At 34.8% G+C, this 121,896-nt stretch overlaps 4 protein-coding genes across 4 annotated transcripts; 2 read left to right on the forward strand and 2 right to left on the reverse strand.

The window, feature by feature from the left end:
* Window positions 1-17,136: 17,136 nt before the first annotated feature.
* Window positions 17,137-34,450, reverse strand: LOC137401850 (uncharacterized). The gene is made up of 6 exons (XM_068088322.1): window positions 34,301-34,450; window positions 27,999-28,098; window positions 26,034-26,144; window positions 25,607-25,727; window positions 24,108-24,179; window positions 17,137-17,470 (listed from the first exon to the last, which is right to left on the reverse strand). Exons 1-6 carry the CDS (start codon window positions 34,395-34,397, stop codon window positions 17,336-17,338), a joined length of 636 nt encoding a protein of 211 aa, XP_067944423.1. The 5' UTR covers window positions 34,398-34,450; the 3' UTR covers window positions 17,137-17,335.
* A 3,149-nt stretch (window positions 34,451-37,599) lies between these two features.
* LOC137401561 (pre-mRNA 3'-end-processing factor FIP1-like) lies at window positions 37,600-57,867 on the forward strand. Its single transcript, XM_068087983.1, has 10 exons — window positions 37,600-37,747; window positions 38,853-39,093; window positions 39,457-39,632; window positions 39,919-40,031; window positions 41,939-42,035; window positions 42,916-43,039; window positions 43,749-43,936; window positions 48,180-48,366; window positions 53,261-53,752; window positions 57,372-57,867. Exons 1-10 carry the CDS (start codon window positions 37,657-37,659, stop codon window positions 57,520-57,522), a joined length of 1,860 nt encoding a protein of 619 aa, XP_067944084.1. The 5' UTR covers window positions 37,600-37,656; the 3' UTR covers window positions 57,523-57,867.
* Window positions 57,868-59,772: 1,905 nt separating this feature from the next.
* LOC137401560 (sodium- and chloride-dependent taurine transporter-like) lies at window positions 59,773-93,479 on the forward strand. Its single transcript, XM_068087981.1, has 16 exons — window positions 59,773-59,891; window positions 60,079-60,195; window positions 65,726-65,857; window positions 66,554-66,704; window positions 75,433-75,582; window positions 76,212-76,344; window positions 78,064-78,198; window positions 80,266-80,399; window positions 81,471-81,565; window positions 82,464-82,576; window positions 82,778-82,915; window positions 85,040-85,139; window positions 86,275-86,407; window positions 88,445-88,598; window positions 91,511-91,673; window positions 93,114-93,479. The coding sequence occupies exons 1-16, from the start codon at window positions 59,807-59,809 to the stop codon at window positions 93,164-93,166; spliced, it is 1,986 nt and encodes a 661-aa protein (XP_067944082.1). The 5' UTR covers window positions 59,773-59,806; the 3' UTR covers window positions 93,167-93,479.
* A 4,767-nt stretch (window positions 93,480-98,246) lies between these two features.
* LOC137402789 (sodium- and chloride-dependent taurine transporter-like) lies at window positions 98,247-120,275 on the reverse strand. The gene is made up of 16 exons (XM_068089295.1): window positions 120,167-120,275; window positions 119,626-119,745; window positions 114,726-114,857; window positions 113,544-113,694; window positions 110,411-110,539; window positions 109,281-109,413; window positions 108,163-108,297; window positions 107,402-107,535; window positions 107,220-107,314; window positions 105,990-106,102; window positions 104,965-105,102; window positions 102,377-102,476; window positions 101,395-101,536; window positions 100,270-100,426; window positions 99,531-99,687; window positions 98,247-98,329 (listed from the first exon to the last, which is right to left on the reverse strand). The coding sequence occupies exons 1-16, from the start codon at window positions 120,273-120,275 to the stop codon at window positions 98,247-98,249; spliced, it is 2,028 nt and encodes a 675-aa protein (XP_067945396.1).
* Window positions 120,276-121,896: the final 1,621 nt, after the last annotated feature.

Consider the following 121,896-nt stretch of genomic DNA (forward strand, 5'->3'; position numbering starts at 1 on the left):
TGAAATAGTCAAGTACATCCTAAGAGGACAGGTTTGCAGAGGTCAATGTGTAATGGTCAGAGGTCAATGCGTAATGGTGTTAAAAACCTGTAAGTCCATTATTGGTTTACTTGTTGTGAATGTGTCGCAAACACATTTTACAATCGCCTTGACTTTAAAACTGGCATTGAGTATCAAATACTTGCGTGCAGTTATACGCTTTATCCGAATACGCCTGGACATTAACTATGTTAACTGCAGACAACTAAATTTGTCTAATCTTCAATACATTTTTAGACTATGCAAGTTATCTTCAGGTAAAATCAATTTTTCAGATGTTGTTACTACATTAATAAGAGCATCTATATTGAAAAACCCCACATTATTATTGCGCGAGTGTGTGTGTTTGTGTGTCTGCTAGTCCGTGTAAACGCTATGTTTTCACATTTTTCACCCAAATTCGTGCAAACTTTTGTGCATATGCTTCATTCCTTTTGCCAGGCCGCTAAAAATGTTCAATTGCAAAACACCATCTGCTTCCTGAGAACCAACTTCTTAACCACCCACTGATTAGAGACTCAAGGATGCACCTTCACGTGCATTAAGGATCAGTTCCCTAAATGAACGAGTTTGTGGATTGTTAATGTGAAAACAGCGTAGAAATTTGCGCTGAAAATCCCCGCGCATGCTGTGGGGTTTCTGATTCAAAATGTAAGAATACCAGGCTTATTAATATAAATAATATAATATATTTATGCTACTTTCAGCCCAGTAGTGCAAATGGCTTTAAGGAAAATGACTAATCTTACCTGTTCATGTTTATGCCTTTCCATGATTTAAAGAAATAACTTACCTTCTCCTACCCACACTTAGCATCTTTTCTTAAAATATTGCAATAGACGCCTAAAGGAAGGCATGTTACACACCTGCATAGCTGAGCAGACCAACACCTGTAACAGCTGCCACATCAGAAGCTACTGTACCCCATAGCATCCAAAACCCATATGGTAAATGTGCTCATAAACAAGTGTATATAGCTTAGAACATAGCATAGTAACAGTAATATTGTTTATTATAGCATTAAGGTTAATGTATTACTTATTTTTTATTATAACTGGTTATAAGTGATAGAAAATGTGGCCTTCTGTTAATATATACCTGAACTTAGTTTATAAAGATGTGCGTGCATAAGCCATTTCTATTTACATATTGGCGATATCAGCATTATAATGTTATTGATAAAATTGCAGAGATGTTTTATGGATACACATTATAAGGTGTGCACGCATTCGACATGCTAAGATTTGACCATGAAAAAAAGTGATGACGAGCATCGTTCTTGTTATCCGTGATTACTTGTCATAGTACACCATCAAGTATGTAACTATTTCGTTAGTTGACTAAATTTTATATTTTGGTGAACGTAGCCAAAATCCTTTGGAGTAGTTGCCAAAAATGTTGTAATTATAGTGGGGCCACAGCGCGAGGTTCAATCAAGGCAGAGACACTTTCGACTGGCTACTCAATACCTTGATATGCCAAGTTAGTACTTGCCAGTGTACTTGCTAATAATGTTGACACAGTCATTTGATAGATTAAATAGTTTTGTAACAATACAATGGGTTTTGTTTAATTGTTTGTAAAGCCTCAAAAATAATAGCGAATTTTTTAAATAATGACATATAGCATTAAAATAAACACATGGTATAAAATTATTTACAAAAACAAAATAAGATGATTTAAATTATATAATAGCTAAATCAGCAAAGCAGCAATAAAAAATAAAGTTTTTTATTGTTACTTTACCTTAGTGATGCGTAAACAAAAGCACAGGTTATGCAATGCATCCGCTGAAGCTATAGAAAAATACAGCTTTCTACATCAAGAAAGTTTTAACCATTTAGGCTTCAAGTTTCACGTTATGACTTTTAAGTACACCTTGTAGGTTGTCACACCGTTGTCAAGAAACTTGAAAGTGGGCGCCTAAATATGTGTTGATGTCCTAAGTGGTCATGAAGCACTTTTAGCCTTTAAGCATTTGCATGTCGGAAGGAGTTAGGAGAGTCACTGATGGATCTTTTACGAAAGTACTTACGCCAGCATCTAACTAATGAAGACATAGTGTCAGTCTGATAGATTTCTATGACTATAATACCTTTCACTATAATAATACTATAATATTATAATAATACTATCCTTTCACCAGGTTTACAGTTTAATTAAGCCAGCTGCAAATATCCATGAAATGAGTTTGACAACTGGCATAATGGAGTGTAGCATCATTGGGTATCTAGTCGAGCACAAATAATAGATACGAGAATCAATAGAGTTATCCTAAACTTCCTAAACTCATCATTCTTGAGAACAAAATTTTCGAATCAAATATCATCCATCTTAGATGGCTCAAAATAGCTATTGATGAAATAAAATGCTAGAGGCATATCAAAAAGGGGTAAAATAGTTGCTTTGACAATACTCAGCACTACGTGAATCCTAAAAACCATCCTTTCTTTAATTTCAGGTTATGTTTTTATGAAATATGTTATAAATGCTAACAGCATTAGGCCTAACAAGCTTGACAACATAAACCTGTTGCTAGACAACCTTTATTAATTTATTATTGTGCAATTACATATTAATGTAAAGTTTCGCTTCATTCCCGCACAGACTGTATCATCACATAGCGCTAGAGAACCTTCAGTCAATAAAAACTTTAATATATAGAAGTACTTTTAATTCAAAGTACAACAGTACAAATCAGAACATACCAAAATCTGTATTAATAACAAAATACAAAAGAGTGGCATTTTTGTCATGCATTTTGAGTGTCATTAAATATGGTTTGCTTTTATTTGTGACCTTAGACTAGCCATATTTTTAACAAAATCGCAATTCTGAGATCAATTTTTTTGCAGTGTGTCAAATCGTCAGTCTATACCAAGACACACAGCCCTATAGAACTTACTAGTAGTGATTTTAATTCATTCGACTGAACCAACAAATGCTTATATGATATTATACAGTGTTCTAGGTTGCACTGACTATGGACACAATATTGTTAAAAGGCTTTTATGAAGCAAAAATATTGTTAAAACATTTGCAAACAGCAAAAAATCTAAAAAGAAATGAAAAAGATGGATACTATTAGCCAAAAGTTCTGTTTTATAAGCCCAAGCTGCACCCCCGACTATTATATATTAGAATGTGTACCTTAGTAAGTTTGTTGCGCTGTTTAGATACATTCCTACTAGTCTTGGAGTTGCCAAGAGCCATTCTACCTCAGCTTCACACGCACCCACTTAGTTGATGAAAGACTCACACACGACTCACAACATCAATATCTCAAGAGACTTAAGCGCGCGATAGTAAGCAGGCAACAAACGACGGTAGAAAAAGTATCACCTGCTGAGAGCCTCAACAGCAGACCTCTTGAGAATTTGCTTCACGGCAGCAGAATCTGCACTCAAAACAACTCCTGATATAGATGTCATGTCTTTGAACAAAAATCAGTAACGGTCGCATGCAAGAGTTTGACTTTATTCTTATGACTTTCAAGTCTAATTTGCACACTTTTTTATTTATTCTGAATCTACTTCTATTTTATTGTTTCTTTGTCATTTTTTTCTTACTTTATGATGCCAACAAAAATATACTTCATTTACCATTTTTGATAGGAGGCACCAAAGGGCAAAATATGCTACCAATTCTAGCGTTTGTAGCTGATTTACCAAAATGTATGTTGAAGTTAACAAAATCATTTACTGGCTCATTTGGCAATATTTGCAAAATCAACACAGCATTTCTAGCGCTGATGCAGTTTATTGTAAGTTATGTCATTCCTTAGTTTGTTTGTTTTTATCACTACACCTCCTTCAACACGCTCTTGATGTTCCTTGTTACATACATACTAACCTGTACTGCCAGAGTTATATTCTCTTTAGTCCTAATTTTGTTTGGAACTTTATCACATATTTATAAGTTTTACTTATTTATATACAAAACCTATGGACATGTAGATATGCAGGCTAAAAATTGCCACAATGTGCTCAAATTAAGGTCGATAGAAAATTTGTCAGTTTGCGCTGAAGTGTGGATCCTTAATATTTACTTTTTTTAGGTTTCTGTAATGGATCATTACAAAATCATTTGAACAATCATGCCTGGTGGTCTGCCTAGTGGACGAGTTTACCGTACACAATTAAAAATAGTTCTTTCTGTTGAAATGGTAACGTTTTTGTGTCATCATAACTAATGCACTTTATTCTGCTGCTCAAATTCTACTGAATTTGTGCCTTTATTTTATCATAGAATTAAAGTTGTTTTATACTCTGATGTACATTATTACCAATCACGCAGCTTTATTGCAAGTCTAAGAATTTTCAATGCAATCTTCAAGCAATCTTTTATAAAGCAGACAATAAAAGTTGGGATGAAACCATTGTAACCTTTACTTGTACAGCCAAATCTGTTAATATCCCTAGCATGTAAATTTTCCTACAGATAAAAAAATTGAAAGACAAGATCTTCAAAGTTTCTTGAAACAACAGTTTTATAACCAAAAGAAAAGAATTTGATGACAATTAAAAAAAAATGTTAAAAAACATAATTTTAAATAAAAAATATACAAGCTGTTACATTAAACTTTGCCTAGTCTAAATTTAATAACTCCCTGGCCGTGTGCCTTGATTCACAAGTCATTCAAATAAATTAAGAACAAATACTTCCTTTTATTAATTATTACTTTATTGATAGAATTGCTATATAATTTAAATTTTTACACTAAAGATTTTATGCAATTTTATATAATACTATTGCTTTAATGTCAAATTAGTTGCAGTTTCTATTTAGATAGCAACTAGAACTGGAATTAATTACAGTATATAGAAATATATTTGCTCCAACATGTGAAACAACATGTGAAAAAAACCTTTGAACAAATGATTTTCCTATGTAGAGGTTTAACTGATTATTATTATGTTGTAAGTGGCAGAGGTTTTCTGTTAGCTTTACATAATAGATATATTTTTAAATCAGCAGTACGCATAACACTACTAAAATGTACTTTTCTGTTGAACCAGCAAAACATATACATCAATAGACGAGGCTCCTGAATTCTCCAAGTTCTGCAAAGATCTCAATAGCAATGAATTAAGTTTTAAATGATTATCAAACAAGCTTTTCGAGAACCTAAGACTAATTAATTTTTGTAGAACATTGTTAAGTAAACTGTAAACAAAATAACATGAAAGTGATTGCAATCAATAAATCTTGCTTTCGACAGAAATAAATTGCTATGAATTGCTACAAATATATTTAACTGTGGGCTCTATAAAACTTATCAATATAATTTTCATAGTGTCGCAACAAGTATACGCTTAAACCTTGCCTGCGATTGACTTGCTCATTATTTGAATAACAATATTTTTTTTAGGTTTTCTGACATTGCACACTAACTTTTGCAATCGGCAACTTTGATGAAGCAGTAAGCTTGAAGCATGCGGTATATTAGACCTTTTATATATATTTATATTATACCTTTTATATATATATTATATTTATATATTATAAATAATATATTGTATAAAATAATATATTATTTTATATAATATATTAATTCAATATATTTGATATTAGTATTTTGAAAAATTATCAGATTTAACCTATATGTCACTTTGGCAAATGAAACTATAAACTTCACATTCTCAAAAGATTTACTTGATACATGTATATTAATTGTAATGGCTTATTGAATTTTGACGTCACGATAACGCTTCTATCATTAAATCATTTTTTTCCTTGTGATGACATTCCGAGTCATGATATTACCAATATTCAGATACCCGCTGGCCAATTTATTTTCTAGCTGCTAATTTCTCCGCATTTTGATTTTCACGAAATAATTTAAACATACAATTACCCCTAAACACATTTTAATGTCCTGGTAGCTATATCTCTAACTAACATGGACCATAAAAGTGCATTGAAGAATGAGCTCTTGAGAGTGTAGACTCAGAGTTGAGGCCTGCAGCTAATATTGGCAAGCTATTTGGCAGCGAAGTTAGCTCTATTAGCACTGACAAGTAAAGAGGGAGAATAATAGTTTACACTAAATGATAACTGCTCATAGACTGTGTTCCCTCCACACTTATTTAGCGGCCGAAATGCATGAGATGACGACTTTAAATTCTAGTAATTGCAAGCAAAACTGTAATAATGTAGCTGTGAGAACTCAATCTTTTCGAAAGTCATCAATGTCTAGAAAAGTTGGCTATTCAAGCCAAAAAAGCTATTAGTTAGTCCTTAACTATTCAGTTAATGTATCTAGACAATGCTATTCAGATAATGCGCGCTGTCGGTGTCTGGATTACTCACAAAGTTATTGTATCACCCAAATAATACCAACCTGAGAGAAGACACTGAATATGAGCACGCTGAACTTATCAGGCAGCAACTAATGTTCACAGTTAGAAAAAGACGGTGTCTTGAAATGCCTTTCCATAAATTAACCATTTTAAAAGAAGCCACATCAAAATTATTAGGTTAATTCCAAATGAACAGGTAACTTCATAAATACTATTCTTTTATGTTTTGATGAGTTTGTTTTAATTTTGCGAATAGAAAATAATAAAAAAGTAAAAAATTAAGCACAAAAAATTATCAAAACATTTGGTGATCGTGAAAATTTTTGGATTTATTGATTTTGGACCTAATGGATTTTCTGAAGCTGACATGCCAGCTATTTTTACTGCTAAACTCAAAGATTCTATCAAGTGTGTGTTTAGATTACGTTAAAATACAAACGTACAGTTTTTACATATATACGAATAATGAACATACGAAATCGCCTTGTACAGAATGGTTACAATGCAGGTTATTCTCCCTACAATATCAATATATTATACAATATATCACTATGAATTTTATCGAGAAAAGAGCCTATGGAAGAATGACGAAAACTCACACGAACTAGAGTTTTACCCCGACCATTCCTCTTCCTGTTAGAGCCTCTCTTCACGCCCCTAACTCCAAAGTTTCTTGAGCCACCTATGAATTGTTTCATGGCTGTTGGCTTGTTCAGTTGTCAGCCTAAACAGACTATCGCGGCAAGAACATGTAGTCTACTCACATATGTCATAAGAAAAACCTGGCTGTCACACTGTTATTGGCAATCTATAAGGATCCATATTCCCTTACAGTTAATCTCTCAGAAGTAGCCATCATATCTGAAAAGGAGGTTACAAAGCTCAGCTCAAGTAGCTGCCTGCCAGCAGAATTGCTAATTAAATCCAAAATGTAGAACATTGACATATTTTTGCAACTTCAAATGTCTCAGGACCTTGCCATTACTTTCCTTAGACAAATTTATAATTGTGTTATACTACATGTAACTGTCAGGTTGTTTGACATTAGCTAGAGCAATGGGTCTGACAAAACAAGTTTTTATTTTGAAATTGAGTATGCAAGAAACATGCGTGGGTCTCACACACATTCATAAGCTTGGATTTGTGCTCTACATGTCACTTTCCGCGCGATACATGACTGACATGATAATTAATCTATTGGCAATAATAACATTCGTGCGTCTCACACACATTCATAAGCTTGGAGTTGTCCTCTACATGTAACTTTCCGCAACGCCTGACTGACATGGCAATTAATCTATTAGCAACCCGTAAATGAATCTAGTCTCACATTTTTAGCGTACACTAAATGGGTTTGCTACAAAGCGAGAGTTTAGTTATCATAGCTTTAAATCACTAAAATCTTTACTATAATAAGAACCGAGTGCATCCATCTGAGGCCAAGGAAGAAATTTGAAAAAAAAAACTGCATCAAACATGCTGGTAACATTCAGATTACCAGCATGGCGTTAATCATTTTTCTTGCAGAATTTTAGAATAGTTATGCACATAGTTATGCACATACTGTAGATTTTCTCCAAGTTTTATCGACACACCCGACCATCTCTCCCGGCACACCCGACTATCTATCTCTCATGGCACACCCGACCATCTCTCACAGCACACCCGACCATCTCTCTCCGCAAACCTGACCATCTCTCACGTTACACCCGACCATCTCTCACGGCACACCCGACTATCTCTCACGGCACACCCAACCATCTCTCACGGTACACCCGACCATCTCTCACGGCACACCCGACTATTTATCACGGCACACCCGACCATCTTTCACGGTATACCTGACCATCTCTCACAGCACACCTGAAAATCACTCACGGCACACCCAACCATCTTTCACGGTATACCTGACCATCTCTTACAGTACACTCGACCATCTCTCACGGCACACCCGACTATCTCTCATGGCACACCCGACTATCTCTCATGGCACACCCGGCTATCTCTCACGGTACACCCGACCATCTCTCACGGCACACCCGACCATCTCTCACGGCACACCCGGCTATCTCTCACGGTACACCCGACCATCTCTAACAGCACACCCGACCATCTCTCACAGCACACCCGACTAGCGAGGTTCTAGTATTCATAAAGATCTCAAGCCACAGCTATGGGTGACGCATCTCCATACATGTCCTCATTCTCTGTCGATGAACTCAACCTAAGTCGGTTATTATGTAAAATCATGTACTTCCTTTGAAGTAAAAACCATCACAATTTTCCTACGATAAGCAGCAAGCGATTGAAATTCAAAACATTTTGTAAAAATAGCTAGCGGACAGACAACAGACGAACTTTCTCAAAAAAAGATTTGTAAGTGTTTGGCACGTTGAACCGCATGGAGTAATGCAGGCCAATAACAAATACAATATAGAGTATATCCAATAGTTAGTTAGCTGAATATATCAACAAAATAAAAAATGTAATGCTTTGGGCAGAGTGTAATCTCTTTTTGTTGCCGCCCTGTTGCATCACTTTTTTCAGCAGTTTTGAAGAACTTTATTTCAAATAGCCTAAAATTTGTTATGAAAACAAATATATAATACAATGTTTAAGGGTTGTCCTACCATGCAGTCTGCATAAGTTCGTAATTTCATTGTACATCAATGTAATCAATATTATATTAATGATAAATAGTTCGAAAGTCACCAAAGTTCAATATTAGTTGAATTTTTGTTGTTCTATTAAAATTTCTTAAATATTGCAAAAACAGCTCATGAAAAATCTTCTGATTTTCATTTGTACCAAAAATACTGCGATAACCTTATTTTTAAATTCAAACACATATACAAGGTATTTTTATATTGTTTTATTGTATTGTAGTATTGTGTTGCATAGCGGTGTGTAACCAGCGCTTAAAACTCTGAAGTCATCAACATTGCTACCATCCATCGCACAAAGGGTAGACCAAGGGAGACAAACCTAAAAATTGTTGCAGCATAAATTCAAGCAAGATGAAACTTGCTCAAGATGCAGTTGTTAAAATTTTTATGCCACCTTTACTTTATCAAGGCTTGGTTCAGACCAATGTCGCATGTATGGCGAACGATGGCATGCGACGTGCTGTGCAAACTTATGCAGGTGTGGTTGACGTGAACCAAATAGCTATGTAATCGCAGGGTGGTACGACTAAATCGCGTGCGCACTCCACAAGAGCATTGTCATGCGCGGTTATGGGTCAAAGCTAAAATTGATGTGAGTTGACTGTGCCACGCAATTTCAGGCTCATTATATGGTTTTGTCTATTCACCGAAAAATAGACAAGTCAAGGACGTTGTTCGTTTACTAACAACATAAGGTCTTTGTTTTCACATATTTTTTGTACATGTAGTTATCATATTTTGTACGAATATGGGTGATTCAATACTGTTGGTGTAATATAGTTTCATGTATACAATACAATCTCATAAACGAGGGACAATCAATTATTCCATTATATTACTCACATACTCTGTTCATATCAGTATATCAACACACAGATATTTAATATTTTCAGCGCTACATAATGCTTGCAAATAGAGCCACTTTTAATATTGCTGCTAAATAGACTTGGCAATTGGTTATCCTTATCAACTTATGGAAGAGATACCGAAATATCAAGTTTTATATGACTGTATTTATATGTTTAAGGTCAGTTGCACTGACCTTAAACAGTATAAATACAGAAAAACTAAAAAAATGATGCTGGTAGAATATGGTATGTATGTGACCAGGCATTGTCTCATCTTTTATAAACAAATGGAAATTACATGGGTAATAGAGTTTCCTTTTATTAAATCTTTTGAATAGGAAAGCAGCAATTTGTCTTTTTTGTTTGTGGCATCTTTAATACATGTAGATTTAAATGGTTGAAGACGCTAGTGATGATGTCACGTGATTTCTTGAAACTGGCCAAAATGCAATTCGCGTAAAGTGTATTGCAACTAATCGAGAACACAACTGCTCGCTTGAATTGAAGTGCACGTTTGATTATCCAAAATATTGGTTTGACCCAGGCCTTACACATACCAGTAGCTATATGCACTGACCTTATATTTGCTCTCGGGGCCAGTAACGAAACAGTTAGCTGGAAACATGCAATATGTGCAAGTGTTTGCTGTGACAGAGAGACCCACTCACTGATGAAAATTTTAGTTGACACACAAATGTTATTCATAGCGTCTATATAGAGAGCAAACAAAGATGGTATAAGCTTAGTGTGTTATAAAATGTGGCTTAACTGTTGTGATATTACAAGAATCCCAAGTGTAGACACTTCTGACAGACCTACCATATCATAAAATATCCTAGTAGCAGAGGTTTGTATTATACTGAACGCTCCTTGGGGTGCATACAGACCCAAATGAGACGATTAAGTTCTCAAACAGTCAAAATACGGTCAGAAACACAAGATGAGGTCATTGCACTAGGCTCCTCTGAGACTTAACTACAAAGGAATAAGCTATGTTCTGTCAGATCAACTGGACATACGGGTGCTGGACAAAGATATAAAAAGGAGAGATGGGCAGTAGAAAAAAGCGACTAGAGTCAACAACTCAAACATATAAGCACCATGCACATGCTTACAAAACAAATATACCGGTACATTTATCAATGGATATAATCGACTGAGTATCAGTTCATATTTAGGTTAGTAGTACTTAGTAATTTAAATAAGTTGATTTCAACCTCGTAGGACACTAATAGCCAACAACCAATGTGCTTCAGCGGTACACTCTTTCTGATTATCGTACAAACTAATTTTATGCCATTGTCTTCAACAGCTGATAGCCTATTGCTATATCAGCTATTCAAATCAAAGATTTTTAATATATCTAGCTAAACCCTTGTAGTTTCTACAACAGAGTCTGTCGTAATCATAATTTTTATAATCAACAACTGAGGATAACCTTAGCACCTCGCCTCGCCGGCAATGGCTAACATATGTAAGAGATTATCATTCTTCAAGAGAACTCCTAAGCGCTTAGCCATTCATCTGCTATTTTATTGAGGCTACACACTGCAGGTAAATCAGTACACCTAAACATAATCAAAATAATAAGTTATGAGTTGGGAAAATATTACAAAGTGTGCATTCCCGTTTCATATCAGACTTGAAATTTACAAGGAAAGATAACTTCAACTTGTTTTTCAAAATCTATATCGACCTCAAAACTCTAGGTAGATGTTATTTGACAAAAACTTCGTACAACTCTATTTATGAAGCATCACTAATAACTAACAATTGTCCAAACTCAAATGTTGTTGCATGTTTGTCACCTACATCTTTAAATGTGTATAGACTTTAACTGACATTAATTAGGACAGGCATGGCCAGGTGCCTTCATAAACAAGCCCTTGTCAAAAAAAGCTACTTATAAATATGCGAGACTAAGACAAAGCTGTTCAACAATACAACCAAACCTAGCAATCAACTTTACTGTTTTAAGAGCCAAGTGCTAAGAGAGAGTCAGTTTCCATTTTTTATTTTGAGAACATCCTGATCAAATACAAAAATAAATTTAGCATCGTAATGATCGTCGGTAATTAAATTAGGATGTCTACTGTTGTTAGTAAGGTTATTTATCAACATAAAACACATGGATATTGACCTGTGACTATTCAAGCATTAAGTTCAAATGAACAAAGTTCACAGTTGACATCGAGCATCACAGTGTCACTGTATGACACGTGTACCCCAGAGAATACCAGATGCAAAAGATAATACCAGAACCACCATGAAGTCCAGCTACGGACAACATGCAGCGGCAAGTGACACCTCTTTCCAAACTTCAGCAGGTTAGTGAAAGAGGGCCCAGATAAGCTCATGGTGTGACAACTACCAAATAGCATTCATACAAACAAATATCTATATTAATAAACCACCCTTTTTGTCGTGTGTGTGGTGTGTGCGTGCGTTAATATGTACAAATACTTTGCATTTTCAAATTTTGCTGTCGATTTTATCCAAACATCACACGCATATGCTCGGTGCCTTCCGCCAGGTCACAAAAAAATATTTGATCTTCAAAAGTTTTCTAGTTCCTGAGACCCGACCTCTTAACTAATCACCTGATTATAAACTCATGAATATGCCGTCCCATGTATTAAGAACAGTTGCCTCAATGATCACATTCCAGGATTGTTGTCATGAAGGTACTGCCACAAGTAGCATTAAAAATCTAAACAATTGCTGCAGGCTTCTAATTGGAAATGAAATAAATTTCAAACAACGCCAAGAATACTGCTAGACAATGAACAACAGTAGACCATCTAGCCCAACCCACATGAACGTTTAATCAAACAATTGTGAAGTTGTTTTCTATTATAACTTTGTATAAACATAATTATATTTGTTTTGCATTAGCTTGTTTATTTAGAGCTCCAACACTGTTAACAATATCTTTTAATTTGCGTTCAACCAGTGTCATCGGATACTACCATCAATCTTGATGTCAACCAACCTGTTGAACCGGTGTAATCAGATACTACTACCAACCTTGATGTCAACCAACCCGTTCAACCAGTGTCATCAGATACTACCATCAACCTTGATGTCAACCAACCTGTTCAACCAGTGTAATCGGATACTACCATCAACCTTGATGTCAACCAACCTGTTAAACCAGTATCATCAGATACTACCATCAACCTTGATGTCAACCAACCTGTTAAACCAGTGTCATCAGATACTACCATCAACCCTGATGTCAACCAACCTGTTAAACCAGTATCATCAGATACTACCATCAACCTTGATGTCAACCAACCTGTTAAACCAGTGTCATCAGATACTACCATCAACCTTGATGTTGACCAACCTGTTCAACCAGTGTCATCAGATACTACCATCAACCTTGATGTCAACCAACCTTTTAAACCAGTGTCATCGGATACTACCACCAACCTTGATGAATGTTCTGTATTTAAAAGAATGTACAATGCAAGTTGGAAGTAGCTTAAGCAAGACTTACCTGGGTGTGAGCTCTCACACTCAGGAGAGTACCGCGTAACAATATGCTACCAAGAAATATAGACTCGAAAAGAATTCAGCAATTCAGTGCTATGTGTTCATGAGCTGCATGATTAATTTTTTTTAGCTTGTAAATCATCACAGACTAATTCCCAAGGACCTGTGTACCACACTCGGTGACTCTAGGAGCGCCCACTTTTTTATTCCCTTATAGAGAGCTCATTTGAGGGTGATCCAGCAGATAGCATGCTCGTGGGATACTCACAACCACAACGAAATCCTTTTCACATAGAGTGCTCCAAATAGTAACAGCAATAGCCTACTAACAGCACGAAATAATCCCCCAACCTGCCCCCCCCCCCAGCGCTGATGACATGCAATTATGGACAGAGCTAACACCTTTGTTACAGGAGTGCTAAATGACACTCCCAAAGATTTTCCTCTCAAAGCAGGATTTACTTTTACCTTTTGGCAATACGCGCTGCTGTCAGCAGATACTTGTCTCGACAGGGTTCTCTCCAGACCAGTATCGTCACTGTCTGACAAAGAGAATGGCCTCACCGTGTACCCTATCTCATGCAATAGCCCTGGACCTGCAAGACAACCAAATAAATGACAGTCGACCCCCACTTCTTCAGAATTCTAATTGTCCAGACAAGGTCTGGAATCTAAACATGTGTCTGCCTTAATAACGATAACTTTGACCGATAGGTGGCTCTCACAACAGACGACGCCAGCATGAGTTATCTACCGGAATGTTTACTGTAATTTTCGTCCTTATTATTACTGCTATTAATATTATAATGTAGCCTACTCCAATGATTAAGCTATAAAATAGCTATAGAATAAGCCTGCGCATGAATCTGTTCCTGTAGGCGGGTAATGCAGCTAGTTAATATTATAATTTAGCCTACTCTATTACAAGTATAACTATATTCTATTCTCTCATGTATACTGTATGTGCATATTGTACCATATTATAGCCTAGGAGCATGTGTGCGAGACAGTATAGGCTGTTTAATGTAAAGCACTGTACTCAATTTTCAATGTCCGGATATGGCTCAGTCTGTTTTAGTCCAAAAAAACTAGGGTTGTCTGTATATTGCGTATGGCCCGTAGACGAGCCATGCATACCTCCTTGTTTAGTGCTGCGGTAGTTCATATGCTTTCCAACGAGCTGGAGCCATTAATTAAGGCCATCACCTAGATTTCATGCAATCATGTGAATAACGATTAGCCAATGTTATAGAGTTATTCTAGCTGTAAAATTTTGGGTTTTTAGTCTGCACATTTTAGAGAGATTTTTATCTGAAGCTGTTTGCTTTTTCAACAATTTGCCCAATTTGCGATATACCCGATGCTTGCCCGGGTAAAAGATACAACTTGATTTTGTAATTTGTATTTTGCAATACGAGCAATTTTCAAACAAATAAACCAAAAAAATGATGTAAATAAGATAAGCAAACCAAGCAAAATTTTTAACTCATCATATTCCAATATAATTAAACAAATTCAAAAATTATAAGCCGCTCAACCAAAGCGGTTGGTTCAAACTGGAGTAGTGAAGGATTCCTTCCCATTAGATCTTTTACAGTGCTACATGGATATAACTCGATAAACCTGTTGTCAATGATATTTTAGATCCTACTTCATACCTAGCATGAGCTGATCCAAGTCAGTCCAATTATTTTTTCTCTCCTCTTCCAATCTCCTTGCTCGAGATTTCATTACCGCATGTAGAACATTATCCCTGCTCCGATGACTTGTACGCGTTCGTCTCCTACGAGTTATCATTTGTGGTCGCTACGCAACTAGCCACACTAGAGACAGTGTAACATCTGAAAAAAACAACTGCATAGACATATCTTACACAAAATATTGGGGCCAATGTAAGGTAGAATTAACAATCATCTCCCAGCTAATGACACTTCACCACACCGACTAACCTAACATTACATACAAGCAGATAAGGTTCATCAAATAATTGTTTTATTATACGTAGTACAGAACAACTGAACAGTTAGATTAGTAACCATGTAGTTCTGAAGGTTAAATTTCATAGAAATGAGGCTACGAGCTTGACAAACAAGATTAAACTGAAGGATGTGTGCGCTCCATCATTGTGTGAGTGCCACCAGTCAATCCAGCCACATCGATTTTAAGGAAACACCTCCGACGAGACCAGATCTATTTTACCATTCACCTGCCAGAATGCATGAAGTTCCTGAAGAAAAGAAATTTCAACTAACCAAAATGGTCTATTCATAGATGTTGTAATACCATCGCCCTTAGAATTTCTTGCCTGTTTAGTACAAACTTCTAACCTGTTTTATAAATATTGCAACAGAGTTTATCTATGAAAATAAGTAATAACCTACAATTCCACTGGAACGTTAGCGAACAATAATTTTTACCTAGACATTAAAAGACAATACAAACTTTGGGAGATTACCTCAACTGGATATGGACATACAAAGGCAACTCAATAGAGAAGTCCTCTGCCTGAAAATTTTCTGTCCGTATTTGTATGTGAAAAAACAAATTGTATATTTAATGTTACTCTAACCTTGCTACATGGAAGTGCAGATAGATAACTTGATAAAATGATAAATCCAGGTAAAAAAACGGTAAATGAGCACATGCATTTATGCTTCCAGTCCAACATAACACAAATCTCAAATCTAACTCACAGAAAACTCTACCTTGCTGTTTACAAAAACAATTTGTTGCGTGTGATTGCCTGAAACGAAGAGTGAAAATAGAACTGCGCACTGCGAATGTACTCACCCAAGTGCTAAGTAATGCTCGACTCTACAAAGAAATAGTCCCTGCTGAGTGAGCTCAGGGAATAGAGCATTTGCAGACATGTTTGCATGAGGGATGGAGTAGTGACACTAACACGCGAGGCCGAAGATGTAGTTAACGGAATATTCTAGAAGTAAGAGACAACAGGAACGCCTGGCGGAGGCCGGGCCTGCTAAGTATTCTGCCATTCTTGCCCAAAGTATGAAACATTACTTTATAACACCATTATGTCAATAGATATATGAATCTTATTACCATCTGTATTTGTATGCAATACTGTCATGTGCAGAAATATTAAACCTCCCGATAATTGTCATGCGCTCAAAGTATAAGACTCAACAAGCCAAATATTGCCAACTAAAATAATATAAAGTTACACATCATTAGATAAAAAAGTACACTTTTCTTTGGTGTTATTGTATTGTTTGCAAGTTAAACTTTATTCCTCCTGATTACATAAAACTCTTAAGCGATGAGATCTGCTCAGTATTAGCGAAACATTAGCAAAAGTTAATAAATGGTGTTTTCTTTCTTTCAAGCCATTGCGTTAAATTCCTTGAAGTGTTTTTAAATGTTTGACACTTCCACTTCCCTAACAGTATATATTTAGTCATTATTGACAATATAAGCACTATTTTCTCAAAGGATAATTTGGTAAAAACAAATTTCATTAAACACTGCTTAGCGACGTAACAGCTAGAGTATTGCGTTTAAAGACAGGTAGATAAGAAAGTTTCTGTGTTCTTGTTTTTTTAAAGACAAATTGCAACTGGTTTTATATATTTCATAAATACTAGATTATTGTAGGCGGCCCTATACGTTTGCACATGACTGTATTACAGCTACATACTAGCAGGCTAGAAAACCTAACCTGTTATTTATCAACAGTGTGATACAACTAGCTACTTGATAATACAATTACATAAATAACGTGGCTAAAGATGAAAAAAGAAAAAGATTGTGTGAAAATGAGTAGAGAGGGCCAATAAAAAAGACTAATATATTTTTTGTTACATAGCCAAAAACAACTAAACACCGATAATTTCATAAATTTAAAAACATAGGCTCATCAAAAAATTTCTATATTATAGTTTGTGCTGTTACGTAAAACAGCTGAAGTCTGTGCATCTGATTGACGCTAAAACTATCCTCTCGCATCCTTGACCTGGCTGAGTTAGGAGGATGAACCAGGTTTGCAGGTGATTTCTAAAGAGAGTACATCATTTACAAGGCGATGTTCGGTCAGCAATTCTGCTTTGTCCAATAAAACCTGCATGCGATTTGCGACTGTCTTGGAAGGCGCACCATTCTACAGGATAAATTATAAAAACAGCATATAGTACTAAAACACTTTGGCTTTAAAATACTAATAAAAAAAGGTGCATGTTTCTAGTGATTTTTGGCAACACCTTCTTATCTTTTATGGCGCTAGCACTTTTGGTGCGATCAAAAAATCACTTTGACGTAGAATGAAAAATATATAATATTATATTTATTATAGATATTATATACTATTATTGCAGTGTGAAAATTTTAATAAAACTAGAAAAGTATTCAAGCCTTTATATTGACAATAATGCCAGCTACAATATAATATTTACATTCGTTGTCGGTTTTCGCCAACTCTAGAGAAAAAAATTCTTACATTTTAAAAATAGAATGGTCATTCATTTTGTCACCTCATTGTTTTTAGTGTGGATGCAGGGTCTGCATTTAATCTTGTTTTCATATCTCATAAACTTCATCAAAGGGTCCTTCTTGCTATCCTTGTCAAACACAAATAAATATCATTCTGACAGAATTTCGGTTCATATTTTTGGTTCAAATTTTGTTTCTTTCATATTCGACGATGGGTAAAAATCAATTAACTTAATTTTCAAACTAAAGAATTGTAAAAGTGATTTCAGCAATGAGTAGTAAACATAGTTGCCAATAATAACAATAAGCAGTAGTAATAATAATAAGCGGTGCAAAAACAATGGGCCACCAAATAATTCGGAGCCCAATAGTTGGCACCAAAAAATTGGTAGCGAAGAAATCCGATTTAATGGCGCCATCGCATCGATTGAATCGAGTTGAACCAAAAAAATCGATTTATTCCAGTTGCAGGCATAAACCTTAACCAAATGCAGTTGCAGCAGTTTATTACCCAATCTATAATTCTAAAGCGGATATCACACTATTGTTTGGGGACTGATTCAATATTACTGTAGATTTACGACGACTGCGAAGATTTCTTAAGGTTACCTTGATGTGAGGTTCTCGGTTGTAAAATGGTCCTACTGGTCATTGAAAAATATTGGTTTGTAGATAAATAACCACAAAATTATTATACGTTTTTCTTAAAAATGACATTGACCTTTAACAGGATCAAGGGTTACCTAACTACAAAATATGGAGAGCGATCACTAAAGTTTGATGCTTTTAAATAGTTTGAGCCTAGCACGCCCCATTAATAAAATGTTGCTAAGCATGACATGTGATTCTTACCAAGGTCTCAACTTTATGAGGACGAGTCTTCTCTTTCAAATAACAATTACCAAGCCTTATAAGGAATAGCCTCCTCCGAGTTGTGTGGACAAATAACTGTGGCTGAGTTTTTAAACATAACGGTTTATATGTAGTTGTCAAGACCTTTATTCTGAGTTTTACAAACTAGCTTTTCCCACTTGATACAATCTAAAACTGAAATGGCTAAACTATTTAGTAGTTGGCCTTTTTTAAATTCATATTGTTATTATATTATCATTATCATTTATTTACACGAATTTAATTAGACTGATATGAATGATAGCGATAGTAACTGGAAGACACCGGTTTGAGTAGAAACCGGATGAACAATTGAAATATTCCAATGTTATAACTCCATCACTGCGTTTCCATGACCCGCATAATTCGGAAATTAGAGCCAACCCGCAAGTTATCCGCGTCATGGAAACGGCATAAATCCGCAATCTAAGCGAGTTTTGCGATCCGCAAAACTTTATCGAATCCATCGTGCTTGCGAATCATGGAAACGGTACTTGCGATTAATGTGCATTAGAATATCGTTGGCTATTACATTAAAAACATTTTCACGCTTCAGTCGTTTTTATTTCGATTTCAGCAGTCTCAATGCGCCAATGTTCCGAACGATCGCTGCTAAGCTAAGCGTTACAAGACCTGCTTAGCTATTTATAGAGTCATTAATTAGGCTAATACTTGACCTATGGGGTCAAGTACTGGTGTTAAATCCGCATCGCCAGGTGTTCATTGAAACGCTCGATTGCTAAGTAACTCAACATGCGGATGGATCGTTCGAATTATGTGAATCATGCGAGTCATGGATTATGCGAGTCATGGAAACATAGTGAATGCATAAGAAAGAGGACCTTATACAGCATGTTCCTTAAAAAATGAATGATTCAAAATTATCTGTAAAGCTGATTTTACACTAGCTAATTTATTGATCTATTATTAGATTTCGACTAATATTAGTGACTGACAAGCTTCTTCGAAAATGAGCGCAACGACCGATCTACCCTGTCAGTTGATATTACACGTGCAAAATGGTTTTCTTCTTCACGTTAATCACAGTCACTCCTGGCAGGGCTTTAGAGTGATATGTCTACTGAGGCTTGTGTCTGTGGTTTGATTGTCCTTTCTGTTATAAGGTTTGGGAGGTGATAAAATAGTTTGTAAAGACAAAGTTACAGACACAGTGGCAGGGTTGGCGATGGAGATATTAAGTCATGTGCTCAATAATAACAACACTGTGAAATGGTATGAGACCAATGGTATGAACACATGCCCAAGACAATCAGTGTTTACATCATAGATATAATAAATCCTATTTATATATTTACTAGCTGTACCACCCGGCGTTGCCCATGTAATAGAAGAGTATTTGGACAGAAAATTGATTTGTATTTAATATATAACAACAGTTGCCATTCTAACTTTCAAACTACATATCATGAGAAAAATAAAATCAACTGTAAAGGTTTTAAAACTTTGTCAAACAACTGTACCTTTCAAGCTAGTATTCTGGCATATTGCCAATGAGAAAAACCACTAAGCTAGTTAATAAGGTTAGGCTTCCAATGGCGGTAAGCCATGACTTTGAGTCTGCCTTGCTGTCCAGCTCAGGTGTTCTAATAATAGCTATAGCCGGAAAACCTACAGACGGATCTACAGACGGACTTTGAGAAATATATATATATAGATTATATAGGGTTTATTATATCTATGGTTTACATACACGGTGGTAAAACATGTTCAGTTTAGTATTAGTGTTAATATGGGAAGTAATGGTGAAGAACCAAATAACCACTATAATGCCAAACAACCAATAAGAAGCGACCGATGTGGTCGCCATTCTTATTGGTTATCTGGCGCATGCTAGCTTATTCAGCAAAATACAATGGAACCGTACTCGATCTGCTCTGATAGCTTGTCAGAACTGATCAATCATTAGCAGATTGAATATGTTACAACTGCCGTCAGGCTAATTTTTGAAACAAATTTTTGTTGGTAAAATATAAAAACGTTTTTTTAAATTTAACAGCTAATCAGGATTTCAAAAATAGACAGATATGCTTGAAGAAAACTGAACAGAAATAGCTTGTTGAAAGTGTGAGACGCAACGTGTGTAGATTAAAGCAATAGAGGTGGAACGAGACACGAGACGTCTCGAGTATCGACCTGTCTCGTATCGGTCTCGTCTCGACTTAACTATTGCCAAACTCGAGACAGGAAATCGAACTAAAGCGCCTGCGCACGGTTGTTAAAACATGGCTTCTTACGGTAGCGACAACTCCATATATTGTAATGGATTGCGGGCGACTGCCTTTAAAGTTATACCCGGTCCGTTACTACCTGTTGCTATTGATTATGTTGGCCACTGAGTCTAATCATGTAGTCCGAACAACGACCCTGTTATATTTTAGTTCGGTTCTGTGTCCTTAAAACAGATACCGGGTCGTATCTAATTACTCTTCGGATAATCCAATTTAATAAATAAGACTTTTGCGGGTAAAATGTCTGTATTTTATCGTATCGTGTCTAAACACCAACTGCCCTTCATAAAATTCAGGCCTCTTTTACGTATATACTACCAATCGCGGGTAAAACTTGCCCGGACACGGAGAAACGAACGAAAGGCCGTGTCGACCATAGTCCGTGTTCGGTTAACAATGACGTTTTGTTAGCTCAATATGAGAATATACATGTGCATGTATACAGTAATTAATATAATTTCATGAGTACAATTTAAATATAATTTACATACTATAGTTAATACACAAACAACACTTAACATTAATGAAACGATAAGAATGAAAGTATTATCGTGTGTTCTTTTAGTTGCGGTATTTCTTTGTAGAGCGACGGCTATCGGTTTCATTACATTAAAAAGTAAGAACTATTCAATAGATGGTAAAAATATACATGTACAAAGCAATATGTTTATAATAATTATGATCAATCAAGCTCAAAATTCTTAGAATATATAACTTCGGTATTTTAGAGCTGTTTGTGTCACTCTTGTTTACAAAAACTACATGCATATCACTATTAAAATGTTGTATTTAAATCGTTTACACCAGGCGAAAATTCAATTTAAAAATAGTTTTATTAATTTTATATATACCAAGTAGCTAGTACTTGTGTAGTGAAATCATCACCAAATGCTCATTATTTTACTGTCTCGTGTCTCGAATTTTTACAAGACAGTGTCTCGAGTCTCGTCTCGAACTTAAAAAACCTGTCTCGTTCCACCTCTATAAAGCAATGCCAGAGTCTAGTCTAAGTTCTGCAACACATGATGCAAAGCGGATGTAAAAAATCGACTAAAATGGAAACGAACTGAAAGGAAAAAACGGAACAATAAGTATGACTATGGACTCATGTAAAACTCAGGAAAATGACTTGACAACTGAAAGTAAGCTAATCATTTAAGAACTCACAATAAAGGATTTGTCCTGGCGACTATGAGCAGGTTGTTGTTTAAAGATTCAGCGTTGTTCGTCTTGACAGTTTGAAAAAGTTATTTCTTCATAAACATGATATTTTGCCATTTGAAATAGAAGGTTCATGGGGATAAACTTGAAACCATAATAATAGCTGCATGTCATAATTAGCATCATCTGATTAAAGTGTTAGGTTGCAGCAACCTTTACTTTCTGTAGCTTGCTTTAATTTGGAGAGAGTACCTTAATTTAATTTGCAGCATTCTGTAGGTACATCAAGAGGTGATAGTTACAAAAATGGTGGTATACCCAGGTGACAGATATTGTCTGTTATTAAACTGTTATCATCAATAATCCTTCGTTTATTCATGACGTCATTCTATCGTTGTCGGCCATCTTTGTAGATAAATTTTATCGTCAAAAATAAGAAGCTTTTGCAATGAATTTTTGAAAACAATGCTTTTGTTTGCAATTTTTTATTGTAGTATCAAAACAACACCAAAAAATACTATTAACCCTTTTGCAGGCAGAGTGACATTATTGTCGTTTTGCGAAACTGACGACAATGGGCAGAGCGATTATTTTGTCACCACACCAACGTTTTTTAAAAATCGATTTTTGTATGGCTTATTGCCTTTTTCAGTTAAATTCTTTACTAATAGTAAACTACAATATATTGGTCTTTGTTAGAAACTAAAAAATAAACCGTTTTGAGAAAAAAGATTGTTTTTGCAATATTAAACTAACGAAAAATCCGAAATAAAAACGTCTTTAAATAAAATTGGGAATTTTGTTTGTAGCTTGTTTCTGCTTTCTGAATGTCTTCCCAGAGTGCAACAACTTTCTTTTAGTGCCATGGCACCCTCCAAATGGAATTACCCACGTCTCTCTAATGCTGCAAGAAGTAATAGTGTTAGTGCTAGCAGTAATAGGATGATATCAGCTGATTGTGACAACTTTTTAGAGTTAACAGCCAGAACTAATAGTGACAGTGAATCTGGTTCAGATAGTGACTGGAGTGATTTTGCATTGGAATCTGAGAGTGAAGGTGATGAAGAAGCTAGCAACAGTTCTCATGCTCATGGAGGTGGCAGTGATGCTAGTGCCTGGACTACTATCAGAAATTTATATACTAATCAGGCCTCTGCAAGGGCAAATTCTTCCAAAAGTACCATAGCTAGAGAAACAGTTATGTGAAGGATTGACTTGAAACACGTTTATTTGTATTTACCTGTAGCATAAACACATAATAAACGTTTACAATATCATAAATAGGAGTGAAACAGGGATTTTTTTAAATCGATTTTTGAAAAATTAATTTGCCCAGGGGGTCTCAAATAGGCCAAAAAAACTTGCCTGCGAAAGGGTTAAATAAGAGAATGACGATTGTTTTCTACAAATATGGCGGCTTTTTCGTGAACGAGCGCGTGTGCAAACGGATTGATGACTTAAAAAAACGATGGATAACAGTTGAATAACTGGGACAATATTTGCCACATGGGTATACAGCCATCTCTGCAACTAACACCCCCTGATGTTCCTACAGAATGCTGCAATGAGTGCACCATGTGTGACCACACCACTCTAGTATACCGCGTTTATAGTTCTGTTCTGCCTTTCAAACAAATAAAAAAATAGCCCTTTCATATCTAGAAACATATTTCATAATTTGGAGTACTATCTTTAGTCAAAGATGTTTTGTAACTTGAAAATTTCGTATGTAGAGTCTTTCGTAAGCGGAGATTCTACGGTATTTATATCAGTATATAATGTACACCAACACGCCGTATACCTAGCGGTGATACCAATGGAAGCATTCACTAAAAACATCGGTGCCAGACAAAAGTTGGTAGGCTATAGTCTAACCTTTAGATAATAACACGAAACTATAGTCAGAGGTATGAGTTAAAGTAAGTTTGACTACAAGATGAAAGATAATAACTGAGAAGTCTGTAGGCACCCACAAGACATGAATAAACACGAGATATAGTTTCATACCGGCTTCTCCTTAAATTGGACAATCACTTTCAGACCACTTTCTGCCTTCCGTCGAATATTGTTGACCTTCACCTGACAATATGAAAGCATGAACTTATTAAAACTTTCACCACTCGGCTAGGTACCAGATATCCCTTTCCTTATCTATAGCATGATACTACAATACAGACACCAATTGCTACACAGCCAATAGCATCACCTTAAATTCTCACTTGTAGCCACTAAAACTATCCTCTCGACATGTATTAGCAGTGCATACGCATGGGATGAGAATAAATACTAGTTACACCTCTTTTCAGCAGGATATGAAAATTGCACTGCTCTCTCATATGTCCAACAACCAAATTGCAAAAATATAAACATAAAATATTAATAGAAAAAATATATAATAGACTAGTTTAAGGAGGCTTTCGCATTCCGTATGCATACAACAAAATAATTTGAAAAAACTATCAACGATGCCATTCAGATGCTGTGTCATCGTTTACAGAAATAAACAAGTTCATGTATTCATGAATACTTGAATAGCCTTGAAAAGGTGAAGTGAGCAACTGTTGTGGCGGCTCGCTACTTGAATTGTATCAGCTGACAGAAAATCCCAGATCAATGTAATTCATTATCACTGCCCCAGCTCATTGCATTTGAGTTTCAAACATAAATGCAGTTTAATCAGATTTTCCCACTCGTGCCATTTTCTATTCCACTTCGTTATGTGTTTATATTGTCCATTTCATTGTATGCGGTTTCAGTCTACCTGTAAACGTTCATTAATCCAGCCATATACTTTAATACTATCATGAATAATTGCTTTAAAATATTACTTATCTCGAAACCAAAGAATTGCACTATAGACTTTTCAATAGCCACAAAAATTCTAAGTATCGAACACTTCTGTAATTAGTCGCTTGGAAAGCTCACACAATCCACTAGCGCTAAATATACGTACACAAGGAGTGTTCAGATAGCATGTACACCTTCATAATATAAACGCTGTGCTATGAGTAGAACACAATTTATTTCCTCCGGTAAAAAGACCTGTGGTACGCGCATGAATCAGAAAGCACCCTAAATTATATTTGTGCAATTTGTGCTGGGCTTTTAAATCATAAAATTAATGTTCTATTTTAGACTGTTCAGGCTCCAATTACAGCGTAGAAAGTACCATAATTGCAATAATATAATGATATATATTGCAATAATAATATAATACAATAATTGCAAGGTAATGATAGAACTATACATCAACATTGGCATATGCCAGAACATCACCATGCTTGAAGCTCCAAACAAAATTTTTTATGAAAATGATTCATCGCATAGAAACTTATCTAATTACCTCTTAAAATAATAAAATGCTGCTAAGGATGATTTTAATGTCAACTATTCCTAAATTATGTTGAAAAATGACAACTTGGAACAGGTACTTGACTGAAAATACTATACACTATTAGCATAGCCTTTGGGAAAACTTTCATGTAGAACTCCTAAAGTTCACCAACCTGCAAGTGAGCTTGTTCAATGGACGTGGCTATTGAAAAGGTTGTTTCTGCTTTTTTCTTTAATACAATTCTGGCAATCATCTCCCCATTTTCATTTTCTTTTTTGGTCGGTTGTATTGTTCTAAGAACATACATATGTAAATCTGTTTACGGCATAAGAAAAAGAGGACAAGCAAAGCATGGACACTTGCACAAGATTTTTGCATAGACTGGCTTTTTCGCCTAGACTGGCTTTTTGCAAAAACTTGATTTTTTCATTAAGTCTGGTAGCTTGAAATCAAATTATAGTGGTATGTATCTCAGGGTACTTAAAAGTGAATGGCATAATCCTACAGTTGAACATTCTAAGGTGCAGTAGAATTTATACAAAGTCTGCATGCTATAGAATCAGAAAAGGCTGGTGAGATTGGAGGCTGATAAGACGTACTTGCCATCATAGTTGTCATGTACGTAGTCCATGGCTTCTTTGTAAGGTAAACTCTTTAAATAGTTGTTTTGCTCATCGTGAAGTGCGACCATTTGAGCCGACCTGTCTATCCTAGTACAAAGGTAAAACATTGCCAAAAATCAATTGCTGCTGTTCAATCTTTAACATTATTTTTACATCATTAATGAAAATCGTAAAACGAAATACTGTAGAAGAATTCTATTTTAGCCTCCTTTTTGCAGAGTTTCCAATATTTGGACATTGTAGGCATGTTTAGTAACAACCTATGAACCTAAAAACACAAAGGGTTTTTACTACAAAAAGAATCCCATTATGTTTAATTTGACAACTTGGTGAACCGGTTGGATTTTGGATTCTGGTTGGCAACTAGCTTACTAGATAGAGCCTTTCAAACCAATAGTCTAGAGAAAGAAAACATTCTTTTTAATAACATATTTTTGCCAATTTCAGCTACGAAAAATAATGTATGAAAATTAATTAGTTGATCTAGCTAGATTAATGACCTAATTTATATGTAGGTAGTAGTGGTTATATCACTTTAACATGACAATGAGTAGTTATGGTCATAGAAAGCGCATCTAGCTATTACTATTAGAAACTTGCTATATAACAACTAATTATTGGCTTGAGTAATTAGGATATGCCTGACATTACTGTTTTAACGCCAATAATTGTGCTTAGTACACATGTGCAAGCTGTACATGTCGCTGAGGTTCTACCTGTACTTTTATTAGCATTTTAATCTTAAGCAAGAGAAGTGTTTTTTATTAACTTCCAAAAAATCAACAACCTAAAAAAGAGAGAAACACAAGCATGTTTTGTCATACTAACAACTTAGATTAAACCTGATTGATGACGCTTGAGGTGTCTTTTATAAAACCATTATAACTAGTATTGGAAAGACCAGTTGCTTAAGTGTATAGTTAAAGTTTTTTGACAACAGCTAATTCAGACGTTATATTCAGTTTACAAGAAAAATTAAATCCTATTGCAAGAGGCTTAACATTGAGTGTGATCAACAAACAAGCAACAAACTGGTTGAAACCTCAAAAAGGTCACTGGCGTTGGAAAGAATGTCTGAGCTAAATGTCGCCGTGTTACACAAAATTTTCATATATTAGGTGACAGGAGTCGGTTAATAGAATTGAACTTGAGTTGAAAAGGGAATACAGTGACAAAACTTTTCAAGAGCGGAATAGAGTAAGTTAATAAGTTACTAAATATGTCAACAGTAAATCACTTCCTTAATTAAGAGAATGACTTGCACTGTACTAACATGATAACAAGTCACAAAACAAGCTTTTCCAACAGTTCTAGATGATCAGTGTTCTTGGAACAGCATGGCTATAAAATTACAGATGTTCAAACAGTTTTTAGAAAAATTACAGAAGTGGATGATGAAACATTAAAAATATTGCTGCCGTGTCTAAACAATTAACACTTGGATAAAGTCTACCATATATATTGCCATTTACATTTCGCTACACCTTTTAAGTTTTATTAAAGTTCAAAAACGTTCATTGACCGATGTAACTGCAAGCTAACAAAAGGTGATTTAACATTCTTACTAAAAGCCCGACCACGTGGAAACCGAAGCGACTCTTTTGCTGCTGGAAGCCTTGGTTGAATATAATAGCTGTTGTTGTCAAAGAATAAAAGCTTGCATGTGACTGGCTTCAATCATGCTCAGTTTTGCTCCCGTTTTCCATTGTCATCTATGATTTGTCAAGCTTACAATTTGGGTAAAATATTAAATGTTATAATTGGAATCATGCAATGTTAACACAAGAAATAACTGTAATGATGTTTGATTTACACTTATGTGGCCGCTTGTCACAAACTTCAGTTGCTTCAGCCAAAATTTATGCACTTCATAAATATAGTTTGGGCTGCGGAGTGGCTGCATATTTTTAGTCATGCATAGAAAGAAATCTAATAACAAACCGGAGCCTGGAAGACTGTTGCTTTCTTTGTGATAAATAGAGCAAAGATGTTGTGTTATAGAATCGAGTAGTGACATGCCCACACGCAGTTCTTTCTAACACTAAAATAAAACATATCATTTAATAGAAACACTGCAGCATCCTTGTGACATAGACTTAATGACAAAACAAAATACTATTAATTTTTACTGGTTCTTCAGCATCATTAACACGGAAGCATGAATATGGATAAAACCAAATACCCAAATAATTTTGATGATATAGAGACCTACTCCAATTGAAACTTAAAAACCTTATTGTTTTCAATAATCTAGCCTTGAAATCTTCACCAATAGATCTATGGTTTATCATACAACTAACATACCAACTAAGATCTTTCTAATAGTAAGTTTCTGAGACAGTCTAACAAGTTAATACAGTTAGCAGATGACCGGAGAATGAGATTGATTGCCAAAAAGCGTGAGTCCATACTATCGGTGTTTTAGCTTGTATATTTGCCAAGTCAATATGCTTTGGATTGCCCATGTTTTGTGAGAGGCATTTAAAATTGTAAGCATAAAAATCCAAATTTCATGTGTAAGGGCATCTTACTTTCTTAGCTTTAAATTTATTTTTAGAATATTAATCTATAAAATAGATCCACTTTTTGAAAAAGGAACATCGTCAGATTGTAGCCAAAATGGAAAAGTCTGTGGGGGAGCATACATTTCAACTGAATACTCCCGAATTGATGAGGTGACAAATATCATGAACTTGTTAACACTTATAGATAGAAGAAATGTTACGTCTTTGAGGCTTCAACCAAATATTTTAGCAAAAGAGTAAGCTGTAATTTCAGAGGACTTGTACTTTACCCTAACCACTCATTATTATATAACAATAGCTAACGAGCAACAGTTGATGATTTACATTGTATTACCAAATAACGTTTTATCTAGATGTTCTGTGCATAACATTCCCTAATAGATTTTTATGTTCTGGTTCTTAACATAGTCGTTGTGTTTTTGTTGGGATAATGACACATGCAAACCAGTTATTAACAATTAACCAGTTAATTTCAACACAATTGCGCCATTAATTATGCCTTTAGTTTTTGCTGTGTACAAACATTTGCGCAGATGTTAAAAATTATTACGACAAGATAAAAGTAGTGTTGTTGTGGGCTTTTACAGCTAGTTACCACTAGTATGATGATTATGATGTGCATAATAAGAAAGAACAGATGAAATTTTACCAGCATATAAGTCAATAGTCTGCAGAGCCACTGTTGATATGCATTTGCTTGCTGGCACATGCACTGATTCAAATGAAATCACAGACCACCGTGCAAAAATTATAATAGATTGAGTTGATGTCGGTTCAGCATGCATGTAAACTTGTAGCCTGCGATAATTGTTAGCAAACATCAAAGCAATGTTTTTTCTATAAATAGAGTGCCAAATCTACCAGTATTGACTCACGTAAAAAGTACATATATCTACTAAATTATGGTTGTAAAGGCTTGTGTATAGGTAGTTGAAAAATTTGAAATCAGCAAAGCATTTATGTACCAAAATGCAAACTGCAAACAATAAAATTAAATTCAAGTTCATTTTTAACACATGTCTAAAATTATATAGTTATTACTATATAATAGGAAACCGGTTGGTTTCCGGTTTTGAATGAGCTAGGCGCAAAAAAATTCCTCTCTTCAAATCTTGATGAATTTTCTATATACCTTTCTTCTTTCTTTCTTTTATATTTGTACATTTCTAATTTCTATACACTAACATAACACAACAGCAGGTATTTAAGCAGCTCGGCCGCCTCAGGCGCTGCTGTGGCTAGTTCGTTCGGTTGGAGTGCTTGCATTGTTTTGTTTTGTGTCTTTTTTTTTTTTTTTTTTTTTTTTTTTGGTTAATTGAGTGGGTACTGGCCAGTACATTCTTTTGTAATGTCAACTCCAGGAAGTTTAGGAAGAAATTCCAGTACTAGCAGCCAAAAGGGAGATAGATCTAGATCTGGCTCTAGCAGTAATAAAGTTAATGCTCACACATGTGGGAAATGCGAGAAGTTAGTATTGGATGAAGGAATTGAATGTGAAATTTGTACAACATGGTTTCACTATCCATGCAGCAAGTTTAAAAAAGAGGCAATTAAATTCTTGGCAATCCCCGGAGTGCATTGGTACTGCCACAAATGTGACCACCCCAATGTTAAAACAATTGAATCTAGACTAGAGAAGTTGGTTACTGACTCCCACCAACAAGCACCTCTAACAATGAATATGGGCGGGCTGAAAACTCTTGAGGACAATATTAGTAAATCATTATCAGAATTCAGGTCACAAATAACAGAAACACTCGAAAACAAGCTTACCACCTCACTGACCGAGCTTGGATCACAAATAATGGTGGCAAACGAAAACATAGACAAGTTGAAAAAGTCCAGCCAACACACCAACAGGGACATACCTGAACAAAAGGCCTACGGCCCCCAGGTTGAAACTGATCAATTGAAAACATTCAGCTCTTTATTGAAATCACCTATTCATTCTGAAACAACCTTATCAGGCAACCCACCACCGTCAATCAAACCCCACAATAATCGGGTGGATTTTGATCCCAATAAATGTGTAGTAGCTTTGAAAACAAATCTCTGGCTCTCAATCATATAGCCATCAGACACAGCATCAGCAGCATACTAGATAAGCCAATAATTATGTTTTTGAAAAAATTCGAACATGACAAAAACGACCCAAAGCTCATGATACAATTTGAAAAATCTTCTTCAGTAGACCAATTACTGGAAAAGTGGAACCCCACCACTGAAAACTGCAAAGTTAGAAGGCCCCAAAGGCCATCCCCAAGATCAGATGGAATTTGTTTTGGGGTCCCTAAAAACATTAGCGAAGACGAGTTGTTGGGATATGTTAGGCAAGAGTACCCTTCCTGTGAAAAGGTGATCAGATTTCTGACCAAAGATAAAACAACTACTGGTACTGTGAAACTAATTTTTAAAGTACCAAATGACCTAATTGAAGTCATTGATAAAGGCATATACATCCAGCAACTGTGCTTAAAACTAAATGTGGAAAAAGCAAAACCACCAAAGCCTAGGCCCCTTCAGTGCTATCAGTGCTGGGGGTATAGCCATGTAGCATCAAACTGCACTGCTAGCAAAATCTGCAGACATTGCAGTGAGAATATCACAGCAGGTGCTGACCACAAAGATTGTAGTAATCCCCCCAAGTGCTGTAACTGTGGCTCGAGGGGTCACGATGCAACGAGCCATAGTGACTGCCCCTTTTTTAACCAAATACTCAAAAGATTGACAAGTAGGGAAGCCGTCAGAGATTTACAATCATGACTCTGATTTTATGGAACAGCAACAGTATTAGGAACAAAGTCCAGTATCTGGAAACCATTGTACATGAGTATGATCCTATTTTTATAGTTCTCACCGAAACCCATTTAGACCCTCAGGTTTCGAGCAATGAACTAAAACTACCAAACTACGAAATTTTCCGCAGAGACCGCCCCACTAAAGGCGGAGGCATTTTAGTCGCTATTAAATCATTGAAAGGGGTTCAGATATTTGATTCTTTTGTGGATCCTAATGAGGAGATGCTTGTAATCAACTTGTCTGTTCACGGGTTTCGTGTTTGTGTAGTAACCTACTACCGTCCTCCGAGCTCAGCTAAGATGAGTGCACTTTTTGATTTTTTTGAGGACAGCCTGGTCAGCAATTTTGTCTTACTTGGAGATTTTAACTTTCCTGAAATCCAGTGGACCCTTGACACGCCGGCCGTCTCTCCAGGGGGTCGTGGACTTGCTAAGAGCTTTTTATCTTTTATTTTGAAAAATAACTTTTCGCAGCATGTAAACTTCCCTACACACTCTAAAGGCAACACACTTGATCTTATTTTTACAAATTTTGATCCCTGCCCTATTTTTAAAAACGCTGATGTTGGAATGTCGGATCACACAGCACTGTGCTTTGAATTTTTTAGTTTTTTTCCACAGGTTGATCCCCCAGTTTCTCGCACTACTAAAACTCTTTTTGACTTTGGTAAGGCTCGGATGTCTGACATAAGCGAACAGACAGCCCACCTTTACAGACATCTCCAGTTTATTGAAGCTTCAAATACGACAGATTTTTTATGGGACACATTCAAGTACACTATTTTAAACGTAGCTAACTCATGCATCCCAGTACGTAAACCCAAAGGTAAAAAATTCTGGTTGTCAAGGGAAGCCAAAACAGTTTGCCGAAAAAAGAGAAGGTTTTTTCATACCTATAAAGCTTACCCTACTAGCCACAATTTAGAACAACTAAAGTCCATTGGTAATCTATCTAAACGCCTTATTAAAAGAGATTATAATAAATTTTTAGAGTCCCATATTGCTGAAAGCCTTAAGAATGGCGATTCCAAACCTCTTTTCCAGCTCATATCTAAATCTTCAAAAGGGGGAAACTGTTCAAACATTATGCAATTACATAACTGTGTGAATGACAACGATATGGCCATAAGTTTTGCTAACAATTTTAAGTCCGTATTTACTGTAGACGATGGACACGTCCCACAAGTATCATTCACTCAATCTAGTGCAGAACATGTACCCCAAATGGACATTGCTGTCAGTGAAGAGGGAGTTTTGGCCCTTCTTAATAATCTTAACCATCGTAAGGGTATGGGCCCAGACAACCTTAGTCCTGCCCTGCTCAAGTTTTTGGCTGTTGACATTGCTCCCATTTTAACGCTGATTTTTAAACACTCCCTCAACACAGGGTGTGTGCCACTTGATTGGAAACATGCCAATGTAGTCCCTGTATTCAAGAAAGGTGACAAGAAGGCCCCACTTAACTATAGGCCAATATCACTCACTAGCGTATCATCTAAGGTAATAGAACATATTATTGCTCATAACATAAGAGATTATCTCGATCAGAATAACATCCTAAGTGAAACACAGCATGGTTTTAGAAAAAAGCACAGCTGTGAATCTCAACTTATACACACCATATCAGACTTGGCAAATTTTAATAATCTTAACACTCAAGTGGATGTACTTGTTTTGGATTTTAGTAAAGCATTTGATACAGTTTCGCATGACAAATTGATCCACAAACTTAGAAGTTATGGCCTAAATGCAAATGTAGTGACTTGGATCCAGCATTGGCTCCTGGACCGCACATTCTGTGTCATAGTTAACGGTAAAAAATCTCCACCTACCCAGGTAACATCAGGTGTGCCCCAGGGGTCGGTGCTTGGACCCTTGCTTTTTCTTTTATATATCAATGACCTTCCAGAGTCTCTGAACTGTCCAAAGACATCCATACGTTTATTTGCGGATGATGCCATACTTTTTAGACCAATAGAATGTGCGTCCGACAGCCTTCTGCTACAGGACCAACTGTGCAGAGTGGCTGCATGGGCTGAGTCGTGGCAGCTGAGATTTAATGCTAATAAATGCACATCTACATCTGTGGAACCAGTTAGATTTTCACATATATACAACTATTGCGGTACATCTCTTATATCCTCGCAATCCTTTTTATACTTGGGTATACTTGTTTCTAGCACCCTCAATTTTAATGAACACATAAATCGCATCATACGTAAGGCTAACGGCACTCTTTTTATGCTTATGCGGACCCTTAAGAAAACATCTCCTAATGTCAAAAGGACAGCATACTATAGTGTGTGTCGTCCACTGCTAGAGTACGCTTCGGAAATCTGGAGTCCACATTTTGATTATAGTATACAAGATTTAGAATCCATTAACCGAAAAGCTTTTAGGTGGGCCAACAATTTAAGAAAATTTGATAGTATATCATCAGAAATGGTGAAAATGGGATGGCAAACACTTGCAGAGAGAAGACGCATCAAGGACGAAAGCACACTGCAAAAAATTTTAAGCCAGGACCTAATGGTCGATTTTAATAGATTTGTAATTAAGAACTCATCCTATTTTACTCGAGGCTCCAATATCAGACACACAATCAATGCAAGTGCAATGAAACACTCTTTTTTTAACCGTGCGATGAAATTTTAACATCTGATTCTCTTATATCTAGACCAAGCGATCTTATACTTTTATCCTTCAGACTTAGATAAATAAGTCTATGCTTATTTGTGATCTTATTTTTATGCCTAATGCACCATTTTATTTCTACAGGCCTAGCGGCCACTTGAAATATTTTACAGAGATAGATAGATAGATTAATCTATATGTTACATTAATACAATAAAATTCAGACCAAAAACTGTTGCTTTCAATCGCCATAAAATGATAATAATTACGAAGTTCAAAAACAAACCTGGACACTTTGAAAAAACATGGTCTGGACTAATTTTAGCTTTAGTCAGCAGTCTGTACGCAAAATTAAAAACCCGAGAAGTGCAAGAAACTTGCATAATTTACAACAACCTGATTACATATACACATTTACATGCAAACTTTCCATATCGCTTGTATTAAACCGGAAACACGCGCTTGAGAGTCGCTGCGAAAATATTAAAACGGCGGACTATTGGATAAGGAAAACAGTCCCAACCATAGAGTTATCTCCCCCTAGAGTGATAACTGTGCATTCAACAACACGAGCGTTTCCGGTGCCAACAAGGAGCGTTTAGGCCACGCCCCTTTTTTGTGCTAGTCACTCGTAGTGATTGACAGAACAATAACATCAGCCGTGAGAATGATCATTAATTTGCACAGTTAAGATAGTAATTATTGCTCATATTAAAGAGATGATGATTATAGTTTATTACTCTAATATATGCTTATTATTTAAAGCAATTCAATACTTACATGACTTGCAAAGACACTGAATAGACAGTGTTAAGTAGGTGAGTTAATGCAATCAGTTACTCCAATGATATACAGCCCCCACACATGAGGGGCTGTATATCATTGGTTATTCATAGATAAGATAGATAGTCATACTGGGGTTGTATTACATTGGTGTGATGGGAAGCTAATCGACTGCCATCAACTGAAAGTGTTGACATTGTATGGTGATAGAGTGATTCATTGTCACCTCAGTTCACAAACAGCCCTTGCATGTAATATTAGATTTCAATACATATCAATCAAATACATAGACTAGCTTGAAGCAAAGATGTCCACTAGTTAGTGGACATCTTTGCTTGATGTAAGCAAGCAAAAAGTTTGAAAGTTAGAGTGGCAAATGTTGTTATATGTTAGATAAAAATAAATTATACTTAATTATACTAAATTATAATTATTTAAAAATAAAATAGACTTTTTATTACTTTATTTATTAAATAAAGTAATAAAAAAGTAGTTGTGAATTACTTTATTTATTAAATAAAGTAATAAAAATTAGCTATGATTACAATAATTTTTTATTGTAATCATAGCTAAACAGATTATATTTAGCATTACTTGCTAATTATTTTACATTTAAACACATTTACAGTTTTATTTTTTTCCTAATTTATTTCAACAAAACACTTCTTTCATGATATGAAATTTAAAAGTTGTAGTTGTTTGAAAAAGCTTGAAAACATTTACAGTTGTTTTTATTTTCTCTCTTCTCTTCATTTATTTCAATTAAACAAAACACTTTTCATAATATGTAGTTTGAAAGTTAAAGTGGTAAATGTTGTTATATGTTAAATAAAAATAAATTATACTTAATTCTACTAACTATAATTATATAAAAATAAAATAGACTTTTTATCACCTTATTTATTAAATAATTTTCCATTGTAATCATAGCTAAACAGATTATATTTAGCCATTACTTGCTAATTATTTTACATTTAAACACATTTACAGTTTTATTTTTTTTCTAATTTATTTCAACAAAACACTTCTTTCATGATATGAAATTTAAAAGTTGTAGTTGTTTGAAAAAGCTTGCAAACCTTTAGAGTTGTTTTCTTTTTCATCTTAATTCATTTAAACTGCTTAAAAATATTTTCTCATGATATGAAGTTTAAAAGTTAGAATAGTAAATGTTATATAAAAATAAATTTTCTGTCCAAATACTTTTTTATTACTCGGGCAACACCGGGTAGTACAGCTCATAGTTGATGGCAGTTGATTAGCTTCCCATCACACCAATGTAATACAACCCCAGTATGACTATGTATGTTATCTATGAGTAACTGCTTGCATTACCTTCACTTTCACTCACTATCTATTCAGTGCCTTGGCAAGTCATGTAGGTATCAGGGATTATGTGCATGTCACAATTTCCATTTTCATAATTCATTTCCATATTATTTCCATTTCCATAAAAGTTCCATAATTCATTTCCATATTAATTCCATCTCCATAATTCATTTCCATATTATTTCCATTTCCATATTATTTCCATTTCCATATTATTTCCATTTCCATAATTCATTTCCATATTAATTCCATTTCCCTACTTCATTCCCATAGTATTTCCAAATCCATATTATTTCCATTTCCATATTATTTCCATTTCCATAAAAGTTCATAATTCATTTCCATATTAATTCCATTTCCATAATTAATTTCCATATTATTTCCATTTCCATAGGATTTCCATAATTCATTTCCATATTATTTCCATTTTCATACTATTTCCATACTTGTAAAATAAAATTTCCATATCCATTTCCCTAAAATTATGGAACTATTTATGTTTATGGAAATGAAAAAGTAAACATTTCCATAATATGTTTAACAATCCCTGGTAGGTATTGAATTGCTTTAAATAATAAGCATATATTAAAGTGATAAACTATAATCATCATTTCTTTAATATGAGCATTAATTACTATCTCAGCTGGAATTCATGATCCTTGTTTAGCCCTTCTCATGGCTGATGTTATTGATCTAGTCAATCACTACGACTGACTAGCACAAAAAAGAGGCGTGGCCTAAACGCTCCTTGTTGGCACCGGAAACGCTCGTGTAGTTATCACTCTAGGGGGAGATAACTCTATGGTCCCAACATCGACAAGTCCGAACCTAGACAAGTCCCAATCTCGACAGAGGTTGGTCCGAATCTAGACAAAGGTTGGTCCGAACATCGACAAAGGCTGATGCAGTTTTACAATAATTTAATCTTCAACAAATAATAAACGTCTTTTTGCAGTTCTATCCTCACTTCAAAAAATAAAAATCAAAGCTACTCACTGAAGTTTAGATTTCAAATAAAACATTTTGCTAGCTTAACAGTCAACCATATTTATGATTGTTACTTGTTTTAGCATTCGTTCTATATTTAGGTTGGGCAAAATATTGTTAGGCCTACATAAGCTGGGGAGTGCTGCATCAAATGGATCACAAGATATTTTTGCGCAAATAAATCTTTTACATATAAATCGCTCATTTATTATGAAAATAGTAGATGGTAAAATAGTAAAACTGCTGTCGAGATTGGACCAACCGTTGTCGATATACAAACTCGTCGAGTTTCAAACCAGTCGAGGTTCGGACTATAAACCTTGGATAATTGTTGATATCTGGTCAGAACCTAAAGAAGTTGTCTTGCTTCTACGCTAATATTGCTCCGTATGACCATGGTCGCCACGGATTTACAAAAACAAGTAAATCCGCCAAGCAAACCCACATCGAACCAAGTTTCTTCATGTGTATGCTAAGTGTGAGGAGAAAATTGAATTCATTGAGTATTACCTATTAATGACAACATCGTGATAGTTTTCAGCAATGGCGTCTGCTGTCGAGACGTCTTCGCTCAATATTCAAGATAATTCTGCTGCAAAAGACGATGATGAAAGTTGGCTGTATGGAGATGGAGGTATTTATTGCACATGCACTGACATTGCACTTTACGAAATAGATTGTAGGCGCATTATTGCATTTGTACTGCTCAGTTGGTAGCAAGCAGATTCATAGAGTATGTTTTCTCACTTACTATTTTTACAGAAAGAATTAAAACCACAAATTATTCAAAAGTTATTAAATACGAGTCTTCTACGCAAATAATCCTTTGGTCCACGTTACATCAGTGCTAAGCAAAAGTAAGATCAAAGACGACTTTTGCTACGCTAAGAAGACTTATTTAATAGCGTATCAAAGTTTGAGTGTTAAGCCTGAGAGTACTTGTATAAATATAATGCTCTCAACAATCTTGAGCTTTTGATATGTATTTTAAACGCACCGTCTTGTACCTTACTTCTAGCCACTTATTATCTTGTGTTACCACAAAAAAAGCTTTGTTATTCAGCTGATCATTAAAGTAATTCTCGTTTGCTTCTTTGATTTAATCAGTTGTGAAGATATATAGTCAGAGCTGTATCAGACACCATTGGTTACTCCTTAAACAAGATTTTTAGTTTAAGATCGTTTAAGGTAGTTTAAGATAAAATGTTTATTACCCAAGCATTTGCATATACATGTAACTTTAAACGTTTATGTGTTTATAATCTTTTATTGGCATTAGTAATGATCAAAAAATGAGGTTTTTTCATTACATGACAAAAAAGAAAGGTCAGAAATTGTTAAGTGTTGAACAAAATTGTTTAAAAAGTTGGTAATCTGCTGTTATTGCAGATGAGTCGGTATAGTGAACAGGTGTAAATATTGATTTAGTTGAAGTCATCTAGTGTACATAGTTGGAACTACGTATCTGCACCATAGCTTTACAATAGGATTGAGGTTTGCTTTGGTTAAGTTCTACTTTAGTAATAAGGTATGACCCAGAGGTGTGTTACTGCAACACTAAATTAAACTGAACTAGGACACACCTCATTGCCATTATAGAGTTATGAAGGCATACTCATTTATGCCTTCATCTTGGCTGTCACTTATTCAAATTTGATTTGTAATTCATATGTAAATTTCTATAATTTTCCGTTCAGAAAGTCGTATTGTCTATTAAATGAACTAACAAATAATTATAGATTCTGCAACCAAACCTACAGAAGAGCCAGCGACAGCTTCTGTGTCTGCAAAACTAGAAATAACAGAAGAAATCACACCTGAACCAGTAACTGTGTCAGCAGCTGAAACGGGTGAGATAGAAGACGACACAGAGCCTTTGTCGACTGCCAAGGATACGGAGAGTGGCCAGATAGATGAAGAATCGGATGAAGACGATGACGTGGAGATAACCATAGGAGATATAAAGACTGGACCAGTACAGTATGTGTCGTATTTTTTTACAAATCTATTTCCTGATGACATCTTTGTCCAATTACAAAAAAATGCAAGGATATAAGAACCCATCTATCTTAGTTAAAACTCCTACATAGGCAATTTTAGCTATTTCAGGTTGAATTTTGCGATGTCTTTGGCTAGCATAAGTTTGTTACGATTACAATTGCAATCACTGATTAAGATTGCAACAAACCTATTTTCAAGCCTCATTAGGATTTATCATTATTCTTGATTACTCTGCTAAATATTGCCTAGTTATGTCTGGGTAAGGATAACTCATTCCAATAATTTTTTAGCTACTAGCACTGTTTAGATAATCGTTATCAAACTGCTTTCACTGTTTGCTAGGTTGCAGCTAGGGCAGGGGGCAATAGCAACACCAGCAGCACGACCCCGACCTGGGGTTACCGTTAAAACTGCTAGTGCTAAGGCTTTAGACCTGCAGCAGCAAGGGGAGATAGATGGGGTTCCTACTCTTGAATATGATTTGGATGCACAGGAAGATAAGCCATGGAAAAAGCCAGGTGGGCTAGTGCTAGATCTTGAGACACTAAACATAGCATGGTTTTAATGATTGCATGCAATCTGAAGTTTTGTTGATGTGAATATATAAAAAGTGAAAAGCTAATTTGATGAAAAGTTTTTGATTTTCTGGATATAAATCTAGTTGAGCAGAAATAACCAGTCACTTCATTTTGGCTTATTTACTTACAACAGTTATTTTTGAGAAATAACTTTTTTATTATAGTTTTAATTTGTGTCAGACCTTTTTTCATAATGCTAAAGGTATTGGTCTGAATATTCTCCCAGGTGCCGACATCACCGATTATTTCAACTACGGGTTTAACGAGATGACGTGGAAGACATACTGCAGCAAGCAGCTAGCCATGAGAGGTCAGCCAGGAGGGGCTGTCGGCATGAACGTAAGTTTTCCAATAATACTGGTTCGCTGACCACAATTATAAGAGGTTTTATGTCTACCAAGAGAGAACATAAATCTTCTCATCAACCGTTATTTCTCCTACAAGTTTATTTTCCTGCTGGTCACACATTGTTTAACTATGGGTGACCAGCAGTGGAATTATATGTAAATTATGTTTCGTGATAGTTCTTGTAGTTATCATTGAAAGTACAAGTTTATATACTGTAAAACCTGTATTTGAACACCACCTTTAATTGAACGCCACCTCTATTTGAACTTCACTTCTATTTGAATGCCACTACTATTTGAACGCCACTTTTATTTGAACGCCACTATTTGACATTCTTGATTTTTACGAACCCATAATAGCAAGCGATCAGTAGGAAAGTGTCCATAAAACCGTACTAATAACTACTAGTAATGACTCGATTACATCAATAACAATTAATTCATTCCTTGTTTCTGTTCGTATCGAAGTCTGTTTTCCAACTTCAAATCTTTACGGTTTTTTGTTAAAACTTTGAATGCAACACCATAGAGATAATTAGTAACTGTATCAGGCTAATAGTAGTTCATTTTTTGACGCGGTCTTGATAGTTCGATGAGACCATTTTTATTACAGGCAATTTCTCTCTATTCGCACAAAAAGTGTATACATAGGTGCTTCGCGTAAAAGTGTTGCTTTGCAAAAACTTGTTGGAAGCCAATATCGACTAGCTCAGCTGTGCAGAAGAGGAGTTAGGGTCAGAAGACACTGCGGAAGGTATATAACAGCCGTAAGAATATGGAATGGTCCCAAACGAAAACAATAATCAGAACGTAACTGACTAAGCAAACGATGCTAATATTTTTGTTCTAAAAATGATAATTTTGGTCTTAAATGTTAATTTTTGTTTTTGAATGTAGTATAAATGTCGTTAGTTTATGTCACTTGTTCCTGAACATATGTTTGTAGCATTTTAATAAATTATTATTATATAACTTATAAATTTGTAGATTTGTAACATATTATTTGATAGCATCATTGTGGTAATATGAACTCGGCTTGCAATGGATCGATGCTCATAACTCCTCTTCTATTGTACGTAAAAAGCTAGTTTTGGCTGCAAATTGTAGCAAACATATCAATGAGTGCCATGAGTTTTTATGCAACCTTATTAAATTTAGTTATAAAATGAAAATTTGCCTTCAAATTTAGAATGAAATAAAAACTTGAAAGCTCCCACACAATTGCAACACGGGCTACAAGATCATCATAGGTTAATTGCAAGCAATAGATATCAACTGATAAGATACATGTATCAGCTTCCCCGTGCATATTTATGAAAAAATCTACAAGTTGGAGGTAAGTTGAGCAATTACTTTCACCCAAAGGCTTAATGTCGCTCCGCACGAAGGAGAGTACAAAATGTAGGCGACATTCAATTCGCCCTTGAAAGGGTTAAATTTTTCATCCCAATATTCTGATGAGGCGTTTGAAAAATACAACACCATTTTTTGTCTGAACGCCACCTCTAACAAAGCGTCACTGTAAGAGAAGGGTTATAAAATAGAGCGCCATGGTGTTCACATAAAGGTTTGTCGGTATATTACTCTATATACCTATATTTAAATTGAGTTTCACAAATTATATATACCGCTACATCGTACTTGTGTCTCAGGAGCTCATTGGACTTAATCTTGCCTTTGGTCGTCTGTTAGGACTCGTCCAATCGTTTACAGTGAATGCATTTCATTCTCAAAAAAGTTGAAAATAGTCTAAAACAATTTTAGCTTTTATGTAAGGTATGGTTAAAATCTATCCGACCGGACTTTGACTCTCTTGAGAGGAACTGTGTTTTTCATCAATGTTGAGGCGTGTGTATACCGACTCACACTCCAATATAAACACAAATTTTTCTGTTTCAGCCGGGTTTTTCTGTAGTGAAGACGAGCTACAGACAAGTTGCACCTAATGTCAATATTATAACCCAGCCTACTTCCGATTTGAGACCCAAGACACCGGGTGAGTCTCACCTCCAAGGCTATACTTGTAACTTAAACAAGTTTTTCCTTTACATCTATCATATATTCTCTAGGGTGTGAATACTAGTCAGAATGTTCTAGAACAATTGTAGACGAGCATAGTCAGGGATTTAATTCAGCAAATGTCGATGGAAGTGGGTGACAATACGAAATAACTTACTTGGTTATTAAATATAGCTCTAGAGTGCTGGGTATTATATATGGTTCTAGAGTGCTGGGTATTATATATGGTTTTAGAGTGCTGGATATTATATATGGCTCTATATATAATAATAAGGACTCTTGCCTGCTGGGCAAGAGTACTTCTTGACCAACAATTTTTTTTGGGTTTCGGGTTTGTTGATACGGGTTTCATGTCTGAAATTTCCAAACCTCAGACATCATCTTAAAATTTACAATGCAATTATAATTCTATTCAATTTGTTTATTATTTTGTACTATTTTTTATCGACCGATATTCGTGCTCACAGCGTTAACAGGCGGCTTGTTAAACAGTGCTCATAGCGCATGGCGCAATAGATCAAGTTTTTGTCCACTCTACTCGACGGATTCGTGTACCAAAACCTGAACTCGCAAGTCAAAACCCGAATTCGCAAGATTGAAATACTCAAAATTTCTATTACCCGAGATTCGAGAGAAGAGAAACCCGCGAGTCTCATTACCCACACCCAGCACTAGTATAGAACATTGAATAAACTCATCATTGGCTCAGCTATTCATCTCAGTATATCCTTTGTTCCACAAATTCTTGCTCAGTTTTGGACAACTCCAAATAGATATTTCAATAATCAAAATTATATGAATAGTGTAGGTTGAAAGATGAATACTTTGGCGTAATTATTGTTCCTTTTGTTATACAGTTGTCATACGAACACCTGTGGCTCCCTCCTCAAATGTGACCATCATGAAACCTGCTTCAACTGCGGACATTACTAATCCACCTCCGCCTACGGCCATGATGACTGCTCCCACCATGCATGAATTGTATGTAGGCCTTGCTTATGTCTAGCTGGGGCTTCTTGATATGGCGATTTAACTGTTGGTTGGCAATTTTAAAGATAGACAATTTGAAAATTGCCACTATGTAAAGTGATATCACCAATCAAATAAACGATATAATCGTGTAATGGCGATTTATCTCACACCTGATGATTTTTAGAGTGAGTGATAAGGGAACTAAAACAGAGGGTCTTCTAGTCTTATAATAAGATCTTTGCATGGCCTTCCACCCACATGGGTATTCAGGAAATAAATTTATAATTATCATGAACACAAAACAGTTTTTTAAATTAAAATATATAAATAAATGTTAAAAAAAATTTAAATTTTTTTTACATAATAATAGTATTGATGTATCGCGATTTGTCTATAAATAGATGAATCGCGATATATTGCGATTCGATATTGCAAATTTACAATATCGATATTGTCTAGTGATTTTTGGAAATCAACAAGCTCTAATAGTAACATGATGCAGCTAGTGAATAGTGGTTTGAGAAGTTTTAGAGAATATTTTATTGCGGCTTTTCTGTTTTATGGCTACTGTGTGTTAGTTCATCATTGAAATATTTATGTTGTGAATATAGACACCGCTTGGTATTTCACTAAAGTAATTCATGTTTGAAGAAAGTTGTATCATTTTAGTGAGCTTTAGGTGCATCTCTTACTGTATTTTGTTTGTTTCTTATGACAGCTCTGTCCCACCACCAGCTCCAGTAGCACCCACGAACTTTCTTCCTCAGTTCCGTCCTGCCCAACCAGTTTTTATGCAGCAGCAACCTACAGGTCCTGTCATGGGAATGACGAATGTCCCTCCTCCGGCAGTCAGAGTTGGGCCACCTCAGTCCATGAACCTCCCACCCCCAGGCATGCCTCCTCCAGGTAAGCCGTGCACTAGGGCAAGAAAAGCGTGGCTGATACTAGCTGGAAGGATCACTGTTGATTGGAGGTAGTTGCGAGTTATCTTACTAATGCACTGGAACATCTACTTACGAAAGATTCTACATAAAAAGTTTTTGAGAAAAGTTTACGAAACGAAATTTAAGAGAAAAAGTTACGAAACGTCTTTGAGTAAAAATTTGGCTTAGGCTTTCGAATGATTTTCTCAGATACGAAAGGCCTTTCGATATACAATGCGCCTGCCTCAGTTTCATATGCTAGTAAAAGTCAGCAAGCCAGAAATGTGTCGTTTTGATTCGCTGTATAATTTGAAGTTATCGTATGTCACGTAAAGGGTAGGACAGTTTTATTTTTCTAGCTATTCAAGTTCTACATTTCCTGTATGACAGTTTTTTCATGTAAATAAATTTTTGTTTGTGGCGATGTAAATAAATTTTTTACTTGACTCTTAAAACATTTATTCTGAGCAAAACAAAACCGAGACAACAAAGCCCACTTCTTCTGACCGTCTGACCACCAAAACCCACTTTTTCTGATCGTTTTCCTCCGACTTCTCGCGACCTTTGCGTAGTCTCGTCTTGACTGCCAATGCCAAAGGTAAACGAAAATACCGCTTTTAGTTTTCATCCGTCATTTCTCTGTTCTTCTGTCCATGTAGACTCTTTTTATTCATTTTGTGGTAATATAATTCTAACATGTGTTTCTTATACGTTTAAACCGACGCAATTTGCCACACTGGTATTATTTCAACAACCCATGGACTTGTTCATTGAGATCAATTGTCATTGATGCATGTTTGTCATTGATGCATGTGAAGGTGCATTCTTGAGTTTATAATCCGATTCGTGTTTAAAGATGAACTTGCACAACTTTTTATATTATTTTATTTTTTCCATCATTCTATATATTATTTTTCTATCATTTGCGATGGTTTTGGAGGTTTGAGATTATCTGAATGCCAGGATGTTTCAAAATAAATTGATAAAACTTGATCACGATTAAAACTCTCAGACAGAAATTATCTACAAAATTTCATCACTAGACGTTATTGTAGCGATAGTTGTTATTGGCTATTGTGTTCAAGTTGCAGCGTTACGTGTCTCTATTCTGTCGGTCTCTTTGCAATTATAGATGTCATAATCTCACTTTTGCTTGATCTGAGCGTTTTAACTGCGATCAAGTTTTATTGATTTTAATCTTAAAACATCCTGACAGTCAGATCACCTCAGACATCAATCCAATCGTAACTGATAGAGAAATACTAATACTTTCTGATAAAACCTACTAAAATTTTGTGCCAGATCATCTTTAAGAAGCTGGTTTCCAGGAACAAGAATGAGATTTGAAACCAAATATTTTTTGGTGACGCTGCAGACACCTGCAGGCACCGAGCATATGTGTCTGTTAGGGCACCGAGCATACGTGTTTGTTAAGGCACCGAGCATATGTGTCTGTTAGGGCACCGAGCATATGTGTCTGTTAAGGCACCGAGCATATGTGTCTGTTAAGGCACCGAGCATATGTGTCTGTTAGGGCACCGAGCATACGTGTTTGTTAAGGCACCGAGCATATGTGTCTGTTAGGGCACCGAGCATATGTGTCTGTTAAGGCACCGAGCATACGTGTCTGTTAGGGCACCGAGCATATGTGTCTGTTAAGGCACTGAGCATATGTGTCTGTTAAGGCACCGAGCATATGTGTCTGTTAAGGCACCGAGCATACGTGTCTGTTAGGGCACCGAGCATATGTGTCTGTTAAGGCACCGAGCATATGTGTCTGTTAAGACACTGAGCATATGTGTCTGTTAAGGCACCGAGCATATGTGTCTGTTAAGGCACCGAGCATACGTGTCTGTTAGGGCACCGAGCATATGTGTCTGTTAAGGCACCGAGCATATGTGTCTGTTAAGGCACCGAGCATATGTGTCTGTTAAGGCACCGAGCATATGTGTCTGTTAAGACACTGAGCATATGTGTTTGTTAAAGCACTGAGCATATGTGTCTGTTAAGTTTGGATAAAATCAACCCAAAGTGGAAATACATAAAATTCTTAGGGACTAACAGACAGACAATGGGATTGATTAATATATATTATTTTGTTAATTAAATTTTTTATATATATGTGTTTTGTTTTTATGGAGTTTCATGTAAAGCATTTTTTTTAACCTTTTTTGTAAATACTAGAAACATTTTTTGTTTTTCAGTTTTCTAAAGACTGAAAAACGTATGTCTTATGAGAATATTTGCAATGGTGATAACATATGAAGCAGATACTAAAACAGTTTAACTTTACATGTTGAGGTGTAACTTTGAGCCTCTGTCAAAGGTCTGTAAACATGCTGGTTTAAACATAGCTTTTGCTGGCCGGATTAGATGCATTCAATCCTGAGGCTCAGGCAGGTCACACACCATACGCACACCAGCTGATCAGTTCTTGCTTTCTAGATTTCCACAATAATTGTGACCTAAGTTGTATTGTAAAAGACTGTCAAAGCGTTAATGATGACCTTGCTTAGCTTCTGATTATACGCTAAAGTTGTCCTCTTATTTCAAAATTGAGTTCATCACAAAAATATCTGAAAATGTTTTGGGTGCTTTTAGATTTTTTTTATACTTAGATGGGTGTGTGACAAAATACAGTAGGCGCTCCTGCGGCGTAAATAATCTGTTTCAGAAACGTATGTGTCATAGGGAATTCACGTTATAATAACAGTAAAATACATGTAAATTGCCTAATCCGTTCCAAGATTTTTCCAAACTCATCTCTTTGGCCATGCTGTAATTTTTCACAATAAGTTGATGGAGGCTGCACATTTTTGACATTCATTTACAACGATCTGTTTTTTTCTAAACAGCGAAGTCTATTCTGCAAAGTAAAACTAATAACAAATATTTTATACGTTTACAGTAAAGCAAAACAACAGAATATTTTTACTATAAAAAGTAGTACTACTTTTTTGTCGTTTACCTGTACCCAGGGGTCAAGGTTAGAATAAAAGAGAACTTTCGACGATACTCCAACTCAGCACATTCAGATTGGTAGACTGACGCTGTAACACCTGCTGTAATCGATCGCCTATGTATTTATGAATACTTGGGCAGCAACTGTTCTGTATTTTGTCGACACATCTGACGATCTATCACGGCGAACTAAAATGTCGCAAAAGTTTTATATATAATAGATTACCTTTATACGCACATCATTTTTTTATCGCGGGTGCGGAGAGATTGAGTAACATTCAAATCAAATTTGAGAAATCGCCCAACTAGACACTTTACGTTGTATGGAATTTACGCTATGCGAGGTATACGTTATAGGAGCGTCTACTGTATTTTAAAAAGTCTATCATAGTATCTGATCAGTGTTTGCTTAAGACTGGTTCACACTGTCACCATGTGTAGGCAAATCAATGGCATCATTGACGCAACACTGGTACGTAGGGAAAGATTGCAGCTGCCAAACCTTTCCGATAGTTTGCCGAGCATCAATGACGGCCTGTGGAATGTGTACCGCTTTAGTGATGATGATTGGCCATTCCGCCCTGCTCAATCAATATTTTCTTTCATAACAGTTGCTGCGAGACTAGTATTTTCTCGTTTCTGTGACCATATTGTAATGAGAGCACTATGCCATGCCATTTTTCTGATGTAAATTGGGATGGGTTAGTGATTGTGTGAGCATCATTATCACTGATGGTTCCCAAAGTATTGCCTGAATAAGACCGACATGCGGTGACATAGTGTGAACCAGCCTTTAGGAATGCGCATTTCTATAAACTTGGAGTTGTCCTCTACACGCTTCTTTCAGCGATATACAACCAACATTATGATTATTCTATCAATGACCTACAGAAGAATCCAATAAAGCATTATAGCATATATTGAACAGATTTGTTGTACGGTGTAGGTCCTGTTATGAACATGAAACTATTTATAAAGAGCCCTGGTTACGGCATCTGCTGATGCATTGCCATACTTGCCCTCATTTGCTGTCAATGTTACCATTGGTAACTTGGGAATATCATACCCTCGATCATCTCCCCCCAATTAGTGGTTAAATTACTGTAATTCCGCTATACAATTGTTAGAGTGAGGATTGGAACTCCAATCGCATAGCTCCGATCTGAAGGCACCCATATTGATTGGCTGGGTAGGTTAAACATTCCAAGATGGCAACCGCTATTGTAGCCGGCTGTAAAAATCAAAATGATTTTTCTGATTTTTAGGTGCGCGGTTTACAGGTCCTCCGCCTGGTTTTCCTGGTCCACCTCCAAACTTTGCGTTTAATCCTCCGCCTAGGCCAGGTTTTGGGCCTGGATTTGTGCCACCAGATGCCCGGATGCCAGGAGCTAATTCTCGAGATACCATACCTTCTGATTGGTCCCCACCAAAGATGGGAGACAGAGGAGATACGTGAGTTGTGCTAGTTAAGCTGATGCGCTTGTTGGTCGTCTGTCAGATAGCTGCTATAACTGACCCATTTGATAGTAGCTTTTCTCAGGCCCATGCGATCGTCATCTCTGCACGATACCGGCAGGTTTATTTGCTGGTTCTGTTGCAAGTAACTGTTATAAAAAGTTCATTTTATGGCCATCTCTGTCAGATATCTTCTACAGCAAGTTCTTTCGATAGTCATGTCTGTCGAATACCTGCAATAATAGGCCCATTAGATGGTCATCTCTGTTCGGTATCTGCTATAGCAATTTCATTTGGTGGCCATTCCTATCAAATACCTGCTATAGCAAAGTTGATATCTGTCGCGCACCAGGTTGTAATTTAAAGTTTTGCACCTCTTCAATAATATTTTTGAGGATGCATGGAAGTTTACTGAAATCACCAATCCGAGTAGCCTTTCCCGTCTTGACTTTACAAGCAAATGGTCGCATATGTTTATGCAAAGGATAAGAGACTCCGGCTATCTACTTGAGAGAGATAATTTGGCTGTGACTTTGTTCTACAAAGTATATATAGATTAAGCTCTGACTCAAAGCATTTTGAGCAGTAAAATTAATCACTAATTATTTTTAAAAAGTTGGCATTTAATATTTTTTTAAATGTTTATTCTAACACATAGAGCAAGTCTAATTTGAGATAATTTCCCAAATGAATACATAGATGTATAAATTGTCGTTATCTCTTCTGAGGTGTTAGAACAATAAAGACAATGAATGACCTTTGCTATTTGACCGCCACTATAGGAGAAAAGCTGCAAAATAAAGCACTATGGCGCTTAAATAAAGGTTTTATGGTAACTCTTATGAATGTTAAAGAAATATTTAGTGTGTTTAAAGAGCATAAATATAGTGTAATTAGTGAGAGAACTCTAGAGCACTCTATTTGTGTGATTTACGAATTAACGTTGTGTCTGTATTCAGAAATACCACGTCTTACGATTTTGTACAGTATGTTGCGCAACAACGAAAATAATGAGTGGGTAGTGTTGGCTGTACACTCTGAATACATATCTGTGACAATAGAAAGTACATGCGATTACATTATCACATAATCTAAGTTACAGCTAAGTTTTACCTAAGCAATTCCTTAGGACATAAAGGGTCAAGTCAGTGCAAGTTCTCAAGTTTGAAATGAATAACGTGAGTCCCATAGCTAACCTTAAAATATCATTTCTCACTTGCTGCTCCAAGAGAAAATGAAGAATAGGATTATTTTAAAAATGTATACTAGTACCCTGGTAGTCTATTGTGCTGTGAAAGATTGTCATGTGTGCTGATAAAGTACAGAGAATAAGTAGCTGTATAACATATAGAGGTGTCTCTATTATATATACTAGTACCCTGGTAGTCTATTGTGCTGTGAAAGATTGTCATGTGTGCCAATAAAACAGAGAGAATAAGTAACAGCACCATTTTTCAGAAAGATTTGAAGGCAGTCAATTGGCACTTTGTAGAGTGTCGATCCACCAATTTAAATGTCATAAATTGGAGTCTTTATTTTGAAGGTTTACTTGCAACAAAATTCACATTACAGTTATTTGGTATCAAAAGGTTCACCATGTCTTGCTCTGCTGTGTCGTAGATGCAAGATATGTGGAATTGTGATTACAAGCTTTTAAAAGCCCAAAAACGAACATTTAATCGCAGCCATTACGAAAACGCCGTAGTTTAGAATCTCTTTATTTCGATGGCGTACTCAAACATTGTGGTTATTGTTTTGACACGTGATGTTATCACGTGAAATAGAAGGCTCAGTATAAAAGGCTCAGTATAAAACGTTCCGTAGCACTAGTTTATGACAACCATTTCGAGTTCTACCGGAAAGCCCGTATTAAATATAGATGCTTTACAGTTTCGTTTTAGCCTGGTCTAATCATTTAGTCGTAATCTAATCACGTGACCTATACTTCTTGCCAAATAGCTCGAACAATTCCTGCAGCATTTTTTGACTATCACAGGTGACCACTAGGCTCGTCATGTTTATCAGATGATGATATGCACTCCTTTGAGCTAAGGTTAAAAATTAAACAAATTTTCATTGTAGGTTTGAGATATCAGTGCTCAAAGTGACAGCATTACAATGATGATGAAATAGAAGCGTAAGGACAATAGACATGGTTTATTAAATGCGTGAAGTACATGTGTATTGGTGAAAATATTTTGACGAATGAGGTTGCATGAAAGTGTAAATAAAGCCATCGTGTTCAACTACGTCATTTGAGCTGTTTGAAAAAGAGTTCCAATCTACGACGTTTTCGTGATGGCTGCGATTAACTGTTCGTTTTTTGGCTTTTAAGAGCTTGTAATCACATTTCCACATATTTGCACCTGCAACACAGCAGAGTAAGACATGGTGAATCTTTTGTTACCAAATAAATGTGACGTGAATTTTGGTGCAAGTCAAAATTCAGCTCAAATGAATTTGGCTTACTAAACACATACTTAAAGCTAAGTTTTAATCCATATAAAAAAACTAAGTGCTTGTTTGTCATTTATTAGTCTGTCACCCGTATGTCCAGTTATAGCGATACAGTTTTGAAAACGGAAAACCTGCTTCGCTCTGAAATTGAATTTGGAAACCCTGGTTCTGCATACAGGCGCGCTATCCACTAAGCTACATGACCTACTTGCGATATCATTGAATAATTAGCATGCTTGAATAATTATAACGGGTTTGAATAATTATAGCCTGCTTGAAGATCATGATTGCATGAGAGATCATGATGCGTAATGATCACAAGTACAATTATTCCAAGCATTTTCAAGCTAGCTGCATGGCTTATTGAAGAAAAGGCAGACACGGCTCTTACTACAGTCAGCACTATATGAATGCCCATGCAATGGGTAACAAAATAATTACCCGATGGGTTTGAGTAACTTAGGCTAGTAACTTAAGCTAGTCTAAATCTAAATATCTACTATAATAAGAGCTGTGTCTGAAGCCAGCTTAATAGTCGTTACATTATGTGTACTGATCTCTCACACAATCATGATTTTCAAAGGTGCTGGTAATAGCCAATAGTATTTACCCAAGCGCTGTGCATTTTGTAATCGATGTAATGAGTATGATCACAATTATTCCACTGCATCGCAATGTAGCCACTTGACCTGGTGATTTGGCCCGCCTGTCTGCAGACCTGAAAGTTCCGAGTTCAAATTCAGTGCGAAGCGCATTTTCCGTTCTTAGATTTTAATCGTTACAACTGGACACACGAATGACAGAAAGACAAACATTGAGATTCATCTATAGATTAAGACTAGCTTAAGTTACTCAAATTCATTGGGTAAAGAAACTTAGCTATTGGCAACCAAAGTATCTGCCACTGTTTATAAGCTGTTTGAAATCTTGAGCAAATGTGTAGCATAAGAAGTTACAAATGTTTTTCAACAATCTGTTTTAGCTATGCGTCGAGCTGGCAAGGATTTCAATTATGCATTAGCCAGACACACACAGAAATAAGCACCTTCATTTAAAAATTAGAACACTAAATTTTTTTTATTACCCATACAACGACGGGCGTTCACCTAGTCTGTTACTAAACTTAACTCTAATTTCGTCGTTGTCTTCATTTTTTATTATCTTGTTTGTATAACTTTTAGCTAACTTTTAAAAGTTTATTCAAGCTAATTCGACGAGATTGACCGAGCAATGCTGTTTTTTGAAAGCGACCTCTCGCATATTTGGCTATTTAGTGGCCATCGAGAGCCGGCTCGTATCTCAAAGGTATCTCGTATCTCAAGACAGAAACTTTCTTGAAATTTTGCTCGTATCTTGATTTTCTCGTATGTCGAGTTATGTTCGTTTTATATTTTGCTAGTGATTGATGGAGAATAGCATGAGTTCTTTGGCACAGTTTTAGAAACATTTGTAAAATCTACCATCTCTTGACACATTGATCTTGAAAAGTGCTATATGCATCGATGCCGAGTTCTCCAAAAATTTGTCATTTTAATTTAAAAATTTGTCATATGGATGTAATTGATATTGATGTAAAACTTTTTATGCTCTGTTTCATTTTCTGTTCCATTGTCTCAAGATTCTAAAACAAACATCTCAAGGAGTCTGCTGTAGTTACCACTAATTTACGACTGTTTGGGTACATTTTTCTGGGGCACTATTCTATGCATCAGTGGAATGTAAGTCATTCTCCTGTGCAGCAGTGGTATTTTAGTCATTCTCCTATGCATCAGTGGTATGTTAGTCATTCTCCTGTGTGGCAGTAGTATTTTAGTCATTCTCCTATGCATCAGTGGTATGTTAGTCATTCTACGCATCAGTGGTATGTTAATCATTTTCCTATGCATCAGTGGTATGTTAGTCATTCTCTTACGCATCAGTGGTATGCTAATCATTTTCCTATGCATCAGTGATATGTTAGTCATTCTCCTATGCATCAGTGGTATGTTAGTCATTCTCCTGTGTGGCAGTAGTATTTTAGTCATTCTCCTATGCATCAGTGGTATGTTAGTCATTCTCCAACGCATAAGTGGTATGTTAATCATTTTCCTATGTATCAATGGCATGTTAGTAATTCTCTTACATGCATCAATAGTATGTTAGTCATTTTCCTATGCATTAATGCTATGACAGTCATACAGAATTATTCAATACTGTTGACCTTCATTACTAACTGAGTGTTTCTCACGCTCAACTCGTTTCTACATATGACTTGTGATTTTTTGAAATTGTCACTTTGACTAAAATAAAATTGTAAATAATAGGAAACACTTCATGCAACGTAAATTTTATAGTGCTGGTTCTAGGATACATAAATGTAGCAGTGGCTGTAGCTCTTAGCGCAAGATTGAAGTTTGCTCCTTGAAGATCTGATACGGTTTGACCTCTTTTACAGACCTCCTCCCCGTCGTATGGCTACTCCTGAACACCCTCCAGGGGAAGGACCTCCTGGTGTGACTGATACGCCTGTCACTCGTTCAAGGTCCAGAGAGAGGGATCGTAGGGATCACAGGGAAAGGGGAGACCGAGACAGAGCAGACGGTGAAAGGGATAGAGGAGAGAGGGACAGGAGAGAGAGAGATTACAGCGGGCGAGACAGGGAAAGAGATTATGGTGAAAGGGACAGGCACAGGGAGTATGATAGGGAAAGAGAAAGAGAATACGGGGATAGAGACAGGGAAAGGGAATACGGGGATAGAGACAGGGAAAGAGAATACGGAGATCGAGACAGAGAAAGGGATGATAGGGAACGTGAGTACAATGATAGAGAATACAGAGATATGGAGATAAAGCAAGAAAAGATAGAGACGAGGGGTGAGAGAGACAGAGATCGACGGCATCGGGATGACCGGAGAGATCGTGATCGGGAGGAGCGGCATAAAAAGCGGTAAGTTAGTTTTTAGTGCAACTCTTTCGGTCATCTTATCGGTTGTAAGCTGGCAGCTCGCGGGTCACTGCGTAAGCAGAATGATTGCTGATTGGTCATGGAATGCACTAATAGCTGGTGCTCCCTGGCCTACTGGTGGTAGAATTTGGGGACAGTATCTAATATGTGCCATTTTAGGGGAGTATACCATAAGGAATTGGTACGCTTTGGGGCTTTGAGTTAACCCCATTGCCAATACATCACACTTCTTTACAAAATTATTCAAGGTTTACACAAGTTATTCAGAATTCGACACGGCCTCATCATCAAAAAAATCTCCTGCAGTTATTTACATTGAAAAAACTCATAACTTACCACAAGTTGTTGGTTCATCAAAGGCCTCCGAATTGATGAACATTCATGAAAACCTCTGGATGAACCCAAAAATTTATAGCTTAGCATGAATTATGCTTAGCTTATGAATTAGCTCATATATAAATATATTATAACTGATTACAAGCTTGAGTGTACAAATACAATATTTCAAATACAAATAAAATTTTACAAACAATTAATGGAGTAAATAGAAACAGTTTAGCCCATATGGCAGTTTTCTGACATTAAAATTAAACTAATATTCTTGATAACTAAATACTAGCGTGTAATGGTGCTCTCTGACCAGTTATTTTGGTAATAGCAGCTCTACATCGCTGTCACTGTTTTGGGTAAATGTTAAAGGCGATTCTCTCGCCACTACATGGCTGGTAAGGCAGTTATCATCTGGACTTTCCTCATGGCTCACTAGTGCAAACGGTCTGCCGGTTGGCCAAAAATTTGTGATCGTAAAGGCATTCTTTTTCCTTTTTTAAAACCGATTTATTTTCCTCGTTAGCAGCTGCAGTCACTCCTACCTCAATTTCATGACCTCCCTGAATGATTGGTGATCTTCTAGGAATGACATCCACCACCCTTGCAGTCATTGTGCCTCCGTGTATGATGAAAAAGCTGCTTACTGTACTTATTTCACAGGGTAGATGATCAACTGTTGCGCAGTCTGCGTTTATTAGCTTTACTAAAAATGTGTCGTGCAGATTATTGGGCTCGTCTCTCACACTAAAACGAATAACGAAGCGGTAGGATAGAAAAAATAAATATTGCGTTTTACCAAAGAACTAAAGTAAAATTCAATTACTAATTTAGTTAATTGTTTTGAAAAAACTAATTACTTACCACAAGCTGTTGGTTCATCAAAGGCCTCCAAAGCAATGAATATTCGTGAAAACCTCTGAACGAAGCAAGAAATTTATAGCTTAGCATGATCGACTCGTAGTTGTCAACTAAATAGAAAACTAAACACGCTGTGTACGCATGCAAAGGGTTAACTCTATTGCCAGCTGCAATAGAGTTAACTCTTAATAGAGAGTGATTGCGTTTTTCCGCGAGAATGCATGAAAAAGGCGATTTGCGTGAAACTTAACTCCGCGAATATTTTTATCCTGTAGGGTAATTATGTCAGTAGCGCGGTTATAGATGCTCCATTATATTATATAATTAGCTATTGGCTGGATTTACATTTTACTATAGCTGTTCGATGTCTACCTGCACTATGCATTCAATTTCAGAGTTGTTTTCTCCTGAAAACTGAATGAAACCGAATCTTCAATTGTTACTTCGGTTTACTCATATTGGCATTATGTACCGCATCAAACCGAGATTTGTATATTTATTAATAAATAGTAAACTAATAATTAATATTTGCAAAAAATGTTTAAGTAATGGTGAAAATTTTAATTATATTAATATTAATTAACCAATACAATTTGAAAAAGGTTATCCTCTTTAAAATTTAATGCATCAACATCAAATTGATTACGTAATTTAAAAACAATTGAATAAATATAAATAAAAAAATTACAGTATACTCAGGACAAATACAATCAATGAAGATTAATACCATAATAAGATATTACAAATATAAGTCTCTTAACTACAAAACATCACATGAGTCTATTTGGCAAGAGTCAAGACTATTGCTACAATTTGGATGAAAAAAAAAATCTTAACTCATTTGCTGACCGATCGATGCTCTCACGAAAATTTGTTTATGAAACTTCTGCGTGGGCATGCGCAAACACTGAATCGAATCGTGATGTAAAATTCGGTTCATACGCAGTTGTCTTCTCCTTCTGAATCGATGAACCGAGAGAGAACAACTATCGAAAAACCGAATGCACTCGAATCGTTATCCAGCACTACATTTTACTGCAGAGCTGAGTAAATATCAAATTAAACTCTCAGCGACTTCAGTGTGATTAAACAATCACTTTCAATTGTATGACTGTTTATCTACACGACTGGCCAGCTTGCCGTAGTTTTTGTTTTTATCTCAGTTCATTCAATATAGCCGATGTATTAGGGTGTCATTATGGCTGGGCCAGAAGCAGGCCTGTTCTCTTACTTTGTAAGGCGAATCCTTAAAATGGAGGGAGATAACCTTACAAAATCATATCATGATAGAATGCATGTTATATGGCAACAGTATAACATGAGTTATGAATTATGGTAAAGTTTAATGCCGTGTTCAAAGTGCGTTATTGAAGGCATAAAAAAGTTAACTTTTGAATTTACAAATGGCAGCAACCCACGTGCTCCGGTATGCCTTAATTTTATAAATTGTCGTAGTGCACCAGCATGTGAGAATATCTTATTGTGGCAGCGTGATGTCATGTGTCAGGATGACAAGAGTCATTTAATAAGTAGCTGAAGGAGTTGAATGACTCCCTCACAAAGTGCTGATTGCTGTTATTCTCTTATAGGAACGCTAAGAGTATCTTTATTTATTGTAACTTGTCACCTAATTTTAGCTTTCTCCGTAAAAAGTTGGTTTACAGGTATTTTGTTAAAATTCGGTTTGCCAAAATACACATTTCCGAAAGGCCATTTGTCGAAATTGAAGCTTTTCGTCGCAAAGCGTAGTTTTGCTCGAAAATTTAGGCTATTAGTCGAAAACTCGAGCCATTTAGTCAAAAATAATAATATTGGACAAAAATATTATTAATGCTAAGTTTTTACCAATTAATTAAATTTATATTTAACACAGTTTAGCTTTATAATTTTGTACTTGCTCTGACAGCTAAACATATGCTATGTTATAGTTGTTATTCAATAAAAATACTTCATCCGCAATTTTGATACGCACACAACTTATTTTTAATGAAATTCTGATACATACGGGTTGTAATAATACATACATCTACAGCGTATTGCGTGTTCCCTTGATTCAGGATCTAAGCTGTTATGCAAAATTAAGTTTGTTGAAAGCTACCACAATTTTACCGAGATGCATGTTTAGGTGTTTACAAAGCTATATCTAGTAAAATCTTTTGAGATTGCATAGTTTGAGATTGTTAAAGCTATATAAGTACATTTTAGGAATTATAGCATAAAGATAGTGTTATAAATCACATTTTTCAATAGTCTTCAATTTTGACCAATAATCTATGTATTCAACTTATAGTCGGTCAGCAACAACTTTTTCGACCACAACGTTTTTGAATAAACATCTATTTACTTGAGATGTTACAGCGTTACACTCAATAAGAGGTAACAATGTTGTCTGAATGTTTGCGGTTGTTGTCAGGAGGCACAGAGATGAGGATGAAGAATACCCTAGGAGTAAGTCGGATAGGTCAGACAGGGATAGGGACAGGGATCGAGACAGAGATAGAGACAGGGACAGACATAAGAAGAGCAAGCGATCACGACGAGAATATGAAGGGGACTCTTCTTAGTTTACTGTCGTGTCGCCACATCACTCTTGTTAAATAGGAGTGGTATTATAGCCAAACACACTTCCTCATTAACTGCGCTGCTCACTGATCTTGTGTTAAACCCGTGTTTGGAGGGCAGGTTAGACGCTAGGCCGACCTTGGCCTAGCATTCGAGCAGGTTGTTATGTACATAAAATAAATACTAGGCTTTCAATCTGTACATAAATTAGTATGTGCTGGTTGTCTCTACGATGTTTGTAAATATAAGTGAATGTTATATTTTATTATTTGGTTTTCGATTAATTCTGGCCAACTTTCTTGCATTGATCAAGGCATGCCGCATATGATGTAAGAATAAATGAGAAAATAACACCTTAATTCAATGTTCTTCCGCATAAAAAGCCTGCTCCATTTGTCATATAGGCTGTAGGTGATTATATTGACGTGAAATACTAAAATCACATGTTATGATCAATGGTAACAAGAGTAGATAACTTCAAGATACATGCAAGAGAAAGCAACCTTCAATCGGAAGCAGGTACTAACATAAGACGAACAATTTCATGTGCCATATTTTAACAGATTCACAGAGAAAATTGTTGTGTGACAGAGATAACACGGTCTACGAAATTCTTCAATAGTGTGCATGTCCTGTAAGACACATTCAGAACCAATTTACCATACGTGCAATTAATACTCGTCAATTGAACCCATCTTGAAGCGGTCTTAGGAGCAAATTATGTCAAGGTCATTATTTTAAACACTGACATGTTTTGTTTTACCAACCTCTTGTCTTGCCAAGGTTTTATTGTTTTACAACTATTCCAGCTCGAGTTTTTACAGCTGGGTTGCCTTTCCTGTAATCAACATCTGATGAGGCTTAGAGCATGCATGTGCACATTTATTCTAAAGAATTTCCAATCGTTTGTATATCGGAAATTCCTCCAAAAGCTTCCAGTATTTTAGATAAGGATCTAGATGACCTTGCCATATGGAAGTTAGTCTACTAGTACTGCCAGGAAACCTGAAACATGGCCTCGTGTCTTGGAGTCTGTTTGGTTGTGTGAAAGTTGCAGATTACTGCAAAAATATCGATCAATGAATGTTGACCGAATTTGCACACTTTGATTAGCGTTTGGGTATTTGAAAGCAAGGGGCAGTTTGTTGACTGAAGAATTTCGTCTCATTGGAACATTTCTGTAAGAAAATATTCTGCCAAGAAAACTATATGTGCATTGTATGAGATGTAAATTTTCAGGAATCTGACGTGTGTGCAGATTACAGAAGTTAAGAAATGAGAATAGTGCTTGAGAGTTTTGTGGCTGAAATATTTATTGTTGTAAGAGATCTGTCTGTCCGAAACCATGCTTATATTAGTAGGAAAAAACACATGTCACAGGAATTCAACTCAGCTATTTGGTTTCGCAGCCATGAACACTAGTAACAGCACTACTTTATCACTTTACTACGTGACGGAATAATTGTGCACATAGTTATTACACATGATGATCTCTCATAGTGCATGGGACTACTAGTATACTAGTCTTTACTATAATAAGAGCCGTGTTTGTCCGTCTGTCTGAAGCCACGACTGGATGTGAAAAAAGATTGCATCACACTGGGTTTGAAATCTAGCTGTCTGCTTACTATCCAGCCATGCTACCATCTGCACCACTTGGCTACTACCATACTGAGTTGTACAATAGTTGTACAGATATCACAAATGTAAATGTCTCGCAGAGCTATTATTGTACAACCTACACTACGCTGAGACTGTCAGCGTACTAGTAAAGTATAAAATCAAGATTCTAGGTCCAGCAGTTTGTGATTTCGCCAACCGCTATCATGACTTGTGACTCGGTAACAGTACTTGACAGGTAAATTTAGTGGTTTAATTACGATATATTTATCCACTATCTGAAACCATGGAACAGTAAGTTGGACTGTTAAAAATAAGTGCTAACTTCTTCATCACGAGTACTAACCGAATACCCAGGGTGCCTTATAAATTGACATGGTCATTAGGTGCTCAGGCATGCAGGACAGCATATCTATTTAGACCCTATTTTTGTAGTTAGACAGAGTTTATGCCGTGATGCGATGAGTTGCTACCACTGCTACTGTCTATCATCTACTGCACATCATCTTCAATTTCTCTAGCGGTTAAAGAGCCGCTCGCTTCCAATCAGTATTATGCCTACTATTGATAGCCTGATAGGCCAATCATACTGTATGGTTGGCCGGTCATGGCTTGAGCTGGCATCATTGTGGCCGAAACTGTTGAGCGGAGAGCTAGGGCTGCACTATGGAGAAAAGTGATAGTTTTGCTTTACAATCTTCAGAGGAAAATGGCTCTGCGGTTTCACCTGATCCTGAAAGTGGTAAAACAGGTAAGTGACTGGATATATTTAAGAATTAGTAAATCACGCCGAGCTCTAAAGTTTAATATTTATTGAACAGTTTGGGTTAAAAAATTATTATTTAACCTGTTTAAAAATGAGGTGCTACAACTGACCTCGTGGTTTAGTAACAACAGAAAAATTAATTTTAACTCCAGTTGAAATATTTATTTTAAAGGTAATAAAAGGGAGACATTCAACAACAAGATAGACTTCTTGATGGCCTGTGTTGGGTACTCTGTCGGGTTTGGCAATGTCTGGAGGTTCCCATATCTCTGCTACAAGAATGGTGGAGGTAAACTTGGATTTTTGATGTACAAATATTGCAAGAGGATTTAGGGAGAAGCTCTAAAATGGATCCAGGGTTTTATTCTTAAAGCGAAATCTTTCTCACTGACCCTTGACCCAGTCATATTCATTTGATTAGCTTTGGTATGGCACATTCTTGGGAATATTTCCGGCATAGCCTTGGTATTTCAGAACTCTGTATTCTGATACAGTAATGCAAGCAGCTGACCTTTTGACAAGTTAAAAAGTGCCTATATCTGTAAAAGATATTATTTATATTAAAACTTGGATAAGCTTCTGAAAATGAGATATTTATATGTGAAGTACATGTATCATATTTTTGCTAGCTTTCATCAAAAACATGGAAAACTATATATTTTGAAATCTTCAGAATGTACCCAGTCTGATTCTAGTATTTCTTTTTAAAGTTTCGATCTACATATGATATTGCTCTGTAAGTCTTTGGAGTAGATAGATCCTAATTTTATTTATGTATATTTATGCACGAGTTTCCGATATTTAATAGGATTAGATGCAACAATGGAATCTAGGAAAATTGGAGTACATATTAAGGCAAAGTGGGGAAAGTTTCAAACTTTTTTTGCATTTAAGTTTTGCAAATGCAATAAAAGATTTCAAAACTTGATGCTATAGGACAAGGAAAAATTCTGATTGAGATGCAATCAAAGCCATGAAACATACTTTAGACCTGTTCTAACCGAGTTGTAACCTGACTGAGTAGATTCTTACTTTCATTACTTTTCTACATTTATAGCATTCTTTTGATAACCAGTTTAGGGGGATTATCTTTTAAGATTATCCAACTAGAAGTGTGTAAGATTGTGTCTGCAGTATGATTAGCCATTGTTCCATCCTAAATCTTTTGCTTATCACTCTATATATACTATAAAGTTCTTTGAACTTTAGAAGTTATTTATCATGCGTGTGTGTATATTTGTATTTAGAGTACTTCCCAAAGTACAACGGTGGTTAGATCTTTGTTGACTGTGACTTTATTTCCAACCGACTGTGAAACCTGAAAGGTTTTTAAAAAACAAATTGATTCACAATCTTTAAAGCAAAATTGCTGTCTGAATCAGAAAATGTTACGTAAATTACGTGATATCAAATGTTATAACCAAAAATATTAGATAAAAGACAAGTAAACACAAAACATACCTCTGCCATACTCCAGAATATACATATAAGTTTCTTGTCCGTAATATCGTTAGAATAATGTTTGTTTGTCAATGGCACACACGCAACTGACTTGATCGAGCCAGGTGTCAGACAGTCTTTTGTGTAGTTCTTTCGAAATAATGTCTGATGACAGTTTATAGGTGAAATGAGTAAAAAATGTTTATTGAACGACCACCATGGCAAATGTAAAGGCCTGAAAAACTCATTAAATGTTTGGCGACTCGTGAGAAAAGGCAGCTGTTTTATTGTCTTTGTAAACAGGTCAATCAAGTTGTTCTACAGTCATTTTTTATGGCAAGCGATAATAAGTGCTGTACGTATACATCCTAAGAACTGGTTTATTTTTGTAGATTTTGTGTTTTGCAAACTTTACATATACATTACATATAAATTATTTTTTACCCTGTCTTTAACCAAGGGAGTGGTAATGTCTACCCAAGCTGGGGTCTCTTACCAAAGACTTGAAAGTTTGAGCCCTCCGCAAAGCCTCGAGATCTAAGCCGTTCTCAATACTGTGCCTTTCTGTAAATGACTTGTGTTGATTGTTACCGGTATATACATGTATATGTATCTACACCTATATGTGTATATATACCAATATGTGTATATACATATATATACTTACCATCTCATGCATGATTGTCCCAAAATGATAGTTAACGCCAATAAAACAAAACATATATATATACATGTATATATTTTTCTATTGGCAATAGCTACCACATTGCGACATGCCTGAGATGGTTTCTTCTGTTCAAGTGAATACAAATATTTTATGATGATAGGAGGTTGTGCTTTATAAAGGGAAGTAGCCCTTTCATCATACCAACATAACCAATTTTTTATAGATATATTAACAGATGTCAAGAAATATTATACATTTGCTGATGTTTGACTTTTAAGGACTTGTTAAATCTAATAAAATGTGGCCAATAGTAATTAAAATACTATTACCTCGAACAAATACTATACCTAATGACTAATACCATATGACAAATACTATATCTAATGATTAATACTATACCTAATGACAAATACTCTAGCTAATGACTAATACTATACCTATTGACTACTACTATAACTAATGTCTAACACTATACCTAATGACTACTACAGTAACTATACCTATGACTAACACTATATCTATGGCTAACACCTATGACTAACACTATCCCTAATGACTAATACCTGTTACTTTGGCAATTAAATAGCATCATACTTGACTGTTATTGCTAAAATTGCTAAAATCATAAAGGAATAAATTTTAAATATTTGAAAACAAAGTTGCGTTTTGAAATTAATATGCTAATGCAATAGTTTTTAATGGCTGAAACCACAAAAAAATAAATTAGGTAGTAATAAACTGTCAAATATGCCAAAACTAGCCATTTGATGTTGACCAACCAGAATTACATAAAAAACCATGACCATCTCTACCTCATATACATGAATAGGAAGTTGCAGATGTCTCACCAGTGTATTGCAAGCTGTAATTGGTATGCAGCACATGCGCAAGATTGACTGATAGAATACTGATATTTGAAAATACATGTATAATACCTACTGACCAATCAATAGGTTTGGTCAATTAAAATTGGTTTCAAGCAGGCCTGTATTCCCCGGTTGCTAATGTTAGGCGACTAATTATGAGCATATGGGTGTTTGGAGGGGGCGGTGTCAGCCCCCCAACAAGTTTCTTTCATGTAGGGCTTCAACCGGGCATCTCATGTAAAGTTTTAAAAAATTTTATCGGAAAGTATAAACATTTTTTCTATTATTTGAGATTTATTTGTTTTAGGTGATGTGACTACCATGACGTTTTCAGATTGACATAGGCTAAACTTGACTGCAGTTAATACGCTCAGAAAAAAGAAATCTTTTTCTTTTGAGCGTTTCAACAAAGTTGAATTTTGCCGATTTTATTTTAAGTTCATTCGAAGGTTTCTACCATTGAACTCAAAACCCCTGGAATGGCAGAGGTCATTTGCGAGTACGAAAATCCGGCCTACACCATTTTCAGTTACGTTTTGAGTTAATTTCATTGTGTTCGATGTGAGAAGGAAATCTAATTTCAGATTTAACAGCTATGGAAGATCACTAATACTCCGCTGAATCAATTGAACAGACTACTGAGATTACTACTAATAATTTATGTAAGAGAGAGAAGCATACCTATGTGTTGTTTTTATCGAAATGCTTCATGTGCTAAGTTTTTCCATATGCATTTATGCATATGTAATATAAATTTTAATATAATGGAACAGTTGTTATTTGCCTGGATATATCATTTGCTGGGTTTATGCACCTGTAATACAACAGTTTGTATGAATAACATGGTCAACGAAAATCTATTTTACATCTACTTATCTGATATATCCCACTCCATATGTTATAAATAGGTTTTCTTTTATCAGGACACTCTAAACGTTGTGTAGGAAGAGTTTTCATTAACACCCAGCTAGAAAATAACTATTCAACATGTACATTTCTGTCATTTTTCACCATTTGTTCACAAACGGAACTAGCATTCGATTAGTTCTCCAATATGGTGCATACGTTACGTATCACTATCAACGTAAAAGTCAGGTGATTGCCATTTCAGGGGTTTTAAGTTCAATGGTTTCTACGCTTTCGTTGGGTCATTGCCAAACGGATGTTTGTTAAAACTTGACCTTTTGCAAACCTTTATAAAAATCGTTAACAACAATATTTTACCGATGATGATAATAATGACGCCCAAAAACTATTAAAAGTTGACGTTTATCTCAATGGCTTGGAAGAAAGTGATAAAAACCGTTCCCGTAGCCGTTGGGCAAATAACTGTTCGAGTTAATGATGTTGAGGTCGAGTTATCTAAAAAAATTTATCATTATGTGGAAACGGACCAAACAAATCTGTTCGAATTAACCTTGTGTTTGAGATGAAATGTTACATTTTATCCGAGGGCGAGTTATCCTAGTTTGACTGTACTTAGCTGCCAAAAAATCCTAAAAAGTTGGGGCGGCTCAGCTGGCCAGCCGCCCCAGTGAATACGGACCTGGTTTCAAGCAATAAAATGGAAAGCACACAGGGCTATATCATCTTACTACGGACAGTTTCTCTGCTACCTAGATAAGTGAAGAAATGGAAGATGCACTCATTGAAGCTTGACTTGCTTTTGTTGCTGTTGTTATAAGGCTAGCGAATAATGAGCCTTCTTTATCAAAGGGTGAGGGTTATTACCTTTCTCACACTGTTAACATTAAACCATAATTGTCACGAACAACTTTTATCGTAATTACTAGGTAAATCAGACATGCTGATTCTGATTTTTTACTCAAAATAAAGATTAGTCTACTAACTTTCAGAGTAATGAAGGCTTTTTTACAGCGTTTTAACACCGGTCTCGAAAACAACACGATCGGCACAACAAGCTCCGCCCATAAATACGTGACGTAACCTAGCTTTTTAAGAACAGATGTTACGTAGGGATGTTTAGACCGATTTAGAATAATAGAGATGGGTGTTTTAAAATCCATTAATATCTAAATTCAGCCTTAAAAATAATATCAGTCTTTTCTGAAAGGTAGATAAGCTATTTAGCATTGCATATTTAAAAAAAGCTCGATAACAGCGCTAGCTTATGATAAAACCGGGCTTTTTGAGCTCATTTTTCTCGGCGTTCAGCCCATTTAAACATCATGTAACAAGCTACGAGCAATTTTAAATAGTTTATATACCTTTCATAAAAAACTGAAATTATTTTACAGGCTGGATTTAGATAATAATGGATTTTAAAACACCCATCTCTATTATTCTAAATCGGACTAAACATTCCTAACTTCCGTTCCTGAAAAAGCTAGGTTTCGTCACATATTTATGGGTGGAGCTTGTAATGCCGATTATGTTGTTTTCGAAACGGATATTGAAACGCTTTAAAAAAGCCTAAATGACTTTGAAGGTTAGTGGACCAATCTTTATTTTGAGTACAAAATCGGAATCAGCTTGTCTGATTTACCTAAAATATACAATAAAAGTTGAACGTGACAGTTATGGTTTAAGGAAGCTCGATAGAGAAATAGAAAGATGCTTCTAGTCAACAACTATTTCAATGGTTTAATTGATACATTAATTCAGGTTGTATGGCAACTGAGCTGATATTTGCAACATCACTACTAGCCGCATGTCTGTGGCATCTGCGTGATGACCTGCAGCCATCATCGCATGTCATTTGACCACTAATAGAGAATTTGATATGAGCTATTTAATAACTAACTAGCTTGGATGTCTGGTGCTAAAATGCCCACACAGTTAAAATGTACCAGATCGCAGCCTACTGCTCCCTGTTCTGTCTTTAGGCGCCTTTCTTTTGCCCTACTTCATCATGGTGGTTTTGGCTGGAATACCAATGTTCCTTTTGGAGGTCTCCATTGGGCAGTTTATGTCTGCTGGTGGAATCAAGGTCTGGAACATCAGTCCTCTCTTCATAGGTATTCATTTAGTATAAGCTTTGACTACAGTCGGTTAGACTTTAGTATAAACTTTGACTACAGTAGGTTAGACTTTAGTATAAGCTTTGAATACAGTAGGTTAGACTTTAGTATAAGATTTGACTACCGTAGGTTAGACTTTAGTATAAGATTTGACTACAGTAGGTTAGACTTTAGTATAAGCTTTGAATACAGTAGGTTAGACTTTAGTATAAGATTTGACTACCGTAGGTTAGACTTTAGTATAAGATTTGACTACAGTAGGTTAGACTTTAGTATAAGCTTCAACTACCGTAGGTTAGACTTTAGTATAAGCTTTGACTACAGTAGGTTAGACTTGTACAAATTCTTTTGAGTATTTGATTATTGCTTTTAATTACCTAAAGTTTGTTGCTTTTTGTATGTAACAGTTTTTTTATCTCTTTGTTCCTGAGCAATGCTGACACTATGAGTCAGGTGTCTGTATAACTAGCATATGCTGTACCAGGTGTTGCTCTGTTACTGGTTCATGTGGAAATGTTATAATAGATGTCCTATTGCAGGCATTGAGGATATTATACTAGCTGTAGGCATTGCTCTATTACCAGGTAATGCTGACAGGTTACAACAAGTGTCCTATTGCAGGCATTGGCTACATTAGGCAAACTGTAGACACCTCACTGCTACCAGTTAATGCTGGCAGGTATCATATTGCAGGCATTGGCTTTGCTACAACAATAATCCTATTCTTGTTGAACTGCTACTACAATGTGATCCTCAGCTGGGCCCTTTACTATCTTTTTGCCTCCTTCAGTAAGGTTGTACCCTGGAGTCACTGTGACCATGACTGGAATACCGAACATTGCACGTGAGTGTATAGAGCTAAATGAAGCTGGTATTGGCTTGACCTGCTTGTAGTAGAGGTGATGGGAAGAGATGCTATAGCAACAGTATAGGCCTATTATTAGAGACATGGCAGCAAAACCGGCATATTTAATTTTGAATGCATATGATTGCTGTGGTCTGAGTAACATATGTGACAATAAGAGTGTTAAAACTTATGACCATAGTAAGAGACCCACTGTATAAATATTATGTTACCTTTTTCTGAATTTTCATAGCTTATTAGCTATAGGTTAAAATAGTTTTGATTTTCAAGCTTTATGAATGCTATGCTAGTTCGGTATGATTGTTGTACTCTCACTATATGAGCACTGCATGCTCGCTATATGAGTGATGTATGCTTACTGTATGGGCGCTTCGTTCTCATTGTATGCGCACTGTATGCACACTGTATGCACACTGTATGCACGCTATATGCATGCTATATGAGTGTTATATGAGTGATTTGTGAGCTTTAAATTTTTTACAAACTAGCCAATACAAAGAAGTGAAATTGTTGTTAATAACAGCTTTATATTCATTAATTGTTCAAAGCTATTCAATATTCAATAATTGTACTTGAAACAATACTACTCAATTTTAAAAGTAACAAATTTTCATAATTGCTGTAGAGGGTGTGGTCTGTTGTAGAAGGTGTGGTCTGTTGTAGAAGGTGTGGCCTGTTGTAGAAGGTGTATACAGTTGTAGAGGGTGTGGTCTGTTGTCGAAGGTGTGGTCTGTTGTAGAAGGTGTGGTCTGTTGTAAAAGGTGTGGTCAGTTGTAGAGGGTGTGGTCTGTTGTAGAAGGTGTGGTCAGTTGTAGAGGGTGTAGTCAGTTGTAGAAGATGTGGTCAGTTGTAGAGGATGTGGTCAGTTGTACAGGGTGTGGTCGGCTGTAGAAGGTGTGGTCTGTTGTAGAAGGTGTGGTCTGTTGTAGAAGGTGTGGTCAGTTGTAGATGGTGTGGTCTGGTGTAGAGGATGTGGTCAGTTGTAGATGGTGTGGTCAGTTGTAGAGGGTGTGGTCTGTTGTAGAAGGCGTGGTTAGTTGTATAGGGCTGGTCAGTTACAAAAGAGAGCAGTCGGTTACAAATAGATGTGAGTCAGTGACAGTCAGGAATTACCATTATTTTTTCAATGTCACTGATTGCTCTGTATACGACCAAGATGGAACATTGTCTGTAGATGTTCATTCTTTCATTTGTTAAACCTGTTATTATGTCGGAGGTATTTTCGAACTTTCTATGTCTTCATGCTAACATCTTGAAAAATAGGTATTCCTGCACTAAATTCTGAAATACCAGTTGTTACTTTGATAGTAGGATGAAAATTAACTGCTCTTACTACCGTGTTACGTAACTGGTTTTTCCAGTGTCGAATTCTGTCACATATACTCATTGCTTATGTTGGTCTGGTTGATTTATTGGCTATATATGTGGGTTTCTTGAAATGACAGCCCAACAATGACACTGAAAGGTAGAATAAAATATACCTAAGATAAAATAAATCTTAAATAGATTAAAATCTGAATAAAATGCTTCATTCAGATGATTCAGCGTAATCTGATACGATAAATGGCAAAATAAGCCATTATATTTTGGTAAAGGTCAAAGGTACTACTAATGCTTTGTGGTTTGGGTGTCTCTTTTTTAATTGGAGTAAAGCAGAAAGGTTGTCTATTTAAAAGACTTTCAGTAGAATGAAAACCACATAAGATATAGGCAAGAAAACTAAAGGCTCTTATTGAAAATGTTAGCTGAAACTATATTATAATATAAAACAGTGTAATACAGTATGGTGAAATATAGTGTAGTATAATATAATAATATATACTATAATATTTATATACTAGAATATATATATATATATATATATATATATATATATATATATATATATATATATATAATGTAGCATGATATAATGCAATGTAAATAATTGATTATAATAGAACATTTCTTCTGGGATAATATAGGACATTATAATATAGTACAAATTAATATAGTATTTTAAAATGTAATATAATTTAGCTGAGTGTAATAGTAATACAATATTAATATGATGCAATAAAATGCAATTTAATTAAATTGATTCTATTTTTAAATAAATACAAATAAATGTATAAATAAAGTATTTAACTTCTGCTATATGACGCTACGAGTGTTAAAAATGTCAGCTGCCAAAATTTTAATAATACTCTATTATGGCATTCATATGGTTACAAACTCCGTGTAGCCCAACAAGTATTATATGCAGATATTCATGTAAGTTTGGCTCAATTAAAACTGTAAGTGATAATACAACGTGTTTAGCATGGGAAATATGAATACATAAAAGAAATACTAGCTAACTTTGTACTCAGTGTTAAAAGTTGGACATACAAATCTTACAACAGCTTAAAATTATGAAAAGCTGACTTTCTGTGGAGCGAGCACTTGAGAGGTCAAAGGTTATGCAGTCAATGTAAATACACCCTGCTACTAGCCAATGCAAGCAATATATTTTCCTTACACTGATTAGTGTTGTGATAATAGCAAAAACATTAAATATTTAGGCTTCATCTTAACTTGTATTTCACCAGTCTATATCGATACAATCAAACCAGGCAAATGAGAAAGGAAAATTATTAATAACATGGAAACTCATTAGTATGCAAAGACTTTTTATGATTTAAAGGAGTTCTAGCTATAGAGCAACAAGATGGTTTTAGTGGTTTCAGCGGTTTTAGTTTGTGGATGAAACTATGATGTGAATAGTTGGGTATACAGGATAGTCTGTTAGAGTACATTAGACAGCTCTCTATACTATATAACCAATATGGTGGATGTGTGAGTACATTAGACAGCTCTCTATACTATATAACCAATATGGTGGATGTGTGAGTACATTAGACAGCTCTCTATACTATGTAACCAATATGGTGGATGTGTGAGTACAAGCGCAGGAATACTTCTCTTTGAATTAATTTTGTATAATTTATACTGTTTAGTCTTGTAATGAGAAATACTGGTACTGTTGTGACTTTTATATATCACTGATTTATAGCTTTTTACAATTTGGTTACAAATAGTTTTAAGTTTTTCATTTGCTCCGGCAGCGTAAGAAAATTTCTGAAGCCTAGCGAAAGTGTCTCATTCTAGGGATATTTACTAAAAAATGCATCATCTGGTTGAGACCATTATGTACCCAGCTGTTTTAAGAGACGGCTGGGCTTGTCTTATAAATTAAAAATTATCACCATTTTCACTGAATCTACGAAAGCTAAGATAAAAATGTTAGAATCAAAAATTTTTTTTTGAAAATTCAAGCTATTACTATTTTTAGCAAAGCTATGTACTAACATAAAAAATTAAAAAAAATTATTTGTTTTTTTTTGTAAATTTAAAATTAGGTTTAACTTCAACAAAGCTGAAAAACCAAAACAAAAATGTTAAAAATAGCAAATTAATAATCTTTTTTGTAAATTTAAATGTATCTTATTTTCAGCGAAACTGCACACAAAATCAAAGAGAAAAATGTCAAAAGAAATTATTTTTTTTTTGATGATAACAAATCCCATTCTTTTTTGAACTAATTAAAAATTGTAAACCATTTTAGTTGTGCGCCTGTAAAAGTGGCACACAGAGTTTTAGTTTTCAGAATTGAACCAGTTTCATTGCACAATAACCTAGTGTTTCAAACATTATGTGATCAGAGAGATGAAAAAATGGTGTGATGTTAATATATTATTATAAATTTAGTTTTTTTATGTTAGTAGTTACTAGGACCTTACTAATTTCTACTCCAATTCCACCAGTTCCAATTTCACCAGTTCCAATTTCACCAGTTCCAATTCCACCAGTTCTAATTCAACCAGTTCCAATTCCACCAGTTTCAATTCCACCAGTTCCAATTCCACCAGTTCCAATTTCACCAGTTCCAATTCCAACAGCCTCTTAAGCATGCACTGTGGCAATTCCTGTCTATTTTCGGATTGGCTAAAATTCATGTGTTATTACACAAAACTGGCAAATTCTCCTACAATGACATAACTTATTCACATCTCAAGGACATAACTTATTCACACTGGTAGTGGAGTGTCTCAGCTAATATGTGAATGGCAGTGGGGGAGATTCTCACACTCTTCTATATTGATAGATGAATTCAGCTAATTAGATGCTAATACTTGAGTTACTGTTGATAGCATTATCTTGTTAGATTTGTGGTGATGATGAGCGTGAGAGCGAATCTCTCTCTATAGAATAAACACTACATAAGTGCTAGCCCTCTCTGAAGCAGTAATATGAACTGCAATATTTGCCATGCTATGGGAACTAAACATTCAGATTCTATGGGAAGATAATGCCTTTTCGCCTTTAAAGCCAAAGAGGTGTTGGCTTCTACTGTTTTGTAAATGCATTCAGCTCCTTTTTCACTAGCAACTGTGGTCTAGTGGTGTGGAACCCCTGACCTGCAAACAACAGGTTGGGATTCAACATCCCAAAAGGCCCCTGGCAGTAAAAGAAATGACATCAAACTTAATTGGTCTCTGCAACTGGATGCTTCCAGTCGTGTGGTTCTCTTGCCACTGGACTCGGACATGTCCAGCCAAACTCACAGAGCCATTGTCTGTGTAACAATGGCTCTTTAAAACACAGCCTCTGATTGCAGTAAGCTATGAAGGCATCGGGCTCGGGAGATTGCTTACACAAATTCGCAGGTCATTGAAAACGCTCTGAAACTAGAAAGACAACACTCGCACCATACTTGCCTGGAGCAAATTATTGCTTAATGTTACAACAGCTGACATCAATAAAAATGAGATGACATCAATGACAATAGCAGATTTGTATGGCTATCATTTCAGATCTTCAGCTTACAGTTTCTATAAGTAGAAAGACACATTCCACCAAACAATAAAAGGCCACGCTTGCGAAGTTAGCTAGAGTCATAAACAGATGTGATTTTGTGGCTTACAGTGAACGAACGACTTTCATAAGAACTTCTTGACCTTCTTCTCATCCGCTGCCTCCACACAATTTAAAAGGTCACTCATGTCAAATTTTCAAAGCTTTCTTCTGTGCGTTTTAATTGTGATCAGGTTTTGGTGACATTTATTTTAAAAAATCCTGGCAGTCAGATCATCTCAAACAACAAGCACAATCTCAAATGATAGAACAATATCTTTCCTTTCTGATAAAATCTTTTGATATTTGATGTGAGTGACCCTTGAAAACGCGCGAGTTTGTCAGTTAAATGTTGACTTGCAACAAACTTGACATTACTATTATTTGGTATCAAAAGGTTCACCATGTCTTACTCTACTGTGTTGTAGGGGCAAAATATGTGGAAATGTGATTACAAGCTCTTAAAAGCTCATAAACGAACAGTTAATCGCAGCCATCACGAAAACGCCGTAAATTGGAATCCCTTTCCAAAATGGCTCATGGGATGCAGTTGAACACGATGGCTTCTGTTTACAATTTCATGCAACCTCATTGGTTGAAATATTTTCACAAATGTACTTCACACATTCAATAAAACCACGCCTATTGTCCTTCCGCGTCTATTTTATTATCATTGTAATGCTGTCACTTTCAGCATTGATATCTTAAAACCTACAGTAAAAATTCGTTTAATTTTTTAACCTTCTCTCGAAGGAGTGCATATCATCATCTGATGAACATGACGAACCTGTTGGTCACCTGTGATAGTCGAAAAACGCTGCAGAAATTGTTCGCGCCCTTTGGCAGAAAGTACGGGTCACATGATCAGATTACGACTAGATGATTAGACCAGGCTGAAAGGAAACTGTAAAGTAGCAAGCATCTATATTTCATAAGGGCTTACTAGTAGAACCTGAAGTGTTTGTCATAAACTAGTGCTAAGAGACGTTTTATATTGAGCCTTTTATTGGCCTTTAATTTCACTTCACGTGTCAAAACAATAACCACAATGTTTGAGTACGGCATCGAAATAAAGAGATTCTAAACTACAGCGTTTTCGTGATTAACTCTTTGTTTTTGAGCTTTTAAGAGCTTGTAATCACATTTCCACATATTTTGCACCTACAACACAGCAGAGTAAGACATGGTGAATTTTTTGATCCTAAATAACTGTAATGTGAATTTTGTTGCAAGTTAAACTTTAACCTTGGGAGATCGTACAGATTCTTTGTCTGCTCCTCTGTGGTGCATGTTAAATGAAATATGTCGTTGACTGAGTAAACAATGCGCAATATCGATGCTTATGTGAAACGATTAACTCGGAATTGTCCTCCAAACACCACTTTTGATTACAAACAATTCACATGATAATTACTCTATCTATTAGATGCAGATCTGCAACAAATCTAATGAAATATTTTTTTAGCTCTAACGGGATTTTCAAACTCACCTGCTAAATAAAAATCAATCAGTTATTTCAGTCTATAGGCATTTACAAAGATTTACACACTCGGTTTTAAAGATGTGAAAGAGGAACCATTACCAAGCGAAACCTTCTACAAGTTGTCACATACCATCATGTACTCTATTCACTGCAAAACTATTGCAAACGAATAGATATATATATATACATATACACATATATATATATATATATTTATATATATATATATATATATACATATATATATATATATATATATATACATATATATATATATACTATATACAATGTATATATTGACTTTATATACTATACTAATATATATTGAATATATATATATCAGATACACAGACTCTACATGTATACAATATATATATACCAGATACGCAGACTCTATATGTAGAGAATATATATACCAGATGCGCATAGTCTCTACATGTATAGAATATATACACCAGACACACATAGTCTCTTCAAGTAAAGAATATATATACCAGATACGCAGACTCTACATGTAGAGAATATACATACCAGATACACAGACTCTACATGTATAAAATATATATACCAAATACGCAGACTCTACATGTATAGAATATATAGGATACCTATACCAGATGCACATAGTCTCTACATGTAGAGAATATATACACCAGACACACATAGTCTCTTCAAATAAAGAATATATATACCAGATACGCAGACTCTACACGTATAGAATATATAGGATACCTATACCAGATGCACATAGTCTCTACATGTAGAGAATATATACTAGTTTCTCAACTGTAGCTGCATGTTAACCAATAAGTCACATTCAAAATTTATTTGTTTTAATGTTTTTTTCTGTTTTTATCAAATAAAGGGGATAACTTTTGCACATTAAGCTGACTGATTGTGGTCTATGTGTGAATGAAATTAATGAATGTGATGCAGATAGTCCAATATACTTTGACTAGTACCAACTCCCGACTTCGACTCCGAGTCCGTCAAAGAGGGAGTATGATCTCTGCTTAGCTTACTGGAAACAGAAGCTGTGCATGTTTCTAAGAGAATTTTCTTACAAACAAAGGCTCTGTGATCTAGGCCAGATATGTCTGAGTCCAGGGTTGAGGGAATCTCTACAACTGAAATCCTCCCCAGTTGAAGTGAACTTTTGTGGAATTTAACATTAACCTATCATTCACAGGTCAGGGGGTTCTAGGTTACGGCTGCTCTCTGATGAAGTAACTATAAGCACACAACTAAAAACATATGTAGCACTCCAAAGCTGAACAAAGTTATTGCCAACAGTTATTCTCAGAGTTGTTTGACAAGTACTTATTCAGCTTATAGCAAAGCTAAAACTTTTTAACAAGCGATCAAGGGTTTACTTTTGTCTACATTATATTCGAAAGACACTATTAGAGTGCAGTACTCATTGTTATCAACAAGCATGAACTACAGTAACTGTAGGCTGGCTTTGATCTTGTTTCCATGACACAGCATGCTGCACATTTGGAGTTGTGGGCAAGTCGCATTACCCTGTTTCACTGGACATTTGCAAGTTGCAGCATTTAACGCTAGATTGGCTTCGTTAAAAATAGCAGAGTTCGTGCTAATTATCGATCCTACAGGTCAATAGTTAGCCACAGTCCTGTCACGCTTAGCAGCATTCTGAACATTAGCACATTCGGAACTGCTAAAATCGAAATAAGAAAGACTGAAGTGTGAAAATGTTTAGAATGGAATAGTCTGCATGATATTTGAAAGCGCATCGTTCACAAGTGCCGTTTCCATCGTTCACAAGTGCCCTTTTTATCAATCGCAAGCATGAAACATTCGATAAAGATTTGTGTTATGCACAACACGCTATTATGTGCAGACTATATTTATTTAATGCATCATTCGCGAGTGTCGTTTCTATCATTTGCAAACATGATGAATCTGATCAAGATTTGCGAATAGCAAAACCTGTTAAACTTGCGAATTTTTGCCGTTTGCATGATGCGGATCTCCTGCGGATTGGCTCAAACTGGTCATGGAAACATAATGTATGTCACAGCCCTGCAAAATAACTGTAGATTACCTCCTAAAATATACTATTACTGTCAGCTAAAAAATCAGGATCTTAGAATACAGCTATAAGTTGACAGATAAACTAGTGTTTACCAACGGCTAGTATTTTGCTGTTTTTGTTAAAAAGGTTTAAAAGGTCAGACAGACAGTGTAGAATGTTGGTAACAACGAATTAGTGAGTCGATTTAATATCGAAGCTTGAGAAGGTTAGAAGGTCAGTAGTTTAACAACGCTATCAAACATTATTATTATTTATGTACTATAACAATATAAATTTTACTTGTATTACAGCACAGATTGGTCAAAGTTCACATCCAAGTACAATGCAACTGCAGCACTCGCTAACATAACAGTGAACGGAACTGTGTATGGTAACACAAGCTATTACGGCAATGAAACTCGATTGGACTACTACACAGATCCTGCTACTGAATACTGGATGTAAGTGTTCATTTCTCATCTTAGACGGAGAACCTTCTTATCCATGCCTAATGTTTTGTTTCATTGAAACGAAGATATGTGGATGTGCATCAAACTAATGTACTATAACTTCACATAATAAATGTTTTCTTTTGCGAACAGAAATAGTGGACTATATCACGCATTATGGGTTATGCCATGTATCTGTTAACAGTGGGTTATGTCATGTATCTGTTAACAGTGGGTTATGTCATGTATCTGTTAACAGTGGGTTATGTCATGTAACTGTGAACAGTGGGTTATGTCATGCATCTGTTAACAGTGGGTTATGTCATGCATCTGTTAATAGTTAGAAATAAAAGATAGACTATATGCCAATGCGCTATACAAACTGTTAACAATTAACTAGGTAATAGGAAGTTATATAGAAGTTGAATGCTACTAAAATATAAATGCAAACACTCAATCATGATGTTTAGTTGAGAAGCTCACATGACTTAGCGAACTATTTCTTATTACCTGCTGAGCTCCAGCACAAAAACCTGGATGTTGAAACTCAAGCCATCCTAATAACTTATCAAAATAATCCATTCTATCTCCTCCCATTTATAACCCTTGTTGTTGATTTACCTTTGTCTGTTACGCTATAGGTTCAGAGTATTGAATATTTCATCTGGCATTCAGGAAGCTGGGCAATTGAAATGGGATCTAAGTCTATGCCTGCTACTAGCATGGATCATAGTCTTTGCCTGCATAGCTAAGGGTGTAAAGACCTCAGGAAAGGTATAATATGGAAGCTATGTCGGTATATTGGTATATTATGGTGGTCTTTACGTAACAAAATTCGAGTGAAAGATACGAAAATATGAAGGTCTAATGTAAGAATACAATACCAAGTAATAGCATGTGGTGTGATTTAACTGGCAAAATGGGCAAACAGTTTTCTTGTTTCATGCAGAATGTGAATAATACGTGTTACAACTCTCATTTGCATTGATGAAAATTATTACAACCAATCATAGGCCAAGAATGCAGTGTAATACTTCTGTTTACTGACATTACAAGTTAAATTAAATTCAAATATTATTTTCTTTTTTATGTAATAATGAATAAATATATGGCATTTTATGAAAGAAATAATAAACAGTAGAACACAAAATATCTGAAACAGTGTCTGTTTTAAGTTATATTCTAATAAGAATGTAAATGCTAGATCTGTAGCTGGATCTGTATCGGTTTTTTTTATTTTGAAGAAGGGCATTTATTACTGTATCTATGGCATACAATATAGCACTGTGAAAAGCCTTGAAGTTTTGGCTAGTATATGATACATATTAGAGAGTATAAGTTTATGAACTTATAGGAGAAAGTGACTGGACAAAGTTGCAAAGTGCTTGAAATAAAATGTGACTAAACAGTTTCTATATAATAATACATACTCTATGTAGTATGTACTCTGTTTAGTATGCACTCTATGTAGAGTATATTCTATGCAGTACTCTATGCTGTACACACTCTATGTAATATTCAGTCTATGTATTTTGCACTCATGTAGCACGTAGCTAAAATGTTTGTTGACAGTACATGACTGTGGAGTTCACGCCCATTTGTTACTCGCTAGAGTAATTTCCCCAGTTGAATAAACAAATAATAGATGTAAACTAACTAGAGCTCACAATTTTTTCACTATGCCCATGATGCACAAATAATAGATGTAAATTAACTAGAGCTCACAATTTGTTCACTATGCCCATGATGCGCGTTTGGAGTTGGGCGCAAGTTGAGTTGCCATTCGAAGTGCTTCTATGGACATTCGCACAATGCAATGCATGTGCATTGCATTTTACACCAGCGCTTTGGTAACAAAACTAGGATGTGTTGCTAATTATTGACTCCCATAGGTTAATAAGTAGCGATGCAGTCCTGCCACTGGTTAGCAACATTTGGAACTGTTCAAAACAAAATAAAGACTATGGAAGCGTGAAAATGTTTAAAATGGAATAGCCTGAGCAATATCTTAATGCACATCATTCGCGAGTGCCGTTTCCATCATTCGCAAGCATGATGGATTTGATAAAGTTTTGTGAGTAGCAAAAGTTGCTTAGCTTGCAGATTTACGCCTTTACCATGATGCGAATAACTTGTGGATTGGCTTAAACTTTCATATCATGCGCTTCATGAAAACCTAGGGGTTGAGAGCTTTCTGTTGTCAGCGCTGACTGTATTCAACTGAGTGATGGAATAGGTTACATGATTTGTTTTAATTTGTTGAATAGCAGGAGTGAATATATTTCATATGAGTGCATTGCTACCAAGTTTGTCTGGAAAGGTCATCCTGTTTGACACGACAGAGTGGTTTTAAATAGCCTAAGTTCTGCTCTAATAGTTTGTTGTAGTTTCAAGGCCTTCTGTAATAGTTTGTAGATATATCTTAGCTAGTAAACAAGCAAGCAGTTCACTATTTCGCCAGCTAATAGTTTAACTAACCCAACTCTCTTACAGGTTATGTATGTGACAGCCACACTCCCTTATGTTTTCATGATCATCCTTCTTATTAGAAACTGTATGCTACCTGGCGCAGAGATTGGCATCAAGTTTTACTTGACTCCTAACGCCACCAAACTGGCAAGCATGCAGGTAATTTTTACAGATTACTGTTAGCCGTTTTTCTGTGTTCCTGGTTTAACCGATGGCTTGCTGATTGTGCCAAAATTAATTGAAACGATGTAGTAGTATTTAATCTGTGTAAAGTTCATTCTAACTAGCATGTGCTTTATGTGGTACATACCCTATGTAGAACATACTCTATATAATACATAATGTGTGTATTAATATGTAGTACATATGTGGTAGTAGTTCATTGGAACAAACATTCAGTTACTATCAGGTGCACAGGTTCATGCTAGAGCATTGATTGTTGCAGTATTTCTATTTACTAGTAGTTGTCTATTGATGGAGTTCTTTGACCCTGTTGAATCTTGCAATAATTGTCTCACTTGCATTAATATTCTGTCAAAACTGAGTCATTTTAAAAATAGCTTTGGCAAAACTTACTTAATCACGTAATTATTCTTAAAGATGTACTAACACAAAGTTTTGCTAGATTTCATCATGAAGTATCGGTATTTTTTTGACATTCACAATTGTTGGCGATGTTTGAGGTGATCTGACTGACAGGATGTTTCAAGATTAAAATTGGCACCACTTGATCACTGTTAAAATGCTCAAATCAAGCGAAAGTGTGATTATGAGGTCAATAGTTGTAAATAGATTGGCCGAATAAATATACCTAACGGTACAACTTGAACGTAATGGCTGATATCAACTATAGCAACAATAGCAATTAGTGATGTCATTTCCACATTTTTATGAGCGTTTTAACCGTGATCAAGTTTTGTCAATTTCAATTTTGAAGTATTCTGGCAGGCAGATCCCTCAAACATCAGAAACTGTTGCAATTGATAGAAACATAGCAATACTTTCTGATAAAGTCTACTAAACTATTGTGCAAACTCGTTCATCTTTAATCTGTTTACTACAATCAACTAGTAACTACTACATATGCTTGTTACACACAAGCTTCTTAATAGTAATGAGTAATGAAAGGGGTGCTTGAATATGATTGGTTGATCACTGCTGATTACAAGTAGGCTAAATACAGGTTTAATTTATTTAGGGTGTTGCTGAGCCGCTGTTTAGAACCATGCAAGGCCTTATTTTTTCTTTTGCTAATAAAGGGCATATTAACAAATAACAGTAGTGAAACTAGAGTTTACCCAACAATTGTCCACTAAGGCTGCTAACATGGCTCCTAGAGCAAATTGGTAGGGACAAATGCAACTGATCAGTTTCCTGTCAGCTTTCATCTCATTGTGCCTGTAATAGAGAAATTTCTAAAATTGTTCCCTCAGGAATTAAAGCTCCCATATGCTTGTATAGTTTAATGCTATCTTGGCTGTACGAGTGTATATCTTAATGCATGCTATATTATCTTTTATTGTACATCTCTCTGACAAATTATTACAAAGACAATCCCATTTAGCCACTCACTTCTTAACTACGTCTCACAAACAGAAACCACTGAACACACCAGCCATAAACATCTTGCACTTGCTATATCTTCAACATCTTTATATCACAAGAATTTCTTTTTAAATACTATTGAATTCCCACTTTATTTTTCTAGTTAATCTTCGTTTTTCTCCACATCGCCTAATATGCTTTTATCGGCATTGGCTCAAGAAGATCAACTTAAAAAGTCGTTATCCAGTGCCACACGATACCCTCTTGTAGTGTTTACAATGTTCATAATCAATTTTGTTTTAAATAGCAGCTCACAAGTTTTTTATGTTTTTGGCAACTTCTACATATTTTACATTTTTAGAGTTGCCTACTCATGCTCTGTTTAATTTTGTTCAATGATGCATTGCTCCTTCCTTTTGCTCTCTCTTTTATCCGAACATGTACAGAACTACATATATTTAAAAGTGTAAGCGTATCATACAAAAACACTTTCAAGAACATTTAATGGTTTATGTCCAATTGGACATTTAATGTCCAATATATATACAATCTTTTAAGGCAAGTTATACAAAGCAAAGCTCTTACCGTCATGCAGGCTACAGAAAATATTGTCCATCACTTTATACAAAATCTTATTTACCTACTCTGTTTATACTCATCCTGTTTTAAACTATCCACCAGACTTGGGTAGACGCTGGCACTCAGATATTCTTCTCCTACTCTATTGGTATTGGAGCTTCGACAGCCCTCGGCAGCTTCAACAAGTTCCACCACAACTCTTACAGAGACACCATAATCTTTGCTTGTGTCAACAGGTAACCTCTCTTTATAATATAGAGTTAGATAAGCACCAACTTGTTTTAGAAACAAAGAAAAAAATGTGTGAATTGTTTATGGCAGTCAGCATTTGTTTGTTTGCTGTCAGCTACATTTTAATTCTTATAGTTTATAACCTAGTTGAATGCTGCCACTATTCTAATAATTGGAATGATAAAAAAGAAAAGCTTCAACTTCCCCTTACTATGAGTATAGCTTTCCTTTATGATGAGTATGCATCGCTTTTAGAAAAAGCACTAGTATGGCTAGCATACTCCTACCAATGAAACTGCATCTTAAAGAAACAGCCAAAAGTTTTACTTAGCCTTTAATCTTGTGTAATTGTCTGATATTTGAGGTTGAGACGTTGGCATATCATAGCATAGGTTAATAAAATTTTATTGGTGTTGCAAACCATGCTCAGAATTTCGTTTGCTATTCAATGCATGCCGTCTATTGCTGATGATGCCACTAGCGTATTCTTATATTGTCAGTTATGACTGACGATTGACTCTCACCTGGGCATAAGATTATTTGCAGCACTAAAACAAGATTATCATCTAGGGACGTATCTTGAGTCTAAAAACAGCAGCGATCATGACAGCATGAACAAAGAGAAGATAAACTATGTAAATAAAAGAATAATCCGGCAAACAAAGAGCCACACCCAAAGATGAAAGCTCTTACTTGTTACTTAGGGTGTTAATGTTTGCTTATAGTAAATAGTATGTTTTTTATTAGTCGCTTAAGCTGTTTATGGTTTTGACATAAATTTAAAATAAATTGAAAACAATCAATAATCAACTACAAAATTTACTCAATTTAAGCGCCTTTAATTTAAAGCTGACTATCAAACTGTTTTTAAGGTTGAAAATCTGCAATTTCTCAAAAAACAACATATTTAATAAATATTAAACTAAATTTAAAAGAGTGTTTTTTGGAGGTTAAGGTCATCATGGAGGTAAACAGGATGAAACTATCAGTAAAACAACTTGAGTTTGTATTTGAAGATTAACAGTGTGTTGAGAAGTCTAACCACATTGCAAAACTTGAACATTTTATTTTGGCAGCGGCACAAGCTTTCTCGCAGGATTTGTTATATTTTCCATTCTTGGTCACATGTCCTACGAGCAAAGTGTAGATATATCAGAGGTGGCTGAGTCAGGTGAGACTTGATTATGAATTATGATTATGATTCTGCTTTTTGAAATCTGGCGGTCTGTGGAGAATAGCGACCCCATTCTGAAAAATAGTCATTGAATCTTTAGCTTTTTACAATACAATTTTGATTAACAGCTTCAACCATGAATAAAAGTCATGACATTTCACTGTCATATGCATTTAACCATGTTCACTAAAGAGTAGTGCTTAGACTGTATTAAGATTTGTCTGCTCATAAGCAAACAACTTCCTTTGAGATTGACAAGATTTAGAACTGTGTTTAAATTGCTTAGAAATGCTATAAAAGCAAAAAATAGCTTTGGAATAATGTTCTGTTTGTATGTGTTAATGATAGATATTTTGACTTTAATCTCATCAATACATCTATGTAAAAAGGGAGAACTGTATGTTTATTATTTTTTATTATAATTTGAAAAATTAAATATTACATTATATCTTTTTAGTTAGTCTGAACCATAAATAAAATTAAAGCTTGTTTTATGAGCATTATAGAAAAACCTTGCTAACAGCGTGGCAAAATTTTTCTAAATTTTATTTCAATGTCTTTGATCTGTTAAACTACCAGCCTTTGCAAGTACTAGCAAATATATAAGTACAGCACTGTGTTCACCTTTATATGTGTTGACTTTGTCAAAACATTTCATTAGCACAAGTTGAAATACCGCATGCAATGCCAAGGCGATTGACACACATTAGCAGGTGAGCTAGTCTGAGTCATGAGCAGTAGTTATTTTTAGCAACGAGGAAAATCTTGGCTAGATTAAATTATGTGATCTTATACTGTCAAGAAACCTTTGCTCTGAAGATTGACTCTATATACAGAGTTGTACTCTATCAACTCCTTATGCGTTATTATTGGAGCCAGAATTGTAAAATTTCAGGTCCCGGTTTGGCATTCATTGCCTATCCAAAGGCACTTGCAACCATGCCAATAGCTCCCATGTGGTCCATCTTCTTCTTTGTCATGCTCATCTTACTCGGCCTTGACAGTCAGGTATGAGAACATTCTAGAACTTTCATTTGTTTGACCAGACACGCAGTTGTATGTGTACTAAATGGCTCATAAGCTGATACAAAATGACAGCTTCATGTAGGTTTTTTAACAAAACAATTCTTTGCATAAACCCAACAAGGAATATACTTAGAAATTGTTCCATTTTAACTTTTATGTCATTTTTGTGGTTTTATATTTCAGTTTGTTGCTCAGGAAGGCTTAGTGGCAGCCATTGTCGACCTATTTCCAGTAACATTACGGAAAGGCTATCGGCGAGTTTTATTTACAGGACTAATGTGTGTTATTTGCTTCTTTATAGGACTGTCAATGGTGACTCAGGTAAATATAGTATTCTAACAAGTTGAGTCAGGTGCTTGAAGCTTTCTCATTGACTCATTTTCAAACTTCAATCATGGTTTTACTGAGTTTGTCTGCAGAACTTGTGTAGCATGTAGAGTGAGTTAATACAGTTTTGATGATCAGACAGTTGAATAAGTGTATATCTATACCATATAGTTGTACGAAACAAAGTTTGCCAGCAAAACTTGCCACCTTCAAAAGCACCATAGTCAATCAAAATATAAAAAAGCTTTTGCATCAACTTAACAGCATATATTGATTGTCTTACAACCTTTATCCAGTAAATACAGCAATTTATAACAATATATATACTAATATATACTATTATATATTATAGTTTTACATAATAATATACTAGAAATTCCCCTGTCATATAGCCCGCGACCAGAGTGATGATGGAAAAAGAAAGGGTACTGCCGGTTGAGAAATGCAATATTAGCAGTCAAATGGCACTGCAGTGCAATAGGAGAACTGCAATAGTAGCTGCGATGGTAGCTGTAATGTACTAGGTGTTATTATGTACAACAAACAGCAATAATGAAAAAGAAAATATTATATGTTTACATCTCTCCCCTGCAATAGGAGAAACACAATATTAGAAGTAAAATAGCAAGCTGCTGTGTAATATACACAGGCTGGGGCTGTATATCATTGGTCATAGCAACCAATATCAAGAAGCTGTGATATTTATCTAGATTTCTGTATTTATATCTAAAAAATTATGCTGAATTTAAAAATCTAACAGATTTTAGCTGGTTGTCATAGAAATAGATGTATATCTATAAGAAAATGTAGGCCTGTTACTTAATTTTGCAGATATTAAAAACGGCTTGGCAGTACCGCGATATTGGGTACCGCGATATTGGGCACAGCCGTAGTATCATCAACAAAATCTTTAGAAAAACAATAACAGTAACATATTGTATTGTCACTACATACTTCGATCTTGTAAATTCGAATGATTATTCTTATAACTAAATATTATAATAATCTCATAAAATCGAATAATTATTCTTACAATTAAATATTGTAATAATCTTATAAGAATCGTTAGAAAAATATCAACATCATTTCCTTTACTTTCACTGCTTTGGACGTCAGTTGGAATACTAAAGTACTCATTATAAGTGTCCAAAATGTCAGAGTCCGGTAGAATCGGCAAAAAAGAAACGATTACTTTTCAGTACTTCTACGGTAATTACAGAAACCTTCGGCAATTGGACAATGCCATAGACTGGTGAAACGTGCCCGTTTTTTTCGTGAAATGGGCATGACTTGATGGTTCTACTCTCTGTCACACGGCCTTATTGGCGTTTCGTTTGCCGGTCCTAATTTTGATAAAAGACGCTAGTCAAGTTGTGATGGCGGTTTTAGGCCAAATTAATCTGTCTAGTTATGTATAATCCGATCGCATGGGTAAGTTTTAGGACATTGCAGTAACTTTTCAAAGACTTGGTAACATATTTAAATAAGCTTATATGTGTTTTGTATCATTATTATACTTAAACAACTCTGCACAAAAATGGTTAAATTTTTTATTTGGATTTCGGTACAAGGGTTTGGTTACGGCCGTTAACGGATAATTTTTCAGAAGTTGTGCGCGCGTATGCATTTATCATAAAGCTCCCAAACATTTGCTTCGCTTGTGTTTGGTCGTGGGGCTACATTAATTACTGTAATATACATATTAATTTTAATCATAATATGTGTTAAATATTATATATATTAATAACTAATACTAACATAAATAGTATATTGTAATGTATAAGTTTAATAATGTAGTTACCATGCAATTAAATCATGTGTTAATACATTATTATGTATTAAAATATCTAATAAATAGTATGTACTAATTATACAACACAATATATATTACGTTATTAAATATAAGGCTGTTAATTAGCCATTTACTAATGTAATAACATAATAGTGTACTATTTTATATACCAATGTATAAGATATATTTCATTTACCAAACAGCTCATGCAATGCTACCAAGAAGGTTAGTCTGTACATCATAGTACGTAAGGGTAAGTTTTTTAAGACAGGTATCATTTGAGTTTGATTGATTTCTTTATATTTTAAAATGCGTTTTTATTTCAGGGAGGAATGTATGTGTTCCAGATATTTGACTTTTACTCAGGAAGTAGAATAATTCTTTTGGTGGCTCTATTTGAGTGCATCGCTGTTGCTTATGTCTTTGGTAAGTCATGATATATCTATTGTTTCAATCTGTATAAGTGCTTATGTCTTTGGTAAGTCATGACATATCCATTGTTTCAATCTGTAAAAGCGCTTGTCTTTGGTAAGTCATGATATATCTATTGTTTCAATCTGTATAAGTTTTCACGTCTAACATTTCTAGCAGCCATGATGGCTGCTCATTGAGTGAACCTCCAACTAGTGATGTCAATATGAGTACTACTAGCAGTATATTAATATTATATGTTGTATTTACACCTAACCTTGTAGTTACTAGACAATCATAGCCCAAAATCTGTTTTGCCGCTTTCAACATGTTATTTTATACTGCTAACAATTGCAGATATACCGTATGTTGCTATTTTGATGGTATTGAAAGAAGAGATTTTATTTGTATATTTATTTTTATCGCTAGAAATACTAGTTTAATAAATAGTACAATAGAAAGAGCACTTAAGACACTAAGAGTAGTGTGAAGTATACTATAATATAAAATATAAAGAGTACTTGACTGTTAGTCAATCAGATATATATATATATATATACATATATATATATATATATATATATATATATATATATATATATATATATATATATATATATATATATATATATATATATATATATATATATATATACATATATATATATATACATACATATATACATATATACATATATACATGTATATATTATCTTTAGAAGTGCTAGATTCATAAAGAATAATTGATGAAAAGCCCCAGCTGTCTGTGTGTCTGTGTTATTGGTTGCTATTTGTTATTTATATGTGTGCGTGCGTGCATATATGTATATGATTGTGCGTACGTATGTATGTACATATGTATGCATGTAACATTGGCTGTACCATTTGTGACGAACAGTTTTCTCAAGAGCAGTGTAGAATTTACTGTTTTTAATGAATAAATAAAGCTTTTATTAATAAATAAAACCTTTAACTCCATTTAACATACTTCAAAACTGCGACAGAAATCTGGACAGTGTTTAAATAAATCTCAGCTTTTCCACGTATCATGTTTTAATTGTTGGTACGTTTATTGCTGTAGAAACCTCAACTTTGAACATAAATCTAGGAACTTAGGCTATACCAAAGCTGAGATATGCTTGATTTACAGGAGTAGACAGATACCTCGACTCTGTAGCCATTATGTATGGGTTTAGAATAAACATAGTATGGAAATGGCTGTACCTCATTGTGGCCCCTCTTGTTGTCACCATTGTATTTATACTGAACTGCATCAGCTACAGGTGAGGCTTCTTTATATGTGTTTTTCTTTGAACATGGTGCTACTTACTGACACTGATTGTGTTTAGTGCACGGCTACAACCAGCCAATCAAATCAACTATTGTTCATTACTGCCATCAAACTAGCTCACCTGCTAACTCACGTCAATTGTTTTAGCATTCCGTGCAATAGATCAAAAGGTATTGATGGAATGAATATGGTTTAACTATCTTCTATACATATCTTTCTCAAAGTTGGTTATATGTGTATTGGTTGTTTTGATTGTCTAGCCATAACTGCCATACTTTTCGGACTATTAGCCGCTACTTTTTTCTGATGATTTGAGCCATGCGATTTATAAAAGGGTACGACTATTCTGTAGCTTTTTCTTTCACCGCTAGGGCGCATTAACCAGAATCTCCGGTTAGTGCGCCTTTAGTGGTGAAATAAAATACAAAACAATGCCTAACAATACTGTTTCGTTAGGCACTAGGTTAAAAAGCGTCGGTTAATACGAAACAGTGCCGTTAGACACTGTTCCGTTTTAAACAGCAAATTTGCTACCGCGTTAAAAAGCACCGCTCTGAGTTCTGCGACCTATACAAAGGTGTGGCCTATGTACTGTTTTGCTATCGGTTTTTTGGAAAATAAAGCAGATGCGGCTTATATAGGGGTGCGGTTTACAGTCCAAAAAGTACGGTATTAATATCTTGGATATAAAGATATCCGTGGCAAAAAAGATTTGATCTCAGACCCTCCTGTTCACCAGTCAAACGCCTTACCAATTCGGAAACAGAAATTGATATGCTCACTAGGCCATACCAACATATACTAGGTATATGTTGGCTTATAGGAACAAATACAATGACGCAAAGTCATGGCATGCCATCATTAAAAGTCGTAGTTCTTATTAGTGAGCCTACTGAAATTTTCTATTGGCATTGTGCCAGGCTAATTGCAAGTGGCAGGCAACTCTGATTACCTCTCATTATTTATAAGCTGATTTTTCATACCCAGGCAATGCCGAGTAGCACAGCTAGTCATATATAAAGGTGAACACAGCACTTATATATTTGCTAGTGCCTGCAAAGACTTGCAGTTCAGAAGATATCATGCCAGCAAATAGCATTTCCAAAAATGTTGCCGCGCTGTTAGCGAGGTTTTTTTAATGAAAGACACTACAGCGAAATGAACAAATTATGTTTATTTTTGCTGTTCTAGTTAGGGTGAGTATGAAAATCTGCTGTTTTTAAAGTTTGTCTTTCAGTAGACCCGTTTAGGCTTAATGCTAAGGGACTTTCTAAAATAAATATGAAAGAAATGTAAAAGTTTTTACAGGTAAAGAGGTCCAATTATACAAATCAAATAAATAAAAATTTATTTAATGGTATATAGCTTTTCACTCAGTTATTTTGCACAAAGTATATAGAGGTATATGTATGTACGTATGTATATATGCACATATTTCTATATAATATTCCAGTAATATAGTATATAAATATCTAGTACACTATATATACTATATATATACTATATATGTACTATGTAATATATACATATACTATATTAAAGCTGTTTGGTATTTGAATGTGAAATTTTTAAACTTGTTGGCCTAGAAATGCTAGTTAATTTAAATAAAAATATACTAATAGATGGTGAAAAAATAATTTTTAAGAATAGCTATTTTAAACAAAAATATTTAAGTTTGTCTTCCAAAGCAGGCATTTATTGAGAAAACACCTCGTAACTTAAAAACAATTCATTAACTAAACCTTAGTGTAGCGGAACCTTTCAGTTTTTCCCCAAAATCTAGACCCAACCTTGAAGTTAGTAGCAGGGAAAATTTCAGGGTAAAGAGGACAGCTCTATACTGTATCAAATCATTCTGTAGATTATCACACAACCTTATCGTGACCTTAAATGACATTTTGTGATCTATGTTCCTTAAGTAAGGAGGGAGCAACTCCATATTGTACCCAATCATTCAGTATATGATCACATGTATCTATTGACATCCAATTTAACAATTTCTCCTTTATCTTTGCGTCATACATTTTAGCACGCTAACTTACAAATTCTCAGCTCACAGAATATATGAATATCCACCTTGGGCTATCTCGGTGGGATGGCTGATGGCCTGCAGCAGCATAATAATGGTTCCCATATTTGCTATATGGGCTGTCGTAAGGAAACTCCTTTTTGATCAATCACTGGTGAGTACTAGTTGTCTCTCTCCGATCACTCCAGTTAGAGTAGAATGTATGCTTGCATATCAGTGTGTCATTAGATGACTCCTTAGACCTATCAGGGATCTGCGCAGGTCGAAATGTCGACATTGGAGGTCATCATTCATCTCTGTGTCTGATAAGCTAGTATTGCTCATTGGGCTCTCAGGGTGTTACTGTAGTTGTAGCGTATAGTTAGTCTAGCATCTAATCTCATTAGCTTTTAGACTGCCAGATAACAAGACCTTTGTTATTTGATCAAAAGTTGGTCAGCCATCAGGGGCTAGTCAGCAGTGGTAACTGATGGTTATTAAGCTCGTATATAACAAATCAACCCAAATAATCACCAGTTATCGACACGGAACTAATTCATAATTAGTTAAAAAGAAGTCAGTTTTCCAATTCATGTATTAATTAAAATTACTATTTGATAACACTAAAGGCCTATATATTGTTTCATTTCATTGGCAAAAGCCAATGAAATGAAAAGTGTATATATAAATCTGTATACCAAACACTGGCACATGATGAGACATTAAATTAGGAGCTGCTCAATATTAAAGAACGCTAGTAAAACATCAATTTTTAAGATCTGTTGCGACACACCCACCGAAACTTTTTTATTGATTTATTGATTGATTTTGGTGGTAAAAATGTAAAATAGTTATCCCATGACCAAACATAAGCGAAGCGATTGTTTGGGAGAATTATGATAAATTCATACGTGCGCACAACTCACGAAAATTATTCATCAACAGCCGTCGCAAACCCTTGTACCAAAATCTCTTCAACAAATTTAATCATTTTTCAATGAAGTCGTTTAAGTATAATAACGATACAAAACACATATAAACCTATTTAAATATGTTACCAAGTCTTTATTATTTGTAGAAATTTCCTAAACCTTACCCATCTGATCGGATTATACATAAATAGGCAGATTAATTCGGCCTAAAATCGTTATTAAAACTTTACAAGCCTTATCTTTATCAAAATTAAAATCGGTAAATGAAATGCCAAGCGACAGAGAATAGAACCACTAAGTCGTGCGCACTTCACACAAAAAATGTGCACATTTCACCAGTCTATAGCATTGTCCAATTGCTGAAGGTTTTTGTAATTAACGTTGAAGTACTGAAAAGTAATCGTTTCATTTTTGCCGATTTCAAAGTAACTGACATTTTGGACACTGATGAATACTTTGGTAGTCTAACTGATGTCCAAAGCAGTGAAAGTAAAGGAAATGATGATGATATTTTTTCTAACGATTCTTATGAGATTATTACAATATTTAATTATAAGAATAATCATCCGATTTTATAAGATTTAATTATAAGAATAAGCATTTAAATTTACAAGATCGAAGTATATAGTGACCGATGTTGGACAACATGTTATTGTTATTATTTCTTCTAAATAGTTTTGTTAAATAGATTTTCTAAAAATCTATATAAATATCACAACTTCTTGATACTGTTAGCTATGACGTTTTGAAATGTAAACAAAATTGTGCATTGGTTTTATATTATTACTGTATTACTATATTAATAATAATGGTTATTCTAATAATATCAGTGCATTTTACTTCTAATATTGCATTTCTCCTATTGCGGGGGAGAGATATAAACATATAATCTTTTCCTTTCATTATTGCTGTTTGTTGTACATAATAACACCCAGTACATTACAGCTACCATTGCAGTTATCCTATTGCACTGCAGTGCCATTTGACTGCTAATATTGCATTTCTCAACCATCAGCACCCTTTTTTTCCAATATCACTTTGGTCGTGAGCTGTATGACGGGAATTTCTAGTTATAAAAATGGTCATGGACTGCCCAATAAAAGTATATAAATACTAGGCAAACTGTCAGCACATGCATAAACTACAAGTTGCATCAAGTTTCAGTTCACAATTTTTATATAAATATGTTTATACGCTTTACTAATTATTAAGTAGGCAACAACTCCATCAGTGATCACGTTGCGAGTGACTCGTTACTAAACCACACCTATTCAGCTCTTCAGTATACTAATGAACTCAGCTCTGTTAGACTCTTTCACACTTGCGGAGCATTTAAATAGTCCACAAAACTTGTTGCTGCTCATATATAATCAAATATGCTTAAATATTAGAGATCAATATATAAATAGACCTGTAATATTTTTAGATTTTACCCTGTTCTTGCTTATCAAATCATCGGTTGTGATGTGAAAGCTTTTACGTAGAATAATGAGATTTGGGTTATATATAAAAAGTTATCAGTTTTACTGCTACTGGATGTAAACTGTAATATAATCAGAATACCCTAAAACCTCTAATTGAACGCCACCTCTATTTGAACATCACCTCCAATTGACTGCAACTATAGAGGAAAACTTAAAAAATTGAGCACCATGGCGTTCAATTAGAGGTTTTACGGTATATTATAAGCTATTTTTACCCATTTTTTATTTACAGCTCTGTAGCTGCTATAGACAATGTAACAATTGCTTTCTTTGATGTAATTTATGCTTTCAGCTATTGGTTATTTATATTGATTCATCTACTAAATTGCTTACTTATATATTTGTTTGTTCATTGATAGATAGATTGATTGATTGATTGATTGATTCACTCGTTCATTCATTTTTTCAATCAGTTGATTTATTTATTCATTTATTTATTCAATAATTCTATGGTACATCCATGTTTTTATATTTTTTTCTGTTATTCATTTTATGAGTATTAACTAACGATTTTTAGGTGAGGTCTGAATTTTTTGTTATCAAAATCTGACAAATATTTTATTTTTATAAATCAGCTCATAATTTATAGTTTTGAATCTATAACTTTTTCATACCAACATTTCAATGTCTATGCACTAGCTGCCTGTTTTAATGCAATGTTTTTTTTATAGACATGGATGAGCCTTATTAGACCAAAGTTACTACCTCACCAAATGAGACTCCAGGATAATCCTAGAGACATAAACCCAGATGCAACTCCAGAGAATACCTTCTTACCAACAGATGTGCTCAAGTTTTATAGGGAAGGCACACTCACTCCTCGTACCTCAACAGGTGTGGGTCTCTTAAGCTACGATTGCAATATAAAGTGAGACTATTATAGCAATATTTTTAAAGTGATTCCACACACCTGTTAGCTCCTGTCACTCAAAGGTACTCGCTCATGTTTCCTGAACTAGGATCAACAAAGATGTGATTTAGGATTTCAGCAGATGGTAGCTGTCAAGCGCAAGCTGATGATCAGTAACAAGCAGCATAAAAAATTATCACTCCTTTTCCGTCAATGACCCAGTTTATAGTAAATGCTCAACTGTTGTTGAGAGAAATGCTCAAGTAGACACCAACCGGAGGACTCCTGCCTGGGCATAATTAGATATTCTTACATAATTTAGCATGTATCAGGCAAACAATGCCAATGACATAAAGCTGTTCCTCAATATAAAAGTTGATTAAGGAGCCATGTAAATAAATCCAAGCTTGTTTTTTATTACAAATGCGTTACATATTTTGCTGTTTTTTGCCGCTAATATAAATTTGCTCTTTCGAGCTGGATTATGAACAACAACTGGTTAAGTGGGTGTCTGCAAGACTCCTTAACAAACTTAAGAGCAATGGTATGCACAATTTGTCTTTCCTCATATGAAGCAATCATTTATTGGTACTCCCATTCTATTGCATTTTGGGAGATCAAAGTATTCCAGGAGCATTTGAGAAAAAGTTCTTTTCACATAAAAATTAAAAATAAACATAATAACTTTAGATATTTCCTAATGCTTTTTTGACATAAAATGACTTAATCAGAAGTTACACAATTTGAATTTTTAGAGTGTTACAAAACTTTTTTTACGTTGCTGCGCTAGTCTGTAATCTGTAAGGGTGTATAATGCAAGCAATGCTTTATACTTTTCTAGGAAATCTAAATTAAGAGTTGTCTCATCTAATGTCTAAGAACATTGGCATGGCCAAAAGCAGACAACTCTCTTTGATTGATTAGCCGCAGTCGTTCAATGTATCAAAAGTTTACATTAATCAATATTGCGTAAATCCTTTGATGCATATCTTTGATGAACAGGTCTTGGAACACTTTTCAAGATTCTTTCACTGCGCTAAAGGAATGATTAAATATTTTTCAAGTTTTAACAACAGATGTAGAAACTGCTATTTATGATGAGCTATACCAACTGAAGTTGTTAGCCTGTAAACCTGTACACATGAATAAAATTCTAGATTGCTACATGCAGATAAGTTTATAGTGGCTAACAGATCAGATAAAAACTTTGGGCTATGCAAATATCATAACTATCATAAATATTGAATATAAATACAAAGATATTGTAAATATGTTATAATATAAATATATAAATATAAATATATATATACAAATAATTATCAATATGTAAATAATGCTCTAACTCTATTTCTCTAACCTGGAGACTTAAGTACTATTGGTTACAAAGTCTCAACTATAACTATACAATATCTATTGTATTTTAGGCATAGGAAAAGGAGCCCAGCTTTATGGTGAAGACGACTCTAAACAGTTCTAAGGACACCTAAAATCAGCAAGCATTTCATTTTCAGTTCAGTTCTTTTAGAATACAAGTTAGGTATAGGACTTCATAGTGCATTTTATTTATAGATACTAATATTTTTATAAAGCAATTTGACAACTGCAAACAGGTGGGGTTTGTCTTTGACCAAAATTATATCAGCCACTATTCCTATACAGTTCCTTTTCAAAACTAATAACTATAATGAAACATATCTGACACTCGAGAAACCCAAGCTTTGTGTGTTTACAATTGTTTCAAATAGTGTCAGGTTTTCCCTTATATGATGCAATATATGTTGTCATTCCTCTCTCAGGAGAAAACTGGTTTTATCAAGATTTGGAAAAGCTCTGTCAAACTTGCCATTACATGTCTAGAGATTTTCACCTTTTTAATTTGGCAATAATATTGTGAAACAAAAACGAGAAGATGAACAAATAATAAATTGTGCTATAAAAACTATTTTAACTGAAAAAGAAAAAGTTTTAAAGTTTTAAAATACCTTTTTAAATATAAGATAAACTTATGAAATTCTAAGTAACTTTTTAAGTTTACAATTCATACTTCGCTATGGTTTTTTTTTTGATATTTTGGAGCATCTTGGCTTCACTAAATTTTGTTGGACAATGTAATAATCTTTTTCCAAGGTAACCCTTTGATCATAAAATTTTACATGTGAAAACCAAAATGGGACAATAGTTTTTTGTAAATTATTTTGCTTCGGCACTCGTATAAACTTTTTATTGTAATGTTGCTTGCATTTTATGCGCTGTGAATTGTTTAACAAGTTTTTTCAAAACTCTGACTGAAAGCCTACGGCACAGATAATAAAAAACTTTATTTAAATTTTGACAGAATTAATCGAACCTCTACTGTTCAGTGCTATTATTGCTTGAAGAGTTTTGAAGTAGATTTGAACAAATGTCTAAACTTGATACAGCACATTCTCTGACATGGCGGCTGAAAGATAAAAATGCTAAGAGCCTGAGGAATGGCAGAAGCACTGCTTTTTTGAAAAAATGCAAGACTGGTGTCTGGTGACATTTTAATGGCAGAAAACTCCATTCTTCAGTAAATATCTCAGATGCTGCTAATGAAGCTGGTTTGGTTGCAATGTAAATGAAAAGTTATTTTCAGGCAGATGGTAAGTGAATTTTAAACTGAATGTAATAAAATGAACACAAGAGATCATTGCAAGAGAATGTGAGGAGCAAATGAAAGTCTGTCGCAAAAGTAGGTTTGAATGCATAATGTTTTAAAAATCAGAAAAGTATTGCAAAATTACACTCAGTTATTTCTAATAGCTGTCAGTTATGTCCAATAGCTGTCAGTTATTTCTAATAGTTGTCAGTTATGTTTAGTAGTTGTCAGTTATGTCTAATAGCTGTCAGTTATTTCTAATAGTTGTCAGTTATGTCTAATAGTTGTCAGTTACGACTAATAGCTGTCAATTAGGTCTAAGAGCTGTCAGTTATGTGTAATAGTTGTCAGTTATGTCTAATAGTTGTCAGTTATGAATAATAGCTGTCAGTTAGATCTAAGAGCTGCCAGTTATGTCTAATAGTTGTCAGTTATGTCTAATAGTTGTCAGTTATGACTAATAGCTGTCAGTTAGGTCTAAGAGCTGTCAGTTATGTCTAATAGTTGTCAGTTATCTCTAATAGTTGTCAGTTATTTCTAATAGCTGTCAGTTATGTCTAATAGCTGTCAGTTATTTCTAATAGTTGTCAGTTATGTCTAATAGTTGTCAGTTATGTCTAATAGTTGTCAGTTATGTCTAATAGTTGTCAGTTATGTCTAATAGTTGTCAGTTATGTATAATAGTTGTCAGTTATGACTAATAGCTGTCAGTTAGGTCTAAGAGCTGTCAGTTATGTCTAATAGTTGTCAGTTATCTCTAATAGTTGTCAGTTATTTCTAATAGCTGTCAGTTATGTCTAATAGCTGTCAGTTATTTCTAATAGTTCTCAGTTATGTCTAATAGTTGTCAGTTATGACTAATAGCTGTCAGTTATGAATAATAGCTAATCAAAAATTTAAAAGATAAACAAATATTGCAGGAAGTCAGTTTACCAAATAAGGGAATATGCCAAAATCCGAAAACGAAATTACTGCCTATGTGAAGATATCAATATGTCAGTTTGAATATTTACAAGTTTTGTATGCACAATGTGTGCGTTTTTGCGTGAAACCAGTTTAGTCTTATGGTTTTGATGGTTCTTGCTACATAGTCATTTAGTTTTACGAGTGGGTGCAATGACTGCTTGTACTTGGCTTTTTGAGTATGCAAGAACTTAGGTTATGCTAAATTATGTAAGGTTTTTAAAAATTGTGTTTTGGTAAATATTTTAGAGCTATTTTAAAACATAGGTACATACTTAACATACAAAATCTTTCACAGCTCATTTGCAAAAAATTTCAAACCAAAATTAAAGAAAAGGCGTTGTTGATTCATTCTACCTCATAGTACCGGATGTCAAAATAAACTGTTGATTTGTCAAGTTGACACCTGTTTAGTCAGACTAAACAGGTGTCAACAGACTGACACCTTGTAGGTATCAGACTACACCAAGTTGTAGTCTGATACCTACAAGCATTGTAAATGTTCTTTCCCTCTAAACATCCCTTTCTCTTTAGTTATGACAACTCCAGGCAAGTCAGCGCTGCAGCTGTCTCACTGAGTGAAGGTCTTGTATAACTACACTATTCCAAAGCAATAAATGTTTTTTATGTTTATATATAACTATATGCACACATTTACATTTCACCCTCCATATTTTAGTGATTATTGTTCAACAAATTAGTAAAAATGTTGTAATTAGATTTTATTAAATTATAAAAAATAATATGGTGGCTCGATCACAATGGTATACGATTAGCCTGTCTTGACAAACTGTTGTTTTTGCGGAGCTGTCCCCGTCGAGCAGGCGAGCAACACAACAGCTTGTCACAAGACGTACTGCACCTGATGCATCAGCTGCACTTATAGAGAGTTGTTCTCTTCCGTCTATGCGGCTGGGTTGCGATGTTATATCGGTCGCTCCATTGGTAATCATAACGAATTTCGCGCAAAAATGTATATAGAAACAAATAAGATTACAACGTTTCACCAGTGACCAGTCTCTGCGGTAAACTTTAGTAATTGCAGCCAAGCCGCATGGACTGAAGAGAACAACTCCCTTTCAGTGCAGCTGATGCATCAGGTGCAGTATGTCTTGTGACAAGCTGTTGTACTGCTCGTCCGCTTGATGGGGGGACAACTCCGCAAAAACAGTAGTTTGTCAAGACAGGCTAGTATACAATGTACATGTACTGAAATGACTGTAGTAATGTTCATTGAAAAGGTAAGAAAGCCATTAATACTCAAACTATTATAGCATTTTTAACCTTCATACATAAGATTGTAGGAGCACTTTTCAAATAATAAAACAATACAGAATAATGTAAATTTTAATGTTTAGATGAACCTTTGCTTATGGTGTTCATTTTTCAATGAGTCATTTGATAAATGAAAAAGTTATATTCAAACTATGACTGTTCCTAGTAGAAATATTCAACTTTCATTCTTATGACTCATTTAAGGTTAATAAAAACTATTTTAGGTTAATTTAACTTTCAAACAAAAATTGTAAAAACTGATGCACTGGAATTTCATGCTACAATGCACACCGCTGACCAAGAAAACTGCACATAACTGGCATCGGCTACCTGCAGATTATTAGATAGTTGACCTTCACTTGGCTTTGAACTCTCATCATTTTAGTATCGCAATTATCTCTACATGTGGTTGAAGAACTCTGTTAAAGACCACCTTCTCGGACTGCATGGAATGAATAGCAGCCAATATTATGAAGAACAACTTTGAAGCATTAAATACAGTGAGAATGACTAAACACCAAGTTGGTATTTTGATAAACAAAAAAAAGTTTGATTGTTTAAATATCCATGTTCTCCTTCTGAAACCAGCTTCTGTAGCGTTACGTGTTACACAACGTTGTTATACAAATTTTGATGGCTATCGCCAGTTAGACACGTAGTCTAGTTAGCTTGCTGACCCTGAGGATCTCAGTTGAAATTCCTTGCGACGTGAATTTTTCATTCCTAAACTGTGTCGCTGTAACTGGACATACAGACCACAAATGACAATCACTGGGATTTATATATTAATATAGTATCTACATATACACAGTATACTATATATTAATATAGTATCTACATATACACAGTATACTATATATTAATATAGTATTAAAAATGATTGAGAATGAAAAAGTCCAAGGCAACACCTGGATTTACTGCTGGTCTACAATAAGAATAACAAGTTAATATAAACTAAATTATAAAAAGGCATTTTATTAAACTTCTAATGATCATAAATAAACGGGACTCTTCTCCAAAATGTTAATGTTATGTTAGCTATGCAAAAGTTAGCTAGTTGCTATGTTAACTAAGCACTCTCTGAAAACTTGTAAGTTGCCACTAGCTTTTTCAGGAACATATCACTTTCTAAATGCTGGTATCATTAAAGACACTCTCAAAAAAGTTGAAGTCACCTTTTCAAAATCTGTTCTTAGCAAAATCACATGTCAAAAAGTCCTATGCATCTCTTTCTAGCTATATTAGAAGTGAAAATGGCGTCATCATTATGAAATTATTAACAAAGCCGAAATTGTTGACTTCTGCATAGAGATTGAATTTTTAGCTTTTACAAAAAAATATAGAGATATAAATTATGCAGACTGTCATAGCCTTTGTACTACAAAAATAGCTATTTAGTGCTTCATGCATGTTTCGACTCCAAGCTAACCTTTACATCCCAAGTAAGCTTGGTAGCTTTACAAAATGTCAATTTTCTTGAAATGTTTTGATTATTTAAAAACATAAATAAATAATTTGGCATTTCTTACAAAATACATAACGTGATTACTATTATCTTTTGTTAAGGCAGAACTGGTTGCCTGGCAACTGATAACAAATAAATAAATAAAATATCTAAATAAAACATATTTCTACAGACATATATACAAAATTCAAAACTTTGCAAAGCTGGGCATGTCAAACGCTTGCATTGGCTGCTTCACTCTTCAAATGGCTGTAATTTCTCCATCTCAACAGCCTCCTCATAATCAGGACATTTGGCACTGTTGTTTGCTGGAACACCTACGAGCAACAGAGAAATAAAAATATTGTATGCCATTGCGCACCAAGGATGTTATCTGTGGCAGAAATGGTAAGCTTAAAGAAACAGCCATGCTGAGACAAGAAGTTTTTAGGAAAACAAGGTTTTATAGTAACTGGTACCCTGGCAGTCTAGTGCTGTGAGAAATGGTCAGGTGTGATAATAAAGCTCAGGGGTAAGTATTTGTAGGCTTATTCTGAAACACTAGTTGGCAGTGAACGAGTAATAGAGTGTTCAAGTAGCAAGTTGAACACTCCATTAGTTCGAGTTTGGTTTATCCTAACCGCTAACTCTGCTTTGAGAGACAGAAATGGCTCTTGTTATAGTCAAGATCATTAACCTGGCAGTCATTTTTGCTGTGAGGAATTGTCAGTTGTGCCGATAAATTGCAGAGAGTAAGAGTGTGCAGAACTATTGTCTCAGATAAATGAGGTAAATGGCCCAGGTGAAAAAGTGCTAGGTTGTTATGCCGAATGGCAAGGGCTTTAATCTTGCATAGTGCGATTCTTTTTTCTAACCTTCAACTGTGGCTTTGTACATAGCGATGGATGAACACTATTATTATAGACTTTGTTCAAAAGGACACTTTGAAACGTATGATTTCAGAGACCAACATATTGCCATTGCTTGCATTACTTGACTTTAGTTAATCACCTGAAAGAGATTGCCAAGTATTATTAAGTAAAATTAGTCATTAATTTTAAGGGATAATCACCTGACAGAGATTGTCAAGGGTTATTAATTACAATTAGCTATTAATTTTAATTAATAAACACCTGTCAGAGATTGTCAAGTGTGCTGATAAAGCGTCAAGTATGACCATCTACACTACTATTCTGCAATACCTACAGGCAGCTGGTAGGTTCAGCTGTTGGCATGCTTTTTTGAAGCTGAATGTCGTAAGTTCAAATTTAGTGTGATGCAATGTTTTTTTCCAACCATGGCTGCAGACAAACAAATGGATGAGCACGAATCTTATTATAGTAAAGGTTACCTACAGGCGGCTGAGAGGTAAATTTCATTAGAACTTGATTAAAGTCTATAATTAGTGATAAAAAACTTTCAATAGTTGTGTCACTGAAGGGTATGAAAACAAGCATTTGACAAAAGGGCACAGCAACAGAAAATGCCAAATCTTTTGTAAAGATGTTGCCATGTCAAGTAGAATGTAATACATCTCACCTCTGCAGTAGTTCTCTAAGCTACCATTATATTCAGCCAAGAGATCAGAAGGCAGGAATACGTTCTCCAGAGTTGCATCTGGGTTTAGGTCAAGGGGATTGTCTCCAGGTCTCATTTGGTGAGGCAGAAGTCTTGGCCTTATCAGTTTCCGAAAATTCTTTGAAGAACAAAATCATCATTTAATCAAAACTATTATACTTGCTAAACAAATTTAGGAGCTAAAAAAAATTTAAAAATGAGTAAGATTTGGAAATTTTTTTTTTAGTTTCATGTATAGTAATATGCAATTATGTTAAAAATGTTACATTTATAAAATTGTCTAGCTTTATTGTTTTAAATGTGATCAGTATTTTATTTTCTTCCACTTTATTGCTTCTACTTTAAAAAAAGATTTACAACCATTTTGTAAATTCGAAAAATGTCTTTGTGAAAAATGAAAAAAACTACTGACATTGTGGTAAATTTTTTTCTAGATCTTTGCCAATGCTTTTGCTTTAATTACCTACAAACAGTTTGAATGATTAAAAAACTACATTTTATCAATACATTTAAATCATATTTTTGTTTTAATTTGTTTTTCTGTTAACATATCAAAAGATAAAAAATTCTTTTTGCTTCTGTCGTAAGAAAAGCTATGCAAACATAAATTCATGGCTCAGTTTGACTTATCAGTCACTCAATACCAAGCTAAATACTCAAGTCTCTCAAGATTAAGTAGTAAAACATTCAATTTACTTACAGGATAACCACGGCTGGTGAGTAGCATGTCAATTATGGCATAGATCATATAAATAGGAACAAAGATGATGCTGGAGCAGGCCATGAGCCAACCAACTGAGATTGCCCACTGAGGGTAGGTGTAGGTGTAGTGTGCTGAGAACTTGTACTTCAGGGTGCTATTAAATATCAGAGAGCAAACTAGATTACCAGCAACTATTTGGAAGGCAAATTAGTAAATATAGTCAATATAAAATAGACATGTACACAAATATATAACGGCCATTTGTTGTGAAAGAAAATGTAGACAGATGAATAAATATTTGCTGTAGAACACTCTTGTTGTTAGGTTTGTTTGATTGAAAGCTAGTTTTGGTAAATGATGGTGTGAATAAGTTGTTGTCTTTTCTATTTCTCTGGAATGAGAATCACCGGAAAGAAGCTCATCATTTTTAGTAATAAATACCTGCTTTCAGTTGCCAAATAGTCTGACATAGAGATTATTTGCTATAGTAGACTTCCAGGCAACTGAAGGCAGGTACATACTTATTAGTGACAATGAATTGTCAGAATGATTTTCAACACTGCTAGCAAACTTCCTTATGCGCTAGAAGTGCTACTCACTTGTATACTGGGATTGTGACTCAACATACTGCATGTGTTACAAGTAAACTTTCAGGGAACACTTCTAGTACTCTACTGTTGACTTGTCTACTGTTTCTTCCTTTGCTCACTAGAGTGCCAACTTGCCTGTTTGCTTGTTAGTTCATTTGCTCATTCTGCCCATTCATTGTTTATTTACTACATGCTTGTTTTCATACTTATTTATTAACTCATCTGTTTGCTGGTCTGCTTTTTTATCTATTTTCTTACCATGATTATTACCTTTTAAGCTGTTCACTGACTCGTAACTGACCTCTAACTGACCCGTAATTTACCTGTAACTGACCTATAATCGACCTGTAACCGACCTGTAACAGACCTGTAATCAACCTGTAACCGACCTGTGACCAACTTGTAACCGACCTGTAACTGACCTGTAGCTGACCTACAACTGACCTGTAATTGACCTAGAACTGACCTATAACTGACCCTTAACTGACCTGTAATTGACCTGTCATTAACCCGTAACTGAACTAGAACTGACCTGTAGCTGATGCAGTTGAGAATGAATACCACAAGGACGATAGTTGGAGTGACGAGAATATATACCCATTTGATGATTGCTCGCAATGGAACATTCCTGATTCCAAACATCATATCTATATTGTCCATGAAACGACTCATGCCTACATCATAACATATAATAATTGAAGATTAGCTTCCTTGAATCAAGCACTGTAAAAACAGCAATGAACAGAGGTGGTTGAGAGTTAGATTCAAGCTTTTCAGAAACCACGTTTAAGTAATTTTTTTTATTTTATTTCGTCAATTAGTACATTTAAAAATGCAAAAAAATTTGCAAATAACAAACATTGGTTATAACCCAGTACACTGATCAAAACAATGCATAGATTGTACATTGTTAGATTCAATAGAAATCTGTACCACTTACACTATATTAAATATTGACTACCTCAGTGTCCAAGTACAATAGGACGACTATAAAAAAGAAGACGACAAACTAGAAAGTCGCAAATTTATAGTTTTTTAAATTTATAGAGAAAAAACTTTGCATTGTTTTTGAAAATTTAAACAGAAATTCAACTCATTTAAAATAGAAGCTATTTTGATTTTAAAAATCTACAATAGTTTTTGCTGATGGCTTCTTTTGGGCTGTCAATGATTTTCAAAAATATTGTAAATTTTTACAACGCACAATTCTATTTTACAATAAAAGAAGATTTCAACAAACTATTGTCAGTTATGCTTTTTTGACTATAGAATTGTTTCTTATGGTTTTTGTTAAAAATAAGCTCGTAGAACTTTGATAAAATTTTTGTATATATGCCAGCATCTTACATGTATGAAACATTAAATTTTTTTAAAGAACTCTAATATAAAAAAGGGTGCATTCAGCTCAATAAAAAGAAAAACACTCATGAGAAATTTAATATTTGTATTTGCATACAGAGTCAGAGCTGTGCAAGCTTATTATTGAACAGCTCGATAACTGAACTCATACTTACCATAGACATGCGCTACAGCGATGCATTCGAATAGAGCTACCAATAGAAGTATCCTGCTGCCAGAGTAAAAGTCAAATATTTGGAAAACGTACATTCCTCCCTGCAATTACACAAATACATGTATACTATGTTATGAAGACCTGCATTGTGTATTCACATCTCATCCTGAACTCAAATAGGCAGTCAGAGATATATACAAAGATTGGCCACACGTATGCAAAAGCAATTGCTGGAATGATAAATTTGGTTGGAAGGAAATACTAGTAGATTTAGTAAGTGAAAGGAGTGTTAATATATTATAGTTAGTAGCAATCACAAGGGTAAGGATTTACTTCTCATAAAAAATTGCTTTGTAAATTCAATTTTTTTGATCTAAGAGGCTAGATTTTTCAAAAAGTAAAATAATAGATGCGCTAAAAGTTCACAAGCTCAACAACAACTATAAATTCTTACAAAAAATCACAAAAGACGTCTCTAACTGCAAGAGCCTGACTCAAAATTAGATGTAACTAATCAGAAACCTAAATTTTTTACAAGAGTAGTTGGTATCATTGCCAAAAGTCAGAAGGCTCAATAACCACTACTAATTGTTATAAAACATTACAAAGAACGACTATAACTACAAGTCTTACCAGAACTTCAATACAGTTTTTTGAATAAGCTCAAGGGCAACATAAGTGACCAAGAATCAAAATGCATGCATTTGTTAGTTACTAGCTGAAGTTAGCCTGTGCTCAGTTGTTATTAACAATGCAGGCATTTAGAACATATCGGAATGTTACAAGAAATACTGAGGACTGTCAGTTAAACAGGACTTAAGTTCAAACCTAGAAAGAAAAACAGAACAATGCATCAATTGAAAACCACAAGAGGTTGCAGAGATGTTGTAAAGTTGAGCCAATAATACTAAAAAATAAACTGGTTTGAACTTTTTAGTACTTTTTGGCTCAATTTTACAACATCTCTGCCACCTCCTGTGATTCTCAATTGATGCATTGTTCTGCTTGATTTTTAAAGATTGACTTTTACAAGTCAATCTTCGATTAAGATTGATTAAGACTTTTAAAAATGGACTTAATTTTAAAATACAAAATTTTAGTAGATTTTATCAGAGAGTATCGGTATTTTTCTGTCACATTCGATTGTTTTTGACATTTGAAGTGTCTGCCTGTCAGGATGTTTAAGATTGAAATCATCAAAACTTTATCGAGATTAAAATGCTCAGATTAAGTGAACATGGGATTATCACAAATACAGTTGCAAAAAGACCGACAGAATAGAAACACATAATGCTGCAACTTAATAACACTTGCCGATATCAACTACATCAACGATAACAACTAGTCACGTCTTTTCACACGAACTTTCCTTCTGAGCATTTTAACTTTGATCAAGTTTTGTTAATTTTAATCTTGAAACATCCTAGTAGTCAGATCACCTCAAACATAAAAAACAATCGCAATTGATAGAAAGATACAAATACTTTCTGATAAAACCTATTAAATTTTGTGTAAGTTTATCTTTAATGAGGTGCAGTTGTTAACCTATGATTCCTGTGTGGCTTATGCATACACTCAGCGAATGTTGAGAGTATGTGCAAATTAATGAGAAATAAGGCAACCTGCCTGAAGAGAGTCACAGTTTGTAGGTAGTAGGTTTAGGTAGTAAGTTTAGGTAGTAGGTTTAGGTAGTAGGTTTAGGTAGTAGGTTTAGGTAGTAGGTTTAGGTAGTAGGTTTAGGTAGTAGGTTTAGGTAGTAGGTTTAGGTAGTAGGTTTAGGTAGTAGGTTTAGGTAGTAGGTTTAGGTAGTAGGTTTAGGTAGTAGGTTTAGGTAGTAGGTTTAGGTAGTAGGTTTAGGTAGTAGGTTTAGGTAGTAGGTTTAGGTAGTAGGTTTAGGTAGTAGGTTTAGGTAGTAGGTTTAGGTAGTAGGTTTAGGTAGTAGGTTTAGGTAGTAGGTTTAGGTAGTAAGTTTAGGTAGTAGGTTTAGGTAGTAGGTTTAGGTAGTAGGTTTAGGTAGTAAGTTTAGGTAGTAGGTTTAGGTAGTAGGTTTAGGTAGTAGGTTTAGGTAGTAGGTTTAGGTAGTAGGTTTAGGTAGTAGGTTTAGGTAGTAGGTTTAGGTAGTAGGTTTAGGTAGTAAGTTTAGGTAGTAGGTTTAGGTAGTAGGTTTAGGTAGTAGGTTTAGGTAGTAAGTTTAGGTAGTAGGTTTAGGTAGTAGGTTTAGGTAGTAGGTTTAGGTAGTAGGTTTAGGTAGTAGGTTTAGGTAGTAGGTTTAGGTAGTAGGTTTAGGTAGTAGGTTTAGGTAGTAGGTTTATAAACATCTATTTCATAATCTGGAGAGTTGCTCTCCAATTTGTCTGTTTAAATATTGAAGATGGTTGACAGTTTATAAGTTGATGATAACCAAAGATATGTATAGCTTCAAGTAAATGGAAAAAAAGTATTTTTTCAGACAACAGCTTATGAAGTTAAACAGTGTTTGTACTGAACTACCAAGTTTATGATGCAAAGAATCTTCTGTCAGCAATAGAAATGCTTTGTGGTTCACAGGCTAGGTAACCCATGACATAACCTAATGTCTAAAGTACCCACCTCTGTAACCATACAGAGACCCATAAGATAGCAGACGATGCAGCTAAGGCATGTGAATATTGTTCGTCGGTAGCCTTTTCCCAGGTAAGTTGGAAATACATCTACTATTGCTGCCACAAGGCCTTCTTGATGAACAAACTGTAAAGCATGAGATTCAATGATAAACATCTAAAAACTAAACATTTTTGCATTTTAATGAATTTATTATAATGAGTCTAATGCAATTTCACTAAACTGCATTAAATTAATTTAATGCTATTTAATGACATTTAATAAAAGTAATACAAATGATAATTTAAATTTTTTTCTAACTCTATTAGTTTTACATGTAGATACACTTTCTAAATTTCACTCCAAAGTAGGAACCTAAAATGATACCTTGTAAGTTGGGAATAAAGAATTTACTGTTTACCAAAATCTTGCTCAGCGATGTCTTTAGATAGTTGTTCAATATATGGGTACTAAACATACTGTAGACTATTTTGTTTATAAAACATTAGAAACTGACACAGCCCTTCATTTCACTGTAACGTGCAAAAAGAAAAGAGGAGACAACTCTTCATTCAACGCAGTCACTCTTTGCTTTTTTACAAGTGTTTGTTTGAAAAATTTGGTAAGAGACTGCAGATATTTTTAGTTTTAGGCACTGTCTTTAGATAATTGTATAATGTATGGGTAATAAATATACGGTAAACAACTCTATCTGCAAACCACAAAAGTGAGCTTGCCTTTCATTTTATACTAGGAAAAGAGCAGACAACTAGTTATTTCATGAGGTTATAGTTTGTTTTTTTTTATATTTTTTGATTGCCAGCTTGAAAATTTTTGGTTATTAGACTATGGATTTTCTGTATGATGACAATCTAATCCCATTGAGTCTGTACTTACCTGCCTACTGGGTCCATAAAAGATCATCAGCAACTTACTGTGGCTTACACAAATAGGATAATTAAAGCAATGCATAGATACAGTACTACATAATACATTACTAGATTCAAGCAAATTCAGTATTGAGTATTGCCTACCTCAGTGTCCAAGCCCAAAAGAATGACCATGAAAAAGAAGATGACAGACCAGAAAGGTGCGAAGGGCATGTTAGCGAGGGCCTTTGGATAGGCTATAAAAGTCAACCCTGGACCTACAAGCAGGTAATATTATTATACAGACATGTTTTGAGATAGCAGAGATGCCATGAGTACTTTTTCCCTTAAAGATTCTTGTAGGTGTGGCATGTTGATAACAGGTGCCTAGACTGGCCTCTTATGAAGCCGATGTCTAATAAAAAAAACTTCTAACAGAGAAGACAACTTCTAATAAAGAAGCCAACTTATAATATAGACAATTATAGTGCGAATCAGGGTTGAGACAATGGTAGAATTATTAAGGTATTAAAATCTGCATTAATAGTTAAATTAATAAGTTAATGCATAGTTATATTAAATTATACATAAAATTACAAAATTGGTTTTCTAAAATAATTGTAATAATAATTAAATTTAAAAATTAAGTTTGTGAAATAAATGCATTAATAATCGAATTAGCGAATTAATTTTTTTCAAAAGCTGAAATCTTCCCTAAATTATCAAACAAGTTTTTGAAGGAATTGCATAAATAAATTATTTGCAACAAAAACTACATCATTCATAAAATGTTAAATTAGCATACCTAAATAATTTGCGTTCAGTTAAATTTCTGAATAACAATCTAATGAGTAATTTAATGCAATTATTAATGAGCTTTATTAATTGACCACAATTCTGGTGTGAATAGTTTATTACATGATGTAGAGTAGACAGGAATGACAAAAAGTCTGTCTTTTTCTGCTCTAACTGCGCCGATGCACAAAGATGCACAAAAAAGCTAGTGACCATCTATCGTATTATAAACAAGCTTCCTCGTTAATTCTAAACGAGTTTAACAATCTCTTGACATCCTATAGCAAGTTTGCTTAGATTTAAGAATACATAAATATCCTGAATACCCTCCAATAGAGCAGCTGACTTTACTTTAGCTGACTTTACTGGTTCTACACAATCAGCAAGCTTCTGAATCACCAAACTGTTCAAAAATAGTTCAAGTATCAGGTCTGTTTTGGCATCTAATGACAGGCTTCAGAGAGATTCTATATCTAGCAAGACCAATTTTTGATACCATCTAGTTAGTACCTTTTAGTTACCATTTAGTTAACAGCAGATACAAAACTTAACTTCCTGTTAGGCAGATCACAGTATCAGTATACTCCAAATTTCACTCACCAGACTCTGCCACATCAGCGATATCCACCCCTTGTTCTGTAGCCATATAGCCGAGAACCGCAAATATGACAAATCCTGCCAGAAAACTCGTACCACTAAAAATTAAAAATAATACATCTGAGGCACACTTATATGAACACTAAATTATTTTTGGTAAAATCAAAATACATTTGCAGTCATACCTGTTTACTATTGAAAATATCACAGAATCCCTCAAACAGTTGTGGTGAAACTTGTTGAAGCTGCCGAGAGCTGTCGATGCACCCATTCCGATAGAGTAGGAAAAGAATATCTGTGTTCCCGCGTCTACCCAAGTCTAAAATATAATCAATAATAATAATATAATACGTTTTATAAACTTTTTAGTCTAAAGCTTCAATTATATAGCAATAGAATTATGATTATTTATAATTTTATTTGTGATGATTAAAGCAATACAGTCTTGCGAACTACAGTATATGTAAATCTGTGTTTGTTGTTTGTATGTTGTTCTATTTGTTATTCTGTCATGTGTCAAGTTACAGCAATAAGGTTTAAGGAAAGACAACAACCACTTTGCACTAGAATTGAGCTCAGAACTCCAGTGCTGCAGACATGCACGCTATCTACTATACCATACAGCCTACTTGCCATACTAAGTAATAATTGTGCACAACTGATTACTGCCGATTGGTCAAAATACCCATGATTTACGCTCCAGCTAGGGGCTAAAAGAAAAATTTTACTAGAAAAAAATACATGCTCAGACTTCCTCAACATGCTATGAAGTTATCTATAGCATATACTTGACTAAACATTCAACATGCACAGAAATAAACAAATACCTTTATTTAAATGTTAGAACGGTAAATAAATCTTAACTTTCTGTGCAAAACTTTTTTTTTACCTATGCAGTGCCGGACATTCAGCAGTATTATTCATAAATTATATTTGCTACTCTCACCTGCATATCTCCCAGTTTCTCCATGGTAGGTGTAAGATAGTAGAGTATACCAGAGCCTGCTCCGGGCAGGGTGCATCCTCTCACCAACAGAATCAGCATAAATACATAGGGAGCAATGGCAGTGAAGTACATGACCTGCACAGAAGGTTATAACTTTGTATTGTAGAAAATATTGGTAATAAATGCATGTTGTCTAAATAGACAGTAGCTATGTAGTAAAGGTAAATGTATTTTTAGGTAAAAACAAGATTGGTAGATGAACATGTATTTATTCAAAAATCAAGCAGTGCTCTAGTAGTACTCATAGATATAATATACTTCAGTGTTATTTAAAAGAATTTGCCATAGGCAGGTTTCTCATGTCCTGATCTTCCTTGTCACTTGGATTATACATTTTATGGGTTTTCTTAGCAGGGTGCGGAAGTGGTTTCTTGTTGCCTGTGTCCAGTTACCTGTCAGGGTTGTCTTCCTTTGCACTGGAACAATTTAAGCCCGTTCTTGACGTCCCGTAGTGGGTTTGAACCACAGACCCTGCTGTTTGGTAGTTCAGAGTGCTAACACCACATCTGATTCCTTAACGAGTGTCACTATAATAATAACTGTGTGACTACCTACACAGCAGTCTATAACTTGTACAACTTCGTACATGAATATTCAAATAACGGCCTTCACAACATATTTAACTTCAATATATAACTATCTATGTATATCTATATCTATATCTACATGTATATATAACTATCTATATATATCTATATCTACATGGATATATAACTATCTATATATATATATATATCTATATCTACATGGATATATAACTATCTATATAACTTCAAGGCCTTTTACATATTGTAGTGCTTGAAGAGATGAGAGATGTAAATGCTACAGGCATGTACTGATATAATATATACACATGATATATCATGTGTATAACTCGATACGTACTTTGTTAGCTTAAAGTAAGTATCGAGCAAAATAACTTTAAATTAGCTGTAAGTTAGTAGTGACAACCTGAACTGAGATTTGCTGAAAAGTTCTCTTTTAATGTTAATATTAACAGGTGTGCCTTTTGTGTAGTATTTAAAGCATTTAGAGGCTAAAAAAGCATGCAAACGAACCTTTCCCGAGCTTTTCACACCTTTGAATATGCAAGCAAATACGACTATCCAAGCCACTAGAAGGCAGAGAGCAAGGTCCCATTTTATAATTCCTGGTTCATCAATTCCTGAGCTGATAGCCAGAACCCTCCTCCTGCAAGTTACCAAGTTGAGGATTGTTATCGGATTGACATGCCTGTCTATAAATCGTGTGACATTTAATAATGCTGTAAAAATAATAATAATGATATGCCAAGAAAATCTTGATTTTTAATTAACTTTTATTTTTCCAAATTTATTCTTGACAAAGTAAAATCAGATTTACTATTGATTTCTGTAGACTTGTGCTGATTTTGAGTTTATTTTTAATATTATTTTTTGTCAAGTAAAACAATTGCTAAAAGATACACCATAAAAATCATTGATGAAGACTCTATGTGCACAATAGTTTAGCTAATCAAGGTGCAGAGCTTAGTTGGCAGGCAGTGAGCAGGTTGTGACTCGCAGGTTGTGACTCGCAGGTTGTGACTCGCAGGTTGTGACTCGCAGGTTGTGACTCGCAGGTTGTGACTCGCAGGTTGTGATGACAATAACTGCAACTTAAATGAAAAAGAAAAAAGACAGTCCAACGAAGCTCAGACTACTCCAGCCTCGACAACAGGTGCCGCTTCAAAACCGTCCTAAACAAACTAGTGTTTTTGATTTTTTGGATGTCAGTAGGTAGCTGATTCTATGCATCTGAGGCTTGGTGCTAAAGATGACGATGTCCAAGTTTTTAAGTAGATGCTAAAAGCGATAGATTGAAAGTGGATTTGCAAGGATCGAGCCGACAGAACATGTTTATTATTTTAAAACAGGTAATCTGTGAAAGAAGGTAGAGCCTGTTTTCAAGAAGTATAGTAGTGAGCTAGGTAGTTAAAATCATGCTTGAGTCATTATTGACAGCAGCTGTTACGACTCATTTTCGCAACATTTTATCTGCCGCTCCAAAACCGTGCATTTTACTAAGCTTGGGCTAGCCTTTTATTTAATGTGCATTAAAAAGCCTTAGCTCCTTAGCTCTATACATAAGTTCTGTTAGAACAGTTCTGTTAATATGCCTTAACAAAATTTTCTGTTTAGCATTTTATCTGTAACATAAATATCCTTACTGCCAGAACTCTGTGGCTGGATCCACGTGATAAATCTCTTTAGGCATTTTAGTAGTCAAGTTGGTTGCAGCGGGCATGGCATCTGTTGTGTTTAGGACACTTCCATTAGTGACTTCATTCCATTCGGATCTGTGTAAAAATCATTTTCTAGTTTCAGATATCAACCTGCACACTGCATGGCAAAGAATTTTTGAAAACTAACTAGTGACATCACTAGAAATCGTTGCTTACATTCCTTGAACCAAAGTAAAAACAGGGAAAATGGCTGCGCTAAATCTCGTGGTTTTATGCGCCTAAATGAAGTATTCATTTAAAAAAGTGCAACACATATCTTAACAGCTTTACTCAGAAATAAAAAAACATTTTTGTTTCTTATTGGCTGTTGCAGACTATTAAAGAGATTGCTGACTGTACAATATTTCAAATATTCTTATATAAAAGCGTTGAAGGCTTGAGCAATATTTAGACTAGACGTTCAGACAAAAATAAAAATTTTTGCATTAGTTGTTGTGTAATATTTAAATAAGTTTAACAAAATAAAGCAAAAATATAATTAACATTAAAGAATAGAGAAAACATAATATTTTTATTCTTTATTATTTATCTTGAGGTGTTGACTGATGTTCTAAAAAAAGAATCAAGGAGATTGACCAACCAGAAGCTGAGATATAGCCAGCCAAACACAGGTCTACCAAAAAACATAAGTGTTTTGGTAGTCATCAATTATATATGACGTATGAAATCGACTTGTGTGCCATTTGTCAATTAAGCCAACTAATGCGCTCTCCTATAACAATCACGGCGTTTTAATTGGTTTAATCCCTGGAAGTATAGAACAATCAAATTGGGCCTAACAATCATTGCTCTGAGAATTCCGAACCAGTCCTTCTGACGTGTAGATTAGTTTTAGAATAAAATAATTACACGCATCTATTATTTCGCAACATTCTGCTATCACTTTCTACAAATTATATTAGTTACATCATTTATTCTATACGCAGTTATATTATTATTTTGTATAATATGCATTATGATTATTATATTAATCATAAAAAATAATCATTGATAAGATAATAGATAAATAGAAAAATCAAATCAAAAGTTATCGTTTTCTTTTCTTACAGTAAGAGCAGCACGGTCAAGTTATTCTTTTTAAGATTATGGCTGTAGTGAACTTACAGTCTGTTAATAGTGACGATAATCATGAAAATCAACTAAATGCTGCAGTAGATACACAATAGAAAAATGATGAATGAACAAAAATTCACATTCTCATTTCTTATTCTAAACGAACTGCAATCGCGGATGTCCCGTATATAGACTATACACGCGCCGTTCGCTGAACAGAGGATCTTCGGAGCATATCCATGGAGATCGAGTTAAAATTTGAAGCACAATAGTCAAAATCTGCTCTTCTGTTTTGAAAAATCACGGCGAGAGGTTGTGGGCAAATGCCTTTACCACACAATGTTTGCTTGATTTTCCTGAGAAACCAGAGCTAGTCTGTAAATTATTTACTGTCGCGAGAAGCTTTTCACATCTCGTAGCCAAAACAATCATTATACGTAACGGCGGTAAGGGTGCACAACTCCGGCACATGAACATTAAGTCGATTTTATACGTCACAGTTTTCGGGATTTTCGAAGGGTTTTCCTCTGATTCTTTATTAGGTAGACCTGTGTTTGGCTGGCTATATCTCAGCTTCTAGTAGGTCAATCTCCTTGATTCTTTTTGTAGAACATCAGTCAACACCTCAAGATAACTAATAAAGCATAATAATATTATGCTTTCTCTATTCTTTAAACATCGCTAACTTTTAGGTCGTTGAAATAGTGACATAAGATTGCTGGGATTGGTAGAGAACTTTACGACTTTTGTAAATAAACAACAAACTTCAGCAATTCATTTAAAAATATATAGGTAAACTGTCAACATAACTATAATTACACTAGTAATTACTATGTATTTGTGGCAATTTTATTTAAAATATAGACAAATTTTTTCAAATATTTTTTATGGCCGAAAATGACATTTTGGCCCAGTGCAATTATTTATGCTGTTAATCAAATATATATTTGAATGCATTACTATAACAAAACTTCATGCGAGTTAGTAACTAGTTTTATTGTTTGCTGTTAAGCTCCTTAAATGATTTAAAAGTGGCATTATTTGTCCATAAATCAACACGATCAAAAGAAATTTCACTAGTTTTGGTTTGAAGCATCTGGCCTAGCATTTATAGACTGCCAGGTAATTAAAGTAAACAGCAATGAAATGCCACGACACTGGCAGCAAATCCATTTCCAAGTCTGACTGACAGTGATTAAGACAATCTCGGTCTATTTTCAGTACACGAAATGTAGCCCTAAAAACCTAAGACGGCTGTCACTCTTTGTGGGGTATTCAGAAACACTCCCAAACATCAGTAATAAGTTTGTGAAGGTCGCTGGTTGAGCCATGCTTTTGATTAGCAGAAGTTAAAGCTGAGCAAGTTTCAGGTTTTTAACGCAACCCAGTGCCACCAAAATGGATATTTGTATTAAAATAACAAATGTGAAGAGAGGTTGTTTTGGTTACCAACTTAAAAAAGGTGACGACAGTGATTTTAAAAGTGACGACAGTGATTTTAAAAGTGACTACTCTGACGACAACTTTGTGTGTTAGGACCCCCAAAAGTACTTTACAAAAAATAATTATTTTGCAGCAGAGAATTTTCTTTAGGCACATCTCTTTTAAACTTCCTATACAAAAGGGCATGTCATTGGCTACCATGTTTCTAGGCATAGGAACAGTGAATAGGTCGAAGATATCAGAAAGGTGTGGAATGCAGCTTTAAACTCTATCTAGATAATGAAGTACGTTTCCGTAAACAATAAAAATGGTGTGTCAAGCCTTTGCTCCATCATTTTGCATGTTTGTCACGCCAAAGATGAGATTAAGAATGGGAAAAACTTGATTATCTAAGTGACTCTTTGTAACTGTAGAAAGAATCGAATTCTAACCATTTCTATGCACAGCTTTACAGAAAGGATAACAAGCTTTGTTGTGATAATCGAAACCTTTGGCTAATCAATTCTCCTTTATTTAGCGTGTCAATTTACACTGACACTATTGTGGAACTATACCAACATACCTGCAATTAGGCGTATTCCACGGGTTGTCGCAGTGGCTCCAAGGCACAGTCTTTGTAAAGGAAGAAAACATGTAGTAAAATGCCCAGCTTAGTATGACATTATAGTACACATTGAAGAGGAACAGAATGATTGTGGTCGCATAACCGATTCCTACAAAACAATTGGAAACAGGTTAAAATTTTAAAAGAACTTTTTTTAAATTGTTATTTTTAGAATTTTAAAAGAAAAATTATATACTTAAATGACCTATGTATATCTAAATGTAACCTAACCTTCTCAAAAATGTTTTTATTTTGAAAATCTTTGATACTAGTAAATCACTGAACAGTGAAGATACTGCATATTTTAAAGTTATTCTGCTAACGTCTGCTGCTTGTCGATTGTATCGTTTAATCTAGCTTTTTAGCATTTAGTCAGATTTTGAAAACTCAATTCAACTGATTGTTTTACTTAAAACCTATTAAATAAATTTATGCTCCAATAAATACACAATAGTAAAACTTTGCAAACAGCAAACATAGTTTCACTTAATTTGAGATCACGGCTAGTCAAAAAGGTGTGAAACTATATTAATGTTTGTGTTCTATATTACTTTTTGTAACAAGACAAATTTAGATCTGTAACAATAAAACATGGCTGAACCACAAAAGAATAGTAAATAACTTAAAAATACATGGACAATACATGTAGCAAGTAACTTCAAACAGTTGTAACAAACCAGAAAACTTCAAGAGGGAGATAACTACGTACCATCACCATATGCTACCTATTGATAGAACATGGCGGTTTTAGAATTTTAAATCTGTTTTGCTAAATAAAATTTTATGACTTTCCTAATTTATTTCTGTTGAAGATTTAAATCTTCCAATCTAACAAATTTCCTTAAACCAGCTTTCATTTCAGTTATATCTAATACTCAGACTATTTATATTAGAAACATTATTTAGTGGTTCTATGAATCAAAGGTTTACTTTCATTAAGGCTCTTACTGTATGCCGATTATACCAACTATTTTAAACAGGGGTAGGATGGGTTGCATTCACTTACATGTATGTTCAATATAAACTTAAGCTTTCTGCGCTGCCAATACATACATGCATATTTGAACTTTCTAGCTGAAAGAAAGTAACCGTGGGCATTAGTTTGTAAGCAAAATTAATTTAACTTTTTCAAGGCCATACCAGTAAATAGTGGACTGATGTTCCAGGCTTTGATGCCACCAGCTGACATAAACTGGCCGATGACAACCTCTAGAAAGAACATCGGTATTCCGGCCAAGAGTACCATAGTGAAGTAGGGTATTAGGAAAGCTCCTGCAGAACGGTGAAACAAAAATGACAATTTAAGGGCTGGAACAAAATGGCTGAACGAACAGGCTGTTCTATTAATTAGTTATATGAGAAAAAATATATACTAAGTATATATACTATTTATATACTATATATATAGTATATATACATTGTATTATATATATCCACTATATGCTATATCATTTATACTAAATATGTATACTATATATATACTATATTATATATATTAAGTATATGTACTATATATACGGTATACTACATCATACATGCTAAATATATATACTATATACATTTGTATACACTACATGTTATATAATAATGTATGCTAAGTTTATAATTTACACATGCGTATATATACTATATATAATATCATATATACTAAGTATATAAATATTATCTATGCTATAATATATATACCAAGTATTTATACTATATACATGCTATGAACTATATTATATATAATAAGTTTATATACCATATATACTATATCATGTATAATAAGTAATACCTTGATTACTAGGAATGTTTCTTGTAGAATCAATCTAGTTAAAAAAATTTGGAAACTGTGTTAAAATTATTGTAACGAGAGTAGTGACACAAAGACGTTTTACCTGCTTTTGTTTAAAAATGGCAAAATAACATAGTTGATTGACAAGCATTGTTAGAAAAAATTTGCTATCATTAACAGCAAAATATTTTACTTACAGTGAGTATATCCTAAAAAGATTTTTTATGATTTCAACTTTATTTGACTGATGCTAATAAACTTCTACTACTGCTATTAAAAACAAACGAAAGAAAGAAAGGGAAAGCAAAACCTCATTTAGTAAAACAGCTTTAATTTGAACCACTAAAACCTGCTGAGATAGAAAAACTATAGCAAATATTTATAAACTTTCTGTTTCTCTGTTTTTGTTTAGAAGCACGTTAAGCATTACGAATATTCTCCTTTTTGTTAGTTTCCTTGACCGGCCATAGACTATGCGGGTCAATCAGAAATCAATAAAGCATCTGGCATAGCCAAAGGGCTTTTCGCAACAAAAGAACACTGGCTTTTATAGCTTCATTAACTATCCTACACGGTACATCAGACCGTTTAACCATAGGTACACAATAGCATGCAGCATGCGTTGACTGCGTGACATCATTTTCAAAAGCTAGGAAGATATGTAAGGTAGCGGTGCGTAGATAAGAGTGCGTAAAAACTGTTTTCGATATGCTAAGCACACTGAGACCTCATTAAGCTTGCTCAGTTGGTAAGCGGTGGTTTGATTTTCTAAAATGGCACTCGTTAATCGAAATGAAAAACAACCATAGCTGTTTTTGCAGCAATATAGGTTGGTTCCCATATATGCCGCAAGCACCGGTGGCTGGATTGCCAGGCTATCGGCAATTAAATGAGAACCTAGGCGCTGAGTACCGCCGGTATAGATGCCGACGGGCAACATAAGAGTTTAAAATTGCTCATATTTTTCAAAGAGATACAGGCAAAATCTTTTTAAAATCTACTGCACAGGTGAAGGTCAGCACTTTCGAAACGGTATGATGAGTAGCCATTTTTTTATGCAATCATCAACTACGCAGCGTTATGTGAACATAAGCCGCCGAGCCTAGTGCTGCAAGTGTTTTGCTGCGCAAGGTTACCTCCGGGGTCTCGCAGCTGATATCTGAACCACACTTTATAGCGTGCTATGAGTACATAAATGGTCAACAACATAATGTATTTCATACGAGTCCTACCAGAAATCGTGTAGCTGCTGCCTTCAGGTAGGATTCCAGCTGATTATTTCAGATTATCAAAACTAGCTTAGGATACAAAAAGAAAAAGAGAAATATTCAAGCAAATTCTTTGATGCTATAGATCTCCAGCCTTCGATTCCTGCTAGTAAAATTTTAAAAGTGTCAGTTATCAGGAAGGAGTTGTCTACACTACCAGACACTTGTTTAGGACAGGTCTGCAAAAGCCATAAGGATTGTATTGCAATTCAACTAAACAATTTTTTTACTCAATTTTAAGTTTCATAACTTATTGTCCTTTCTCTGAACTATCAACTTTATTCAAATAATTTATCATTCAGGCAACACATCGCATTGCTAATGTGCTATGTAAGTGATGTATTATTTTATATGGTATGAATTGTGTTTAGATTGTCTGAAGCGAAAATTAGATACAATTATAGCTTTACACTTAATATGATGTCTTTGTGTTTTACAGAAACAAGGATAATAATGACTATGCTCAAAAAAACTAGGTGTTCAGTGAAAACTTTTATGGTATATTAAGAACAGCAACTAACTACATAGAGTTATATACACCCATCTTGTATACTGGGTATAATACATTTATGCAAAATTCTAGTCGAAATACTTAAAATCTTTTTAAAGATGAACTTACACACACTTTTTAGTAGATTTTATCAGAAAGTACGGGTATTTTTAATCCTTTGCAATAGTTTGTGAGGTTTGAGGTGATCTGATTGCCAGTATGTTTCTGAACTGAAATTGATATAACTTGATTGCAGTAAAAACTCTCAGTTCATTTGAAAGTGCGACTATGTTGTCTATAGTTGCAAAAAACCAACAGAATAGAGACACGTAACGCTTCAACTTAAACACAATAGCCGATATCAACTATCACAACTAGTGACCTCATGTGTTCACAACTAGTGACCTCATCTGATCACAACTAGTGACCTCATGTGATCACTACTAGTGACCTCATGTGTTCACAACTAGTGACCTCATGTGATCACAACTAGTGACCTCATGTGATCACAACTAGTGACCTCATGTGATCACTACTAGTGACCTCATGTGTTCACAACTAGTGACCTCATGTGATCACAACTAGTGACCTCATTTGATCACAACTAGTGACCTCATGTGATCACAACTAGTGACCTCATTTGATCACAACTAGTGACCTCATGTGATCACAACTAGTGACCTCATGTGTTCATAACTAGTGACCTCATGTGATCGCAACTAGTGATCTCATGTGATTGCAACTAGTGACCTTATGTGATCACACTAGTGACCTCACGTGATCACAACTAGTGACCTCATGTGATCACAACTAGTGACCTCATGTTACAGGTGTTTTTCTTCTAAGCGTTTTAATTGTTATCAAGTTTTATTGATTTTAACCTAGAAACATCCTGGCAATATATGATCACTTCAAAAATCAATTGCAATTGATAGAAAAATACTTATATCTTGTGATATGATGTAAAAAAATGTTGTAATTTCATCTTTGATGAACATTTCACTTTACTAATTGTATTTCACAGGACGCCTGCAGTTATATATATTTTAGCTATAATGGTAATGGCTAGAGTCATGAATATGCACCTGGACTTATGTATGACAGACTTAGACATAGTCTGGGTCTCCACTGTATCTCACAGCACCTAGTGCGATTTAACTGTTGAAAAGCAAAGCTTTGTTTTCAGACACAAGATTGGCTCAATTTTCCAGATGACGCTGTCTAACCAGAAGTTTACTTAACTTGTTTATACACATTAAAGACTTGCTAGTATAAATGAATGGACTTTGATATTTTAAACCATGCTTAGGCCACTATAATAAATTTAATTGAAAAAAGGATGTCTTTGTGATTTTATTCATAGAGTGTATTTACTACTCAGGTAATATCACTTTATGGAAACAATGGACATAATGCGTGTGCTCAAGTATGCATTTGAGTGAGTCCCACATAATGCCCTTTATTGAGATGGTTAGCTAGTCTTGGTTTATATAAATGTTCTATAAAGGCAAAGTAGAGATTGAAACCAAAGACTTTGGAGATAGTTGAAACGATTTTTGCTGAAGTCAGAATTTCTGAAAAGGCTTTGCATAATCATGAAAAGATGCCAATGGTTATCAGCATAAAGCTAACTAGTTTCAAAGTTTGAAATGAAAGCTCTACGAGAAGGCAACAAGTAAGTTTCCACTGTAAAGTTAATCCGGTGCAATATTTCTTTTGTCCATCAAAACTGTTGTATGTTAGAGCAAATCTTTTTATAAAAATACATTATATTTGACATAATTCTGAAAATTAGCAAGCAACCATAAATACTTTAGATAATAGCATGCAATATAACATTAAAACCGATGAATTGTGTAAGATTAAATAGAAATAAACTTTCTAATGCAAAGGATATGTCAGAACTGATATGATAGTCTAATAATATATAAAATAGTCTTTTGTTACTTATTTGCAGGACATGCAAATTCAAGCTCGGTAATAGGTAGGTTGGAGGGTAGAGATGGTAATAAGGGGAAATGTACTTTAAATTAAACTAGGTAAAGTTAATATTTATTTATCATATAAGTTTTAATAGTTTTGATTTGATAGCCTCTTTCTTTTTACTTATAAATTGTAACGTTGTGTCAAACCTGAGGTTTCTTATGTTGAAGTTTATTTATATATTTATACAAACATTTGCTTAAATTTTATGTCATTGCGTTAAAAAACTTGTCTGCAGAGGGGATTATAAACCAAAGTTTGACTTTATCAAACTTTCTCACATGAAACTAATCTGACATGTTATAATGAAGTTGACAATACTTTCTGCATTTTAGCTCCCTAGTTTAACCTAGAAATGAAAAGATACACTTCTACAACCAATCATAATCTTAACTTACATGAAGTAAATTATAGACTAAAATTTTAAATCACTTTTTAGCTAAAAAGAAGCAGACATACCCTATGCAATGTTCCAAACACTTCAGTTGAGTGCTATGCAAATCATTTTGAAAATCCACCTACCTCCACCATTCTTGTAGCAAAGATAGGGGAATCTCCAGAAGTTACCAAGACCAACAGAGTACCCGATGCAGGCAAGCAAGAAATCTATCTTGTGGTTGAACGTCTCTCTTTTGTTTGCAGCTAAAAGCAGCTGGAACTCTTAAGATACAGTTTGAAATAGATTACATTCAACAATCGAAAACTATCACATCGTCTCTGATGACAGGTATTCTTCATGTAGCGACATTTGTCTTATATGACTAAAAGTCGCATCCGATTTTGACTCCTTTCCTAATAAAACCCAACTTTATATCTAAATCTAGTTTATGATGGACCCTTTGGCTGTTGTTACTGTATGAAGCAATACTAAATAGTTTGTGATCCCCCAAACACAGCATGGCTACCATTACTAAGATTCTCTATAGCAATCTTCTGACCACCATATACAGGTAGGTCAAACAGGTAGGTCAAACACATAAGCTACTTAAGACTTCAGACAAGTTCTGGTTGTCATGTCTAAACAGAGTCATATCCAAAAGCACTATAAGCGTAAGCTGCCTACCCAGAGGCTTCTCAAGTGAGACCGATGCTCCATCACTATTGTCAGAACTGGAACCTTGTTCGGCAGCAGCTGCTAAAGCATTATTTTCTTCTTTCTCCTCCAAAGACATGTTGGCTACCAAAGCTGCTAAGTGCAAATATGTAATAGTAGAAAGCAACAACAGTGATTTGCAACAAGTAAATATGCTCTTTTATGAATGATCACTAAAGGCTTTAGTTAAAGAGCAGCAGAAGACACAATAGGTGCTATGGTTTAACCTATCGCATTAAAATAATAAAATTTGATTAATGCCGGATGATGTTACGGTAACCCGTACAAAGTAGGGTGTCAAATCTCAATCACCTTCTTTACTTTGTCTTGGGAGCCACAAGATTATGATCTTAAGCTAGTAATGACATAAAGTTAAGTAGAGCCAATGAGAACTGAGTATTCAACAATGAAAAAAATAGTGAAACTAATCGGAAGGAGATAAAACTCAACTAAGTGGAAACATTCCACTGCAGCCACGCTGGCATGCACTGAGCATCAGGGTTTCAAAATCTAAGACGGTCACAGAAAGGCAAGAGAGCTCGTCAAATGGTACATACACCTGATAAGAAAATAATTTACTTCTGGTAGGATAAGGATTCTTTTACCCGTTGGATGTGAAGGGCCACAATACTAAAAAAATATTTTATGAGATTTGCACTTGTAAAGACCTTAGAGAATATCAGATCTTCTCATGTTTTGTGCAAAATATTGAGCCGAAGAAGCCTAGACAACAACAGACATCCATTAATGCTACACAGGGCTTTGTATCAAACACCTCCAATGTTACGTTCTCAAATTGTTCTGGTTATTTTAACCTCTATCATTCTTGTTCAGAAAAAAACATTATTGCCAGTGGTGGTTAGAGGTGATGCATTTACAGTTACTAAAAGGTGGCTGCTTAAATGAATTTTATGACAGAGATGAAAGTTGACAGACAGCAGTCTATTCAAAAAATGAGGAATAATGAAAATTGTTGCAGACACTGGTGTTAAGTATTGTTGGTTTTAAATACACAATCATGTTTTCCCTACAAATGAATATACCGGAGAATAGACTCAGATATACTCTAATCAATTTTGAGCTCATTCTTTGTTCCCTTGAGAAAATAGTCAAACAAAAAACGACGTAACTCGTGTATGCAATAAATCCCGACAGTGTTCCATATATACTACACTTATTTACACAGTTAAACAGGTTGGTCCGCAAATCAGTGGAGAACGAGAGAAAAATACAAAAGATGCTAAACCAACTTTCCGTAGTGAGGGGCTTCAGCAATGACTTGGGAAATTGGCTACACCACCCCCCATCTTTAACAGACATTCTGATAAAAAAGGCTAAGATGTTTGGGTCAGGATAGGTCATGAGAGATTCACCAAGACAACCATTGTATTCGCGACTCTTTGAAGGTAAGATGAATCAGGGCAAACCTAGACTGAGATACAGCGATGCAATGTAATGTAACAAGAAGTTGAGAAAGCTAGACAAAAACTGCATAGAAGCTAGGGATAAAGCCTTAACCATGAAACAGTCATCGTCGAAACAATCACCTGCGAGACAGAAAGTCTGGCTAGTCAACTTAAGCTGATTCTGTCAGACGAGAAAGTGTAAAAAAATACTTCAGTAGTTTTAGATCGCTTGTATAGCACAAACAGAATTAAAACAGTTTAACTATATGTGTATGTAAGGAGGCTGTTAAATGG

This window comes from Watersipora subatra, chromosome 8 (assembly GCF_963576615.1).
Source record: "Watersipora subatra chromosome 8, tzWatSuba1.1, whole genome shotgun sequence".
In the NCBI taxonomy this organism is placed as follows: Eukaryota; Metazoa; Bryozoa; class Gymnolaemata; order Cheilostomatida; family Watersiporidae; genus Watersipora; species Watersipora subatra.

Excerpts from the sequence above, each read along its gene's own strand:
- LOC137401850 (XM_068088322.1), bottom strand. The coding sequence starts at position 34,397 with ATGCAAGTTTCTTGCACTTCTCGGGTTTTTAATTTTGCGTACAGACTG. Across the intron at positions 28,099-34,300 it reads TGTTTTTTCAAAGTGTCCAG|TGTTAGAAAGAACTGCGTGT; the intron begins GTTTGTTTTTGA and ends GTTTTATTTTAG. Across the intron at positions 25,728-26,033 it reads CATGACAACTATGATGGCAA|AACAATACAACCGACCAAAA; the intron begins GTACGTCTTATC and ends GTATGTTCTTAG.
- LOC137401561 (XM_068087983.1), top strand. The coding sequence starts at position 37,657 with ATGGCGTCTGCTGTCGAGACGTCTTCGCTCAATATTCAAGATAATTCT. Across the intron at positions 39,094-39,456 it reads ATAAAGACTGGACCAGTACA|GTTGCAGCTAGGGCAGGGGG; the intron begins GTATGTGTCGTA and ends ACTGTTTGCTAG. Across the intron at positions 39,633-39,918 it reads TAAGCCATGGAAAAAGCCAG|GTGCCGACATCACCGATTAT; the intron begins GTGGGCTAGTGC and ends ATATTCTCCCAG.
- LOC137401560 (XM_068087981.1), top strand. The coding sequence starts at position 59,807 with ATGGAGAAAAGTGATAGTTTTGCTTTACAATCTTCAGAGGAAAATGGC. Across the intron at positions 78,199-80,265 it reads CCAAACTGGCAAGCATGCAG|ACTTGGGTAGACGCTGGCAC; the intron begins GTAATTTTTACA and ends ACTATCCACCAG. Across the intron at positions 91,674-93,113 it reads CACTCCTCGTACCTCAACAG|GCATAGGAAAAGGAGCCCAG; the intron begins GTGTGGGTCTCT and ends ATTGTATTTTAG.
- LOC137402789 (XM_068089295.1), bottom strand. The coding sequence starts at position 120,275 with ATGTCTTTGGAGGAGAAAGAAGAAAATAATGCTTTAGCAGCTGCTGCC. Across the intron at positions 108,298-109,280 it reads GTGTGAAAAGCTCGGGAAAG|GTCATGTACTTCACTGCCAT; the intron begins GTTCGTTTGCAT and ends CCTTCTGTGCAG. Across the intron at positions 99,688-100,269 it reads TCACCAGCCGTGGTTATCCT|AATTTTCGGAAACTGATAAG; the intron begins GTAAGTAAATTG and ends TGTTCTTCAAAG.